The sequence below is a fragment of the Pleuronectes platessa genome, chromosome 16 (genome assembly GCF_947347685.1).
Source record: "Pleuronectes platessa chromosome 16, fPlePla1.1, whole genome shotgun sequence".
Classification (NCBI taxonomy): domain Eukaryota; kingdom Metazoa; phylum Chordata; class Actinopteri; order Pleuronectiformes; family Pleuronectidae; genus Pleuronectes; species Pleuronectes platessa.
Genome location: NC_070641.1, coordinates 11882939 through 12027117, shown reverse-complemented (window position 1 = coordinate 12027117; position 144179 = coordinate 11882939). Strand labels below are relative to the sequence as shown.

The 144179-nt window shown below is 41.5% G+C and overlaps 5 protein-coding genes across 10 annotated transcripts; 1 reads left to right on the top strand and 4 right to left on the bottom strand.

Annotated features, from left to right (window-relative positions):
* Positions 1-7664: 7664 nt before the first annotated feature.
* micall2a (mical-like 2a) lies at positions 7665-20243 on the bottom strand. The gene is made up of 18 exons (XM_053443412.1): positions 20088-20243; positions 19747-19795; positions 18518-18656; positions 16931-17097; positions 16672-16802; positions 16070-16579; positions 15776-15960; positions 14469-14529; positions 13830-14011; positions 13330-13419; positions 12446-12550; positions 12231-12295; positions 11924-12047; positions 9769-9871; positions 9521-9594; positions 9328-9442; positions 9167-9213; positions 7665-9087 (listed from the first exon to the last, which is right to left on the bottom strand). The coding sequence occupies exons 1-18, from the start codon at positions 20228-20230 to the stop codon at positions 9008-9010; spliced, it is 2370 nt and encodes a 789-aa protein (XP_053299387.1). The 5' UTR covers positions 20231-20243; the 3' UTR covers positions 7665-9007.
* Positions 20244-39329: 19086 nt separating this feature from the next.
* ints1 (integrator complex subunit 1) lies at positions 39330-57827 on the bottom strand. Of its 5 annotated transcripts, none has more exons than XM_053443888.1 (48): positions 57740-57827; positions 57218-57308; positions 56809-57099; positions 55738-55934; positions 55321-55458; positions 55081-55240; positions 54874-54979; positions 54478-54664; positions 54157-54302; positions 53933-54074; positions 53625-53801; positions 53406-53523; positions 53193-53313; positions 53016-53093; positions 52764-52921; positions 52415-52541; positions 52242-52333; positions 52070-52130; positions 51791-51988; positions 51127-51256; positions 50758-50937; positions 50518-50667; positions 50236-50415; positions 50021-50125; positions 49741-49908; positions 49425-49536; positions 49181-49339; positions 48945-49091; positions 48753-48851; positions 48163-48287; positions 47751-48005; positions 47483-47645; positions 47265-47396; positions 46719-46887; positions 45718-45844; positions 45513-45628; positions 45018-45105; positions 44634-44899; positions 43085-43214; positions 42073-42206; positions 41768-41960; positions 41551-41675; positions 41336-41445; positions 40996-41109; positions 40844-40914; positions 40649-40740; positions 40389-40498; positions 39330-40212 (listed from the first exon to the last, which is right to left on the bottom strand). In XM_053443888.1, exons 2-48 carry the CDS (start codon positions 57270-57272, stop codon positions 40097-40099), a joined length of 6618 nt encoding a protein of 2205 aa, XP_053299863.1. In that variant the 5' UTR covers positions 57273-57308; positions 57740-57827; the 3' UTR covers positions 39330-40096. The 5 variants fall into 5 exon arrangements, with proteins under 5 accessions (XP_053299863.1, XP_053299865.1, XP_053299866.1 ...); XM_053443890.1 differs by having other exon boundaries at positions 45718-45841; XM_053443891.1 differs by having other exon boundaries at positions 53415-53523.
* Positions 57828-65224: 7397 nt separating this feature from the next.
* On the top strand, positions 65225-72638 carry mafk (v-maf avian musculoaponeurotic fibrosarcoma oncogene homolog K). The gene is made up of 3 exons (XM_053442706.1): positions 65225-65459; positions 71566-71644; positions 71729-72638. The coding sequence occupies exons 2-3, from the start codon at positions 71600-71602 to the stop codon at positions 72167-72169; spliced, it is 486 nt and encodes a 161-aa protein (XP_053298681.1). The 5' UTR covers positions 65225-65459; positions 71566-71599; the 3' UTR covers positions 72170-72638.
* A 3098-nt stretch (positions 72639-75736) lies between these two features.
* On the bottom strand, positions 75737-97025 carry tmem184a (transmembrane protein 184a). Of its 2 annotated transcripts, none has more exons than XM_053442702.1 (9): positions 96575-97025; positions 96135-96341; positions 91098-91263; positions 88975-89065; positions 87244-87319; positions 81872-82059; positions 80418-80587; positions 80124-80321; positions 75737-78019 (listed from the first exon to the last, which is right to left on the bottom strand). In XM_053442702.1, exons 2-9 carry the CDS (start codon positions 96339-96341, stop codon positions 77790-77792), a joined length of 1326 nt encoding a protein of 441 aa, XP_053298677.1. In that variant the 5' UTR covers positions 96575-97025; the 3' UTR covers positions 75737-77789. The 2 variants fall into 2 exon arrangements, with proteins under 2 accessions (XP_053298677.1, XP_053298678.1); XM_053442703.1 differs by having other exon boundaries at positions 81872-81963; positions 96575-97024.
* A 1248-nt stretch (positions 97026-98273) lies between these two features.
* psmg3 (proteasome (prosome, macropain) assembly chaperone 3) lies at positions 98274-101092 on the bottom strand. Its single transcript, XM_053442704.1, has 3 exons — positions 100937-101092; positions 99649-99877; positions 98274-98877 (listed from the first exon to the last, which is right to left on the bottom strand). The coding sequence occupies exons 2-3, from the start codon at positions 99865-99867 to the stop codon at positions 98725-98727; spliced, it is 372 nt and encodes a 123-aa protein (XP_053298679.1). The 5' UTR covers positions 99868-99877; positions 100937-101092; the 3' UTR covers positions 98274-98724.
* Positions 101093-144179: the final 43087 nt, after the last annotated feature.

Here is a 144179-nt window from a genome sequence, read left to right as displayed (position 1 = left end):
GCCTTCTGAGCCGGTTAATATGTTGTTGTGAAGCGCTCCAGATGTCTGACGTGAAAAGTGTAACTCTCACATATCAAGTTTTAAATTGGCTTTGATCAATACTTTTATTCTAATTCCACAAAAGTCGGCCTGTCTGTATGTGGAGGGCATATCTCCAGAACTGTTCGTCTTATCAACTTCACACTTGGCATGTGTATTGGTGAGGGCCTGAGGATGTGCAGTGTGGAATTTGGTACGATGTGGACACATGATACATATCATATTAATTCAATGTAAATAAGCACTCTGAAGCTGCATTTGGAAAGTTCATTTTGCTTAGGAACATTTCTAACAATAAGGAAATTATGCAGAAGTATTTCACAATAAGACATTTGAATTCTCTAAATAATATGGAAAGGAGCTTCAATGCTTCCTAACTTATCTCCTTTAGCATAGGAAACAGCGGACCATCCTTTAAGAAAGCAAAGGAGAAAGGTCCCCGACCCACAAGTCTTTGCGGTGCCAACATTTAACACGGCGCAACCTTGTATTTGCACCTGGACACACCCAAGTAAATATGAAAAAACAGAACAAGCAATTTCTCTACTAAGTAAAAACACAACGTTCCTTTGTTGTAGAAATGCTTTAAACTGAACTGAATTACAAAGCTTTTATTTTGAAAGCTGTGAGCTTGGGTCTGAAGATTGTGTTGGTTGCTTAACACACAATAGCCAATATTGAACGTAAAGGAGGATTTTTTGACTTCACTCTGCATCCTGGACTCAACATCCAGCAAATAAAGAATGAAAAGTGACAGTATATTGTAGAACTATTTGAGGAGGACTCACTAATGACAAGAAAGAATTCTGAAGTAGCTTCGGAGCATTAACAAGGGAGAAGAGAACAGAACATTCCAAACAGGCAGGTTTACAAAAGGCACCACTCTGGTATTAACAATAGACCACCTGACTACACATAATGTGAAAGTTACTCCTCCTGGTGATGAACCACAGAGAATGTTCCCACTGCTGCGGTTTCCTGTACATGAACTTGTCCTTGGCTCCCAGCACCTTACTTTGGTTTATCAGTCTTCAACTTGATTGAATCTCCCATCTCTCAATGTTTTAAAGCTGCAACAGGCCACAGTTTTCTATCAATCAGCTATACAGACACATATTTCTTATAATCTAACATAAGAAGAGGTGAAACACAAAGAAAACTCCTGTAAACACATCTGCCTTAAAGGTTCATCTTGTGTTTGCTGTTCCAAAGCGATCAAATAAAAGGCCACAATCACAAGCTATGAAAAATGTTAAGTTGTCAATAATACCCTATTAAAAAAAAAAAGAGGTAAATCGCCCACATTAAAGGTGAAGCACCTCACGGCAGAAATTGAATATAATATCAATAATTGTGTTTAATCACCTGAAACTAACAATTGTTTTCACTGTAGTACTAGATGGAACCCTATGAATCTTTGTATTTTACAGTGGACCAGAACAGACTAAATAAACACCGGCTCTTGAGAGAGTTCATATAAATTCACACCAGCAACAACATTTCACATGTTCACACATCCTTGCAGATAATAGGTCTGGAGAGACAATGTAAAACTCATATTGATCAGAAAATGTTTCCCATCATATGTTGAGTGATGAATGCATTTTTCAAGGTATCTCTGCTTCTCTTCACACTATAGATATAATCTAAAACTAATATATATATAAGTTTATATTGATCCTAATGACATTGGGATGATTTAATTATGAAATGCCTTATAAGAAAGTTAACACCCTCTATTGTGGTATATACAGAAGAAGCAGGGTATGCAAGGAGGTTATGTTTTCACCCCTGTTCATTTGTGTGTAGGTTGGTTTGTATGTTTCTTTGTGAGCAAGATTCCACAAAAACAACTTGACAGATTACCAGGAAACTTGGTGGCAGGATGCGATGTAAGTCAGGGAAGAAATAAATATATTTAGGAGGCCGATCAAAGATTTCCCCCCAATATTGCAAGATATGACGTTTTTTCCTTTTACATTTTCCCAGGGAATAATGGATCTTGATGAAAAATCCATTACTCTGATATCTATAAGTGAGTGCACTTCGGTGCAGCTTGGTTGAATTCAATGGGAGTTGTGGGCCTATTGGCTGAGGTCAACGCACTGTTAAACATGCATTTATCACTTTACCTTTTATCAGGTCTGCAACTGATCCCACCGACTTCCAGTAGCCTGAGCTAAGCTGAGCTCACCTCACCTCACATGATTACCTCAAACTGAACTTAGACACATAAAGAGAAGTTAGTCGTTCCAAGTAAAAAAAAAAATTGCTAAATTAACCCGACAATGAAATAAATACCAGACGTTAAGGGCCCATGGTAACATCCTTTTCTTATGAACACAGAAGTTCCAGGATATGTAACTTGTTGCCTCACAAAAAGGAGCGTCTGATCAAACGACACCATTGATGTGTTTACCGCCCCACAGTCACGCCGCCTGACTCTGCCCCCGTCAGGCGCCTCGTAAGAAGCCGAGCGCGGTGGTGGGCTCCGCCGAAAGCCACCAACATTCATCATGGCTTTAATGCTATCAAACTCTAATCTGTCTGGGATTTCGTGTGTGTTAACACAGCTACAAATGCAGAGAGCAAACACTCCAACAGCACTACATAAATGTCTCAATATATGAACTAGACAATAAACAACCTATTCAATTCCGGGGATTTGCATGAGAAACGTGAGCATTAGCGAACAGACACAAGTCCTCTGCCTTTCTGCTGAGCGGTAGGATGGCTTCAAACATGATCCTTTGTCAGACGGGATCGGAGACACAGACGCACAAGCCTCTCGGTTTTTTGGCAGATCTTGGGCTCACAATGCCGTAGATTAGCAGGAGCCTGACCACAGAGCCGAAATAAGCTAATTGCTTAATTAGCTGACCCAATTCCATAAGCTTCTTTTAGCACATTAACCAGAGCTATGTAACAAATAGTTTTGTTTCACAGAGGCGGTGTTTGTTTATGGAATTACAATAATGAGGATCAAATACAAAACACACGGTCAATGGCTCTTCTTTCATAGGATCTGTGCTTCAGAGAACAACAGCCTTGACTTCAGCAGCAAGGAGGTGCTTCAGTTTCTCATCCACATGCGCTGCTGCTCTCTTGTAATTGACATCATCCGCAATTCCTCTGTGTTTTTCTCCTTACAGTTTATTATTATTGTTGTTATTATTATTTCTGTTAAACAATTAGGCCGCTCCGGGGGGAAACAGTTTGACCGCCCTCTCAATATTTCTGGACATTTGAGCTACGAGCGACAAACAAGAGGAGTGAGGGGAGAGGGGGAAAAAAAAACATCTTATTAGATTGAATGATGATTGAAATGGATTAATTTACATTTTCTGCATGCATACTTTACATACATGATCTTTGCTCAGCACGGGGAGGTCTGGGCAAAAGAGCACTATTTGTATGAGATGAACTCATCTATATGCTAATTCATTGGCATGTAGACCTGCTTCATTTCTCCCATTCAGGACTGTTTACCTATTAGCTCTTATACATGCAAGGGGAATTGGAATATTAAAAGCACAAAGCTAAGGAATACAGAGCATTAGCAGTACATCACCCGTTATAATATTTATATTAGGGCGCCGTTTCTGGCCTTTGTTTAAGCCGTAACCACGAGGCAACTTCCCGAGACACTCGTCACAAATAAAATAAGCCAACTCTTTCACTCGAGTGAGACTTGTTGCCGCCGACAAAGGCACAGCGGGTTTTCTCGAAAGTCCTTCAAAGGACGAGAGCGGGCGACACCCTGCTGAAAAACATATGAGCCCCCCCCCCCCCCCCTCACCTGATTCAAATGAGGAACGATCTGATGCTCAAAAGACGCAACACAACTTAGCTTGCTTAGCATTTCACAAGTCGATTTCTGGGCTTTAAGGTGCTGTAATGTGCTTTTTGTGCGACAGAATGCGACTCGTAACAATGCGGGTGCTTCAGTATGGCAGAGAAACGTGGCCTTATAAGGTCTGACAGATCAACTTACAAGTGGTGCCTAAATGCTAATGTAATTTCACATGAACCAGGCTGAAAGAGATGCAATCGAGCGCTGGTGATTCAGCCGACTGTTGTGTTTAAGAGGATGACAACCCTCTTTCTTATTGTCTATGTAATTCACCAAAATTGCCACTTACAGCCGCTAAGAGCCGGGACGTTTCATCTCCAGGCTTCCTCTGGTCTCTGCTACTCATCCCATTTCTACTTCCTCCAAAAGTGCCACCACTTCATTAACCTTGCCAGGCGTGAGATAAGAGACGGCAGCGCATCAAAGCCGCCTGCCCACAGAGAGAACAGAGCCCCGCATGTCTCCACTACACAGCAGCCATCACACACGCGGGCGGATCCACAGTCCACAGCCCATCCAACATGCAGAAAGGACCCTTTGTGTCCCGAACTGTCACTCAGAAATGTGTTCTGTGTGTGTGAGTGTGTGTGTGTCTGTGCAAAGGACATCATTGTGTTTTAATATAATTCCAAGTGGGGTGAAAACATTTGCTTATTCCAAAGGGAGTTGGATTAGGAAGGAGAATAATTGGCGTGGGTCAGACTCTCCGTTGCCTCAGACACTTCATATAGACTTTTATGTGCTATAAGAGGAGTTCAGGTACACGGAGCTGTCATTGCCGTGACCTAAACACTTAAAAACCTTGAACATGAGAAAATTAAACAAGAAAAAGCATCAAAGCCGACTCCGGCTCGATGTGTAACAGCTCCCGACTTCCTCGAAGCATGAAAGTCGACGGTAGGAAATGTATTAACTGAGTCACAATATTGTTTTACTTGCACCACATACAAATCTCTCTGGTGCATTTAATCCCTCTACCCACAGTTTCCCAGAAAGGAGGATATAAATTATTTTCCTTTGGTGGAAACTGCAAATCCCTGTCTGGATTCTGTTAAAAGGCTTAAAATGTCACTAAATGCCAAGGCTGAGACTCCCGCTAACACGTAGGTCTTTAAGACAAGATGTTAAAGCGCTGAAAGTTACCTGAAACTGATGAGGTTAATATTCTTATCGCGGGCGGAAGGCTTCTGTGAAAGTGGATATTGAAAATAGCCAGGTAACCCCGCCATATTAGAGGCTATCACACGGATTAGCAGCATAAACACCAATTACACATTTAATTGTTTATTGTCAGTGGTGTTAAGAAAGCAAGCTGCAGTCTATAAATTAAATGCGACGCAGGGGGAAGGGTGGAGGGGGTTTCCGCTGCTTGTTTTTTGAGACAAGAAGACGAGAAAATAAGTCAAACTGCACAAAGTTGGGCTGTAAATCAGCAGTTTATCCTCCTGTATTCCTCCACGACCATATGGATTTCGCAAACCACTGGCATGGAGGGGTCCGTCACTGAAATTTTAAATAGAGGACAAAAGGGCCACCGAGCAAATGGGTTTTTCGTTCTTTTTTTGGGCGGCGGGGGGGTTCAGCACCATCCCCTGAAAGCTCTGCCAATGTGAATCAGAGGTAAAATACAGTGCATTAAGTCGACCTCTGAGGCAGCACAGAGGAGGGTAGAGTGAGACATTCGGCTATCTATTAAGACTTGCGCTATGTATATATTGTGTTTGGAAGGAATTTTACTGATCCACAAAAACCAGCAGGGGGAAGGATAAGTGAGTGAGTCCCTGTAAGACCATGTGGTAAGCAACTGCAGTGCCGATTCGCAGGCGAGTTGAAAGTTGCTGTGCCGTCGAGGAGAAAGTCTGGCAGAATCCTGCACGCCCGCTGATAACATGGTTGGATTAAGGATGTTTAAGGGAAGTGAAAATTATTCATTTGAGATGGATGAAAGCTGCACTTGTCAAGTCTACCAGTCATGCACTTTATACATTTCATTTCCACTAGCCAGCATGCATAATTTCCCCTCAATGCAAATTTCTACACACTGGAAATCGGGAGCATATTTACCCCGCTCCCTTAGCACACTGTGTGACACAGAAAACGGATCATCGCCGCCGAACAGGGAAACGAAAACAATGCGATTTTGTTTGCAGAGGTGTGAGAATCTAATTTTTTTTTTATGCAGGAAGATGAAGTCACGAGACTCGGTAGAATACAAACGTAGGCTTCCGTTTGAAATCGTGCCTGAGTGAGACAAAAAAAGAGAAAGTGTTTTAGTCGCCCCGGCTCAGCAGAACGACGTCCACGGAAAAAATAATTTTAGCACATGGCCAATTATCCAAACAGACTCCATGTTATGAGGGTAATTACTGGTTTTAGAGTCACATAAGTCTCGGCCTCACTGTTGATCCAAGCGCCTTGTAACTGAGTATATGTGCTGTATATCTGTCTCTCTGTACAAATATTATGATCTCTCTGATGAGAATTAAGTCTCCAGCCTGGATGGCCAATAAATTAGAGGCACGCTTCTCGTTTACTCATCAGAGCTAATGAGCCTGATAAAATTACCTCGAGGATCATAATTACAGGCTAGTGGCACAGACTCTGGCAGGGACTGGAATAAGACGACACACACACACACACACACACACACACACACACACACACACACACACACACACACACACACACACACACACACACACACACACACACACACACACACAGAGAGAATTCAGATTGTATTGCAAGTGGCAGCGTACAACCTAAAGCATCACAAAGCACTTACGTCTTATTAATAGAAAAACAACACACTGATGTCAATGTGCAGAAGCAAAAGATTACACATTGTCCTTTTTTTCCCCCCCATTCACAGAGCATTAACTAGTTCTGCTAATGAGACGTATAGAAACCAGACAAAGTGTTCGACATCACCACAAAGGGCGGTCGTAAAAAAAATAAAACAATGGAACGTACAGGATTAACATAATGTAAAGGTGCCGAAACAATATTACATATTCCACCTTTCTGCCAGAGTTGTTCAGACAGATTTTTACCACCCTTTCATAAAGATTAAGCACTTCATGGGTAATGGCATATTTTAATGAACGGTGGCAGCCTGGACACAAGAGCTCACCTCAGAGGATTCCATTTCATCACACATTCACAGGATGAATTGTTTTACTTATGAATATTAATGTCCCTCTAATTTGAGGCTGTTGTTAATGCTTGTCGCTAGGAGCTCGGCAAATCAGGTCCCACTCCTGTTAAAACCATGTATTAGACACCCCCCTGACACTAAGCCCTCGCCTTTGATTCTTAATTGCAGAAGTGCAAGCATTTGCAGGAGATGGGGCGCAAAGCTTTAATTAACTCTAATATCACACATTCAGTCTCGACTGTCACCCGCATCACGCGTGGCACTTTTGTACCAATATCATCCCCAACTCTGCTCAGCCTGAAAGATTGTGTTCCAAGTTCATGATCACAATTTCATGCATCTCAAAATGAGGGATGTGCAGTTTGGAAGTGGCTGCGATTTATGGACGCCGGTGAATTATCTTGATGCCGTCTTTGAGGGGGCCTTATTAAAAAAGCGTGCACTGGTGCAGCTCTGCGATCGGCCGCACGGCTTTGACGCAAAGCAGCCGCCGCATTGTCGGTTTCCCGGCGGCTGTTGAATCAACGGTGATGCTCTGGACATGGGAAAGTGAAGTTCTGGGATATGTAGTAAAAAGATGTTATGGAGTAAATAATTCAACCCTCTTACACACGCTAATCTTCAAAAAAAGGATTTATTGGAAAACAGATTTCAAGTTGGAAAATATATACGGTCGCACAAGTACATTCAATCACACTTCTGGAATACGCAACATTACAGCACATTCCCTGCAAACACTGCGAATGTCATTTCCTCACGTTGTGTCGCCTGAACGTTTTTAATAGCTCAGGTGCCGAGCAATTTCTGATGCAGATATTAGTACAGAGTAATGTTTAATTAAACCAGGTTTGAAGATAAAGAGCTCCATACAACCTATAGTTTATAAGCCTTCCCCGGCCATAAGCTACTGCTCCACCTAATCCTCTTTCACATAACATTATTGCATCAGCACAGCCGAGCACTTCTTTCTTTTTTTTTTTGCAGCATTTATAAAATTAGCAAAAGAAATTAACTGTCTGTACTGTGGCAAATTGGATTTCCAAGTTGTCGCCGGTGCGATACTGCATACCCAGGCTGCCACCTACAGTACGGTGAGGAACGAGCCGGGCTGCAGCCGGGCAGCTCAACATGTGTGGCTCTTCACTTTACACTCCACAGCCATTCAAACTCAATTGTTCGAGGCGTTTCCTTTTTTCTCCTTCTTTTTCCTCCCCCTCCTCCTGCTGCTAATATCCTTACAGGAAATTTGTTAAAATCCATTATTAAATAAATACTGAACTAATTTCATTTTGGATCGAGACTGTTGAAAGGATTACACATTTATTCCCCCTCATTCACATTTGCACGTGGAACAGCCAGTGCTCCCTTTGTAATTCACACTTCACCATAGTTCATTTCGACTCCCAGCATCCACTTGTTTTGAGAAATTGCATTTTAATTTGAAATGCTGGTCTTATAAATATACACGCCTCATTCCAAAATTGCAATAAATATACAGTATTTTTACATAGCAGGAAGATCCATACATTGAGTGAGTGCTCCAGCTCGGTATCAATATAAAGGAAACAGCAGGATTTGCCATGTAAATAAACACCTCTCTTCTTTTTCCCCCTTTTTATCCATGAAAACAATCATAAAAAACATGTCACCCCATGTGTAAAAGAATTAAGATTAAATCGTGACCTATACAGAAATTTTCACGCACTTAAAAACCAACAAACCAAGAACTGAAAGTGAGTCTTGAACCTAAATAACATTTTAGCAAAACACAAAAAAACAACCTGAAACTGCAGACAAAAAAACATTACGTTTCCCAATTTCTTTCTTTGCCTTCACATCAGCACTCCATCTACTGCAGCACTTACTGTAGATATAAAAAAGACTTAAAATCTTTATAAAGAATATAAATACAATTTAAAAAATAACAACAAAAATAAAAACAATAAAACCCATGAGGATCATTCCACTCGTCTTTTACTTCTTCGTCTGAACAGTTTTGAGATGGAGGACTTCCTCTTATTTTTAGTTTTCTTTACTCCTATTCACCAACAAAGATAATTAGAATAATACACTCGGAAATGGAAACAAAAACGTGTTTAAAATAAAAAGATACTTACCAAGATTTTTCATCATTTCATTCAACTGCTGATCCTCCTCCACTTCCCTGAAATTCATCACAAATAAAAAACCTGTCAGATTTAGATTGTAGTATATAAACAGCATTGCTCCAAATAGTGCTGATTCTCTTATCAATCAATTACAAGACGCATCATGTCACCTCAGCCTGTCTTCGTCCAGACCCTCCACTATCGCATTTCTGCCGTTCACGATCTCCATCAGCATCTGCATCAACGTGGTCTCCCGCTGTCGATCCGCTCTGGATTTTAAATGATCTGTGACACGGAGCTGATTTCAGCGTCCAGTGGGTAAAAAAAGTTAAAGAGTTGCAGTTAAAACCTGCAGTGTCTCACCTGGGGTCTCCAGCAGCCGGCGAAGTTCCCCCTCCACACCTGGCTGCTGCTGCTCCAGCTCCTGCGTCCTGGCTCTGGACAAATAGATCATCGATCACATGCAAAGACACGAAAACTAATTCATCATGGAAATTACAGAGATTCCCAGAATGATTGTAATCTTGAACCGATGCATTTCGTTTGACAGTGAAGAAGTTTGAAGTCTACCTCGCACTGGAATTTCAAAATAAGAGGTGATTTTCACTCACGTGTATACAAGCTCCGACTCTTTTCTAATGTACATCTGCTTCCTTCGAATCAGGTTGAACCAGTCAACCATCAGTGGGTCCATCAATATGTCCCCCTCTCCCTCTGAAAACCAAAAATACAAACACAAAAATGTATCTTTACAAACAAATTGTGATCATTGATAATGTTCAATAATGACTTATAATGCCAATGCTGCCTATACAATTATTAATTATATAATTTAGTCCACTGCTGTGTCCTCAGCTTCTACAGTTACATTTGAGAAAATGCAATTCTGCAGGGTTAAATTAAACTGTTTAGACAACATTGTTTAAATACAGTTCTGTGCACGTCTAATGTCAAATAAAAACAGGTTAAGTGGCAGAATAATTCTGTTGTCATTTATATTATACTGTTTTCCCCCCAATATAAAAAATTGAAAAAGAATCACGGCTCATTTTATCATTGTCACATCAAGTCTTTGTTTTCATTAGACTGTATTTGTTGCACAATAATAACATTTAGTGCAGTTACAAATGAGGTTTTGGTGTAATGTGGCCGGTGACAGGCGACTAACCTCCTGGGACCATGTCAGCACAGCCTCTTTAGAGACTGGAGCTAAACCTGAAGACGACGTCCTCGGAGGCTGCAGCTAATCTGACTCTTTACATTCAGTGTCAATATTACTGTCATGTGATGGAACAGCATCTTTCAACACCTTGACTTGTCCTTAGTTGGTTGGACACTGTTGTAAACACCTCAAACAGAACATGACACTGCTTTATTTAGCAGGGTGTGAATAGTTTGGTTGATCAATTATCAAAATAGTCACTTTCCATACAAAGCACCAAATGTGATTTGTAAAATGATTAAGTCATTAAGACAAAACAGGCTTTTGAAATGTCACTTTTAACAAATATTTTTCACTATGTTCAGATTATTATTATTATTATATGTTGCAGCTGATTTGCAGGTTAATCAAAAACTGTTATTTGCAGTAGATGCATACTTTTAAATGCAACTTTTAACATGGAGTAGCTGTAGACTAACACTGAGGGATTACAGTGAAGTGCAGATTTGTCTTAATCGTTTATTAAATAATAACGAGCAAAACTCCTGCAGGGATTAGCTCTATGTATTTATTTTTTTATAGTGATTGCTCTCTTAAAAAAAAAGAAAAGGGACCCGGCTCAGAAAGTCAAATATTGAAAATTCTATTGCAGATCCAATTTACAATGTTAAATACAGTTTAAATATTCGTATTAATATAATAGATTTGTTATGTATTTGTGGTTTAGTGACCGACAACATTCAGAACATCACAACGCTGGGTGGCAGTTTCGACAGCTTGCATTTTCTGCCTCACCAGGTCCGACTGGAGAAACCTGAGTAGGTGGATGAATTGATTTAAACAAAAATGATTATTGGCCATTCCCAATTACTGACCAATCAATCCAATAGACACACAACAAGAGTCAAGACTGGGACTGGAGGACCAGTCTGCCTTCACCAGAATAAACAGGAACTGAACTTCTGCCAGGATTCAGTTTTTCACGCCGACAAATTCCAGTTGAGTTAGATGATCTCCTAGGTGGCTGTGCAATTGATGTCAAATTCTGGCCAAGGGATTGAACACTCAAGCATCCTGGGTGGCAGGTAGAGGAAGAAAAAAATAAAAATATATATATAACTATACCCAAGTCGTGTTGACCTTGAGGAAAGCAATCAGGCCCCCGACTCCCACTACCCTAAGAAGAGAGGCAACATCCCTGTGGGCTGCCTGTGCCTCTCACCTCATTTGGCTGGAGAAACAGTAATAGAAATAGCAGGTAAATCCCCCCCCCCCCCCACCCCCCCGCACACACACACACACACCTCCAGCTGACAGTGAGTAAATGTGTGTGTGTGTGTGTGTGAAGCAACCAGGACACAACTCCGCACTAGAGGTACCGAGGCAGCAGCGGGAATCGACAGTTTGCACAAATTCAATAAAAAATTAGAGTTTGCAGCGAGGCTCTCCACTGCAGGAGAGCAAAATGTTCCACTGACATCTGCGGCTGGTTTCAAAATTGAAAAAGCTCGTCTCTGATTTGTCCACATTCGGGTTTTATTTGTCTAAACAAGGCAAAGGGAGGGAGTGGAAGAGGATTTCGAGTGAGAGCGGGGGAAACGTACCCTCCTCACAGCCGCGGAGCTCCTTTTCCAGCTCCACACCCTCCTTCTCCAACTGAGCCAAGTTCGTCTCGATATCACTCAGCTCCCTCTCGATCTGCTCCGCCGGGACGTGATAGGACTTCACCTGATAGAAAAACAAAAGGAAGCCGCAGTCAGGTAAAGATCGTTTTAATTTGAAAATCCAGACTTTGGCTACTTAAATGTAAAGAAGGTCGTCCATTTTTCCTTTTTAACCCGGGAATGTGATGAAAGCATATTTGTAGAGCTGTTAATTAATCTCTTAAGAGACTTAATGGAGGGAACTTACAGAGGGTGACCTCATTTCAGTCCTGGAGGCGTTGGTGGTTGACAAATACTTTCCCTTTTTAGCACCTAGGAGGTAGATCAAATAGGATTAGATGGTCCTTTCATGGCAGCTTTTTGGAAAGGCACTGTCGCATATATACCACATCACCTGATCTATTTTTGGTTTAAATGTATCAGTTAGCTGAGGCCTAGAAAACAAAGAAGTTGGGAACCAACCAGACGGACGTCCATGACCCGAGCTGGTCGTTGAAATGCGGATAGATTCCACAGCTGGACGTCTGGGGGGGGATTTCACCGGCGAGCGAATCCCACGTTTAAAACCTAAATTGAGGAGAGGAAGGTTGATGTGTTTTACATCGGCAGCAACTTCAATCCACTAATGTCTCCTGATGAGAAAGGAAAAAAAACTCACACATGGCAACATGTCTGTGTGGATGTTGCCTCATATATTGTCTTGCTTCTCTGGTGCAAACTGAAATATCTCAACACCTATTGAACTGGTTACAATATTACAGACATGCATGGTCTCTAGAGCAGAGGTCTTCAACGTTTTTCAGGCCAAGGACCCCCAAACTGATGGAGAGATGGAGCAGGGACCCCCTACTATATATATTGCATTACATTTTGTTTTACATTAAACTGGGCCTAGTGCCATGTATAAACATAGCTACCCTGTTAATGTGCATTCAATACTAAGCTATTCAAATAATACACAGGTTCATATATTCATGTTTTTATTCTAAACATGCATGGTGTGTGCATTGCTGACTCAACGATAACGTCTTCTGCCTCCATTTACCCATTCGCTACAATATGTTGGATTGGATTCATGTTAATGTGTATTTAAAGACATTTAAATTTGTGGTGAATTTTTTTTTTTATTTGTCTAATCAACCAAATGTTTCGACCCCCCTGCAGTACCTCCACGGACCCCCTAGGGGTCGCGGACCCCCTGTTGAAGACCTCTGCTCTAGAGGGTAGCATGAACTTAGGTGAGCCGCTTCCCTCTAGCGCCACCCTGAGGGTCCCATTCTGTGGTTTTCAGTAAGTGTATATATGTGGCTTTGTGGATGACATTTTTCAAAAAGATGGAACCCAACCTGGAGTGGTGGTCGTTGAGAAGCTTGTCGATTCCACAGCTGGACGTCCGGGTGGGGATTTCACAGGTGAGTCAGTCCCATGTTTAATACCTGAAATAAAAGACAGGAAAGGTTTATGTGTTCAAGAAGCCGATGTTTTTACTTATGTTTACAGATAAATCGGACAGAAAATCTACAAAAATCGGACTTTGCAGCCTGTGTGTATGCAGGAAGCCCCCACGGAACCCTTTCAACAATTACAACACTCAACAATCACAAAACTATTGGGGACTATCGGGGATGAATAAAGTAATCTATCTATCTATCTATCTATCTATCTATCTATCTATCTATCTTGCTTTGGCGAACGTAATCAGCTCTTCTCTGGGGCCCTCTTTTATTGCGGGGCCCCAGATAATTCCCAGCTTTGCCTATAACCTGTTGCCACGCCCGAGTCTTATTTTTGTTGCTTCATGAACTTTTAGCAATAATACTTTTGTCCATTATTAACTGTGACTCACCCAGGTTTTCAGAGTCGGGATGGGGTTTCTGTGGAGAGACGTCCATGAGGTTCACAGGGTCAGACAGAGCAAAGCAGACCGGAGGTGGCGCCGGAGCCGGGGACCTGGGAGGCCTCGTTGGAATCCCGGTAGAAGAAGGCGAGGACATGAATCCAGGCGGATGTTGCTCAGCTTCAGCATCTCTGTGAGAAAGTCACATGAATTGAGCCAATAATTCTGGGACCGTTAACATACCTGACAGACATGTAACACACTGACAGCGCTGATAATCAGGAATGAGAAGAAGGAAAAAAGACCTCACCTCTTCGCATGATAAAGAGCGGGGAGAAGAATGGAGGGATCAGCAGCAGAGATTGGAAATGAGAGAGTGGAGTGTTAGGAGAAGGGAAAGTTCAGACCGGGCCCTCCTCAGGGTTTGTTAGGACGTGGGACAGAGCGAGCGGCCGCACTCTGAGCCAGTCGACAAGAACAGAGATGCATGAAGCTCGAGGTTTTCCTCATTCTGGAGAACGAACACGCTCAGTGGTCACAGACGTTTGAAAGACTAAATGTTTGTCTCCACCCGTGTGACCCTCCTGCTCCCCAGCTGAGTGAGTTCTGGAGTGATCATTGATTATTAGATGATTGAGGGGTTCTTACTTTAGAGCGAGCTCGGTTCTCACAGGGTAGATCTTTGATTGGCCCTCTCGGCAAACCGGATCTGTAGAGACACAATTGCGCGGAAAAAAATTAAATGAAAATACAGTTACAATAAAATATTAATAAGCTTCAAATTTTAAATCGCAATTAATCTGTAATCTAGATTTGTTAGTTAATTGTTATCTATCAGAGTCATAAAAAGACAATACCTCGTGAACTGTTTGTCTCATTATCTCTCTATTTTAAAGGGTTCAAGAAAAAAGCAGTGCTGAATTTTGTGCGATTTGTAGACGTGATATGTTCAATATTGATAAACTTTGAATAAACAGCTCTTTGTGCAGCAGTGATGGTGCGGAGTCACACAGCTGATCTTTTACTGCAGGTATCTTTAACAGCTTCATAAAGAAGAGCTGCAACCAGCCCATTCCAAACAGGCAGGTTCAGAACAGCCACTGCACTTTAATATAAAAACAGAGGAAAGCAGTGGATGAGATTTAAGAGTGAAGCAAACTGGCTCGATAAACAACTGATAATCTAAATTGTTCTGTCGATCAACCAACTGAATTTTTGACTAATTGTTTCAGCGCTGAAAAAGGAGAAGCGGTAAAGCTCATCACTGAATTATCCCATCAGATGCACACTGTCACAAATCATCATTTATTTTAAATCAAGAAAACGTTCATTTTAAAGTGTTTTATGAATGGGGCGTGCACTCAAAGTTTCCATACGACGAAAAAAACTTCCTGGGATCTTCTCCATGTCTGCCTCTTAAACAACAGATCAGAAGAACAATTACTGGTTTAATTTCTTTCACCGTATACGTCCCTGACCTCAACCTGCATATGTGTGCTAAACCCACAGATGATTCTCTAATCTGTGCGTGAAATTAATGGATAAATGTACAAACTCTGTAAAAATGTGAGAGTTAATCCTGATTTCCAAGACCAACTGGAGTTTCGTCCGTATCAACAAGCAGCAGAACATCTCTCCGTGATAGAGAGACTTCTGTCAGTGCTCATACTGTGGCGACAGTTAATTGTGTCTCTGTCTTTAAAGCACATCCATTCCCCGGAGAATGACAGTTCAACTCCGAAAGTTCATTACAAGTGTGAGACAGAAATTAAAATGTCAGCGAGCAGCGCCGCAGATAGATGCTCCGGCTGTATAAATAGGGCGACAGTGACAAAAGGGCTTTGTTTTCTATGAATGCGTTCTGAGACAGGCGGACAATGGGCGAGGGGGCGGATGCTGGCTCGATGTCAAATAATGGATCAAGAATGACTGAAAATGAATTTAGCAGCTCTTGCCTTTGGCGGTTGCGTGTGCAGTCGTTGGCCCCGTGTCGTCTTTGTCTGCGGCCTTCAGACGTGGCGATTCCTTATTGTCCGCCTGGCTGGTGGAGCGCTGTCCTGCCCGGTTTCCTGCTGGGCCTTGGCTGCGTTTCTCCTTTCTCGACCCGGGGCTGTCAGCTGAACTTGGCCCGTCTCCAAACCTGCAGCGAGAGAAAGCCCTCGCCATCAGCCCCGATGAGAAAAGTCATTATACAGAAACAACACACAGTGGGGAAAAGACGAGCTGTCTCCAGAAAGTCCAAATCTCACCGCCTCTCTGCCGAACGGACGGTAAACGCGCGTTTGTTGTTGTTGTTGCAGTTTTCTTCAGCTACTTTCCTTCCAGTTGTGTTCCTGGCTCTGCTCATCTCGTCATTAAGGCTCAGCGTGACCTTTGGCCTCTCCCAACCACCTGAGGGCTCCGTGGGCTTCCTGTTGTCAGCTGAGGTCTGCGTCACCGGCGAAGCAGTCTGGAAAAACCTCTGCCGGGCCACCTGCGTCCTCTGGGCCGACGACGTCCAGGCCAGGGGAGGTGGAGTCGCACTGACTTGCTTCTTGATGATACTGAGCGGGGCTGACAGCACAGACGGCGGCCGCAGTGCATTCTGGGTCTGGCTGGCACCATTTGATCGCACAGGTGATGTGGCGGGAACGTTTTTGCTCTCGACCTCAGAGGAGGGAGGTTTGCAACTTTTGTGCTGGGCGCTGCAGATGAAAGAGTCCGGAGTCTTCCCGAGTTTGTAGCCTCCTGCGTGGAGCGTGCCGGAGCACTCGCTGCATCTGGAGGAAATGTGTCAATATCAAATTACCAAAGCAGTGAAAAAGACAACACATGACAGGAATGTGCCAATGAATATGGATCCGGTTCTTACTTGAAACAGCTCCTGTGAAAGAGCTTGCCTTCCACAAAGTGCCTCTGCACCAGATGGACGTGGTTCTTGCATGCCACACACTTGCTGTTGAGAGTCCCGGATTTGTTCGCGTTTTCTGCCAAAACCACCTTCTGTGAAAGAAAAGGAGGATCCAAAACCTGACCCACTGAAATATAGTCAAAATCCACCTGATCTTTAAATAGGTGGTTTTTAAAAATGGACATTATAAGGCTGTAAACGCGTGATGCTGATTCCTGACCTGAGCAGCAGCTCTGGGCAGTTTGGGGGACGTCTGAGCCGTGTGAGTGGACGGTGAACGATTCTCTGCCGTGGTTTTAGACACAAAGGGTTTGGCGACCACAGGGAGATTCTTCTTCTCGGACGGCTCCTCCTTGGAGCCCTCTGCTGGCCTCTTCACACCTCCCACTGAGCAGAACACATTACTGTCAAACACCGGGAGAGATACTGTCCACCTGCAGCCGAAAAATACATGAAAACTGCAAGGATGGACTTATGGATGTGTGAATCCTCCAAACCAGTCCATTAGCAGGAAGTATGGCCACAATCTGTTTCTGAATTATGACATTAAATAATGTCCAGGAAAATGTTTTTTTTTTTCAGAAATTATGAGGTCAAAAGTGAGGTTGATGTTTGACTCCAAATTCTATCATTTTATCCAATTAGACGTTTGTCAATTTAACAAAATGGGATTTGTGGTGTCAGAGTGACCTTTGACCCCCAAGCACTAAAATCAGTTCATCACAGAGTTTAAAACCCTGTACACACTAATGCAGATGTTTTGTGAAACTTTTTCCTCTGTGCGTTTTGCCCTCTCTCCCACGCACAAACAGCGTCATAAGACTTTTTCCAAATGCCTTCTAAAGAGAAGATTTACAAAAAACTTTAGAAACAATGACGTCACAGCTCACTTTGAGCTACCTTGTGCACTGTTGCTCTGCGTAACAAGGTAGCACCAAAAACAACAAGCTCACTCAATTAGCTCACCGAGCCTGCTCACGATATTTTTCTCAGGCATTTGTTGTATTAATGTAGACTTTATCGCCACCTACTGGCCCTGCATAATTATTTTCAGTGTTTGGAGACAATTTTGTGTTCTCGTCTGGACAGATGTAATTTGTAAAACGGAAGGGAAAGTATCCATCCATATATTGACCTTCTACCTTTAACTAACTCAGTTCCTTTTTACATCCCAGTGTTGGTTTGTGGCAAAGTCCCTCGAGGTGTTGCTGAGTTATTGTGTTCAAGAGGCCAAAATGTGTTTTGAGAGGTTATGGTGACATTTCACCTTTGACCACCAAAATCATATCAGTTCATCCTGGAGTCCTCGTGGACATGTTTGCCAAATTTGGAGGAATTCATTCAAGTTGTTTTAGGAGATATTACATTCACAAGACTGGCACAAACAGACAGCTCCCCAAATAAGGTCTGAATAAAGGAAAATCTTTTGGCCCTTTCACATAGAATGCTGTTTGTGCTGCACTTGCCACTGGGCTCAGAACAATAAGGGGACTTTTCAACATTTTAATCAGGAACTACATTACTACATGTACTATAAGCGGGACACTTTTAGCTTTCTGAGGAAAAGTACATCCCAGGGAACTCGGACACAATGTGAAATTGTCCTGCATTGTTCATTCGGTGTCTGGCTGTAAGCTATGTTTCTATTGGCTCAGTGGTCAAAGTTTAACATTGAACTTTACGCTTTGCTCAGTGCAGCGGGGGGGAAAAACGAACTGTCCTTGTGCAGCACATGCAGTGTCCTATCTGAAAGAGCCTTAAATGTGGTGGTGCATGACTGCTCCACAGTTATTGGTCATGCTCTCACTTGCTTGTCCCTTGAAGTAGTTGTAGTATTGGGAGACGTAGGTGAGAATGCTCAGCCTGTCCGGGATCCTTAAGGCCACCATGTCTTCTGCATCTAACAAGGCCGGGATCCCCAACTTCTCCTCTGCGACCTGAAAAGCCTTGAGAGGAAAGAGAGAAATCCAAAATTCAACCAACGGCCATCGACTCCTGCCAAGTGGACGTTTAATGGTAGTGTGTGTTGGGCCGAGTAAACACAACCAAAGCATGTTTTTTTTTACTACCACACAAAACCATGGGCACACAGACTCCTTCCATTAAAGCATGTGTAAAAATGTCAGCCGGTGGACTTTAAATAGACCCGGCCCCAGAGAGGTCTGGAAAGGGAGCTGTATAGTGAATAGCGAACTTCCTGTGAGCTGGTCGGGATAAGAATGGGGATGGAAGGAGCAGGATACCAGGGCATTGTGAAGGATCAGCCTGTGACACGCTCATTAAACTTAAAGCAAAGCCCCGCTGAAAAGTGTTGACGTAAAAAGAAGAGAAGAAAATTACAGAAGAGAGAACAACCTCTTATTCAACAGCTCCTGAAAAACAACCACCTGTAAGTAACTCGAGACTATTCATGAAATATAGAAGGGTGTGAATTACCACACCGGGCTCATTCTCATATTCCAGTGCAGCGAGCATCTTCAGCTGATGAGAGACTTAAACACACTTAAACCGCAAATCGTGGTTTTAGGTTCTTCCTGCCCCCCCCCCCCCAAGACGTTCAACAGCGTCCTCATCACGTGGATCGAGTGGCAGGCTGACAACAAGCCTCATTCAAAATGAATAGACCTGGAGAGCCTCCCCCCCACCCACTAGCTCAGGTTTGTTGCCATCGGTTCATCCAGGAAGAAGCAGGAAGTCGTGCAGAGAGCGCACTGTGGCCCTGCGTGGGGCCTGTCATCCTCACAGGAAGCTGGTGGAGTGGAAGGAGACTAAATAATGGAGAGGTCCCGGCCCTGCCGCTCGGGTCGTGGAAGGGTTAGGAACATTAACGAGGTCAATTGCACGGAGGGAAGGTACAGATTCAGATATATAAAGTTTGAATGCTGCAACATTAAAATATTAAATCAACCAGCAGCATAAATGCCATAAGAAGACTTTTGCCGGCTGTGTCTGGACTGGATAAGGTGGGAATGTTTTTCCTTCATCGTGGAGAGCAATACCACAGAAGTCAATACCACAGAATCGCCAACAACTTACCAGTCTGTTGTTCTCGAACACATCCTCCTTTCTGAGTGAGTCATAGTTTCTGGACAGGAACACAATGGACACAGATCTCAGACATGTTGGACAACACCTCATGAAGCTTAAAGCATCAGGACAGTGAGGAATTTAACTCAAATGTGTTTTCTATGCAACAACAGACACACTTTTACATGACTGGCTCAGATAATAACATGACAGCACACAGGAGAGGATTAAAGATGATTAGAATAAAACTGATCACTGACGATCACAGACAGATATGAACTCTTGGAGGAAACTACAAGACTCAGAGATATTAATGGCTGTCTCTCCTTCATCCTGAGCTGAATACTCACATGAGGTCCGGTCTGTATTTGTGTATGAGGGCACAGAAAGCCAGCCCGCTCCTGAATGAAGTGGTCATGTTGGTGACGGCCACATCTCTGTAGCCGTCGCACTGCAGCCTGCACCACTGCTCCAGAGCCTTGATGGCAGCCATGCTCCCGCAGACACTCACCGACGCTGTGCGGGACGATCACCGCGGACGAGGCGCGCAACAGTCTGCTGTGTGAGTGCGGGGGGAGCCGGAGGAGAGAGACAGACAGATAAACAACAGTGTGTGTGAGTGTGTGTGCGAAGAGTTTGACCGTGAACTGCGCACCGTGCAGCAGCTGCGTCCTGTTTCCCTCCGCCTCCTCCGCAGTGGGCGGATGGATGGATGGAGTGTGCGGGGACGGGCTGCGTGCGTGTGACGGTGCACGTTTCTCATTACACTAATTAACACCGACTGATGATTCGTCATTCACAAGCATCGAATTAGACCGAGACAGAGATATGCAAATCATTTGACAAGTTTACATTTAGTAAAGAATCAGTTTCAAGTTAATCCTGCAAAATTAAAAACTCATTCTAATAACAATGGCCTAAAGTGACCTGAATGTTAATGCACGTTCCAATGCAGGGAAAAAGCTAACATTATTTCTGCAAAAATAACATTATTGTATAAAATAGTCAGCGACAGAATGAAGTTTGAGACTGAAGTCAAATCCACTTGTGATCATATTTAATAATATTTCTGCCCTCTCTGTACAAGATAATCGCACAATTGTCTACTAACTGTGTAACTGCAGATTTTCTATTTTTTATTGCTATCTATCTATCTGTCTATCTGTCTATCTATCTATCTATCTATCTATCTATCCATCTATCTATCTATCTATCTATCTATCTATCTATCTATCTATCTATCTATCTATCTATCCATCTATCTATCTATCTATCTATCTATCTATCTATCTATCTATCTATCTATCTATCTATCTATCTATCGATCTATCTATCTATCTATCTATCTATCTATCTATCTATCTATCTAAAATCTAAAATCCCCATCATCTTTAGGTGAAATAAAGGACGATTCTCTTTTCAGTTTATGTTTTAGATTATGAATTCCTCCTGTCTGCATTAGTCACATGGAAATTAAATTTAAGTTATAGTATATGCTTCTTAAAATTGTATTCATGTTTTGTGTATTTTATGTTATGCATATGTATATGTGCATAGATAACATATATTTGAAAAATAAGTTACCTTATTCATGAACCGCCATATTGGGGGGGGGGGGCTTCTCTGCTTTTCCGTTTTTAAATGGTCCCTTTAGATGTCACATGTGGACATTTGCAATAATATTTTCATTCAAAGCTTCATGAAATTCATTGTTTCGGGGAGGGGGTCAGTGAGGGGGGTGCTGATGGATTTCTGCGGTAATTAAACACCAGGCTTATATCTCTGGCTGCATGTTGGGGTCATTATGCAGGATGAGAACCAATAACAGAATCTATGGCATGCTTTTTTTCTAACTCAGTCACATTTGTGTGGGGCCTAATAAGGCACTAATTGAGGCCAGCTATAGTCACAGAAGGATTCTGACCTAATTGGCCCACAATGCAGTGTCCCACTAAATTTTAGGGGAAAACTTGTGACGTGATCTCTAAGCAACTTTCATGCTATAGCAGAGTGTGAAGAATTATACCACTATACGCACACGGCCATTTAACTCAAATCTTGTGCTTCTCTGACCCGTTTTGAAATGCCGTTTCAGAACTGACCCACAGACCTCATCGCCGACCCCTGACGTCAGGACTGTAATTAATGTGAGACCAGATCTGAACTTTAGTGTTTTAAATGTGAGCGACCTGCAGTGACCTCATTCACCACAGAACGGGTTACAAACACTGTCAGCAGGAATTGTTTATTAATTGTCACCACAAGAGGCCTCAGGAGATATATGCAGAGAAACCAGAGCTTTAAATGTCTCCAACACAAACGATGAGTGACAAAAATACAGTTATAAAAAATAACAACACATGCATTGGGTGTATTTGAAGAATGAAGCCTTCTCTGCACTTTCTTGACTGAGAACATGTTTGTGACCAGAGGGGGGCAGTGTCACGCTGCACTGTTAAAAGACAGTTTCATCAATGCAAAACTGTTGTCACATGCATACACAATACATGAGGCATATATATATATATACATATACATACACAATACATATACATAAATAAATATGTAATAGTGTGGATGTGTGCAGAAAAACGTATATGACAGGTATATATAAGCTGAACTAGAATGAAGTCAGAACACATCCTGCAGACTTTATTTTAGTTTATAGTCTCAATTTAACACACAAAGTGTTTTTCTGAGGCCTCAACATTGATCTACCACAGTTATTTTGTTATATTTCTACAATTTTGTATGTATGACTGCTTAAAATTACATTTTCTTGTCTTTAGATTAACATGTAATAAATGTCAGAGTTATGTACATATTTTCACAAAAGAAATCCATCCATCATGTAATTTATATACTGTAGATTCACGGCCCATGATTTCATTTTTCAGCTATTTCCATCGTTTCCTATGAGGACGTGTGGCTGCTCGCAGACATCCTGCCTGTGTCTGTGGAGTAACCTGAGAGGTCAGCGTTAAGCTCGTCATTAATGGAATCATTTAAAAAATCACTCCACTGCATCTCACTCCCACCGTGCTCTGATGGGTTGTGGTGAGACTGAAATGATAACAAGGCCACAGTTGTCATTTGTCTCTGTTCTGTTCTGTAAAGGATCCAGAATACAGTGTTTCAGTTTAAACAGGTTTAACATGGGATGATGAAAGTCAGATTTAAATTATAAAAACAGACAAACAGCACATGCGTGTCATGTTATCTGATTAATTCACTTATGTAGGATGGATTATACATTTTTGATCAAAAATAGAGTTAACTTAATAAGTTAACTTCAAAAGAACTTTAGAAGTCTAAAAGATGCTGAAATTAACAATAATGTAACAACAACAGGTTCGGATCTAATAAAAAACTATGCACATTTCACATTGTAAGAAGTTTGTATTAACTATTGCTAAATATACATATATAATGTTCTTTTTGTTATGACTTTCTGTACAAACAGGAAGGAGGAAAATAATCAATCACTGTGCATGGCATCAGCTTCCTGTGTTTGTGACTGTGTGTCAGCCCCTGACATGTTTACAGTGCTGTGGATCTCGGCCTCGTGCTCTCTGGCTTTGGCCCTCAGTTTGGCGATGCTGCAGGAGCGGAGCTCCTCTGAGCTCGGCCCCTCCGGCCTCTCCCACTTCCTGGACCTCTGGGTCACAGGCTGCTTACGCACGCTCAGCGCGGCACCCGCAGCCTTTGTCCATGGATAGTTTTCTCCTTCCTGTCGCTTCTCCCAGTGCTCGCTGTCAGAAGTCTCAGACTGCTGCTCTGAACTCCTGCTTGCTTTCTCAGAGGTTTCATCATTGTCTCTTTTAACAAAAGCCCCTGCTACCACAAGCTGGCTCTGGAGCTTCAGCTGCCGCCTCATCTTGGCACGGCGGTTCTGAAACCAAACCTGAACACAAAATTTAAGTATAATTATCAAAATGAATATAAATATTGATTGACATCTGGATTGACATTCGAAATCTGGTAAAACTATAAAAATCAAGATTAAAATCCCCCCAAAAAAGGTAAATTGAAAGAGTTACTGGTGGCTTGAATCATTCGTTTCAGATTCCTCTCTAATGTGATTCCAATGTAAACATGCTGAAAAACTTACAGCATTAGACTTATTTGACCAAATTTGAGCAACTGTAACTTCTGAAGCTGAACTTTTCAGTGTATTTTTGGACAGAGCGCATCGTGTTCTCTTTGATCCGCATCTCTTCCACCCAAGTAAAGGAAATATGGACCAGAGGATCAAGTACAGTACCACCAGTGACTGTGTAAGTGTTCATATGGGCATGTGACGAGTATTTCAAGATAGACTTAAGAAAATGTCACCGTATTAAAGCTATATTACATTTATGTTCATAGAAATTTTAAAATATGATGCATTTTCTAAGAACTCATAGCGATACTGTTAAAAACGTTGGAGGTTTTATAGAACTTCAGTGAGAGCTCTGTGGGGTTAAATGTTGCAGCCCAAGTTGGTAGTGATGGACGAGTAAACAAGAAATCATAAGGTCTCAACCTTCCTGTGTAAAGCACCTTGAGATAATAGATGCTGTGATTTGATGCTTTACAAGCAAACATCAAACCTCTTCACAGTTAATGTACGGATCGAACATGTTCAGAGAGCGCTCGGTGTGCCGGTCACCTGCACTCTGGCCTCGATGAGGTCCAGTCTGAGGGCCAGGGCCTCCCTCATGAAGATGTCTGGGTAGTGGGTGGTCTCGAAGGCCTTCTCCAGCTCCTCCAGCTGCCAGCTGCTGTAGTTGGCCCGTGCGCGACGCTGCTTCGCTGGCCTCTGTTCATCTGGAAAGCGCGAGCACCAATTACACAATCGCCAACGGGTGACAAAGAACTAATGGCTCTAAATTGGGTAATTAGCGCGGCAATCATTAGGCCCACTTCAACACTGCGTGATAATTGATTGTTAGTTACGAGCTGTTAGCCAATCTTTTGTAAACATTTACACTGCAATCAGATGGTGACTCACTGACTGACTAAGAGACTGTGCCAGTACTGCCTGATGCGCTGTATCTGCACACGTCCGTTATCGTACAGTCAGTCTCCATTCGGCCACAGGAGGTTGGAACTCACCTACGCCCACCATGAGTGGCCCCATCCCGACCGCCTGCGTGGCGAGGAGCAGCGCCTCCTTGCATGGCTCTGGCTGTAGATAACTCCTCAGGGATTCGTAGCTGATGAAGGGCCCCGGGAACAGGATCTGAGGCTGGGAGCACAGTCTGGTTGGGAACGCTGGGAAAAGGTGAGCTGCAGCAGGTGAATGGAAAACAGCAGGCAGGAGGGCAGAGACCAGTTGCCCCGGGCCAAACATGTCCAAGCTATTAAGAGTCCAATGCTGAGGGGCAGTCCAGGCTCAGTCCTACAGGGAGGCTGGATGAATGATGAAATGCATCCCAACGTCCAGAGTAATTACAAAATAAAAGAGTTATCATACAGCCACTGGATCCCTGTATCAGTCCAGTTGTAAGAGCTGCTGTTTTGTGCAGGTGTAAGGTGTCGCCTGGAGAGTGAAGGTCTGACTTGAGCAGGGGAGGTGGTCTCACCTGAGCTCTTCTGCTCCTCTCCTCAGAGCCTCTCCCCTCCTCCTTTCCTGGTCACATGACCTCCAGACAGACAGCAGGGGTTGGTTTATAGGACGGAGGTGAGACTCCAACCTGTGATTCATCCCTCAGTGGATTATCAGCATTACCCCATCAGTGCTCGCTGCAGGCGTTCGTCTTTACTTTCCCAGTCGTAGGATGTGATTGTGAAAGTCAAATATTTCTATTTCAGTGTTACGGTATTTTCTCATAAATGTGTTATGGACTTTTCAAGCAGGGAAATGGACAGAAGCTCAGTTTGCACAAGTACGCCGTGAAGATTTGACAAAACTCATATCTGACTGGTTTAACAGTTGTCAAGTGTAATAAGAACAAATAACTGCAGAGCAGACTTAATGAAAACACAGGTTGTTGAGTCCTGTGGGACCAAAAGAAAGATCAGTGAACCCTGAAGAGCGAGTTCCAGAACAAACAAACCCGAGAAGCTCATTTGCCGAGTGTTCTTAAACCCTCAAAGTGATGTCAAGTTACCAGCTCCTGTTGATTTCACTTTTTAATCTTTTATTAAGACAGGCAGTGGGAAAATAGCATGTCCATCAACTTAGCGAATAGGAGCAGTGTAAACACACATCATGACAGTAGGAATGCATTTATGTAATTTATAATCCTGGTAAACGAGGTGTTTTAGAACAATGGCAACTTTAAAAATAAAAACCCAGATTTCTTGCTTTGCTTGACTATAGAAAGGACATGTTCATTTTGCATGTAATGCAAAAATGTTACCAATTTCCCAGGGAAGCATTTATGCATCTTGATGACAAAGTGCTGTTTTAGTCTGTGGGTTGGTTTTTCTGCAGAATTATGCAAAAAGAACATCAGGGGATTTTTATGAAACGTGGTGGATGAATGGGGCATGGATGAAGAAAAGAAGTCTGAATCTAAATGAGGGATTATTAAGGGAATGATATGATGGTGAAGCATTTGATGCAACTTTCTGTTTTGTTGTGTTACATCAGTGAATGAGGCTACGTCACCCCTGCCGTTTTGTTGGTTAAAGAACCCATGAGGCGCAGATCCGGAAAAAGGCAAAATCCAGCAACATTTTCATTACTTTACCAGGGAATGATTCATGGAACTGGATGAAAAATAACATATTTAAGACATATTAATCAGATTTATATCTATGCATGTGTACAATTTGGTGCCGATTCACATACAAATCTGAATCTAGTGAATTTAAATGTGATTTCATAATGGGACTGTTGAGCCTTGATAGAGGAATCCGCTCTCAGAGCCGTTCTAGTTACACTTGATTTCGAGTGTGTAGTATTTTGTGGTAGCAATGTGATCAGTGGAGCCCATTGTGTGTTTTTTTTTCTTCAGATGTTTTACACCATTCAGACATGTACAACATATTGAGCAATAATTGGAAGTTATGTTTTCTCAGTGCCACTGTTGTAAAACATGCAACAGTGAGTGTTTCGCAGACACTCTCCGGATTCTTCCCTCCCTGATCAAAGCACACACGTCAACACATTACCAGTGAAGACAGGAAGATTATTAACACTTCTTTTTTCTTCCCTCGGAGCAGAGCAGCTGTAGCTTAGCGTTGATGGATCTCTGATGAGATGATCGCCAGCCGCTGTCTGCGTGAATTAAACACAGGTGAGTCAATTAATCCCTATCAGCTAACAGCACGTCCCGCTAACTGCTCGTCACCGAGACGGCGGGAAAAACACTGAGCTGTCAGTGTCGTCACCGGCGGCTTTGATCCGCCGTGAGACCTCGGCAGGAGGCAGCTGGTCCGAGCCCAGGTGAGTCACGGGCCGGTCGGACCTGTGCGAGCAGCGAGGGCCGCCGACTCGCCTCACCTGTGGCCCTTTCATCTGCACCTGTTCAAACAGCACATTAAAGCCCCGGAGGAGGCAGAGAGGAGGTCAGGATACGGGTTTGGCAGAAAGTAATGTGACTAGAGGTTGAGGTTTAGTTGATTCCACGGGGGGTTCACCAAAACTACCACTGTTTGATCTTTAAAGGTTCAGTGTGCAAGATTCAGGTGAAAGGAATCTAATTTGTAAATAATATAAAATAACCCTCGTGATATTTTCACTAGTGTGTTTTATCTAAATTGTACAAATTGTTGTTTTCTTTATATCTTTATATTAACAGGAGGACTGGGTCCTTTCTACTGAGGCCGCCATGTTTTTTACAGTAGCCTCTACTGGACAAACTCAATATCTTTTGAGTTTTTATGACAACTCAAGGCTGCCACAACTTCTCTTTCATGTTTGGAAGAGGAGGGTGAGGTGAGGGGTGTTCAGCTGCAATGTGCAACATCACCACTAGATGTCACTAAATTCTACACACTGAACCTTTAATAAAATTTGGCTCAAATAGAGCTGGGTGATATGATGTAATAAGATAAAAAGTTTTCATATCAGTTGGTAATGATAATTATTATGATACATATCACATTATATTTTAGGGTAGACAGAGCCTTAGCTGTTGTGGCCTCCAAACTCTGGAACTAGTTTTGTTCCTATGTTTAAAAAACCCATTTGTTCTCCTCTGCTTTCTGGGATCCTGTATAAGATTTGACTGTCCCTGGTTTTATCTTGTGGTTTATTGCTGTTTATAAACAGTGTTTTATGTCATGTTTATGTTTTATTCTATGTTTTATCTTTTATCTGAGTTTTGGTAAACTCAGTTTTTTTTTTTAAATGTGCTTTAACAATAAATTTTGACTGGATTGGATATATGTTTAAAAATGGATATGAATATTTGAATTTGATTGGAGCTTATCGGTTTCATTTTTCTTTTCTTTCTCTCGATTCTTTTGTCTTTAGAAGGTGGACAATAATGTTACAATGTTGTTTAGGAAAGAATGTCAAGGATGATGCTGTGATTGAAGTTCTGCAGTTGATGGATTGAGTGTGGGGTCACTCAATAGAGGGACATGATGTATTATCAATATATCATACATATTCTATTTAATTTGTATTTTTGTCCTTTTGTTTTGTTTGATAGTGTTGGGGTTTGTTTTGTTGACATGGGCAATGAAGAACCTATTATTAAAAGTGAATCCCCAAATTAAATAATTTTGCCTCTGAGTGAAGGTTATGTGGAGGATTGCCCGGTCCTACAAACAAATATATTTTATCTTCATAAGAGATCCATATTTCTTCCATATTATAAGCTCAAAATGCTTAAAAGTTATATTGAATTAATACCGTGACAAAGTATCACAGTTTCCAGCACTTCCGTCTGTTTGTGAGTGACAAAAAAGACGAACAGAGACTGAAATGAACCACTTCTTGTTTTTTAGCGAGTTCTGCCAGGAAAAGAAAAATAGATTAAAAGTGTCTGCTTTGAGCTGTGGCTAAACAAACACGGTGTGTGTGGTGGGACTGATGACTGAATAGCCATCTGCGTTTGTCCCTGGCTCACAGGCAGCTACAGGGATTTCGTCCCTGTCTGAAAACAGACCCCTGCAAAACTTCTGTTTGTCTGTGCGTGGCTCCGTTAAGTCCCATTGATCCAGATAATCAGCCACAGAATTGGTGAAAAAACGGTGGGGGAGGTTCTGACAGTAGTTGCTCTAAGGATAATTGAAGGAGGCATTAAGACAACAATGGTGACAGCTAATGCCCGGCCTTGTTGCTCGCTCAGGTATGCAGCTCCCCGGGATGATAAGGCAACACTGGAGATCCGCTGCTAAAATGGCAATCATCGTATCGTTAGCAGACCTTCAACTGCAGAGCCATATTGTGTTTTTATCTGTCGGTTTAGCAAACCTCGACTTGTTTCAGCCTGCTTTCATTCATTCATTGCAAACTGGAGGAGAAGGGACAACGGAACTCCCCTTCCAAGGTGTGTCACTCCATCTCAGATAACAGAGATCCTCACATTTGGAAACACTTAAAAGTCGCTCCCTGCTGAATAATGTGTTTCACTTACTGTTACTTTTACTTTGCTGATTGGACTTCACTCTGCAGGATGAAGCATGTGCAGACTGTAAAAAGGCTGTTTTCACTTTGATCTGCCGAAGAAGGAACTTTTTTTTCATAGAAGCATATGAAAAGCCACTGATAAGTGTTTTCTGCAGCAAAGTCAAACTTGAGAAAATATATCAAATGTATATAACACGGTATAAACTTTAAAAGCCTAAAGTTGTAGGTGTAAATTCAACAATATATTGTTGCAGGCAGCTGTTTTCAGCAGAAAATTAAACCTTTAAACCTAATGTACAATATTTTCAGCAGCAAACAGCAGACACAGTTCGAGACTAACTGCCGATGACACAGAGCGGAGTATTTTGCAGCTCAACCAACTAAATCAATCAAATTCTATTTGTATAGCACTTAGTCACAAATCTCAATTTGAGTCATTGAGTTTAACAAGGAGTGACATCCTCGGCCCTTAGTTTTCTCTCACCCTGGTCGAGGGCTACCAGGACCCCCCCCCCCCCCCCCCCCCAAAACAAACTATATGAAAATTGTTCAAAATTTAAAGAGCCAGATGTTTCCAGCATTTGTTAAAGCTGAGGCCAATAGAGAGTGAATAGTGTAACTGTTTGATACAGCAAAGAGTAAGTTTCTCACTGGAACATGATTGGCTTCAAAACTGTTTGTGCTATCACACGATCAAAGTCATACTGTGATGTGGAAACTTGAAGTCAGTTGATTTTTTGTGGTAAAACCAAATAAATACAAATTCAAAGGGGAACTGCTAATAAGTTTGTTATCTTTCTCTCCTCTATGATGATCACTTTGGGACGATCTATGTTTGTGTGTGTGTGTGCATGTTAAATTGTATTGATTAATCAATAATCAGTGGATTGATCTATAATGAAGTTAATCAATATTTTCAGCCCTAGTTTTAGTTCAGTAATTATTTATGTTAATGATAATATGAAGATGTTAATTTAGCCAGTAACCGTTCCTTTTTCTTTGTCATGGTTTTATATCATTGGAAACAGATTTTTAGACTGACCGACAAAAAACCCTCAACGTGTTTCTTTATTTTTCTGAATCTTGGTATTCTATTCACTATTTCACCATTTACAGTTTGTTAACAAAATGAAAGGTAAATCACAGGAAAGGAGCTACTGAAAGCATCTCTCTGCTGGATTCATTTATGTGTTTTTCAGGTATCGGCGCATTCACCATAGTCGATGAACACACAGTGTCTGGGGAAGATGTTGGAAACAAGTAAGACAGCGATATTCCTGTGAAAGTTGAGAATGATACGTGTTGGTTTTACTTGTGCGCTCATGAACCTTGTCATCTTGTCTTACAGCTTTTTCCTGAGCAACAACAGCATTGGGAAGGTATTCTTTGCCAAAATAAATAAATGTATGGCTTTTAATATTGTACTTTTTTGTTTTACACACATTTTCCTATTGTCTTCCCACCTGCTCTCTGCATTTCTTATATGAGAATTTTTGTAAGGGTCCTGATTTTAGCTTTCATGTTGCAGAACAGAGCACAGGCCACCACTGAGCTGCTGCAATAACTGAACAGTAATGAGTCTATATATGAATCTAAATTTTCATCTTCTCCTCCTGAGGATCGCAGTTGAACTCCTCCTGGGTGGTTGTTTTTCTTTGGCAGACTACGTGGTAGGAAGCTTTGAGCTTTTTCAGCTCTTCTTGGAGAACGTTGAACTTCTCCTGGTTGGTTGTAGGATTTTGACAGACCTCGTGATGAGAAGTTTTGAGCTTCTCCAGCTCTTCGTGGAGAACGTTCTTCTTCCTCTTCTCCTCATGGAGCTCGGTGTTGAACTTTTCCTGGTTTTTTGCGCGACTTTCGCAGACAATGTGATAAGACTCTTTGAAAGCCTCCACCTCTTCTTGGAGAATGTACTTCTTCCTCTTCTCCTCCTGGAGATCGCTGTTGAAATTCTCTTGGTTGATTGCAAGACTTTGACAGACCTCGTGATAAGAAGCCTTGAGCTCCTCCAGCTCTTCTTGGAGACCGTTCTTCTCCTCATGGAGCTTGGCGATGAACTTCTCCTCTTTTGTTGCGCGACCTTGGCAGACAACGTGATAAAAAACTCTGAGAACCTCCACCTCTTCTTGGAGATGGTTCCTCTTCTTCTTCTCCTCCCAGAGCTCGCCGTTGAACTTCTCCTGGTTGATTGCAAGACTATGGCAGACCTGGTGATAATAAGCTTTGACCTTCTCCAGCTCTTCTTGGAGAATGTTCCTTTTCATCTTCTCCTCCTGGAGATCACTGTTGAACTCCTCCTGGGTGGTTGTTTGACTTTGGCAGACCACGTGGTAGGAAGCTTTGAGCTTATCCAGCTCTTCTTGGAGAACGTTCGTCTTCTTCATCTCCTGCTGGAGCTCGGTGTTTAACTTCTCCTGGTCGGTTGTGTGACTTTGGCAGACCTCATGATAAGAAGCTTTGATATTCTCCAGCTTTTCTTGGAGAGAGTTCTTCGTCCTCTTCTCCTCATGGAGCTCGGTGTTGGACTTCTCCTGGTTTGTTGAACGACTTTTGCAGACAATTTGATAAGAAGCTTTGAGAACCTCCACCTCTTCTTGGAGATGGTTCTTTTTAGTCTTCTCCTCCTGGAGCTCAGTGTTGAACTTCTCCTGGTTTATGATGTATGCCACCTTCAGCTCCTCGTAATCTTTCTGAAGATCTTTTTTATTCTTCCTCTTGATGGTGTTGTTTACCTGAGAGGCGATCTTTGTGGCGCTGAGTGCTTCTGCATTGCTGTACCTTTGTAACTGCTTCAGCTCTTGCTTTGTTTTCTTTCCTCTGTTAATGAACATTACCTTCAGCTTTTTCTGTCGAAACAGCTCTCGTTTGTTCTCCTCCAACTCTTTGCTCAGTTGGATCCTCAAGTGGTACTCTGTACTAAGGTTGGCATTCGCCTTGGCCAGCAGGTCTATGTGGTCGCTTATTTGTTGAGACAGACAAAAGGAGTTCTGCAGAATCGTGGCTGGGTCTTGAATAGTCCCCACGTTGTGGTGAAAAAAACCTTCCATCACTGGTTTAATCTATTAGTTTGAAATAGAAAGTTTGAATTCTTCTGGACAGATCTCTGCGTCAGACGTTTGCTCTTGATCACAGTGGGTGTCACTTTCTGATAGGTATATCTCATTCCTCCTTACTCTTATTTAGCTATAAAGGACCTATCAATGGAACCTTTAAGACCAAGGAGCATGAGCCTTTGATATATAGAAAATTGAACGTGTCTTTAATCTTTAACATTAAACATGTTTGATCTTAAACAGTCATTTTCTTTTACATGTATTTTTGGGGCTTTGTATAACATTTATTTATGTATTTTTATAGGACAGAGGCTTAGTTGTGAAAGGGGTACAGAGAGAAGGCTTTCCTCTTTGGGGCAGCAGCTCTACCAGGTGGCTAAACGCCACCCCAAACAGTACTCTTCTTCCAGAACATTCCATTTATTCCTTGATTTCTTTATTTTTACATGTTTCCTTTCAATAGTCATATTTCATCACAAAATGCAAAAAATCTAGATTAATAATCGTGGATTCAAGCAGTCCCCTAAATGTAAACAGTCCTTTACATTTAGGAGATATATATTTGCCAATATATTGGTATTGGATTTTTTACTCCCCACTATCAACATTGGCATCTGCACCACAAGTCCACATAGGACGGGCTCTCAGGTTTTAGTTTTTGCGGACAGGACAAAGCAGATAAATGAGTCAGTTCGGGTCTTAACCTAAACCTAAATCTAACCCTAACCTTAAAACCAATTATTAACCTTCAAACAGTCCTTTGAAATTATGAGGAACAGCCATAATGTCCTCATAATTATGGTATCGGACCAAAATTGGGCCTCAAAACTATAGATAGACATGCAAACGTTTATCATAATGATGAATCTGACCCGGGACTAACGAGATCCCTTGAAATGTTTGACAGTGGAGGAGGCACTAACACGTTTGTAGCTCTAACCGGGCCGAGCACAGGCAATTTCATGCCTGCTGCGGTCGATGAAGAGAGAGCGATCGATCACCAAGCACACGTCTCCGCGTTGCATGCGTTTTGCGCTCAGCGGCAAGGATAAACGCTTCACTTCCTGTAGCCATCAGATGGCACTGTGTTTTTAAGCCGTGATGTCTTTGTAGATGTCATCAAGTCACGAGACTTGTCTTACATGTCTAGTTTGGACTTGATTGGACCAAATATGTCTGAGATACAGAAGCTTGTGTTTTGATGGCGTGTAATCAAACTTTGATGCCAGGCCACGGTCACACCATGTGATGAAATCAAATCTAGCCAGTCAATTTATATCTCCATCTTATTTAGGTGACATTCCAAAAAGTAAAAGTTGATCTGATGAAAGCCCTACAACAAGTACATCAAAGTAAAAGTGTGGAATATGGCCAAAATGGCGGGCTTCATGTATTTTCTAGCATTTCTGTCCAAGAGACTTATTTCTTTGTCATGAAAAGACACATGTCCCTATCGATTTTTGTAGATGTAGACCAATCGTAATGCCCTTAAAACCATCTGAATACCTTCAAGGGGGGGCTGTTGATACAAACATGTAGTTTGAGGGAGATGGACCCATAAACACGGAAGTTACAGCGATTTCCTGTGTCATGGCGAGCTGATGAATTTTGCTGCCACGCCATTAATAATCCGCATGATGAAAAGTCACAGTAATCTTATGGCTACATTATCAATGTCTTGAGACCCATTTGACACAGTTTGACATGGTTTCGCAAAGTGGATGAGGACAAATACATCCAAGTGTAAGACTTATCATAAGCAAGACATTTCCTGCTGTCACCAGGGGGCGCTGTGATTTGAAGTCACGATTTCTGTATAGATGTCTTCAGGTCTTTGAAGCTTGTGTTTTGATGGCGTCTAATCGAACTTTGAAGCCACGCCACGGTCACACGGTGTGACGAAGAATCGATCTTTGAAGTTTAGATCTCCATCTTGTTGTGATGACACTCAACTAAATTTTAAGTTGATCTGATGAAAGCTCTACGACAAGTACATCAAAGTAAAAATGTGGAATATGGCCAAAATGGCCACTAAATCCAAAATGGCGGGCTTTCTGTTGCGTTTTTCATAATGCACTGAGAGACTTTTTTTGTGCATCTGGTCATGATACACAACTGTCCTCATTTTCGTGAGGATTACTGAATGCTAAATGAGGGGCCTTTCCGAAGGTGGCGCTGTTGAGCAATTTTGACGCACCCATTTCCAAAAACTCCAGAATACGTACATTTTCACCAATTTCTAGTTCAATGCAAACTTTAGAAACTTTTTGAGCATGTTGAAGCCCTCAAAAAAACAATTCACTACGCTCAGAATAATCCTTACAATTTCAATAGGGCCTCCCACCATTCAGTGCTTCCCTTTAAAAATTCGAAAATTAAACATTTGCAATATGTGTGTACAAAATAGAGAAAATACAAAAATAGAACAAGGGTGCAGAGATGAGCACAGACAGATTAAGGTAGATGAGGGGCAGAGCTATGAATACCTCTTTTTGCCAAATGTGGGAAAGCGGAGGTTTGAAACCGAGAGGAGGAGCAGCCGTGTGGGTCCGGGAGGAAGAACAGTCGTTGGAAAAGTGAGGTCGTTCATCATCTGTAACCTTGCCAGGCCACGGCACTAGGGACGGGAATCTGCAGGGACCTCCCGATACGATACAATCACGATACTTAGGTGGAGGTACGATATGTATTGCGTTTCTGTGGGTATTGTGATTCTGTAAATATTGCGAATTCTTGCGATTTCTTTGGGTTATTTTTTTTTTAAATACTGGACCATGGAAAACAGTTGAATCATACCTTCAAATACAACACAGTAAAATTAACGTAGAGCTTTACAATTTCTATTTAAAATATTAACATTAACTTAATGACTGCCGGGCAGCCAATAGAGAAAATAAACAAAAATGTCCACCATTATTGTGTAGTCATCCCAATGTTATATGTGGCTTATTTTTTCTTTACAACACTGTCAACACAGACGTTTCATCATCTTTTAATCTGACATGACAAACTGTTCAGCTCCGTTTCGTGGCTCAGGAATCTGTGGCTCTTCAGCTGCTCAACCCTCAGCAGTCGGTCTCTGACTGTGTGTGTTGACTGTTTGCTGCTGAGCATCTTCAGCCTGCAGTGGGTTTAAGGGCGTTCCTTCTGAAAGCAGCTGCTTGCAGCTGTATAAATATGCACATATTACCAGTGTTTACTCTGAGATACATTTTTCTCATCTTTGAATTAGTTTCAGAAAACACTTTTCAGTGAGATGAAATTCAAATTGGCTATTTAGCCTCTCGTTTCCATGACAGACACGGCTGAAGTGGATTAACTGTCACACTCTGCCCTCTCCGTGTGACAAGATACAATCTGACATAATGGAGATCATCAACACAGCACAGTATTATTCTTTCTCTTTCACGACAGTGGCACTTCAGCTCATAAAACACCAGTTCTGCCAAATGTCACGCGGAGATGGATGATTATCGTCAGCTCCACTGTCATGGGAATAGATCTATCTGGTGTAATTTGCGGGGTTGGAACATAAATGAGCACAGATAAGATCAATATTTAATGAAAGTGTAAGTGAAGCTTAAGGGTTGTCACTTATGCGGCTGCTGTTAATGGCACGTCACATTATCATACTTATCAGATTGGGTCAATCTTAACTGCAATTACTGGCCTCATTTCTTTTTAATTCATTACAAATGTTGAATCATCTCAGTCGTCCACCTCTGTGCAAACACGCCGGGAATATATTCTCCAGCTGCCTGCAAGTGTGTTGAAGTGTCAACCTGCACAAAAGATTCAAACTCAAATCTATTAATGGGAGTGCGGATTGGTATAATTCAATCAACACAACTAAAATGTGTTTGTAACCAGGAAGAAAAGTGTGTTTCATGGCTGAGGGGACCCCTATGCTCGGTGCCTCACTCTCCCTGGTAATAGTATCCCGCAGTGAGCGGCCTGATTGTTTTAGTCCCGGATCACTGGTCAGGGGATAAACCTGAGAGCCCAGTGTGCTTTTCATGTCAAAAAGCTTCAAGGGAAAGCGGCCACAATCCAAGAGCAATCACACTTGAGACATCAAAGTGCCCGGGAGAAGAGAGGCGAGAGACGGTCCACATTTTTTCCACGCAAGCCAAGTGCAACTCAAGCGTGGAGGAAGAGGAGATGATCTAAGGCGAGGGTGCCATTGAGAGGAAGACGGAGAGCAGACAGATGTGCACGGGCAGGTAGCGGCACATCGGGGCCCCTCGTGCAGCAGAGGGAGAAACCAAGACCGAGTCTCCGCTGGTCACATTCCTGTCCGTTCACTGTCCACTTTCACATGGGCCGGAAGACGCAGGGCAACCGCGTGTCTGCACTTTGACTCAATGTTCCACATCACGTTTCAACAGCCTCATGGTCAGTGCTGCAAGGATATTCAGAATCTTTACTCAAGTTGAAGTAGCTAGAAACTATAAGGAAAAACTAAAAGTAAGAACAAAAGGCATTACAGGAAAGAAAAGAAAGTAGTAAAAGAACAAAGCTGTGCTGAGGACACTCTGGTATCATTCAGACTCCCGACATGACTCCTCTCTGGCCCCACATTTCCTGTCTCTTCAAGTACATTCAAATAAAAGCAAAAACTAACTTTGATTAAATTGTTATTTATAATAGACATTTTCCAGTGACATATATATTTTTAATAACTATCAGATTGTTTAAACTGATGCATTAAGTGCTCAGCCTTTCTGTTTCCAAACTGTGTGTCAAACCACCTTCAAAATTTCGCAAGATTAGGATTAGATTAGGTAGGAGTGAGAAAATAAAATTGGTCAACGCAATTTAGAATAACAATTTTTGACTTTTCAACATTTTTTCTACAATTGAACCCGTTTAAGAAGTTTAGAAGGAAATCAAGCTTCTAACAACTATGTCACAAACCAGAAAGTTGGGACAACTTAGTTACCGCCGCCAGGGAGTTGACGTTTTCAACCCTGTCCTTTTATTTGTTGGTTGGTTTGAATGTTTGTTTGTGTGGAAGCAAGATTACGACAAAAAAAAAAAAAAAAATTGTCATGGATCTTGATTAAATCTAAGTGTTTGGAATGTGATGCAGCTTGATTGAATTCAAGGGGACTTCCCTTGGAAATGTGGGGGAGAAGAAGTGCAAAGTAAGAAACACTTTTTAAAAAAAGTAAAGTACAAGTACAGTACATCAGAAGTGCACTTGTTACTTGGTTTCCACAGTAACCTCAATAAATAAGTTCTGTGAAGATATTTTATTACCTTGCAGGCAAAAATGCTCCGTACGGAGAAATGAGCAGCTGCATGCGAGGGCACCGGCCTGGTGCGATGAATAAAGGGCGCAGGGTTGTTAACTTGTCAGTGGTCCGTCAAGACCATTCAGCAGCGGAGCGCCCCCCCCTCCTTGTTAGCTGTCACTCATCCCTGTTCCGCCTCACTGCTGCCCAGCCAATAGGATGCTGGCGCCTGACCAAGAGCCCAGGCTGCTAGGACTTGTGCAGTAAGTTGATTGATAACCATAAACAGAGCTTTCGGCTAGTTATAGGACACCATACAGGTGCAATTAACACATCGCAGACTGAGACGGCATTGAGAGATCAGCAGGTATGGTGCATGATGGGTAGGATGCTATTAGGTGTATGTGGACAAGTTATAGCAATGGATGTGTGACTATATATATTTTATTATGTTTTCACCTGTATGATTGTTTGTTGGTCTATTTGTGAGCAGGATTTGGCAAAATTACTTAACCCAGTTTCCACCAAACATGAGGAGGGATGGGTTCAGGGAGGAAGCCATTACATTTTCCTGCTGATGTAGATTAAAGGGCGGATTCAGGATTTCTTTATTCGCTTTCATTAACTGTTTTCAAACAAAACCTTATTTTCTTTGACCTTTCTACTAAAAGAACAAGACAATCATGTGTAGGATTGTTTGGCCTTTAGTGGAGGTATGTCTTCTACTGAGTGAAATATTTATTTAAATCCTGTATATGACTATTTTCACAATAAAATGTCCTTTAAGTGCCTAAACAGGCAGATTTGAGTCACTTCAACCTCCAGGCTGCAGTGACATGCTTGCAGTTGTTCACCTCCAGCCTGAGTATCTCTTTTACTTCTGATCGACAGACTCCACTGACCCACCAGTGTGGGCATGTCTCGCCCTCACTGAGGATCCTCAACCGCGCCGCGGCTTCATCTCCTCCTATGTAACAAAACACCAGCAGCGGTCTGTGTTGCAAAATGGCCTCTACCCACATTGAGTCTTCAAAGCAGCCTTTGGTCTATGTGATTGAACAATTACCGCTATGGTCAATTTACCATGAATGGGGACGTCCACTTTCCCAGTTTGCCAGCATGCCCACACACTGTTTAAACAAATCCCTGTGACTCCATCAAGAGGTTTTCCAGACGAAGTCAGAGGCAGCGGGCAAAACAACTCACACTTTCATGGCAAAATGGTTTCCATCACAGCGTGTGCATCACGCCTTTAATTTGTCTGTTACACCCCAGTGAAGAGCGAGCGTTCCAATGACAGCTGTTTCCAGTTTTATCAGGATCCGGGAATTATTGGAATGCACTGCACGCCCCCCCCTTCAATCTCGTCCGAGGTGCTAACATGTTTCTTTGAAAGGTAATAATTGGTTCTTGTGGAAATTTGTGTTTTTCTTTTTTTTTTTATAATTTCAACATTAAATTGCTTCTCAATTAAACAGTGGTGAAGCAGCAGGAATGTGTTGCACTTTTCACTTTTGGTCAGATAAAGATGAATGAAACATAATTTCCCCCAAAAAACTGTTAATTCAGTTGATATCAACGCGGCTCACAGACAGTGTTCTAGTAACAGTGAAGATGATTTTAAATTATTCATTTCAGTTATTACTTTGAGCAATGACATTTTGATGGTATATTCTGTTTCTCATTTTTTATAGTTTTTAAGTTGTTTGGCGACTACAGTGAAATGTTGAATGTGTTCGCTGTCAGACTCAATATTTAGCAAACTGCTCATAAAACACACAAGACCGATTTTGATGAAAATGTTTTAGATGTTTATTAAACAGTTACACAAACAAAGTATGGAGGGATTTTAACTGTTTATATTTATTATTCAAACTACTGAAAATATGAAGCCAAAAGTGTAAATACACAATGACACTTGTATTGTTTAAAAATGTAATTGCTGATAATTTAGTAACTGCAGAAATGTGTAAATCTCCCTCTAAATATAAATGTTTATAATCATTTAAAGTCAACTGAACACATTATTTTCCAACTTGTGCTATAATACTACAATTATGACAAGTATTAATATAATTGTAATATAATAACATTAACCCTTTTTAATTATTAAATCAACCGCTTCTATAATTTACCCAGTTTTGTGTATTATATGTTGAATGTTATGATAACATCACTTAATAATGTTCCGGTTTTTGTTGGAATTTCATTACTGGTTAATGTATTGTCACATTTTCAATTAAAAATATAATTTACTTCCTTCACAGATTAATGAATGCACTAATTGTGACTTTATTTTAATAACAGTAATTTCATAGTTGTAATTATTACATGTTCAACTAATTTAGAGGGAGTTTTAATACATTCTTTGAAGTCACTAAATTATTCCACTAGTGGGGGGGGGGGGGTGTCGCTCGCGGGAGACACATCTAATGTGAAGCACTGGAGAGAGTCTGATTATCTGCTGTGATCAAATGAACAGGACATCAAACGTCTGAACTGAAACTAAATCTGGAATGCAGAGAGTGACACAGAGGACGTCGGAAGCTTCGCTGTTATGTGGTCGCCTCCATGTGAAGGACTTTCATCGACTCGGCGATCATGGAGCTGGTGTCAATCTGTCCGTAGATGCCCACTAAAAACGCCTTGTGGAGCAGGATGTCTGCGTGTTCTGGAGGGAGCAGACAAACAGTACTTCAAATAATGCAGCTGGGGATGTGTGAGACAAGGATGCATTTGCTAATAAAAAATATATATCTGTTTTTTGTGTCAAATAGGATCCAAGACAGACATGGGAGTGACTCCTTCTACCCAGAAGACTGTCCACAAGGAGGTGTTTCCTCTTACCCTGACAGAGAAGCACGTATTCTGGAAGGTTCCTGAGAGCGGTCTGTACCACGTCGAAGTTCCCACTGCCCATACAGTACATGTAAGTTGGCAGGAAGTCTGTTGCCAGGCTGTAGCAAAGAAAACACACAAATTACGCAACGAATAGAAACTGATGGAAACAATTGATGGTTTGAATTTGCTGATCTTTTAAGTATTTCCTTCTCCGCACACTCCCTCTCGGCCCCGGCCTGCTCGCTGCGGGTCGGCTGGGAACTTACCAGGGATTGTTCTGAATGCAGCGCAGGGCCAGACTGAAGGCCATGTTCCGACACAGCTCCTCAGAGGAAACCATGAGTCTCTGCAGATCGTTCTACAAACAACAGAGACACAGGGTGGTGACGGACGGGCTACACACTGACGGATGCTACACTTGACCCGAGGTTTTGCGTGTGTGCCTGTCGTCCATGACTCACGGCGAAGTATTGGATGATCTCCGGGCTCCTCCTCGACTTATCATCCACCTCCGTCAACACTTCCAACACATCTATGGCGAAAAAAGTATTACTCAATATGAAACAGGATGAATACATGTGGCCTCGCGGCAGCAGAGGTGTGTTGTCGTTACCCTCGACTGCTTTTCCTCTTGACATCTTTTTCAGGTACATGGTCATGTCCGCCGCGCTCAGCGAGACCGAGGCAGAGATGTTGACGAGGGGAAGGGAACCAGTGGACACGTCATCTGGTAAAAAGCAAAAACACTATAATTCAAAAACATGCACGCCTCTGCAAAACTCTTTTTCAGGTTAAAATCGTATAATGTAACCAGAGATTATTGTCTAACACTACCTCAGCGTCTTACTTTAAGAAATACGATTCTACAGAAACCACCTATTTTATGTGTGCTCGTGTTCTAGGTAGACAAAGGTGTGTCCTCAGAGAAAGCTCGATGGGAAAATTGTGCTCACCATCTCTGTCTTCTCCCGCGAACTCTGAGGAGGAGTTTTTCACTGGCAAAGTGAGTCCAGCCAGCAGAGACCTCAGCTGGACCAGGTCGGGGTTTTCTGCACACAGGTTCCTAAGAGGAGAAACAGCAGAGCTACATCTCTGTGCAACAACACAATTTATAGTTTAAAACGTCAAAAATGAACCCACAAAAAGGATATTTCCTTGATGTACTAACTGTAAAATGTTGGAGTGCTTCTGTAGATAAGGAATGGCAGCCGCTGCATCGTTCGTGATGTACTTCTGCGTGAACTGCAGAAATTTGTTGATGAAGACCAGCGGAGATCGAGTCCTCTGAAAGTTCTGCGGGAGGAAACACAGAGAGGAACACTGTGAATCTCATCTCTGCCTTGAGTCTCCTGGCGAGGACCTGAACGCCTGTGAGCCGCCCCCACCTGAAGGACCTTCATGAAGGAGAGAAGGCAGTTCTGAAGCGCCCTCTGGTGGTCGCTGTGGAACACCAGGGGCTGCAGCAGCTCCAGGATGGCGAGCACGTTGCTGAAGAAGGTCATGTGGTTCTGCTGGCGAAACTCCTGCATGTTCAGGTGAATGCGGCCGTGGAGCAGCCCTGCGATCATGGGCAGGTGTCTGTGGAGGAAGAAGTCAGCAGGTTGTATCGTCGTCTGTGGCGGTGGCAGTTAATCTCTTAATTTGTAGATTTAAACTACTGCTTGAAATATTTTCTCTTTTCTGATTTCACCTCAGCAAAAGGACAGGGTGCGACACGGCCATCTTACGACAGGCGAGGTTGGCGTCAGACACGCGGTTTTCGACAGACTTCGAGTCGCCAACGTCGGCGAGCAGGGTGACCAGACGATGGACCAGGACATCGAGCTGAGAAATGGAAATAAAAACTTTACTCTGTGCGATGTCATGGTTTGACATATGGTATTTCAAATAGTAATCATGATACTACTGTTGATAATTACAAAAGAGCTGTTTATGAATATGGGAAAAAAGACAATCAAATACTGCAACATCCTTTTTCCAGAAGATATTTGTTCCTTTGGTGTTTGGAATCTATCACGTCGGCCCAAACTATTCAGTGATCCCTCACTTATTAAGATGCATTTATTAGTCCCAAACACATGCACAGACATGCACAAGCACACTCATGCAGGTAGGGAAATTTAACGTCTGCTTTTGACCCATCTGGTGCAGGACACACAGAGCAGTGAGCAGCCATGTACGGCGCCCGGGGAGCAGATGTTGGGGGAGTAAGGTGCCTTGCTCAGGGGCACTAGACAGGGCTGGGAGAATTCTCTTGGATTTTTTTTGGACAGATCAATCCAGGTTCGTCTTTTTGTTTTTTCTCCGTGGAGTCGAACCAGAGACGAACCAGAGACGAACCAGAGACGAACCAGAGACGAACCAGAGACGAACCAGAGACGAACCAGAGACGAACCAGAGACGAACCAGAGACCTTTTCTGCCCATAGTCCAAGTTTCTGCCACTAGTCCATATAATGGAGGCATTGACGTCCTTTTCGTTCTCTCATTCTTTAAGTTATTCCTAATTATTTAGCCAACCGTTTGACTATGCAGCCGCTGGTGCTGTTGGGAATATTTTAACGGCAATTCCACAATCTGTTCCGACTCAAATTTACCCTACAAGATACTGAATAGGGAGCCTCTGGTTCTAAGTGACATATCTTCTATAACTCTTTAAGTGCCACATCATAATCAGTTATATTTATTGTCAGAGATCTTCACCTTGCAGCTGCTGCCATCCTCCGCTCCCCCGCTGCTGAGGGTGCCCTCGGGCAGGGTGACGTGCTGGATGACCTCGGGAAAGTGCAGGTAGATCTGCAGCAGAAAGTTCTGGCACCTCTTGTTCATCGAACTGACGGACAGAATAAACAAGAGAGGGAAGTATGATGTGTGTACGTGTTATTATTGGCTCAGGACAGTTCAGCTGTGCATCGCAAATCCAACGGCTTAGCGTCCAAAATCATCAACACTGTAATCCCCGATGTTATTGAGTTGTGTGGCCTGAAGCCATTTAACTGACAGTGACCGGTTGACCAATTTCGTGCGGCTACGAAAAGTTTGTTACAGCTTTTCAAGTCAAGCGAGCTTCACTCTGTACAGCAACAAACATCATGAGGCAGACTATGTTCCCAGTTGGCTTTGGTGAATTTCAGTCTCGCTCCCCCCCCCCCCCCCCCCCATCTCTTTCATGTGATTATCATCAGAGTTAATACGAGATCACAGATTAAAGAGCACGATCCAGCACTTCTCTATTGTTTCCGTCTACAAGCCACAATAATTAATGTGCATTAATACAAAGTGCGTGCATGAATAGCATAATGTCATTCTGAGGTTTTTTGCCTCTGAGTCACTGCAGTTTCATACAATCCTCTTAGTGGCTCAGGCCCGTGTCAGGCTCAAATGATGCACTATACTCCCCAGTGACTGAAAAGTTTATTACAGCTATATGTTCACCGAAACTACAGCGACCTTGACCAAGAGTAGAGAGTTGTTCAATAGTTGCTGTGTAATTGGAATAAACACCAGCTTATCCGACAGTGAGCGTCCGCAAGAAGAATGCTTCACATGCAAATCGTGTGTTTACTCAACACAAGGCCAAAACCCTTTACTTTCAACATGTTTTTCTCCCGCCACATTTTCACAAGCAGCCGTTTCACCAGGCAGCTTAGCTGTACTTAAAATACTGTAATTCGGAAGCTAATTTTGCTTGACCTTCGCCAAAGTTTCCTCATTAAAGTGGTTTAATAACCAGAGACACATCCATGAAAGGAGGGTTTGCCTCCACAAAGAGTTGCACCCTGATCTCTGACAGCTAAGTCAGAGCAGGAATTCACAACACAGGCAAGTTTAGAGCTTCAGCCTTAATCCTCTTGGCTTCATTATAATACACTGAGCTTTTAAAGAGATCACAGTATAGACGACTTCTGCTGGTTTTAATTTCACACCAATAGACCTAATTATCGGGTTTTCCCTGGTCCACGGCATTGTGGCTGACAGAGGAAAGTTCATCTGCACTGAGAAGGAAAATCTTGTGCGATTTTCTCCCGAGTTTATCCGCACACCATAACAGGAAGAGAAAAAAATTACTTTCACTGCTTGGGGCTAATTAGAAAGAACAATATGATGTGTTGGAATAGATGGAATGAGTACTTTGGGGAAACTTGTAGAATAAAAATGTGTTGAACAGATGCGTCTTTTTGGAAATAGAGGGATGAGGAAGAGGGAAGATTTGAGGATAGATGAGTATTGAAGCAATAAGCATACACCTTACCTGTCCTCCCATTTCTTTGTGCAGCTGATGAGGTACTCCGAGACCTTCTTGATGTTTTCCAGGTCCCCGTTGCAGTAGGAGTGAAGGAGGGGCAGCCGGGACTGGATGAGGGAGCGGGAGGCCTGGTCCACGCTGCTGCTGCTGCTGCTGCTGCTGTCGTCACGTTGTGTGTCGCGACTGTTGAGCTCTGACTCAGACAAGATCAGGTCCACCATGCTGATGAGCTCCTCTGAACTGAGTCGCAGCACGAACTTCTCCGTTTTCTTCTGCATGGAGGAAAAAGATAAAAACGTGAGTCATCCTCATGAGCAGAATTAACTGCCTCCTACTTATCAAGTGCAGGAAAAATCATCACATCTAATAACTGTGTGCGTTTGCTCTTACTTGAGGGATCTTCTGGTCACGTCCTTGCCAGATACGTGGGATGTGGCTGCACGCCCACAGGAAATCAAGGGCTGATGATGGGTCCAATCTAAAAAGGAAAGATAAACAGATATTTAACACGAGTTCTCACTTTAATGCCAAGTTCAGGCGACACGACTTTCAAAGTTGTCAGATTGCTGCGCGATTCACACTATACAACTGAGGTGAGCTTATACTACACAACTGACTGGCAACAGGGGGGTCACACATAACAACATGATCCCAACCTGTATGTCTAGTCTCCAAGCTATATACTGCATTCAAACCATGCTGTGCTTTGATTGGCTGTGGATCGAACACAGATTTGGCTCCAATCTGGGTCTTTAGTCAACCAATGGAAAATCGAACACAAAATTGTGTAGTGTGAACCAGGCATTAGAAACCCTAATGCTTAATCTACCAAAATCACACTGAACTGTAACTGGGAGAATGTTAAACAAAATAAAAAGGTTTTACTTGTAGTCTTGTCGCTTGCTGAGAAGAGCACTGATACACTGCAGCAGGGTGCACCAGTTTGACTGATGTGTGAGCAAGGCCAGAAGATAGGGTCTGTATGCAGGGGTGCCTCGGACCTGAAATAGAGACATAAGATGCATGACTGACTCCAAGCACACACACACACACCTGAGCACTGCCAGTAGATATTTTACGCTTATCTTACTTTGTTGAGGGTGAACAGCAGTTTCTGTTGAAGGTCCGGACACACCGACGTGACCTCGGGGTCGAGATGCTCCAGCCAATCAACGAGCAGCCCGGAGCTCAGTCCTGACTTGGTGACCTCGGAGCTGCTGGCGAAGGTCAAACTGAAACGGTTAGTTCTGCAGGGATGTGACTGAAAATCACAATGTTCAACTACTGAAGACCTCAGAGAAAAGTAATCTACAGGTCAGCCGAGATAAAGTGGGGCTATAAAGTGCCAATTTACTTCAACCAGGAAATTCTTAGTATTTACCATTTACACTGAGCCATTAGAAAGAGGCCCTGATATGAGCCTTTCACAGACAAATCCCAACAACTAAGTTAAAACACAGATTTTGTTGCGTCAAAATCTGTGGGATCTTGTATGTGTGTGTGTGTGTGTGTGTGTGTGTGTGTGTCTGTGTGTGTGTGTGTCTGTGTGTCTGTGTGTCTGTGTGTGTCTGTGTGTGTCTGTGTGTGTCTGTGTGTGTCTGTGTGTGTCTGTGTGTGTCTGTCCGTTTAACTAGATAGCGAACCAAACAAAGAGAAAGCAAACTATAAGCACTGCACCGGTCCCAAGAACCTCCGACCAGTGATGGTGCAAATTGAGCACATTTGGCATCGACTTGGCACCGAAGTATCAGTTCTTGTGACATCCCTACACACTTCTAGACACAGCCGGTGACGATGAGCAACTTTTAATATGAACCTGCCTCTCTGGCCGTGGTGCTGAAAACCAAACACAGAAAAAGACTATCGTATTTAGAGGCTTTCACAGCATGTGAATGTGTAAAGCCAATGTAAAGCTGCAAAACCAATTAAACCTTCCTGAACCAAATCCAAAAGTAGTTTACAAGTACGAGGTCCAGACGGCAGCGGACGCAGGTTTGCTATTTGTCACAGGCGGCTGTGCTTGTTATTTAGTCCGGTCAAATATAATGTTTCTTGGGTGACTTGGGGGGGAAATAGAATTGCGGTGCTCACTTGTTAGAATCCACCTCCTTTTTCACGGCTTGCTCCTCGCTTTCTTGGAGCAGCAGGGAAATCACCATTGTAACCGGGCCGGCGGTCCCGTTCTGTGTTCCCACAGTCATCAGCAGAGACAGAAGCTCCTCTAAATACGGTGACTTCACCTCCATCAGCCCTTGTAACACTGGAAATAAAATTGCATAATTATTAATGAATCTTGGACTTCAACTGCATTTTTATGTAAGAAAACAAAATTTTAAAAGCTACGAATACACTGAATTATGGGAGCCATTCAGTTTGAGGCACTGAGATTGAATATAAATGATCTAAAAACCAGGTCACCACTGAATTTGTTCCTAATTCACACTCGCAGTACTTAAAATATTGAAATGGTTTAAACAAGTTTTAAAATATATATATTTTGGTACAATTGATTGTTATAATCACTTAAAAATGTAACTTCTGATGACTCTCATGACAATAATTGATAATCGATTAAAATTGTATCGTCTAATCTTTGAAACACAGAGATCAGGCAGTTCAAACTAACTCCAGTTATACCTTTGCCGATGAGCTCTGCTTCTGCATTACATCTGTCTCCAGCCTTCAGCATTGCGATGACGGTCCTCAGTGGGACCTCAGTGTCTCTGCGATAGGCCAAAGCCTCGGCCAGATGGAGGAAACCAGTCCGCACTGCAGGGCCAAGACACGCGCCACTCATCGTTAGACATAAAATGGAGCAGCCGGTATCTGAAAAGAGAAACAGGCCATGTCCTCACCATCATTATGCCTGTGGTTGTGAGAGTTCTGACTAGCGAGGGATCTGAGCAGCGTCTTCAGAGGTCCTGCCAGAGGTCCTGTTGGGTTGTCTAACCAGATCAACACCTCGACGATGACCTTGAGGAACATTGAGGAAAAAGCAACGTCCTTGGACACGAGACGCTGGAGAGAAAAGAACAAAAATAAAGTGACAGAAAACAGAACGACATTTTCACAGTTTAATTCATGAGCTATTGGAATTATGCAATCTATGTTAATGAGCCCAACCTGATAGAGGTGCAGTTGGCGCATGAGAGGACAGGAGAGGGCGTGGCTACGGTGCATGGACATGACAATGGGGCCTGCGTGGGCAGAGGTGAGCAGGGCAGCGATGGCCTGTAGGAGGCGAAATGCCAACCCGCCCTGCTGAACCTGGCCTTGTTTGGCCCGCATCAGTTCTTTAGCCAGGGCTTGCTGCAGGGCCAGAGAGAGTTGGCTGGGAGGCGGGCCATGCCAGCGAGGGTCCACCTTTATGGGGAATATCTGTCGGAGTAAAGGAAACAGAAACAATTTCCTTTTCACACGGTGACTAAGCAATCAGAGGAATTGATTGGAATAAATAAAGGGAAGACCTTTTGCTCGGAGTGTGTGTTATCCAAATGTTAAATATACAACTAACAGCTCTCTAGCTAATTCCTACCTGAAGCAACATGCCGGTGAGATCATCGTCAGGCCCGACTTCAGGAAGCTGACTGCCAGCTCTCATCTTCACCGAGCTGTGGGGCGTCTCCACGGTAACTTTAGCCTTACTTGTTTCAGAAGCATCTGTTAAGAGGGACGTCAAAACATTAAGGAGGAATTTAGATCATTTACATTTGGTGCTTGTAGATTTCTGTCTGCTACAGCCATTAAAAATCTATGCCATTAAATATTATGAATGAGGTATTCAGGCATCTTAAGGTACAAAGATACAATAAATTAGAATATTGATAACTATAACTGTAGGAATGTCTGTATTTCAATTTTTCTTGAGAGTATTTCTGATGACCTAAGGCAGTGCAGAGTTTTTGGGATGAGTGATCGTTGGGATGAATTAAATAAAAGTCAAACAGAATTTGCTTCATTAATATTAACTGTAAACTGCGCTTGCTGTCAGCCATTTTAACAGCATGGTTGAAATCGTGTTTTCTGTTGAGTTGATAAAACCTGAGTACTCTATTATCGTAATTATTGTGTTTTCTAAGTCGCAGTCAAACAGAAACAAACCACTAGGGAGACAAAGTCACTGACCTCTGTCAGTAGGAAGCGTGGAGCTCAGTAATGAATGGAAAGTGTGCCCCCCAGTGGCACCTCGCTCATGCTGCACCTCAACCAGGTGGGCCATGTAGTCTGTTGCAGAGGAAATACAAAATGAGACAAATCAGAAAGATTTACAACAAAACTCAAAATCTTAAGAACAGAATATCTGCAAAAGACTCTTACGCTTATCCATGATGTTCTCCTCAAGTGTATCTGTGTCATGGGAAACAGCCTGATCCAGGTACTGCAGCAGCTTACTCATGCTGGACACAGGAATGCCGAAGGACTGAACAAACAGCAGCAGCTGCTGAGGCTCCAGGTCCGATAGAGCTGAGAGAAACATGTGCAATGATTAAAAGTAGAAAACAATATGTACTTGATGAGCCATGTTTGTTTCAGCAAAGTAGAAGAAGTTGTACCTGCGTCAACCAATCGAGAGACCTCTGATCGGATCATCCTGAGTTTCAACCAATCAGGCAGCAGAAGGGCCTCTTCTGAAGTGTCGACCAGGAAGGCAGTGGGTAGAGGTTTCTTGTCAGGGAACCAAATGTCCAAAAGAGCATAGAAATCACTCTCTCCTGTAAATATTGTTAAAAAACACATACAATATCAAAGATGTTCTTCATCAATGCACACCTTCAAATCTGACATGCACAGAACTACCTTTAGGGGGACCCAGAGTCAGCAGGATGACCATGGCATGGACTACAAGGATGTGCATGGTTGCAGTTTCCCCTGTGGTCCAACGCAAAAACACCTGGTCCTGAGATTCTGACTAAAAAAAGAAAACGTTCTCATTGTGAATCCACCCTGTTCTGTATAGTTCATCAATCAATATCAAACAGGGATTAATTTCCATTTCATTTACATTGCGGTAACTATCAAGAGTTTTCAGTGATCACAGGAAATGTGCAACTAGGCCCAAACTTTGCACTTCTGGGGTATTCTAATGTATAGGGAAGCATTTAGTACCGCTCACCCAGCTGTAAAGATCCTCGCCCTCTTTCGTCTTCCTCATCCTCTTAATGTAAGCGGAGAAGATGGTGAGGAAAGCAGAGAGCACAGCATTGGACTCCGGCCTGGTGGAGTGTTTGGCGAACATGCTGTTCATGATGGTGGAACGTTCGACAATCAGCCGCGCAACATCCTGTAGAGAGCGACACGAAGAAAAGTCAGCGATGATCTGTGACACCATCAAAACTTGATTTCAAAACAAAAAAGCATGTCATGATGACATTTAAGCAACTCGCTGTGATTACCAGGGCAAGGTCATTATGAGAGGCCTGCTCCTCCACTGGTGCATGCTGGGAAAGGTAGATGAGATAGGCACTGATCGTCTGCGGGTCGGTCTCCATGTGAATGGCCTGGGAGGGAGCAGACAGACAAGACTTATTCTTTCTATCCCTCACTCATTAATCCAGCTTTACCTTATCTTTCAGTTATGCACAATTCACTGCTTGAGTCAGATGCTGACCTGCTGCAGAGCAGTGGACGTCATGCCCCTCACGCTGTCGAACAAGGGGAGTTTTGGGAGGTCCTGCAGCAGCCACTGGTAACCTGGCAAGAGCTCGGCATCTGCAGAATCTTCCTCCATGGGTTGTTCCCGCTCATCTCCATCCTTCAAGCCTCCTTCGGTCAGCACCAGAGACAAACCCTGCACACAAATATATTATGTCAAATGGGATGCTTTTCTTAAATAGCAACATAATGCTGATAGAGATTGTAACATGATATATGCTTCCAATGAGTTCAATACCTTCATAGCCAGGACTCTCGATGCCACCTGAGAGGAGCTAAGACGACGCAGGAAATAATCCAACACTTCACATGTTGTCTGTTCATCAGCCTTAGGACCTAACAAAAGATCCTGCAGGCGTCCAAGCAGCTGCCTTTGCTTTTGCTGTCTCTGAGAGGAGCAGAGAGGATTTAGGACTCAGTCGCTCAGAAGAAACTAAAATAAAAACAGGAAAGCTTTCGTTTAAAATCATCAACATACTTGTCTCTTCTTGGCCCTCTGCTCTTTGCTCTCTCCTTCTTCGTCGTCCTCTATCGGCAGATTCTCATCTGCAGCATCATGCAGAAGGAATTCACACAGGCACTGCACCGGAAGCACATCCAAGGACCCCTCACTGGACTGAACCAAATCAGCCAACCAGGGCATGGACTGAGAGGAAGCCTGTGATGGATTGAAAATGCATTTTACTGACTTGACCAATGATGACACTTGAAAGTGTTATTTCCTCGTTTATTAGGTGGGGCTACATGGTTTTGGGCTCAGTAGATCTGTCCCGGGCCAGTGCTCGAGCTGCCGACACATCTCTCTGTTATCTAAGGTACAATATATATATGTGTGAGTGCCTGTTACCTGTCTCTGGATGATGTTCAGGAGGAAGTCTGGGTTGCGGCTGCGGCAGAGGAGGTGTCCCAGACGCAGGGACTGGTTGAGGGTTTTGAGTTGCTCCTGGTACTGGGGTGGAGGTCGACGAGGAGGACCCCTGCACACAAACAAAAAAACATTAGTCCTTCTCCCAGTGAACAAGCAGTGACTCATTTATCTAGAGTAATACAGGATGTTACTGCTGACTTTAAGTGGAAAAAGCTAAACTTAACTGTCCACTCAAAAGAGGTAGGACTAGGAAACCAAATTTACTTATACAGAGGGCCTTTTTCAGAATTAACACCAAGATACAAGGTCAAAACATAACTGAAACAACAGGAAACTCCTCATTACCCTTATCCATTACCTTTTAGGATTTAAGGTGTAATTATAATTTTTTTTCAATATCTAATTTTATTATATACTGTAATAATAATAATATGGTATATTGTGTAAAGCTGCATTACATGATATAGGACAATTTCATGGGAGATATAAAATATATCAGGATTAAAGTACTTTAAGCCACAAAGTAATTTCAAAACATTCATATTTATGAGCAGAGATTTTCCCTGCTGCGGTGGATTTCTGTTTCAGTCACATTTAAGTCACTATTTCACAAACTGTGAGACACTTTCTCTGGGTGTCTTACTGTGGATCCAGGCTGGTAAGCTGAGATAACAGCAGACTGTTGCTCTCTGTGATGGTCTGTTTGGTGGACGCTGCAGCCAGGTGACTCTCAAACGCCAGAATGTCTTGTTTCTCTCGTTGGGCCATCTGCAGCTCCTTGCTGATCATCTCTGTCTTTGTGTCCTCATCAGCGACAGTGCAAGGAGGGTAGCTGTAGTTACTATAAACAGGGACGTGTGTTAGTTAAGCTTCATCAATCACCTTGGAGTCACCTAACTCTAATTGATCGCCCTTTACCTACTTTGTCATAACCATCTCCATGAGCATTTTCAGTGTTGGATAGCCGTCCCATGCAGCCAGACCTAAACAAAAGCAAACAAAGAAATGTCACAAATATATATAAAAAATGATTTAATGACTTTGAATACATTTGAAAACTAACTTTATGTATGAGACATAAATTTAAATGTTACCTATTTTCTGTGGATTGAATGCAGCCACCACAAGCAGCAGCAGCCATGCCTTCCAATAGAGCATGGATATCGCCAGATTTGGTGGTTGGTACCTTAAAAATTAAACATAGTAATTTGTTATTATCGATTAACTGTGTGACCTAATGGTATTTTCAAAAAGACATTGGACGTACCCCGCTGGCAGCTGAATGTTCTCTGGATGGTGATATGTGCACAGATTCAGCACTGCATCGATGAGTTGGATCCTCTCCACTTTCAGGACCTCCAGATCTGTTTTTGTGCCGTCAGCCAACTCTGCAGCTGAAAAATAAAGAATAATAATCACGTATTCGCCTTTTGTTCTTGTTTAGCTGAAACTATTTTGCTGACTTGAGAGGATAAGATGTAAATAAGGAGACGACCCTTTCTATATTAAAATAATTGGTGGCTCATTGAACTGAAGCATGCAAAATGTACAGAGAGTGACACACTGAACACACTGACAGTCAGAAACAGTTACAGACAAATTGGGTCCTCACACACCATCAGACTGTACTCCAGCAGCCCTTTTAACCAGGTGGTCGGCCAGCTCCATGGCGTCAGCCGGGCCCAGGGGCAAATCACGCGACAAGCCGATCACCAGAACGCGCATCAGTGTGTCCTCCAACAGAGGCACCTCGGAGCAGAGACGGAGGAAGAAACTGAGGAAAGAAGGAAAAAGATACCAGTTGGTAGCATACAGTCTATGGTTGGTAGATGCAATCTGAAGAAACACAAACCTGAAGAGACACTTACTTTCTGTCACTCTCAGGAGGCCAGTTGTCCCACTTGTAATATGTTTCAGGTTGCTCTGTGAAAAGCACTTTGTGAAGGCTGCGAGGGGAGAGAGGTGAGGATAAATTATGTTTAATGTAGATGGTAACATCATTGGTTTAAGAGGCACAAACTGTTCGGGGGCAAGCAGATACCGACCAATGAACGTAGTCTTTCGCACCAACTTTGCTGATGGTGGGAACCACAGTGTGAAGCCACCACACAGCGTCTCTCTGTATGGAAGCAATCTGATTCTGGAACGACTTGAGGATGTCCAGATCTGAAACAATCCAGACACACGTTTAGTGGGAAAACATACACCTATTAAAAATGGATTATGGTTTGTTAAATGCAAGATAAGAACAAACACACGGGACTGACTCTTCTTCTCGCCCTTGTCCCATGCAATGCCGGCTTCTTTGACCTGAGCAGTGATGCCCAGCATCATGGAGACAGTCAGTAAATCTGTCACTTGGATAACAAAGCGCTCCTGCAGAGAGAGACAGCGATAAACAGTTACAATACAGAGTACAACTTAAAAGCAGGACGATTGCGGCTAAAACGACAGGGGGAGTTTTCATTTGATCTTACTTTGAACTCCATGTCCACATAGCTGGTCTCCTTCCTCTCCTGCATTAAACCGAAGCAGAAGGACTGGAAGTTAATCTCATGCTTTGTCTGTTTGATGATCTCTCTCAGCAAAGCTCGGGAGGCGCGGAGGTAATCGTCCTTATTGGTTAGCAGGTCCTGGAACACCATCGCCAAGAACTACGGACACAAAGGGAGACAGAGAGGGTGAAACAAAAGAATTTAGACACAGAAATAAAAAGCCAAGAGATGAGAACAGACACTGATGAAGACTTCAACAAGTCTTCCATTCCCATGTTTTCCATTTCTACCTTCGGAGCCTGTTCTGGGCTGTGCTGGAGCACTGTATGGAGAACTTGCATGTTGTTGGGATTTCTGGCATTGGACAGCTCATTGAAGATCACCAGCTTCACCATCGTGGCCAGGTTGTCTTTGTTTGCGTTTAGCAGCTCCCTGGAGAATCCCACAGCGAAATGTCAGTTAATGCAAGTCACCAACGACAAAAGAAGTAAGATTAACTAAGACTGAGACACACCTGACACACAACATGTAGTGGTTGAGAAGGACTTTAGGTTTGAGCCGGATCTTGATCAGGTTGGAGATCACCTCCATGTCGTCTGCTCCATGGGTGTTGCAGTTCATACACATAGACATGAGGAGGTCCTGCGCCGGCCGAGTAAGCTGCACGCATTAAAAACAAAAGAAAGCAAGTTAATAATCAATTAAAAACAAAATCTTATGGAACTATAGAGATTACATTTCCAAATGCAATAGCTTACAGCAACTATAGCCAGTGAGTTACAGTGACATAACGCCGTTCAGGTGTTTGTTTATTCCAGGGTCTGACGCTTCTTACCTTAGGGTTCTGGAGCCACATCTCCAGCCTCTGCACAGCCATGAGCCGGGCCTCTTTGTAGCCACATGTGGCTGTAAGCAGACGCAGCAGGTTTCGTGACACGTTGTCCATCGGCTGCCTGCGATTCAACTGATCCCTGAGCACGTCGAGCACATAGTCCTCCACACTCTCCGACAGTTCTTCATACCTACAGTCACCCCAGAGGGAGCGACAGAAGGACAACTTTACAGCAACTCCTGATAGTTTCTGCAGAAATGTTAAATTCCTTGCTGTCTAGACTGAAAAATATTGACGCAGAATTTTGTCTAAGCTCAAATGACAGTTTTGAGTGACGTCTGTTGGACAGAGTTTTTTTGTAGTGTTACTCACGTCTTAGAATATGAGTATTTTTCATACCTCGGCATCACCTGCCAATCACCCTCAGGGCTGAGTTTCTCCTCTGCTATCAGCAGTTCTGTCTGGCTGTCATCCTCATCAGGAGTTGAAGGGTGGGGGCTGCTGCCTAAAAAGGCAAAAAAAGTTCCATAAACAATTGACACTTCTTTCCTGCAATAGCAATTCTAACCATACAAAAAGCCAGTCTATCTTCTCTATGTACTGCACCTGCACTGAGATCTCCACCAGAGCGACCGGTGTCCACCTGAAGCAACATACTCTTCGGAGGCATCTTTGTGCCAAAAGCCGTCTGGATGTTGTCGACGAAATTCTTACAGTGAGAGCTGTCCACCCAGATTCTTTCTCCCAGAGAGTCTTCGATGTACACCTGCAAAAACATTTCAGAAGTCAAGATTTATACATTAGAATGGGTAAATACTTATATTTGACTGTTAAGAAGATTCTCACTTTAACAAAAATCTCAGGCCAGTTCTCATCGTCCTCGTAGGCGGCCATCAACAGATTGCACGCGAGAACAGACACCAGGCTGTTCCCCTTCGCTTTGAAGTTGATAGAAGCATCTCGACGCAGGAGGCTACAAAGGGCCTGGTGGCAAGAGCGGGAATAAAGTCAGAAAGACAGTACTTAAAATCCAATGTCTGTGAGGTTCAACTCATTTATCTTGCAAGACAATTTGTTCTCATGCATTAACAGATATAAGTCTAAGCAAAGTAAACAAGCTAATAAATGTATAATACAAGTTAAATTATTTGTCCCTTCTGTGATCTAACAACAAGCAAAGGCTAAGGGATGGTGTACATTACATCATTTTAACATTTCTCCCAGGATACAGAAATGACAGCATTACTGTACGAGCAGTCTCACCTCAATAATTCCTTCAGTTGCAAACACATTGGGCTTGATTTTGGCCAGGAACATGAGACTGAGGTACAGCGTGATGTCAGGTTTTGCTCGGTTCAACTTGAGCTGTTTCACCGCTCCACACAGCAGTCCCTCGATGCGCTCATCGTTACCTTCAGACTCTGCGGCTTCAATCTCGTCCAGCAGCACCGCTGGTGACACTGAAACGACAGGAAATAACAACTTTATTCATATAGCACTTATCTAAAAATAGGTCACAAAATGCTTCACAAAATCCATGGAAAACATTTATAGAAAGAAAAAAATAAAGTTTTCAACTAAGTTCAATTTTAAGCGCCAAATCATAACATATTAAGGTTGGGACCTTAAAATGTATAGAGAAACCCAACAGTTCCCATTAGGAGCAGCACTTTGGCGACTGTGGAGAGGATAAACTCCCTCAATAACTGGAAGAAACCTTGAACAGAACCAGATTCAACCTCAACCATTTGGGGTGAGCGGAGAGAAATGGGGGAGAGAGAAAAAGTGGGTGTAAAAGAGGAGAGAGAATCCAGGAACAGTTGTGTAACCATCCTAATAAATGGTAAATGGTTTTGTATTTATATAGCACTTTTCTAGTCTTGATGTCCACTCAAAGCTCTTTACAGTACACTTATAATAACCAATTCACACACACATTCATACAGAGCATCTATTAGCAGCACTTTATGTTCCATGAGGGGCAATTCGGGGCTCAGCATCTTGCCCAACAACACTTCTGCATGCATATGGGCTGCTATGCATATGCAGACTGGGGATCGAACTGCCGACCTTCGGGTTGGAGGACGACCGCTCTACCCCTCAGCCACAGCAGCAACCAATAATAACGAATAAGGTGTGGCTGTTATCATAATCTTCAGTTGTACGTGGCATCATCAGGCGTTTCTGCCTTTTCATCGCAATAACGTTAAAAGCCGAACCTGTGGGTACGCTGAGGCTACAGGCTTGTTTTAAAAGAGTTTTATAACTTGTAACTGGTTGAAGGATTGAAGGGGTTTTCTACGTAAACACACACAAATCCAAGTACTGTTTTACCTTCAATGGGAATCACTGACGGCTCCTTTATTGAGGGGGATATCGCCCTCTTGTCCGTTGCAGCTACATCGGCGAGTCTTCCCAGGGCACTGACTGGAGGGGTGGTGGAGAGTTTGGGCCGCTTGGTGAGGCTGGACAGTCCCGAAGAGGAGGGCAGGGCTGAGGACGTATCTCTCTTGCGGTCCGCAGGTAAACCTGTGGATGCTGGCTTCAGGAGGACAGCAGGGGCTTTGGGCTCTGAGCCCTGGCTCTTGGATCCGAGGGCGATGAAATCTCCCGGGGGTGGGTGAGCTGGGGAGAAGCGGACATCACAGGACAGTTGAGATTTTGTCCTTCTTAGCTCAGATCATCATAAACACAAGCTGAGAAAAGCAGCAACAATAAGGTGACAGTGGGAGCTGCGTCGTACCTGATGGTTTGGCAGCACTGGGCCGCCTGAGAGTTGTGGGTTTGGGGCGATTCATCTCAACTGGAGGAGTCACAGCCTAGTACACAACAATCTGTGTGAGAAAAACACAAGCACACAAGCGTCAACACATACGTGCGGGCTAATGTTACAGCTAGCATCGTCTAGCTTGTAACAAGTGGTATATATCACTGAAGTTAGCGTCTAGCATTAGCGTTTCGTTCTCAAGTTAGCAAAACATCTGGGTCCGGTCTCTGTTCATAGGCTGACATGTTAAACGATGCAGTTCTTAGTAGCTGCAATATATAATTATAGGGGACATAAATGTGGCTGTTAGCATTAGAAGTTAGCCTCCGTGTTTCAATGACTGACAGTGGCGTTAGCATCAACCTGCTAAAACGTAAACAAACGTGCATTAGGTGAAAAGTATCTCACTCGTTGAACGGCTTCATGAAACAGATCGTTATCTGTCTGAGAGAAACGCGTTTCGGAATGTAACGTTGATAAAACTCTTAGAAAGCGAACCTTAGATCCAAGCTAACGTTCACACAGAGCCATGGGGGCGTCTTCCTCTGCTTCGTCTCTGTAGCAAGTCAATATGCATACCGCCACCTAGTGGAAAGGAGTGTCAATGCTGTTGTTCTTCTACAGTTCATCACATTTACAAATATAAAAACACATCTAATCCTACAAATTGTCAGTGTTTTATGAAATATTATAATAACTTTATTCACATAGTCTTATCTAAACATGCTTACAAAGTGCTTCACAAAATACAAGAGACACACAATGAGAGCGACAACAGGCGCCCCCGGCTGGTCACCACCGCTCGTTACACACACAATCATCACATTGTTTTATTTTGAGCACTTTAAATATATCTGTTATAGTATTACAATAACAACTAGAAGGTTTTGCATGAATTTTCAGAATAATATGAAATGAAATGTGTCCCACACTGTGATTCTTGTGAGGCGTCAGAAGCCAAGGCTGTAAAATACTGGGTTATTCTCTAACAATAGGTTTTTAAAGTATGTTAAATCATTCAGTATCTAAAATCCAAAAATATAAAAGTAACTTTTAAGTAAGGCTGTCAAATATATGTAGTAAAAATATTTTATCTGAAGTGTGTATCAAAAGCAGCATAAAATGACACGGACACACAACCACAATAATTTGTCCATCTTCTTTGAGTGCTTAGTTCCTCACGCCAACAAGCAGGCTGAGTGGCCTAGTTGATAGAGAAACCGTTTTCCAACAAGAAGTGCCCGGGCTCATAGCCCACTCTTACCCAATTTCAAGCTGGCAATTTACTGAACTCTAAAAAGTGGCAGGTTATCTCCTATTATTTGCAAAATATCTTAATTTAAAATAAAACAACTGCGCGCGCAATTCCTGCACAATGCACGTCTGCGCAGGATGTGCGCAATGGGCTTCTGTGCAGCACATGCGCAGTGGGCTTCTGCGCAGCATGTGCGCAGTAGGCTTCTGCGCAGCATGTGCGCAATGGGTTTCTGCGCAGCATTTGCGCGCGCATTTTTTTTTTTTTGATTTAATTTAATTTGATTTAATTTAATTTTTTTTATATTTAACTTCCCATCATCATCATCATCATATCTCCGCACTGGTTCAGGGGTAAATTATGCTGGTCTTCACAAGGCGGCTACGCAAGCCTGTAGCCGCCATCCCCCCACAGGAGATTATTTGCTTGTGTGTGTGTGTGTGTGGCCGCGGCGCTTCCCGGTTCTTCTCGGTACTACGCTGCCGGTTCGAACAGCCAAAGTATTTAACATGGGCGAGTAAAGGAGGCGAACCGCTTTTCACAGCGCTTCTACCTCCGGTGCGCTGTCTGGCCGGTAACCAGCCGTGCTTACCGCTCCATGAATAAGGAGGAGGAGATGTTTCTTTACTAGGAATGCGACCACTTTATTTCTTGGATATACAGCAGTAGCGACACTCGCATGGTCCGTCACTTCTCGTTATACACACAATTTTAGCGTATTTTCCCACAATACCCTGGTGCACTACGTCACACACTACAACCTTTCCTTAAAGGGCCAGGCCATACCTGCAACACAATAGCTCTCGGTCTCATATACAGATGGCAAGAGAAAGCAGAGAGGGATTTGTACACACTGTCTGATAAAGATTCCGACAGTAAAGGCAAGGGGTAGTGATGGATAAGGTTTTCTTTAACAAGTTAAGTCTTTCATTCTCACTTTCCACCTTAAAACGATTACATGAACTGAACTATGAACTAGTTCAGAATTTAAATGGTGAACTATGAACGTGAACTATTTATGTTTACTTGTATGAACTGAACTTTGAACTAGTTAATGAGAGGTGTGAACTTGCACAACACTTGTCAGTGCTCGGGCCCTAAATAAATGTTGTATGTATGTAGAATTTCCCTTTATCAAACCACTTATACAAATAAATACAAATCTGTATTTATTTTAACTTCAAAATCCTGTACATTAGAATAGTCTGTTACTTGAATAATCATACATGACAACTTTCATCTCGAGAACATCTCAGTTTTATGCAATACCAATAATTGACCAGCAGATGTCACTATACTAATGTATAAAATCCTCCGGAAGAATGACACATTTTCAGTTCAGCTGCCTACATGTGTTTCAGTCTCCAAAAGTGTGAGCAGATATTTTGCTTCCTCATCATCATCATCGTCATAATAATAGGCACCATTATTTCTGCGTGTATCACTTTCCCATTAATAAAGACTTGTAACTTCAGGGCTATTAGATTCAGTATTCCTATCAATTTGCTGTTTCATTCTACAGAGTGTAATATTGTTCCTTAACAATGGTGTTTGGACACAGATGAACAAATCACCGCTTTTCTAATAACATAGAACGTAGCATTTGGGAAGAAAGGAGCAAACACCCTTACTAAGGTCAAATAAAACAACAGTTTTTGCAGCTATTGTCTGAATTAAAATGTTTGTGTATCATATAAAAACAGCACATGTGACTTCTGCCTTAGAATAACCAATGTATTCAGAGTTGATGTTGTTTTCCACTTAACAGAATACAAGCACCACAAGAAGGGAAGATATTAGATTTTTTTTAAAGTACTGTGACAGAGATAATAATTTCATTTGATGTTTTCTCATCCTGTTGCTTTACTGGATTTACTTTCTGGCTTTAAAAAAAAACAAAGCAGGTGACCCTGTATTTGCACAGGGTTTTAAATTCCAGGGCTCCAACACAAGATGGCAGCGCAGGTCCCAATTTTTCCATATTAAATGAATATCATTCCAAGTACAGGGTGGAATATTAGTTGGTCTCCTACCAGAGCAGACTTTGAAAGAGCAAGATAAACAAATACAGATGAAACAAATAAACATGATGTCAAATCCAAACAGAGCAATCAGCAAATATAAAAGGGGAAGCATTTTGTGAGGACTTTGAACAACGACCATACACCTGAAATAAGAGCAATTTAACCAGAATACATGTACAGCTCAACACAGATGACACAGTTGAATCAATTGTCAAATCTGACAAGATGCAGATTGTTGGAGTGTGAAGTCAGTGAGTAAGTTGGAAATTTTGGAGTCATGATGAGTCACACACTGAGGTGACGTAGATGTGAGTTGTTCTGAGTAAATGTTCGTCCTCACAGCTGGTTTCATTCTTTGACAAAGTCTCTGCCATGAGGAAAATGAAGTAAGCGCACCAGAGCTTTTTTACCGCCCTAAATAATGTCCATATTTAGTACCGCCCAAGGTCAGCGGCAGGGATTTGCTCATTCCTCGAACATTACTAAACCCTGACAAGACTATCAAGTATAGAAATGAGGAACTCTCCACTCTTGTACTTGTTAAAGTATTTAAAATCCCAAACTTTTACTTTGACTATCAGGTGGTTTTCAGTATAGTGTAGCTTTAAGAGGGTTTTATAGCCGACGCCTCCACTAGCTGTCGCCTGCACTAGCGCCACCACTACTGTAGCTCGGTCATGTTTCCTTTCCACACGGCTCCAACCCTCCAGCCGCTTACGTAAAGTGTTTTCGTATGAAACACAATTTGATGAAGTCAGTGGAATGTTCGGTCAGCGCTCCAAACTGAATCTTGTGTCATACGGGAAGTTCTCTAGATCTGCAAAAACAACTCTTTGACTTTTGAAATTACACATGCACGACCCCGACTGTGCCAGAGGCTGCAGATTAGTGTGTCAGGTACTCTCACTTAGCTGGTCCTCAACAATGTAAAAAAAACACTTTGAGGGAGAAAATCTAATGTATAATGTATTAGTATTATAATTTTAGTCTGCCAAGAGTTTGAGATACTCTGCATGGCTGATATTAACCCCTTTGTTCTCTAATAAGTCGGAGCATTTGGAGGAAGAAATGATCCCTGTACAACAGGGGGCCTCTTTGTGCGAGATCAGATTTCCGAGTTCAAGGGTCTGAGTCAGAAAGCAGCGAGATTAGTGAGTCAGAGCTACTTCCTGTAATCTAAAACGGCCTGAAAGAACCAGGACCCCACAGCTCGCTGATCTGACGAAAAGCGCCGGCTTCTGTGGCACATGGTGCGCTGTTTTTGTTTTGTTGGACGGATCGGGTGTATTCCAGGTCATCTGTGTACGCTGCTGCCAGATGGACAGTAATTGGGTGGTATGGCATCGACTGAGCAGCTGGATGTCTGACTGATCTAGAATAGCAGAGGTCATCCTGCAGAGACTTTCTCTCACCAGTTGTTCTTTTTCTCTTCCAGCCCCTGGCAGATTCAGCAGGATAACCGAAAATATAAACACAATATACCAGTATTTTTGGCTCCGTTTTATTTTTTTCTATCTTGATGCTATTTATTCCCCACTTTACCACATTACTATCTGAGCTTGTTGGATTTCATCTTACTCTAAAATGTAATTCAATGTCATCTGTAATTCAATGTCATCTTATTTAATCATCTTCATGGTTCTCATTATATTTCAATTGTATCGCTTATGTAATGTCAAGAAATCTAATGTAATCTAATCCAATGTGGAAAAATACTATCTCAATTAATCTTTTAACACCTCTTCTCATCTAGTGTCATCTCTGATGTAATGTTATCCAATTTCATCTAATCTATTGGGATCTAAACTCATGTTGATCCAATTCTCTTTTCTCATTTCTTTTCTAATCCAATACAACAGTTTCAGATAATCTAATTTATTCTCCCCACATCTCAATTTGAACTATTGCAATCTATTGTTATATAATCCTAATCCATCTAGAATACAATATCATATTGACCAGTCTTGTTGCATCTCAGTTAATCTCATATAAGGACATGTAATCCATTCTATTCTCAGTTAACAACATCTAATATAATCACATTTCCCCCAGTATTTTGTAGCCCAATCTCATTTCTGATTAAAGTTCATGCAACTGATTCTCATCTCAGATTATTCCACTTTATCCTCACCTGGCTCTATCTCAAATCTAATCATATTTCAATCCAATCTCTTTAATTAAGTAATTTATCTAGTCTGAAATTTACACAATCAAAACATCTCATATCTTCTCATTCCATTTTTAATAGAGTAAACTTGAATCTCATATAATCTGTAATTTAATATAATCTCACCCTATTTTATATTACCATACTGTAATACAATTGTGTAATACTACATTAAATATCATGTAATATACAATAATAATAATATAATAATATATTCTAATTTAAGTATTGTAGCCTCATCACATTTCATCTAATCGCATCAAATGTATCCCATCTCATCTGGATTCTAATCCAATACAAGTCATATTTTAATCTTATCGTACAAACTGTTACCAGATCATAAAGCTAGTTAAACACTTGTATCTTACCCAGAATTCCTCATCAGTCCTCCAGTCAGGCCCATCCTCTACCTGAAGTGAACTTTTGATTCCACGTGTGATTCTGAAGAACTGTTTGATCTGATGAGTCAGAAAAGAACGACAGGAACCTGAATCGAGCACAAGCTCAGCATGTGACACAGAGCCGGCAGGCAAAGGGATGAATGCTCAGGACTTAGTGAGTTTGGCTGGAAGCAGGACTTTGTCGGTAGAACATACTCCACGTGTGACTCAGGAAAGTCAATAGTCAGTGTTGTTTGTCTAACACCACTGCTTCGGGAAAAACTGTGAAAGAAAGAAAGACCTGCTCATAACACAGAGAGACGTCTTAGTGAGAGTTTAGGCCTATTTTTGGTGTAGATAATCACCTCATTCAATTCTAACTCTAATTCCAATTCACTGTTCACACTTTATCTAAAGATCAAAATTACATCATGGACCTGAAATGCATGTGCGTGTCCTTATTGTGTCTGCGTGCTTCCTCTTTTGTCTCGTCAGTGGCTAAACATAGCAGCGTGGCACTGAAATCATCATGGAACAAATATGATCCAATTACGATGCTGCTTTTGTCCTAAAATGGTCAATTAAAAAACTACGACTTGTTCCCCCCCACTAGTCTGTCAGCGATAACAACTTCACGCTGATGTGTGAAGACATGCTGCAGACTGTTTGATTGTCATTATTGAATTTCTGTCCCGATTGGAATTTTGAAAAAAAAACTAAAACAAGAAGAAGCCATTTGTTCTGCAGCGATTAGCAGGAATGTTGTCGACGCAAACTGTCGCGCATGAATGAATCAACTTTATAACCGATTTTACTGCTGTATTTAACAATGCCTCAGCACTATAATTAGAGGTTAAGAGACACCTCGTTTCATCACAGGTTCCAGATCCACATGGTCACCTGTTCAAATGCTTTCGTTTTGCAGTGTGACTACTCCGAAAAATGTTTTGTGTCAAACATTTTACTGCTGTGCATTTGAAGTAAAACCTCCAAATAACTAGAATAGCCCTCAGGAGGGCCTCTGCCAAGGACCCAACATTCCCCCTAAATTCAATCAAGCTGCAGCAAATTGCACACGCTCATAGATCAGTCCCGTAAATATGCTGTGTTTGTTCGTCAAGATCCATGAATTATTCCCCTGGGAAATCAGCACACATGTCCAGATCGGCGCCAGAAATTGAACGGGTTCCCTCATGTCCCATCCCTCTCAAGTTTCGTGGAAATCAATTTAGTAGTTTTTAGCTGACAAACCAACAAACAAATATACAACGGTGAAAAAAAGAACGTCCCGGGTAGATCTTATTATCAAGAATGGTCCAAATGAATGCTAATTGGAGAAGATATCCAGCAAGAAACACTTCACTAGTCCACATAATCTTGGTCTCGTCAGCAGAAACCAATGTGGAAAGTGTATTTCCCTCTGCTTCTTAGCTGCTGTCTGAACTTTGTAACCATTGTGTCTGCAGTGTAAACACTCGGAAGCTGTTTTTCACAGGCACCACAGTCTGAGGCAACCTGCAGGTCCAGGTCTCTTTTTCTCATATCGGATAAACGAACAGGGGGGAGACCCGTGCCAGCGAGGCCCCTTAGAAGGCTCCTGACTTAACATATTTACATTCAGTACTTAATTACCCAGAATAACCTGTGACGATACCGGGCAGCAGTGTAGTTCAAATAAGAGAAATCCTGTGACTGCCGGGGCTACTACACCACATACTTCCCTCAGGAATGGAATGCAGCTGCTGCCGCTCAAAAGGAGGGAGGGAGGGAGGAGGAGGACTATTTTTCTCTCTCTTTCTGTTTATGCACATTTTTGAAAACCTTGTTGCGTAGACCTGTGGTGGGTGAGAAGAGAGTGATGGGCTGAGGAGACAGGGAGAGCAGCCGGTTTCACGATGATGGGAACCTGAAGGGTTTGTTGACTTTCTGGAGGTGACGTTGGCGTCGTGAAGTGACTTTGTGCAGATTGGTTTCGTAAAGTAAGCAAAAGCAAGTCCACAGCACTATCTGTCTTCTATTTATGGCCTCACCCCGCCCCCCCCCCCCAACCTCCTCCTCCCCCTCCTCCTCTCCACCACCATGCCCCCTCTCTCCTCTTTCCCAGGCTGACGTCAGCAGAAAGTTATTTTCATGAATGGAGGGGGCGGTCACGAGGAATCGGTGACGTGAGTGCTTGCGGAAGCAGAGCGTGGAATGTTGGTACATTGTTGTTGTTTTGTAGTTTGGATTTCGTACGAGGATTCGCCGCCGGTCAGTCCGCCGCCGCTGGACGCGTTTTTACGCACGGACCGTGTCCAGTTTCTGCGTCTCCTCTGAAAGGGAAAGCCGCCACTTTTCATTTTTGGGGGGTTTGTACGCATTCCGGTCCACAGATATATCCGCGTCCACAGAGGTGAGCTTGTTTTTTTTTTTAAATATTGGTGTAAGATGTTTTGACATTCCTTTGTAAATAGTTTCTCACGGGGACACGTCGCGGCGCTTTATCGCGACGTGTCCACAAAATGTACCGTCATGGGTCCGAGTTTATTGTGAAGGTTGGTGTTGAGTTTTGTGGATGGTTTTCGCGCGGACACGTGTTGTGTTGGAGTAACATAACACAATGACAAAAAAAAAGTGGATGAGAGCGCATCGAGGAGCGCGCAGGCAAAAGTGGCAAAAAGCGGTCAAAAGTAACTTTGTAGAAATTAAAATTCCTATTTTGACAGATTTTCAATCGTTTCAATGCTTTTGGTGATTTTTAATAAAACTTTTTAGTGGGTTAATATGACAGCGAGTGAAGGATAACAGGGCATTCCTTCAAATATGACTAAACTTGAAGACTGCGCACATTTAACGAAAAAGTTTGTATTTCAATTACGCACTGTTTCCTTTAAATCGACGTCCACATGACAATTCATTTAATTTTGTTCAATGTATTTGTGGCAAAACGTCATAATAGCTTATTTATTAATAAACTGGTCGTTACTAATAGATTAAACATGTTTACTGAGGTTTATTCATTTCTAACCCACTTTATATTTCCCAAACTAGCTTATTGGGGAAACTGGAAGTGAAATCAAATCAAATGTCTGACTTGCATTGGGAAAAAAATATCATATAAATAACTTCCACATCCCCAACTCAGCACTGTTGTTCACTTCTCATTCCGAGGCGGAGGGGTTTATCACTGGCAGCTGTAATGATGCACAAAAAAAAAAGAGCAGCACATACGTTTGACATTGGAAACAACACGTGGTGTGCATTTTAGACATGTGGGACAAAGGGCACGACGTGGAGTCAGACCACCGGGGCTGAGTGGCCTTTCACAGGGGAAACAAGCAACAGCAGGAGGAGGGTATGTTTCCACAAACAGTAAATCACCCCCAGAGAAGGGAAAGGGCTTTATCTTATCTTCCTGTTTAGGCTGGACATACATCTTTCAGGCCCGGGTGATGAGAAGGAAACACTGTCCGTGGGAGTTATTTGTTATAATCACCTCATAATAACAACAATTTTACCTTAGAATAATGACTGCCTGGCTGTCTTTTAAGTTTGCCCTTTGTCCTGAATGGGATAACTTGGATTCTCTGACCTTTAAAAAAAGAAAAGAAAAAAGAACACCATTCTGATTAATCGATGGAAAGTATTTGTCTTTGAATAACTTCTCTCTGACTCCCTGTGGGTCCTGGTGGGCGTAGGGAGCGGGTGCAGTGCTCTGTCATGAGGTTACCATGTGGTTACATCTCAACATTCATGATGTCTTCTTTTGGATCAGGGAAGTTGGACTGTCTGACTCATTTTGACACCACAGTGTGTGTGTGTGTGTGTGTTTGTGTGTGTGTGTGTGTGTGAGAGAGGGACAGTGATAAGGCACATCAGTAGAGCCCCCCTGACACACAGGAAGAAGTTTAATCCAGTTCTACTCTGTATTTCTACTGGTCAATGGGGATTAAGAAAAAGTGACAATGCTTATGTGGTGGTGTATTGTGCAAGTGGCATAGCTGTGGTTAGGGACGCAGTGACTCACAATGAACACGTCCGTTGTGGTTTGTTTTGACTCTTTTTACTTTCACTGGAAGAAAAAACTATGCAGGGTTTTGATTGTTGATTTAAGAGGCTGATAATTTTATATCCGGATGAAAGTGAGTGTCACGCTGGTGAATAACCGAGGGCCGGCCCTCCCCAGTGACTCCCCGACAGTTTCACTGTGTGTGCAGGCCGCTCACTCGGCCACCCACAGTGACCTGCCTCTCTGTCACAGCTCAACCTCTCCGTGGCCCAGACGCGCCAAGTGGTTTCTTCTGTGAGATTGTGTTATTGGGAATCCCTCGTTGGTTCCCAATGAGGCCGACTTGCTGATTCAGTTGTTGATTTTCCCTCCCCCCCCCCCCCCCTTGGCCGCCTCCTGATTCCATAGTGACTCAAACTCCACATTTTCACAATATTTATATCTCGCTGTTGATGGAGAAACTCAGGAATTTAGAGGCTGCTGGGTTGTTGAATGTGTTTTCAGCTGAAGAGCTTTGGTTTGTTTTGCCATGTCAAGCGAGAGGTGATGCAATGCAAGCATATCAGAGACAGAACATTAATATTTCCCCGGTGCTTCCCACATTCTTCCCTTGGATGGGCTATATGCTCCCAGGTCTTTTTTGCATTCCTGACATTTCTTTGGATCCCAGCGTCCCTCGTATCTTTGCTCAGACATTTCAGAGACTTCTTCTCCTCTTTTTCCGCCTCGAAGGTTCCTGCGGCCACGCCAACCATTTCCAAGGTCCTCTGTACTTTTCCTTCCTTCCCATGAAACAACGGGAGTTTCCAGGAAACGTCAGATTGAGAGGGTGTGATTCCCTGCCGCTGGTCGCCGCTTTTACCAGTAAACAGCGTGACTCACTGCTCAGCTATGCGTTCCATTTCCCTCGCTTAATATTCCACCGAATGTGCTGCGCTGGAGAAAGAGCCGAGCGGAGGAACCTCTCCTCCTCCCTGAGACAGAGAAAAATGCAAGAGAAGCTTTCTGGAGCCTTTCTCTGTGGAATGTGTCTGACTGTCAAGGGCGTGCAACAAGTCTGCTTTCTGCTCAACGTGCTCCTGTACCCAAACAGGGAAGAAGGAGAAGAAAAACAAGGAGGCCAGACAAGCCAACTCGGCATTTATCAGCCCCGAGCATGAGCGCATGAGTCTTTTTGATGTGCTGTTTATTTTAGGAGCAGGCCGGGGGCCCCTCAGTTACCTGCCGGAGCTGAAGTGCAGCCTTGAACTTGACCAGATGCCTGACTTTAGGAATATAAACACTAGCCATCAGTGAACAGGATGAAAAGGTCCAATCTAGGGTTAGTTAGTATCCACACAAACTGTCACAAATGAGTTCTTCAACAGCTGTTTTGGTTTATGTTGGTTTCCAGACCTTTTTCTTTTGTTGAGACGAAGTCGGGGAAAGGTCAAAAAAACAAGTCTCAAAAGAAACTGTGCACACCCAAAAACCATTCAGCCTTGCACATCAAATAAAACACTCAGCAGGTCAAGCAAGTATGTGCGTGTGTAGACAGTTGGTCAATAAGCTTGGCCTAGTGATAACAATGCTGAGTAAATAGTGTGTTTTTGGTCTCAGTTATCAAAGCAGCAACTTGAGGAATGAAGCATCCCTGCGTGCTGTTTGAGGAAAAAGTAGAAAAGTTAAATGAGTGCTTTGTTTACTATTCCTTCCGCCGAAGAAAGATGGCAGACGTCTGAGGTCCAAACGTGTGCACTCAGGCGGCCTCTGCCGTGTTCGCGCCATGCGAAAGACTCTCTTCGGAAATTCCAGACATTTTGTGAATTTTGCAGCCGTTGTTTTACAAGTGGGATCGGCTGAGCCCCACCCCCATCGCCCGGGTGCATCACAGGACACAGTTAGCCTGCATGTTCCCTCTCCGTGCATTTGAGGGTTTGCACATGTGTGTTCACTCAGGAATGTGGTTTTGCTCTTTATTTCCCAGACATCTGTAGCTTTTCCTTGAGGTGTTTTTTCTCAGACTTTGGGAAAGGGGAATAATATGAGTCCTGTTTTTTTTACCACAGTGAGAAGCCGTGACTTGTTGTGAAACATGTTTGCTTCCATCATCTCTGTGGCAAAATCGTACAGAGTGGGATTTGGCTGCGTGCGTAACACAATTTGCTGCGTTTCCTCCGAGGAAACTTTTGGCATCTTGATCAGGAAAACCTTGTCCCTGTGTGAGTTGCAAAAAACATAAGCTCAAAGAATCTCAGGGAAACAACCTGGCCTCTCGCTCCGAGCTGGAGGCCTCTTGTATTGAGAAAGAGAAAGGGAGGCCCCCCCACACTGCTAATCCATGATCCCCCGCTAAGGAATATACCCAGGGACCCCCCTCTGACGCAATACCACTTAAACGAGGCTGTTTGGGCCAACTTGCTGTCGAGGCATGTTTTATTTTTCGCTCTTCATCTTCATTTGAAGCTTCTGTAGTTGCAGTGAAGCAACTCTTCTTGCTGCGTGTTTTGCAAAAAAACAAACCAAGGACATCAGAGAGAGCAACAGATGTTCTCCAAGTGTCCAAACAGCAGATCATTTGGTTCTGGCTGTAGCTGTTTTTCTAGTGGTGTGTGTGTGGGTTTCTCATCTGCCTATTTTCCCAGTTCGGATTCTTTAAGGTTCGTCTGCTTGTGACAAAAACACCAAAGCAGACATGACACGTGCAATTTAAGCTATTATAAGGACACTGACTAACGCCTGGATCCCAGGAACAAAGTTTTTTTTCACCCTCGGCATTTGCAAAGTCCTGTAACGCCACATTTGCAGCCATATAGTCTGAAGTCATGATGAATATCCCAAAAGGAGCAGCCGCACCCAGAGGGTTTCGCTCCATGGAAGCTGCAGCGACCAGGCCTGCAGAGAAAACTTGCCCTCTCGCTGACATATCACTTATCGCAATGCTCACTTAAATTGTTTAGTTGGCAGAAATTTGTGTCCGCACCGGGGTCTAAATATATCCAGCAGAGTTAAATAAGGGCATGGAGCAGCTCAGGAAAGCCCTGCGTGTAAGAGGATACAACTCGGGCCCCGGCAATCGATAGACTACATTGTCTCCCAGGGCAGAAAATACCCCAGTGACTATAGAGGAAACTATTCCTGCGTGACACTCTATCTCCAGGAATTTTCCACTCGCATATATCTGCCGGCCCCCGAGAAGTTCAGCATAACTGTAAATGTTATGCTGATGTGATGGTTTGTTTTAATGACGGAGGGAGGCTGTGGATGGACTGTGTCCCCAGACGTCAGACAGAGACGAGGAATTCAAGGGATAAAGATCACAAACACAGGGTGCCTTTCACTTATCAGCACAAGTCGGTGCCTCTTGTGTGTACTATGTATAGGCCGTGTTGCGGTTATGAATGAGACTTGTTTATCCTTTCTGCTGACCATGTGACTCGCACTCCCACGCCCATTCGCAGGGTGTTTCCATGGCAGCAGTGGAGCATGGAACAGTGCACTGGTAGTCAGAGGCTGGTCTGCGGGCCCTGAAATGGAGCCTTGGGGGGGGGGGGGATATGTGCCTCTCACAGGATCACAGCTCAGCGCTCTCGCTTTTTTTGGGCCATGGCGGCAGTCTGGAAAGCATGTGGCTCCGCTGTAATGAGCACAGAGAGGCTTTTCTAAAAACTGCCCTGGCAAAATGAAAAAATAAAAATAAAAAAAGCAACTAGAAACAAAAATGCTTTGGCAGAGGGCTTGAATGCCGAGCTGTCTGAAGAGAGGCTGCAGGTTTCTAATCCTGCCTGGTCCGGTGAACTACATTGTGGAAGCTCTCCTCCTCTTACGAGTAAATAAATAAAGTGTTTAATGGTGTCAAGCTGCCCTCTACTGGCAGCTGCAACACTACTGCCATGCAAGCAGAAATATTGACACGTGCCATAACCGAGGAATGTTGTTGTGATGCCTCTTAAAGGGGTTCAAGTTAAAGGGGCCGTCACCATAGAGACGCTTGTCTGTTTCCAATGTCATGCTTAGCATCTGCATACAGAGATATTCACTTGAGTAAGAAATACCAATACCGCTAGTTAGAATTACACATATATTGAAAGTACTGTCCACAATCTTATTAAAGTGAAAGTACTGGAAAACAAGGAAAAGCTGGCCCTGTGAGTAATATATCACAGATACATTGTATAAGAAGTATTATTATTATTAAACAAGGAAAAACAAGAAACCATAATATAATATAAAATATAAAAAAACATAAATAAAAAAACATCAAAGATTAGTCATTAAAAAGCCTTCCTATAAAAATCTTTTTAACAATGATTAGAAAAACTCCTCAAGTCTAATCTTATAGAATCAATTTCATTGTGTATTATAAATACTAATGTTGTAGCTGTTCAAAATATAGCTTATTCAAACTATAAACTTGGGTATATTAAATGTGAAACAAACACCTGTCATTTTGAAAGTGAAACATTTTTTGTTTTGAAAAGTCTTAATGTGTCTGAACTTGATTTTATTTCCTCTTCCTCTCTCTTGACAGTGAGTCTTCTGTGAGAGCCAGGCCCGTTGTCTGCATGCAGGGAATGACGACTCATTTCAAGACGAGCAAAGCTTTAAAGGTAAGTGTGGGGAAGTGTTTCTTTGGACTTGACTCGCGTCCGAGACGTGCTGCTGTTCCTCACCCACTGCTCGTGTCACTGCAGGTCAAGAAGGAGGCGGGTGAGAATGACCCAGCGCTCAGCGACGACGAGCTGGTGGTCATGTCCGTGCGGGAGCTCAACCAGCACCTGCGTGGGCTGACCAAGGAGGACGTGGTGCGGCTGAAGCAGCGGCGGCGGACCCTGAAGAACCGGGGCTACGCCGCCAGCTGCCGCATCAAGCGGGTCTCCCAGAAGGAGGAGCTGGAGCGGCAGAAGATCGACCTGCAGCAGGAGGTGGACAAGCTGGCCCGGGAGAACGCCAGCATGAGGATGGAGCTGGACGCCCTGCGAGCCAAGTACGAGGCCCTGCAGTGTTTCGCCCGGACTGTGACCCGCGGGCCCCTCTCGCCGGGCAAGGTGGCCAACACCAGCGTCATCACCATGGTCAAGTCGGCCAACAGGCACAACAGCTCCAGCCCGACCCCGTTCTCGACCCTGTCCTAGTGGCGACAGGACTGGGCTCTCCTCGTCCTGCCTGGTCCTGCCCGGCTCCGACCCCGCCTGCAACCCGCTCATCCTGCACTGAGAGGACGCTCAGTAGTTAGACTGAGGGATGGGATGGGGGTGGCAAGCTCCATGTGATGTTGTTCTGATTTCACCGATCTTCGTTTTCCTCCTTCCGTCTGATTTACACATTCTACGTTGTCTGTGCACTGTGCAACCCCCTCCCCCCTCCCCCCTCCCAGAACACCCCCCAGCACCGGCAGGGTTATGGTGCCTCTGTGACCCCCCCCCCTCGTCCCCGACTGATGACAGAGATTTGTTTGACCTGCCTTAATGCGGCAGCACCGGCCTAGGACACCTCATACACCTACTGCCATTAAGTGTAGAACACAAGAGATTCAAGTCGCGTTCATATGTGACAGCAAAGCCTTTTTCTAAGTTATACTTTCTTAATGCAAAAGTGCCTCAGCCGCCGCCTTAAACAGGATCCACGATAGATCCAACGTGTAGTTTGACATTTTTCACAGTGAGCTGTGATGTTGAAAAAGTTGGAGCCTGATGGGACGGAGCTTTCAGATTCCGTTTGCATCTTTGCAAACGGAATCTAATCTAATCACAATTTCTGCTTTTGATTATTTTTAAACGAGTTGAATTACACTTGATTCCAACAGATTTTTTTAAAACTCTATTTATCTTTACACGGGGACTCGGGGAGACTACATATGTAGAAAAATTGAGAAGTGATTACAGATCATTTTGGACCAGATTCCTTCGGATGCGCTTGGTTCTCACACTCGTCCGGCGTCAGTCATTATACAGCACTTATAAGCAAACTGTTAAGATGCAGTATAAACCATTCACATAAGAAACTGATCCCGGGGAAAATGAGACGATGACAGATAGAAGCTCTTCTTGCATTTCTGAAAGTTACTGAGGCTGAAAGTGCACAATGATTTAATGTGGTTTGACCACTTATTGCAAGGTCAAGCCTTACGTAGCTGAGGGTGGTTTACTCTGTATGCAACAGCACTTACTGGTGGGGGGGGTGGGGGGGTTGTGCCTCTTTCCTTTATATGCCACTCTTTGGTAGGTAATCCATATTGGATAAAGTGTAATGAGAGCGGTTCTGACGAGTGAAATGCAATCAGGGTCACTTCCTGTATATTTACAGATGTACAGTCGTCACTCCGTCCAAATACAAATCATTCCTACCGCCGGGTCACGAGGAGCGCTGCTGCCGGTGTTGGTCACTCTGAAACACAGTAGCTCTTCACTTTGCTTTTGACACACTCTTCTGCAAGAGAACTCCTGACGCCCATCTCTAGTAACAGTGGTGTCACGGCAACTAGAAAGAAAACAAAAAAAAAACGAAAACAAAAAAAGACGTGGTTGTTAACACCTTCCTCCCGTTGAACGTTTTGAAATATTACAAATATGGATCATCACTTGAAATCAAGCCGTTCTTACCGAGGATCCATTCCAGATTTGGAGTGAAGTGAATAGAGATTGATCTTGTCAGGATTTTCTCTGGGCTAAGAGGACACGACTGTTCTTCCCCTGTTCCATAGCTGCAAAGAACAGTACGGGAACTTTGCTGCTGTACAACCTGCTGTGATTTTGAAGCGGGGGCATTGCTGTGTTCTTACTCTTTTTTTGTATTTTCACTTGGTTTCTATGTTGATGCAACTTATGCTCCCTTTCTGATACTTAGTTTTATATGCATATACAGTATATTATAAATATATATATATACATATATATATATTACATATTTTTCTATATTTATGTCTTTTACTATCCTGGGAGTGGTGTGATTATGTAATCGTTCTTTAAAGTCTAAGTATGTTGATGCTGACCTTTGTTTTCCTGAAAGAAAAGTTGTAATCACATTTACAATGAGAAAACTATTCTCATAACTTAAGCCTTCTTTGTGAGTATTTATAGCCCTGGAATAGTTCTTCTCAGCACAATTAATATTCGTCTCATCCACAAATCGGACAGACGTCGACTATGGTTACAAATAAGCTGCAGTTCATTATCGCTAAACGATCCAAGAATTAACTGTTTAAAAACAGAAACTATCTTTTGACTGCTGGTTCACCCCGTCAGTGAAGAGCGTCATATTTAACATCATAACTTCATACTGAACATCCTTCAGAATATTGCAGTGAAACAACAGGCAATACAGATTAACATTTAATGAAGCGAGAGGTTACAAGTCAAACTATCTATGCAAAGGAATTCACATATTTAACATTAAGTCTGGATCATTTGGATGGAAATTTATGCCCAACATGTGCTCTTTAGCACCGATATCAATTATCTCAGATATAGAAATCAATTTCAATTTGAAGGGCACTAGAGCGCAAACCTCCACCAGTCCCCTTATGGAACCACATTCAAATCCACTAGATACAGTTTTAATTTAATCTGCGCCACACGTATATATCGGACCCCTAAACATGACAGATCTTTTTTTTTCATCAAGATCCATGAATTATTCTGATAAATTAATGAATAATGTTAAAGCAAGTGAAAGCAAATTCCGAAATCCACCCCCTGATCTGGATCCACACGTTGAATATGTGCTTTCCTGACCGATACTGGATCCTTCCATCAAGTTTGGTGGTGGGGCGTCCAGTTGTTTTTGTGTAATCCTTCTAGGTAACAGACAAACAAATGTAATCTCCTCAGTGGAGGTAATAGTTCAAAAGAAAAGCACATTATTATTTGTGTTCCTAAAATGGAGAGTCAACCGACATGTAAACCGTTGTTGACTCCGTATCGTAAACGCAGACTTTGTGTCCTATTCTAAACACGACATTTGATCTTGTCGACAGTTTTAAAAGACGATGACTGTGACGCTTTTGTAACCGCAAAAGAAATATATACTCATCTTTAACTTTACCTGAAATTAATATTCCGAAGCTGCTAAAGTTGAAGGTCATTGAGGAATTTAAAGACACATGTTGCATGTTTACAAAAGTCATTTTTCCGCACATTGCAAGAAAATACTGCTCAAAGCAATTTCTGAGAAAAATACAATGACCTCTTGAAAAACCCAGTGCTGTTGAACGAGGCGTAATGTTCAGTCATTACTGTATTTGGATCATGTGAATGATTTTTTTTGGTAACAGTGTATATATACGTTTTTATAGAGATATATATATATATATATATATATATATATATATATTTACTGTGCCATGTTAAAAGACAAACCTCTCAGCAGGTGAATTCAGATTTAAACCTCCATCCAGTTACCCAGCTCCGCTCATGCTCTGAAACACATGTTGCTTTTGTGTTATTTTCCCACCAGCAAGCACTTGCCTGACACAATCATTTCACGTTATATGATAAAACAATAAAAGCTGCAACTTTTTCTTTTTTTTCAAATCAATTTAGGGAGCATTATGCAGATATGAATATTTTATGGGTGAAAAGAGGCACAAAGCATCACCTACCAGGGGTGTTTACTGAAAGTGTTCTGAGCAGTAGAAGCGAGTGAAGCTTGAAGCTGTAATAGAACTGTTTAAGGTATCAATTGTTATTTTACTTTCTTTTATATATATATATATATATATATGAACCATGATAATGCAATTGTATGTACAAAAACGAGGTGGCTCATCTTGACCATACGTAGGTGTTCAAGATGATGGGTTTACAATTTCGTCCTGAAAACTAGTGTCTTTGAGTGAATAAGCTTTCACACACAAGCTTTGCCAGCCCTACAAGCTACAGTGTTTGACTTCAGCCGTGTAGAAGGTCAAGATTTAATACTGTAGATTCAAGAGATTTATATGTGCCTATAAATTCAGTCAGAGAAAAAGAGAGCTCCATGGTAGTAGGAATGGGGTTTGTGTATGGATTACATGGTTGTGGGTGATGTAATGGATGAAATTCATCGAATGTTAATTCAACAGCAGCAGTTTCTATGTCAAGTTTGTACCTAAAAGATTATTTTTGTTTTGGTCTCATTGCAACACACTGAGGCTCAATGAGTGACTGTAAAGAAGGATGGTAACAAGGCAGCATGTCTGCGAGTATGTACCCTTCACAACTTGTCATTATTCTGCTCCTATATTTTTTCATATTTATTTCATGAATTTGTGTAATTGAGACAAAAAAAACACCTAAATTATTTGTTATTTTACATTCATTTATTTACATGTTTTCTCAATGAACTACCCTCATGTACAAATAAAATCTGTATTTGTTTCTGCTCTGATTTTAAGTATGGTAACTTATTCCTCTAAATAGATCTGCTGTGTCTGTTTTTCTACCTTCAAATAAAGCTTCTTTCCTCATCGAAAAGTGCACGATTACTCAAACCAACATGTCCGAGTTACACAAGAAAAAATAATTTATTTAGCAAATGCCAAAACAGACAGTCACAGCAATTTCTTTTTAAACTGTAAATCAATTTCTGCTTTCCCAAGAAAGACAGCCATCATTGGCACAAGAGAGTATCAAAATTCAACAAACTTAGAATCGGTATTCAAATCCAGTCCTAACTAATGCACTTAGGAAGCTACAGTGTAAGAATATCTCCCATGTGAGATTTCTACTAAAGAAATGGAAGAAACTTCCACAATTCGCAGAAAGCACAGATTCTAGTTTCTTCTGCATCCCCCCATGCAGATTTTAGTTCAATCCGACTGTGCCTGAACTGCACACATTAAATACATTTTTACACAAATAAAACAGCAAGATTTAGAACAATCAAATTCTGTACATATTTCATAAAACCCTGAAAGACTGAATGATAGCATGTGTAGTTGTGTGAACGTATCAAACTCAAAAAGGTTCTTGTTTTAGAACAGAGTAGAAGCTGCAAAAAGACCAGTTGTTTCCGTCTGTTGAGCGGCTGTCTGGATGCACTGATTTATGCTCTTTAGCATGCTGCGAAAATTAATGAGAATAATACAACTCCCACTTTGTAGGAGACAGGTTTATCCAATTAGTCCACATCGGCAGTCTGCGGTTCGGAGAAGCCTGCTCCGGAGCAAATGTGTGTTTGAATCGATTCCCTCCGTTTGTCGGGAAACCAGGCGGAGGGAATGCTTAGCAAATACTTGAAACAAACAGATGTGAGAGAGTCCGTGAAGCGTCGCTGGCTTCCCTGCGTCCCACATGCAGTGACGCAGTATTAAATCACCTCCTCTTTCAGACGGACGTGAATCAGAGGGGACGTGCTTCAGACGGCCAGAGGGCGACGGCAAGTGCTGACCCGATGACAGAAAGAGGATCAGGACACCGCCGCCACTGCAGCAGCTCGATTTAAAGAAAACGTACAGATCCAGACTTTGCTGACACGGTGAAGGTGTCGTGTGGTTTTCCTGTGATTAATATTGCAGAGGTGGTGACAGGAATCAGTTTTCTGGTCATTGAGCTAATTTAAAAAAACATTTAGCGATTCTCATCCTCCTCTCGGTGCTTAAAATAGTCATTGAAACACGACAGAAGTAAGAGGTCCATCTTAAATACTGGGGAAATGAATAGTATACACCTGGGTTCAATCCAGCTCAGTGCAATATGTGATACAGCTGTTTCCCCAGGGGGACAGAGATATATGTGGGGGGGGGACACAAACAACTGGATCTTGCTGGAAAAATGCCTAGAATTCATCATCGGAGGCAATCAGCATGATTTTGTCGGACTTGCAGGAGCTCATGTTGCCCGTGACCACTTTTCCGTTGGCGCTGGGCTGGACCACCTCCTGCGTGGACTGCTGGGTGTACTGCTGGTAGGCCGGCGAGAAGTTGTGGATGGCATCCTGCACCATGTCTCCGGGGTTTGTGGTGTCCTTCAGGCCACTGGAGATGCTCGTCATCTGGGGGATGTTGTCTGCAGGAACAGCGACAGGGGGAGTTAGTTAGTCACACAGTAAAGCATGTGGCAATGATACTGCAGCCTTAGCTCAGTAAAGAAGAGATCGGTCAGGGCGTCTGAACTCAAATATGAGGAAGGAGAAGTCAATGATACTATGACAGGTGGGTAAACACTGTGATGTTTCTACTTGAATATAAAAATAAGATCATGTACTGACAGCATGTTGGGTTATGAGTGGGTGGTAGTGTGTATTACATATCTTACAATTGCTTATTGTTACATTGTCTAATACTTTTTTGTTGTTTTAAGTCATTATTAAAATTGATCAAATATGAGATCACATATTCATTACTACACAACTTTTTATTATTAGTCGTTAGAAGTTTAACGAAAACCAAATACTCTGTGTCATCAATTTTAAGTGTCTTTATATTTTGATTGAAATCTTGCAAAATCTTGACTCCTGCTTAGATCTTTGTGATATTTTTTTTTTCCCAGCAGTCCTAGTGAGAAAAGTAAATAAGAAATATTTGAAATAAACAAAACAATATAAATTATTAATCCCTTTTAATATTACTAGACAAAAACATAACATCACTGAAAGACCTTTTCAAACGCTGCAGTTTATAAATGTACTGAACTCAGTCACAGCTCATGCTCCCTCAGCACCAAGCTGTGAGCCAGCTTGAATTCACCCCAGAACTAAAAGGGTGTCTAAAGCTAAAGAAAGAAGAAGGAGAGAGCCAGCAGATAGACACAGCTCTTCTGTTTCAGGGTCACTGGCAGTGTGGCCTGCACAGGATTGGAGGCGGCAAAGAGAATGGAAAGGTAAGGTGGGGGTACAAAGCAGTTAGGCATGGTCTGCTGGGTTTCTCCTTATAGTCTGTCTCCCTTGTGCACAGGGCTGCAGCAGAGGAACAGTAAACCAGAGGTGTTGCAACCTCTGCAAACACAGACATCAGCCCCCAGCGGTGCAGGTAGAACTGGTCCGTTAATTTTAGAGTCAAAACATTTTTGGATTTTGGAGGGAACAAGATGCCTGAAGCAATACAACAATCCCAAAGTCACGCTGGAGCAATGTTATTATTATATTTTCACTGGATGATAAAAATGTATAATGGAATTTGTGATGTGAGCAGGATGCATGATTGAGGATTAAAACCATTCATTATTTTTGTCATTAACTTTTTTGATTTTCACCTTGATTAGAAAAACCTCAAGCTGATACAGAAAATGCTAAAATTTTCGAAATCCCATCCAGTGGCTCTGCAGTCTGAGCAGCTCAAGGGAATGAATGGTTTCTTGTAGCAGTAAAAAAGAGGCAAAATGATTGATATCACTGTGGAGGGCTTTTCCCTCGGCTTGCATTTGTCTTTTCCTTGCGTGTGGCATTGACGTCAGAGGGGCGCCCCGCACTCCCTGCTAGTTACGGTAATGTACTTTGAATTCCTCTTCATCTTCCTTTCTTTAATGGCATCTGTCCTCTGAGCCATGAGTGACTGTGTATTCCCTCAGGCTGATGTCTACCCCTGCTGACTCTCAACCAGACTGACATGCAGCTAACTATACAGCACTGCATTTGAGTGCAAATTTGCAGATATGCAGACATCACAGCTGGATTTTTACTTAAAATAGAAGTATTGAATGATGAATCTCATAAAAAACTAGAATAGCACTTAGTAGAGTCAATACCTCCACCATGGCCAAAGAGTCGCCGTGTGAAATCATATTTAAATCCACTAGATCCATACTTTGGATCTACTCAAAATTGCACACACTCAAAAATATCAGCCGCTCCAATGTGTGATTTTTGATCAAGTTTCATTTATTATTTTCTGAGAAATTAATATGTTGCATAAATAAATGCCTCGTCTCACAATATTAGTTGAATATCCGCACCAAAGATTGAATGCGTCCTTCCCTAACCCAAACCCGCTTTTCACCAGGTTCTATGGTTAATTGTCTCGTCGTTTTTGCATAATCCTGCTAAATAATAAACAAACATAGATGAAACTATTTTCTCATTGGTCAGGTCGTTAGCCTGTCCGGTGTAAAAGGCTGCAAATGACACAGAGCAATGCAGCCTTATTCTGATGGCTACGTTCAGCTCAGCACTCACCTGGCACTTCACTCTTTTTCTCCTGGTACACGGTGCAGGTGAAGGCGTATCGGAGAGCAATGGCGGCGAAGAACATTTCGATGCAGATGATGAAGTTCTGCCAGCCTGCTGCCACCGTACCGGCGCCGACCTCTTCTCCGTCGATGTAGAGCGCGTTAGGGATGACGTCACAGCGCTCCAGGATGGCGAGGACCATTCCTTTGAAAGCGGCAACATTGTTACCATCAAATGATCCTTTTATTTACTGGCGCAGATACAAAAGAAAACAAAGAAAAAGGACGGGCGTGGACTCACCTTGCCAGAAGGATAAGAAGATGACGGATTTAATTGTGAGGAATTTGAGCACCGGCTCGAAAGGCCTGAGCAGGTCGCTTGTTGCGAAGAAGAAGAGGAACAGGGCGTAGAGTGACAGGCTGACCGAGATGTTGTAGATGATTGTGATATACAGGTATCCTCCAGTCACGCTGCACGGAAACAGAGCAGAAGACGTTACATGTGTGGAAAATGTACAACTATGTGACATTTTATCGCTTTTTGACAGCAGACGACAATATATTTATGTTTCGACTGCATCTATCGTATTAGACTGAATGAAACAGACATGCCTTCTTATGTGCCAAGATATTTTCAGCCATAGTTCATGCACGCAAGGAAATGCAGCCTTTTTGTTCTCATGAACAAGCAGTTAATAAAGGCTCTGTGTACTTCACCCTCTCAGATCAGGATGCATCTGATAAACAGGCAGATTTGTCTATATTCTATTGTCAGCCTGCTTTTTAAGCCTCTTTGCATTCTGGAGATCCTCTCTTAAGGACACAGCTGAGACTACACTAATTACTCCCAAGCAGAATAGAACGCGGATGCTTGGATGAAAGTAAACAATCTGTGGATCATCACAGATATTCACCATAGAGCTTAAGAAATAAGACATGAAAAAAGACTCATCTCCCTGCTACTTCAGCTGCTGAAGTATACAGAGAGACAAGCAGCAAGGATTTAATAACTGCCTGTGCTTCAGCTCCGCAGAAAGAAGTCGACAAAATAAAGTGGATTGCAAACTTCTGCATCGAGCCCTTGTTGAACTCTGTGCTTTTCCTGAGCAGTTAAGAAACAAGTGTTGTCACAGCTGAATCTTAAGATACTGAACTAAGCGGTGGAGAGGAGCACCTGAAAAGAAAACAGACAGAGTTTATTGGCTTTAGATCTTATAACTTTGATTATACACTAAAGACAATTTCATTAAATGCATTTGTCATTAGATTCGTATTCTGTTGAGACCCTTATTGACTAAGCTGAAGCACTGAAATACTCAAGTGTGTCACTCTGCGATTTATCCCTCGCCTTTTGCATCACTTGAAATCCAAAGCCAAAGCACGAAATGAAAAAATACATCTCACTTAATAACACCATGCTCCACAGAGTGTAACATACAATGAGAGTTAGGGGCTTCATTTCAGAACATTTAGAGATTTAGTCCATATTACAAAAACTCAAACTGAATTATGTTTTGCAATACCAACAATAACCAGGGGGTCTGCGATTACAGCTATGACATAACTGGGCCAACATCAGCAGAGGACCGGCGAAGTTTTTAACCAACTTGAAATAAAACAGATTTCCTTCATGGCTGCTGTGAGGAGATGATATGATTATCTCCATATGCACACAAACAGCAAACAAGCCTGTCGGCGATGGCACGAATGTATAAGATGCGTGAAGAGTGAAATGCAAAGAGTGGTGGTGCTCACCTAAAATCTCCATCGTGATATTTGCCAAAGGCCTGCAGGACGATGATGATGACGGCCATGATGGGCTTGACAACGCAGAACTGGAGCGTCGCCTGGAGAACACATTGCAATTCAGAATGAGACACCCAAGCAAGCACGGACACCATGACAGAGGAGGATGGAGGATGAAGGAGGGCGTCAGAATCAGTCTGTAAATCGGATAAGATGGAATAGATCTATAACTGCCCATTGAAAACAAGCAGGTGCCAAATTCCTTTAACCCGAGACATCTGATTCTGTCTTATCTCTTTCTCATGCTATAGCTACCACTTAAAAAGGAGGAGTTTGATTAAGAAATTTGATAAATTGCCTTCTGACAGGGAGTTAGAGGACATGTTGTATGACAGATGCACTCACATTTGTTGGTTAAACTGAATTATAGCATTTACAATGGACAAAGTTGGACAACATGTCTCTACTTCCTCCCACTATCCAGAAATGAAGCCAAAATATTGCATAAGAATGTAGCCATCTTGCGTATTTGGAGCCAGAGTCTGTGCTGTAGGGAGTCGAGGTAGCGAAGTTTCACCAATACACCTGTTCGACCAAGCACGAGTCAGTCTCAGCTGTGAAGTATGAGGTTTCATTAATCTTACCGGAAATATTAGATTAAAAAAAAGGCATAACTACTTAAAATTACCGAAAACAGTGTACTTCGATGTTTTAGTTTGGCCCATGTCCACAAACACGAAGGAAGCAGGATTTATGACACACAGCAGCCAGCCACCAGGGGGCAATCAAGAAGATTTGGTTTCACTTTCAGGGAGCTGTCCATCTTTCTAGTATGCAGCCTGTGAACTATAGGAAGGTTTGCAAAGACTGGGGCTAGCCTGGCTCTGTCTAAACCCCCAAAAAAACACCCCATCATCAGGATTAAAAGCCACTTACACAAGTGCAAAAATGCTGATTCACTGCTAACGGACAGATAAGTGTTGGATTAACAGCTGGAGTCTCCGCGGTTACCTGGCAACGGCTGAGAGCCAAGAAATAGTCCTGTCATTAAACCCTCATAAACAGCAATTTGTGTTTGTACAGATTCAGCAAATGAGAAAACAAGTTGATGATTGTTAATTAGTGAGCCATAGAGGAGCTGATGGTTGGGTATTTGTTTTAGAGTCAGAGCAGCAGTTTCCTTTATTTTCCAGGATTCACACCAACTCTGAGCAAAAGAGCCAATTAGTGCATTTCCTAAAATGTCAAACCATAAGATATATAATGATCAAATTTGTTTGTTCAAATCCTAAAGACGTAAGTGATGTGACACTGATGTCTTCATGCTGATTTGGACGGGGACTGGCTGGGCCTGGAGGACATGTGCCCGCTGACTGGTGTATTGAAGCCTGAGCCAACCAATTTGACAGAGGCTGCTCTAAACTCCCATCACTGTTGCAGTACTTGAAAGCAACAGACCGAGGGCCTCATTTAACGGCTGCATAAACACAAAACAAGGCCTGAAAGGCACATACGCCACTTCCCACGCAGAAGTTGAAACCCATAAAAACAAGGTTGAAGTGAGAGCGCGCAACCCCGCGCGGAAACTCTGATCCGCGCATGCGAACATTTTGGGGACAGGGGAAATTGACGATGCAGATGGTGAGTTGGTGAAATGAATGGAAATTAAATGTGATTGGTATCATTATAAATATAACGAGGCCTCTCACGCATTTAATTTCGATTCATATCGCACATTCCATCACAGATCTTCTTTATCGAAAACAATCAAACCAGCAGTGCTACTTGTACCTTTGCCAATGAGCCATAAACCTTTTACAAAAGATATAAATAAAAACTTTCATCTCAAATTAAATTCTGCTCAACATTTCATCAGTACTGTTTCACCATCGCTTTCCCTCCAAACCTCGGAGAGCGGAGGAGAGGGATGGACTGTACGCTGCCGCTGTCACTGGTGGTCAGCTGAGGAGCCGCTGCAGCTGTTTGAAATGTAGCATGATGCCAGGATGTGGCAGATGGCTGGCTTCAGGGATGTCTGGCTCCTCTTTACCCAATTTTAAAGTGTGAATGTACAGACTTCTATTCACCTCAACCAAGGTCACTTCAGGTAGAAATCCAAGAGCGTGTCTATAAAGTAAAATAGTATATTCCATGGTCTATGGGTTTAAGAGCAGGATTTCATGTTCAGCCCTGCACTTGGTTCGAATATACCCTGCTTGTGCTTTGATTTCCTGCACTCCAGCTCCAGCTCCTCTCCACAGGCTCACACTGCTCATGATGAAACGCCTGCTCTCGGATTTTTTTTCTTCTGCTCTCCGTCCAAATTCCCAAAGTAATAGAATGGCAGGTGTAGTGTTGACAAGAGAAATTGTGCCCCCATCACTGTGGGTGTGTTAGCTTTATTTCTTTCCCACACAGTCGATAACAGGGTTTGTGCACTGCCGCCCTTCACAGCTTCCATCGGTGTGCTTGAATAAAAACAAGGATCCCTTCATGGAGCAGGAGTCCAGCAGGTCCCTGGTCAACAATAGATGGACAAAAATAATTGCGGCATAAAATAATCGTTTATTCATCGTAATTGAGGTAAAAGTTTGTCGTGATATCGCTTTAAAGTCACATCAGCAGGCTCATTATTTACGTGCTTTGGATTTGCAATTTGAGGTCTAATGGTGGCGTGTAAAGGGCGTGATGCGAGGATGATGCATGCACACACGTTCCCAGTTTGACAGTGATTTATCAAAGGTAACATTAGACTATTTTTGATGGACGTGATCTGTGGTTGGTGTGTGTACACTCAGTATGGGTCCTATTCACTTCACCGCTTACATCTTGTGAGGGAGTAGCATTTGAGTTGATGCGCCAGAGGGAGGTTTTTCTGTTAGGGCTGAAGTCAGTGGTGGGCTTTACAAAATGACAAGAACAATCATGTTTAGAACTGATTCTCTTTGAAGTTCTGACTTCTGACAGTCTTTGCTTCCTCTACGCCTGTTTTTAATTCCTGTCTTGTCACTGTGAATAAGCCCAGAGCAAATAGTTTAGCATGATACTTCCTGTCATGCTTCATATTCCAAACACAATGCATGTTCATGATCCTAGTGAATTGAAAGCCAACCATGGTTACTGCCTCAAATTAATTTACTGCACCCATGCACACAGATTTATAGACAACCAAGAAATGAACTTTAATACTGAGATACATGCAAGTGTCGGCGTATAATGCATCATACAAGTGTAAGATAAGAGGATATGTTAATATGTTCATTCTGTGTTTGTCAGATACGATGCCGCCTTGTCAGCAGCTCTATTAGACACCGGTGCATCAAAGAGTTATTTGAGTCTCGAATGAAATGCATATCTGTTAGATTCATTACATCTGACCTTTTTCATTTTCAACTACAATACTAATGTCATAAAAAAAAATATTGAATTGAGAATTCATAGCTTGAAATGACTCAATGCATTTTCTATCTATTTAATTTCACATGAGAGTTTACTGTAATACGTTCACTGGAAGCAACTACTGACAGAACTACATTTCTATTTAATAGCTTCGCCCATCCGCTTTGTGTATTACACAGAAAACTGTTTAATTATGAATCCATGTACTGCACATGTCCATTGTTTGAGCTATGTTGTTCTTCCCCCTGACTCTGTGATGCTGTCCACTCTTGCAATTTTAATTTCTACAAGGAAACTATCAGAGACCCTTTTGAAAAAAAATTATAATTAAATAATACTACTGAACACCAAGAACTGTAAAGATACTTTAAAAAAATCAACTGCTTCCTATTGTAGTCCAATTTAGGAAAGAGTACACAAGACAGCAAAAGTTCCCTTGAAAAAAGCCTTGGCAGAAAAGGTGCTCGACCAAAATCCTTTGCAAAAAAAAAAATCTGTATTCTTCTAATTATATATTGTATGTGCTCTAATGTTCTAATGTGTAATATAGCTTCAGCTGTTGTTACTGTTTATGCTCAAACTGCAAAAATTTGTAGGTTATACCAACGTGCGATTGTGGTTTATTAATTCCATTGCTATCTTTTGAGTTCCCATTGGCCGTCACCAGCAGCTGCCCCTCGGTCCACAGGATTAAACTTGTGTTTAGTTTCAAGGAAATAAGGCTGGACATGTCCTACAATACGATAAAAGAGCTCATCCTCTAACCTGAGCTCAGACAACCACCAGAACTCTAAGCTGCCTTTCCATTTAACCGATTTATTTGTTAACCACTCTTGTAACTTAATCTTTACCAAAATGGGTAAAGAGTTTTATTGTTTTGTTTACCTCTCAAAGAAAAAAGGGATCAACGTCTGTGATGAGTGGTTGAAGATGTTTCACCTCAGTCTAGGATGAGAACTAACTTCACCTGACGTCTTTCCATAAGAGCAAACTTTGATTTTAAATCCAAGCCACGACAACACATGGTCAATATAACGGAGTAAGAAATCAATTTAGAATAAATTAGAATGAAAGCATTTGATCATTATTTCAGACACATCATGGGTGTTATTAAAACAGCATTTAATAACTTCGGCGGCGTTCGATATATTGATTTCTGAACCTTTACTCCAGGAATCACAATTAGGATGAGCCATTAAGTCAGTGATAAGCCTTTCCACTAATCCTCCACTTCCACTTAGACTCCACTTAACTAACAAGGCAGTTTTAGCCAGATGACCGTTAAGATACTGTTAAAAACTCCAAAGAATGTCTATAGTGTGCCCATGTGGGAACACAGCAGGAAATTGTTTGAAGGATTCACTATGAGAAAGTGGATGTGTTGACATCTCTAACACTCAACGGGCGCCGAACTGAAAAACAAAGAACCTAACAAACACAATACAAAAAAAAATCTCAGGATTTGAAAAGATGGAAATAACTTGAGAAAACAAAGCCAATCGGGTCTTCGTATAAAAGCCACTGGAGGAAACTTCTCAATCGCTTATCACTAATGCGATAAAAATTCAAAAATAATTTCACCATGTATTTACTTTTGAAGACACAAATCTCAGTTCCAGTTTGCATCAGCATTAGACTGGGAGCTCGAGCAGCATCCGAAGACAGTGGGAGAGAGCTCTGTGCTGACAGCTCATATCATCTCTCTGTGTATTTTATCATGCTGCCTTCACCTGCCCTCAATTGCTTTGGTCGCCTTTGTTTTTTTTCCAACCAGCGGATGTTATCCTCTGGAAAGCACGCAGCCAATTGTAACAGTTGTCATTTCTGAGCAACCTGGCGATCTGGGCAGAATGGTAATTTACGACAGAGTATTGCTTTTTTTCCTTTTAAACATATTCTTGCTTTTCAAAAGCGTGTAAATTCATTACAGCGGTTGAAAGGAGCATCTCGAGAGCATAGATAAGGGGAAGATTGAAGCTCACCTGTTTGCAGAATCTTAAAAAGCCGATGGAGTAGCTCATACCACCGAGGCAGCAGGTACCGTACAGACAACTTGACCTGTGAAGCAAAGGAGAGAGTCCTACATTATTATTTGACATTTTACAGACAAAACATCTAATCAATTAATCAAGAAAACAATCAGTAGATTAAACAATAGTGAAATGAATTGCTTGTTGCAGGCCCTGGTTGATGTTACTGCACAAGTAGCTTGTATGCCGACTCTTTCTTCTATGGTACCTTTCGTGTGAGGTGATGTATTTGACTGTAATAAATTGAATATAAAGACCGCATCAATACAGGCTAATAAACAATATTGTTCATTCAAAGCTGTTTAGATGACCACACCAACACAGCTCTGTCAGCCTCGTAGCCCTGAGGTGCTTTAGATGCTCTTAACCATCAGACAGTGCAGATCATGACATTTACTAACAAAACATTTAGTCACACCCAGCAGGGAGACTTCTGTTTTGTTTGATTTTGATTTCCACTAAACATGGTGGAGGCATGGGGCCTCAGAGGAAACCACTAAAGTTTGGTCTGAACAATAATCAAGGGGCAGATCAAAGAGTTTTCACTTATTAAAACATTGCAACATAGGTTACTTTTTCTGTTCTACGGGAATAATGCACAGATGTGGATTTTCCAAGTTCCGGACGATGTTTTATGACAAATAAATAATTTGGGTTTTCAGACCACTTCCCTTTTTTCTTTTTAATCTCTACAATAATAATAAGAAAATCATGTGAAGGATTGTTTGTCCTTGGCGCTGAAAGGCTAATCTAGTTTTGTCTGTTTTTTATTTCTTTTTAAAATCCAATAAGATATGAGGGTCAAATGCAACCTGAGGTCTTGCAAATAAGACCATGAGCTTTGAGGCATAATAAATTTGAGAAACAAATTTGGATTTGCCTACAGAGTAATCATACTATATTTAAAACCTCTGCTAGCTGACCCATTCCTACAAAACCTGAGATGTATTATTGTGCAGTTCACACATAACCTGGCTTATTAAAGGGAATATAACAAATTACAATGAAGGTACAATATTAATTAAAGTAAGACAGGTCTTGGTAATTCTGTGCCTTTGTGATAACATGCAGACAGTGAGCATAGAAATCTTGTGCATCAAGTGTTATCTTGTTCATCCTCATGTTGCTTATTAAAAACATACTTGAACAATGACAAGTATGAGTTACATCCTTGCTTTCCTCATGCGTTGTGCCTCGTGTGAAATGTTTTCTGGAGATGAGACAATAATTTGCTGGATATTCGGGAATAAAGAAAAATCCAAATAGTCATTGTCCGTGTGGGTCCTATAGGAAAAGTTGAATTTAAACTTTGTCTCCACTGGCCGAATCTAAGCAATGCAATCCTTAATCAGGACTGAACACAAGTGTCTCCACTGTCTTAAGAAGGTAAGAGCTGCTGTCCTGTGGCTGAGTAAACCATAAAACACAGTCTCACCAGGCTGATCAAAAGCTCAGAGATAAAGGCCAACTGTTACAGATTAATACCACAGATGTTTATTGCCAGCACTTTCACTGTGGTGTTCAGACTAAATGCTAATTCAAGGGCCGCAATGTGCACCTTGTACCTTTTTGTGATTGTAAATATGATCCATGATTAGCCCCATTTGAGCTGAAGTTGTCTTTACTTTAAAATCATGAACATGCCCAGACTTTTTCATGCAGGACTGAAATGAGAGCACTCACTCTATGGGCTTCCCTCGGATCTCGGACATGATTGCGCTCTCTCCTCCCAGATACTCAAAGGACAGGCTCAGGAAGCTGTAAATGACAAATGCTGTAAAAAAAAAAAAACGAGAGGGGATTGAAGAGTGAATCCAACTGCAGAACAAAATTCCTCACCAACTTCAACTTCATTTACATAAAGGGCAAATGGTTTCAGGGGAGAACGCGCCCACCTGATAAAATGATAACAAAAATAATTAGTCCAACATTTTGGAACAATACATGTTTCAGTCCTTACATTAAGAAGCTTCCAAGGGTTCTGTGTCTTGGAAATCCCTCCCTAATCCTTTGTTGCTATTTAAAGAGGGATTAAGAGAAGCTAATGCAGATGGTGTCCAGTCAAGAGAAGGTTCATTATGTTTTAGCCCCGGTTGCTGGTAGTATTTCAGTCTCACTGCTTTCTGGTGCGCTTCGCTATCAATCACCCACAAAATTGGCCTCCAAACTGGAAACTAATCTCCTGAATAATGCATTTCCCACTTTTCCCACTCCCAAATTACTTGTAATCCATTTTGCATGTGACTCACCTTTGCCACCGGTGAAGTGCTTTGGTCTTTAATATATAAAAAGTTACCCTTCATATAAAGAAAATCAAGCTACAATGTACAGAATAACGCTGAATGTGCATAACAGCTCTGAAACATCAAACATTTCTTGAAAAAATATTTCTTAAAATTACCAATATAGGTTTCATTAATTTGCTAAAATGATGCAAGTGTTTGTCATGAAAGTGCAAAAGACTGCTGCTTCTAAAATAACTCGAAATGAAACACCTCAAATAAAGAGATGCTGTGAAAAACTAGTTTGGGGAGTTCTAGTCTGGTAGCCATCTAATATATCGAGAAAGCAGAAATGCCATGTCTGACAAGGAAGTGACGTTATCAGAGACTGATCAGTCACAAAATTAAAACCACAATCAGGTAAAGGGGAACATGTACTCTCTCTTTATAATGGCTCCTGTCAAGGGTTGGGCTTTATTATGAACAGTTAGTTTGGGAAGTTGACATGAAGCAGAGAAAATGGGCGAGTCTAAAAATCCGGGCAACTGGGACACAGACTAAACTGGGGTGGCTGGAAATCTAGATGAGAGCCTGGTTTTGTGAAGTGTTCCCACTATGCAGTGATTGTTACATAACAAAAGTGGTGCAGGGAAGGACAATCACTGAACCTGCAACTGGGTTATTGGTGCCCCAGGCTGGCCCGTGTGGTAAAATCCCATAGAAGAGCTACTGTAGCGCAAACCATTTATGGTGCCTATGATTGAAAAAGTCAGAACACATTAGATTGTAGGTTGCCAGGTATGGGGCATAAATGCTTTAAATATTGTTATGTCTCCATTAATGGTAGACACTGTATTTTCTCATGAATGTTTAAATAATGTTATTTTGTTGAAGTTCGCTGTTATGATGCCATGATTATTGTCAGAGGAAATATCACAGTTTTCACGATTATCAATACTATAGAAGGAAAAAGACACAACAAGCAACATATATAGCTAATAATACAGCTAATGAACTATCTTTCATCGCACACACAAATTACGTGATTGGCAAGAGGCAGGATCACATAGTTGGATATCAAAGTTTTTATAATTCTTACGTTTATGAATCCGTGACGTTATGTTTGTCCCGAAATGGATCTCTCACTTGCGAGTCTCCCTGATGTTTCTGCGTAATTAAGCTCGATACAGATCAACAACATCCCTTCAATGCAACCTGGTGGCAGTGGCCTCGTTCAGCAGGATAATGTTCCATGCCGCACTGCAAAAGCTCTTAAGGAGTCGTTTGACAAAGACTTTAAAAAGGTGTTGACTCTGCCTGCAAATATCTGCAGATCTCAATCCCTTTAAAAATCTCGGGGGTGTGCTGGAAAAACAACCCAGATCCAGGGAGGCACCACCTCGCCACTTACACGACTTAAAGGATCTGCTGCTAACGTCTTGATGCCTGATACTACAGGACACCTTCAGAGGTCTTGTGGAGTCCGGAGCATCAGGGGGACAATACAATATTAACTCTGAAATTGATGTTGAGGCTGATCAGTGCGAGTACAAAGAAAAAAGGGGGTGAACTTGATATATTTACCTTCATAACAGTCACGAATGGAATCGAAGTACACATAGTACTGGTTGTTGCTGATGAAGAGCAGACTGAGCCAAGAATCAAAGGAATAAACTGGCACAATTAACAGGATGCGGATGATGTAGCGCTGCTCGTTGGGGACCGTGTAGGATCGAAGGTGCGTAAAGATCTACAATGAAAACACATGGGAAAAACATCAGTAAACAAGTCAGCATCGTATTGATGTTAATGTGATGCATCAGAGAGACGGTGTGAACAATTAAACAAGAAAACTTGTGAGATTAAAATAAAACATGATCCAGTGCAGCCTGCACATTAAGCCATTCACGTGTATTTTCCATAAGCACTGCCATGACAATAGACAGTGGTTGCTCTACAACATTGAAGATGATAATAGTTTATTAGTTATGCATCTTTGCTGAGGCTCCATCTAAATGTCTATTCAATATATTGATTTGTAGGCAGACTGTTTTAAAATGGACATTTTTATTTCCCACCACCTCAGACAGAGTTCCTAATTGTCTGTTACCAGGCCAACAGTCCAGAGCCAAGAATGATTTAAAACAGACAAACATAAAGTATTTAGTTTCCATTAGCTATAACCACGTATGGTGTGTGGTCTTTGCTTTGGAAAATAAATTTTTCTAATCATCAACCAATCGTTTCATCTCTACACTGACAGAGAATTGTTTTGATTATTTCCCCCAAAAAGGTATGCATTTATCAATACACAAATACCAATGATAAAACTGAAACGTGTATTAATAAACCTTGAGATGAGTCAGCATAAGCTCATCTTTGTGTAACAGTAACTCATGTTTATCAAGCATCCTTTGTAAATGAAGGATAACTAACAGTTAGTTAGTGGTGCAACATTGACCCTGAGATGATACAAATTTAAAGGAATTTCACCTCCTGAGAGCTGACAAACAAAACAATATAGTGTTTTTTAAAATCTTTAAAAAAAATTTAAAGTCTTATTTTATAGCTTCATTTTAATCTTACACTCACTGGCTCTGTCTGTGTGAAGATCTGTCAGTGTGAAATACAGCAGTGAGGCGGAGTGAAGTAAAAAGAAAATCAGCAAATTCCTTTTTAAATGACCCGGCAAAACATTTCTGCTTTAAGCTTAGACCTGGCCACACTTCATATTGTACAGCTCTATCATCACATACAGACGCAGACAATTAGATCAATAAATACGTTTTATGTTCAGCGAGATGCTAAAGGTCTTCGCCTTTAGTTTTAAACACACACACAAACACCTCCCATATGCCCTCATATGGCCTCCATAAAGATAACATAGTGCAGCTGACAACATTTAGGGGCACCAAAACAGCATATGGTAAAGATCAGATTATTTCCCTGAACATTAGATTTCAGACTGATGTAAGACTTTTTCCACACCAATTGGCCCCATCTTAAAGATGAAATAAATGTTTCAATCCCTGATGAAATGTACAACATGTCACTGCAGAGAGTTCGAGGTGACTGACTTCACTCTGACCACAAGCAAATATGTTTTCATCAGTCTGAGTAAAGTACCTGTGTCTCTCCTGCTGATCTCTCAGGTCATGCAACCACATGACTGAAGGATGGTTAGTCCTACTAAATTTAACAAATATTAAAAAAGCTATTGCATCATGGAGCTGTTAGGAAATGGCCATATTATGGCAACATCGCTGATCCGACACAGGGTGTGGAACAGACATGTCAAAAGTTTGGGTTACTGCAAATTTAACCTATCTTCAAATAAATGTTTTTATCGGACTAAAGTTCATTGGATCTATGGAACAACACAATTTATAGCTTTAAAAAAGAAAGTCAGTCAAATGGTTTCTACATCACTTCTGTCCACCTACAAATGGATACAAGCGTGTAGAGAGAGCTCTTAAAACCCACTGCTTATTAAAAACCCAAAGCATACCAGGGAATATTACTGCAATACCAGAGATGTGGCAGTAGTTTTCTAGTATTACCTGATGACTCATTATTCAAATCATAAAAAATGCAAACCAGTTTCTGAGTAGACTAGAACGGTTATTACCCATATGGCAATTTAACAGAGTGAGAAACCGATCAAATTAAGCTCAAGCCATTATTGACAAATATCTATAACTCTCTAAAGAGACATAGTAAAACACAAGAAGATAAGAATTCATAAAACATACAAAATCCACACAAACGATCACAGATTAAATGATAAGTGGATTAATTGATCAGTATAGTGGCCGAAAACCAAGCAACTACTTCAGTAATTGATTGAGGTGTTACTAAAAAGTAAAAATGTGTGCGCATAAACTGGATATTTGGGAATTTTGGCTGCAAAAAGGAAAAATCAAAGACATCTCATTGGTCTTTAGGAAATCCTGATGGTGTACTTCACTTTTTTCTAAGCTGATAATTGACTAAATAAGATAAATGTAGTCATATAAATAATGTCAATATTTGGTAATTACAGCTCTTTGTTAACTTTCAACCAAGACAATTTAGCCACTGCTAAGTACTTGTATCACCAAATGCTAGTATGCAGTAATATCTACTTGTATAAGTGCTTTTAGCCGATACTTGCTGAAACCAATTTATCTACAGATTCTTGCAAACGAGAACAAGAAGCAAACGAGAACAAGAAGCATTTAGGAGACTTTACTCTTTTCATCACAGTTCTTCCCTGTATATGTAATGGATATTTTTATCTGTGCTGTGAGAAATAGCAAGCAAAGATCCCTCTTCTTGTTATTTTAATCACAAACACTGTTTTTGCTTATTCCTGTTGTCACTTGCTGAATAATACTGAATAATTTCTTATTTTTCCACACATCAGAGGTTCAGAGCATTGGTACATTTCTTAAAACACCATTTGTCAAAGGGGCTGATTGTTTCTTTCTTCTCAACATTCAGAGTTCCACTCTAGTCAACACCTTCGGCATGATTAAATGCCCATTACAGTCTGGACATTAAAGCCTGATTACTGATGTCTTTATATATGTCCTTCCCGATGTCTTAACACTGCCCTGACTTTAATTCTTGGTTGCAGGATAAATGTTGGCTTCAAGCTCAGGTACAACTCAGCCATTTCTGCCTTAACAGAAGAGTTAAGGTCACAGGAATTCCATTTTAGAAAATATAAAATAACGAAATCAGAAGGGATTCTGCACATTGTAACTAAAAGTGAGAGTCATGTAGAAAGCATAAGTCCAGTCTGCTCCTAATCCCAATTGCTTTAAGTCGCAAAAGGGGCCAATGAGCCCTCCAAGAAAAAAGAAACACCAGTCGGAAACACTCTGGGACTTTACAGCAAAGAGGATCTAAGGTCATTGTCTGTCTGTGTTTAGTATTCAGAATGTGAGTTTGAGAGTCTATAGCAATCCTCTGGAGCCAAGTCAGATGAAACACCACCAGCATTGCAACAATAGTCCTGCAGACCATTTTGTTCTGTGTGAAAGGACGGATGCCTGTTGCAAACCTGCCCCGTTCTCCCTGCGGTGCACTTGCTGTTTATTTGTTCAATTAAAATGCCTTCCTGGAGATTGTTTGGCCAAACAACTACTATATTAAAAACGATAGAAACCAATTTGCTGGGTGGTGACTCACAAATCCCTGAATAAGGTTTGTTCTTTTAGAATCACAAGATGCAACATGTTGCTGCTTCTTGATGATATTAAAAAGCATTTAGGGCTACACAAATAATAACAAATGTTTTACTAGAATACTCAAAAGGCTCAACGGTGAACTGAAATTCAATCAAGCCGCACACACTCAAATATATCAGTCATTATAAAGATGCCTGATTATTTCCATCAAGATCAATGAATTACTCTCTGGAAAACAGATGATAATGTCAAAAATTCACCTTTTCTTGCAACAGTTAAGAAAGTGAAAACAAATTCCTGGATTCCTTATAATTGCATAATCAAACCAAAATTGACTTGGCTCTTTCTTGACCCAAGTCATAACTTTGTAATCTGTTTTAATAGTTGTTGTGTAATACCCTGAAAAACAAGCAAACCAATAAACTAAACAAAAAACAGAGGTAACTGGTGAAGGTAACTAGAATCGCTCTAAATATATAAATATTTCATCAGGAACGAACAATGAACAAGGACATTCGGTAAAATGTCACATGTGGGATGCCAGATCCTTTTACCAAGTTTTGTGGTAATCCATCCAGTGGTTTTGTGTAATCTTTCTTACAAACAGACAAAGGCCGATGAAAATATAACCTCATTGGAGGAGGAAACTAAATACCAAATGACATACATGTATCACTCTGTGAGTATGGTTAAGACACAGAGGTAGGGCTGATGGCTCGAAGCGTGTTTGATACAAGGGTTATAAAATCCTCAACTAAATTTCATAACCATTAGAGCAGCAGAGCATTAAAACCGCAGTGAAAAGGAAAAACAACACCCTCATCCTTTATAATGCTGTAAAATGTTATCTCAGTATCAATTGATTTCCCTGCTGATAACACACTGCACCCTACTGCATTCTCCACAAATGATGAAACCGCGATGATAAGCTATCATCAGTGCACAGTGGGTAACTTACCCACACGAGGAAACGCTCATTTACAACAGCGATGAAATGGATTCTGGGTAAACGTGGCCTGTGTTGAGCCATTTATTCTTCTTAACCAACTTCCCCCCCCACACACAAACACACAAACTTGCTGCGTAGTCATTGTCCTTTAAAATCGACTGGAAGGTTTACCATGCATTTTAATCTGATGGCCTCCGTCAACTACAAAGTGAGTAAAACATTCCCACAATGCACCGGGGCCGGGCAAGTGTGAAGACCTCCTTTTATGACTAGATAAGACAAAGAGTCAGTGTTCAAGTATGGGAAAAATATGCACCACCCTATGCAGTGAGGTAATACGCCTTTAGGGACACAAACATTTGTTTCTGTCCTCTGGCGATGGCGGTGAACTCTCACACACACACCGACTGTCTCTGATTACACATTTACACTCGGAGGCGGTTTTGTCTCGCGAGCTGCAGTGATTCGAGTTCCTTCAAGGCTTCTTCCTCCGCTCACCTGGTGGAACGTGATGATCAAGGCGGACCACACGAAGATCCCCGTCAGGACCTGGGCGGCCACCGTGCTCAGGAACATCTGGTCCATTATGATGGAGCCGTTGCTGGTTTGGATGATGGTCTCGTTGGAGGCGGCCGACTTCTCCAGCAGGTGGTCGATTGAGCCGTTCCCTGCCGAGGGATCCACGTCTGCCATGGAGGAGTTCATCTGAGAGAGACAGGGGACACAGTTTGTTCAGTGCGGGGCTGACAGGTGAAATGTAAGAACATGTCCCCTGGGGGGCTGAACTGGATATTCACCCAGTGGGTTCATGCTGCCTGCTGAGCACTTTACACTTTACTCTTCTTATATCTAGAAAACATTCGGTGGTCAGACACATGTAGAGACAGTGTCAACATGTTTGGGTTGTCCTGATTCTTTACTGTAAACAAAGTGCTCACCTTGTCCTGAGGAGGCTGGGGGCGGCTTGGTCCAACTGGCCGCAAACAGAAGCAGGGCTGGTGTCACGACGCTACAGGACCAACGGTGGAGGACAGATCTGCTTTCAGAGGAACCGACCGTTGTCAACAGCCGCCATTCACCGACGACTTCATCCACCACGGGGCTTCGGGACGCTGGACTTCCTTGTTTGAGAAAGGCGCCTGGCGCAGGTCGAAGTCCAAAGAGTCGGTGAATCGAGCCCCTGGATTCAAACCCCTTGAATTAACGCAGATACACTCACACGGAGGCAGGGCGGTGCGGTGGCCTGTAGCGTTTACTCTGAGAAAACCAGTAAAACGTCAAACTTGCTGAGCGAACGACTCAGGTTTCTGCCCCGAGACCGATGAGCAAGATAAACAGGTTGGGCACAGGTGAAGGGATCACGTGACCGCAGCTCCGCGTCTGACGTCACCACGCTGTCTCCACCACAGGGAGAGTTTTATTCAACTAAGAGAATATGTCTTGATGAGTAATGTGTATTATACTGTTCTGTACCTTTAGCTACCTGCCATTCATTAGACTGTATTTATTATTTACTTAAGTGTGTTACACTTTTACTTAAATCTCTCAACAACGGATCCTCACTTTAAGAGTTACTTCTAAAACTGAAATGACTGATCTATTTATTGATTAGACAATTGACAGAAGATTTAATTGGAGCAATTTGATAATCGTGTATGTCAATTTATAAATCACAACTTTACAATTAGCAGCAGATATTAAGTAATATATTCAAAATCCAATCTCAATAAATTAAGGTCTTAAAAGTGAAATTTCAAAAAGGATCCCACAAAAAGTTGTAGGATTAAAGATAAATTAATTAATAAATAAATAAATAAAGAGAAATGGTCAAATGGTGTAGACCTAAATGGCCATTTAAGCCTGGTTGCCCAATTGTTCAATGAAGTGTTGTATATTATGCTAACTCACAAATCTACAGTTCTTTCAAAGCAGCATGTGTATGCACATTATATTATGTATGTATAATTGAGTTAAAAGAATTCCCTGATAATAAACAGTTATGATTTTGACAATTAAGCAGAAATAACTGCAATCAAATTCAACAATTTAATCTAGATCTGGAATTAATATAAAATATATTTACAAAACCAGGCATGTCTCTAGGACGTTGTATAGATTTAACAAATTAACTATACATCAAGAATATTACTAGGTTGTTAATAATGGGGATCCTATGTTAGTCTTTATATAAGTAGCTAAATGTTACACAGCAAAAAAAGAAAACAAATTTCAAAAGGACATTTTATTTACAACATAAAAAATACAAAGATATGAGTCAATTTTTAGCTGAATAGTGCAACTCTGACAATGTGAATGTATAGACTACTGCTGACCTGGAATGCAACTTTTTCCTCATAATCTGCAGTAAAACAGTAAAAGCACAGAGTATACTGCTTTGAAATGTGCTGGCAGAGTCTAAATGACTGCTTAACTGCATAGTAGCCTGTGTGATGCAGCCACAACTGATAAATGAGCCAAAGACCTCAGCCTGATTAGAAAAGGCCTGGACCAATTTTCCAGTTTGATGGGGATATTTGTGATACTTAAAATGTTGATCCAGAGCTAAGCCTAAACAATTCTTCACTGGGGCCTACATGATTGAGTCACATTTGTTTGAAAGGCAGAAAAAAGGACAAGTTTGAGAAAGTGGCCAGTTTTATTTCGAAGTTCTTCATCAAGACACAACTCAAGACTATTTGCATTGGACGATACAAACATATCAACAGTATAAACTATTAACAGATTATAAAATGAAATGCAGGGTCTGTGATGAAATTGAATCCTTTTCCATGAAGTCTTTGCACATTCCTCCCTTTTTGAGAGCACAGAGGCGTGGAGCAAACACGCCCTTAAAACCAGATTAACTCCAACTTGTTTTCCATAGGCTGTCCTTCCTATCTCAACAAATCTAAAGGATCAGACCAAATTAAATCAGATTTATACATTTCTGTCATGAGGCATAAGCGACTGGGTTTTATTTTCGATATATGAAATATTAGCATTGAGTAGAATCCTTTAAGTTCAAAAAGATGAAAAATATGACATTGGTGGCATCCAGGAGGAAAAAAGTGTCCGTCTTGTTGACATCCTACCAGACTTTACAGCTTTTGATGATCTCTTTCATTTGTTTTATTGAATCTATGGACGAATCCTTTAGTGCCAGTCCCAGCAACACAGGCCTGTTGCTGGCTTCCTGCGACACAAACGTCACCAAGTTTTTGGCATAGACATGTGTCAGAGGCTGAAAATAGAAACAGAAAGCAGGCGTTGTATTATTATTCCAAACAGAAATGCTGCAATGTAACACGTCTGCATCATAAGAAAACTATTTGGCTTCTACAGTCCTTCACAATGTGTAAAAGCAGGCCTGTGAAATCTCACAGATGAAATGCAAAAAAAAACACTTTGCTCTTCATCTCACACTGTAAAAAAGTTGTCCAGAAAAAAAAACTGCTGCCAGTGCATATGTGCTAAATAGTTAGGACTTGCCTTTACTGCCATACAGCCTTGCTGATGGCTTGTATTACACAACCATCATAAGAAAAGTTAATCATTTTTGAGAAGTTCTGCCAAAATAAACAGCATCTATAAGTCTTCCCATTATATGGTTATGGCAGGTTTCTGGCATCTGTGTAATCAAGTAAACTAGATTAAAGCCGGATCTATATATCAGCTGGCCGATAAAAATCAGCCAATACGAGCCTTTCGCTGAGATATTGTAGAAACAAAACAATATCTGCTAATGTTCTATATTATTTGCAAGTACTATACATTTTTTGTTTATGTATTTATACATGATATGTTTACTTGTGTACATTTTAACAGATCTCAGAGAGTCAAGGCATCTGCATTCATACAATTTCTCCCAATCAAGCAGAACATGTCAGAACCTCCTCTGCCCCATCACACCATGAAATGAGTTACCCCTTGCTGCACCATCTGACTGATGTCCTCTGAACAAGTCTGCATCACACTGACACAATATTTATGAGAACAATTTCATTCAGGTTACCTCGTCTTTACCCAGCAGCACCTTGGTGGAGAAAGTCGGGGTGCTGATATCATTCGATCTGGAGTCAGGTGTGACAGATATCAAGCTCCCGATTTTGCCGTACTGAGTGAGAACTATGAATATGTAATTACTGAACTCCGTACAGACGACCTGTGTTGAAACTCCATTGACGTCTTTCTCCGTCTGTTTTGATTTGATGATGGCCTCCGGTGAAGTCATTCTGTCAATCCTAGAGAGAGAAACAAAACAGGAAATTGCACATGAAGATAATTACAAAAGGAACCATACCATAATATTTGCAGTGTCACTGTTGAAATAATCACACTGTGACAAAGTTTTTGTATTTATTATTTTTTTTATACTTGCTTTACTTTTTTATTATTGTAATTGATAAGCGTGCCACAATGAAAAGCATTAGATTCTCATAATTAAAAACCTGGAATTGGATAATATTTGGCTCTCTTTTTAGACTTTTAATTGATTATCAAAATGGCTGCAGATTATCCTTTGTTGAGGACTCACCAATTAATTGACAACAAATGTATGCTGTACTACAAAGACTGGATAATAAAACAATATCAATAATTATAACAATAAAATGTTAATCAATGCCAATATAGCAAAGGTTCAATATATATTGAAGCAATGCTTATGCATATGTGCAGCACAGTGATGAGTGGTTGATCTACCTCAGATTGATTATCAATATCATCTGAAACAATATCTTTATGTAATATGTCAGGTACTACATCTATTTGGTCTTGGTTATGATCAAAACTGCTTAAGCTTAAACAATTTATTGACTTACTGATTAGTAGTTTTAACAGTTTGCTGTGAGTGTGTATTTGATTTTAACGTTACTTAACACTGCAAATATTTGAGATTTGATCATAAACACTGCAGTGGAGACATCAATCAAACATCACAGTTGTTTGCAAAATATGTTTTAGAAGATGAAACACGACTCGTTCTAGATACACTATGATTTACAGGCTCTATCACAGCTCACTGATAGCAAACTGTTAGTAAAGACAGCTAACAGGAGTATGAGATAATTGTGTCCTCACTAAAGTCCCCATCTCACCACCCGCAGATTATCTATAGATTAGATTATAGATGGTTTATATCAGGGCAGTGGTAGAGGAAGCTCAGCAGACTCCTCACACTAGACACAGGAACGTGTTGCACTCAGACCCTGCACGGAGGCTAACGTTAGCTTCACAGCTACGAGTATGGCTGTGATGAACCTCATAACTACGTCCCCCTGTTTAACATAAAATGTCCTCACCCTGTGTGTTCGCCAGGTCACAGTGAAAACTGGTCTCTTCACTGAACCGCTGCACTTCCAGTCACTTCAGAGCAGCTCCTTCATTCAGGAAACCACCAGGAAAACAAACCGAAAACAAACCTGCCTCGTTCCGCGCAGCGTGGGCACAGCGTGATGACGTCGTCTGGCGTCACTGCCGGTTGCTACTGGCTCAAAAGAAAGGGACAGAGAAAGAAAGAGAAAGAGAGAGAAATGTAAAGTACACGAGAAGACAATCTGCATCTTATTTCGGCTGTTACTGTGTGGTTGTTATTGTTCTCTCTAAAATACTTTTATACACTTTTAGTATTTGTGGAAACATAACCAGCAGATGGTAAATTCATATAAGCAAGTTTTTTTTATTTATGTTCTATTCATTTTAAATTTACTGATATGACACATATCAGTAAATGTGTCATATAAGACACATATCAGTCTTCTAGAACATCGGTAATATGATCGAAGCTTCATTTCAGCTTCCATGCATTGGTTGAAAGTATTTTTTTCATGAGAAATATGAGTGATTTGTTTGGCATTTACCTGATGTTTACCTGATGTTTACAGCAGGACTGAACACTGAAATGCTTTATGGATAAAAAGCGTATTGTTTTTCTTTCTGTTTCCCAATATATAGCCTTCAAGGTCCCTGTGTTGTTCACAGTGATTATATTTAATCTGTGTAGTCATTTTCCCAGGAATGACAGCTATGAAGTGAGGATGATTGAACTGAACTTTAATTAAGTATTGTCAAAAGTGAATTTCTTTAAGTTAAAAATAAGCTGCTCCTCTGGCCTGGTACACTTCAATCAATATTAAGGAAAGGAAACAGCTCTTCCAAAGCAAGAAACCAGAGAGGCAGGATGTTTTTTAATTAACTGTCAATGGAGCTTTAATTTTAGGAGCAGATAAAGTCTTGCGCTTAATTTAGCTATTTTTAGGAGCAAGGTTTATTGAATAGCGGCACCTAATTTTCCAGGCAGACCCATTTTAATGTGAGATATCCATTCAGGAAATAGATGGGCAGGAGACACATTTTAACGTGCTTGACTTATTCTATCAGGTGGTGCAAAGATTTACTATAAACTATTAAAAATAATAATACACCTCAAGGATTCTGGAGATATTGTGTTCAAAATATTGCGACGGACTGATGGACAACCCAGAAACAAAACGCCTCTGGCGCAGACGCATTAAAAACGGATGTAGACTGAATGTAGAGGTATAAATAGTTCATCAACCCATCCATCTATTATCTACACAGCTTATCCTTTAAGGGTTGGGCTGATGGGTGGAGCCAATCCCAGTTGAGATTGCTGAGAGGTCCCCAACTCACATCCTGAACAGATCACAAGCATCACAGGTCTGAAATAAAGACACAAACCACCATTAATGCTCACATTCACACCAATTTAGAATCTCCAATCAACCTAACCCTAACCTGGATGCCTTTGGACTATGGGAGGAAGCCCGAGTACCTGGAGAACCCCACACAGACACGTGGAGAACATGGAAACTCCACAGAGAAAGATCCCAGCTGAACTGGGATTCGAACTAAGTAGTAACCATTGTATCACCATTCCACACACAACAACAGATCACCAAGGCCAATCAATGTTATCCTTCTGACATTTGTAGGCCAGCCAAGGACAATTTAGTCAGCCCTTTCCTTTTTGACTGCAGATTGGTAAACTGCAGCCGTCACATCTGCTTTGAGAGTGCTTGCATTGTTTTCTTCTGTATTTTCTACTCATCAGAGAGGAGCGGTCCCTGTGTGAATATGACACATTTGTCAGATAGATGCAGCTAGCTGAATTGTTATGCAGTCTGAGTAGGCAGCAGTAGGTACGAAATTGGTTGGACCACTTCCTCTTTCTCCCCAGTGGACCATCTGCGTCCTTGAAGGATAGTTTTGATCTAAACTACATCGTAATGCAAATATCCATACATAACAGTTCAGCATTAATGTATGGATTATTCGATAGTGTGTGTGTGTGTGTGTGTGTGTGTGTGTGTGTGTGTGTGTGTGTGTTTGTGCATTGAATAGATTTAAGAGAGAAATCAGAGGCTGTTTGTTCACAGAGCCTGTGACGGTATAAGAGGGCAGCTTTGCTCAAACAAGAACGATGGGGAAAGCACAGACTATAACATCACGAGGGGATACGGCCACATTTTCTCGCTCAAAACTGATAGTGCCACTTTAATATTAAACTCAATAATGTGGGAGTAAAAGTTCAGACTGATAAGAAGAAGACAGCCTCCCATTCGCAACTAATAAAGCGGCTTCAGGCTGTTACATAACTGTGTGACAGCTTTCATATCTCTTGGGAATACCTTCGTTTTAAATTCTTGGCCCAGAGGGGTTTGGTTTTGTCTTTCACAAGGTGTTTTTGTTTAGGTCTATCATCTCCGCACAGTAAGATGACACCTCTGTAAGAAAAATCCTTCCTTGTCCATCTTTTTAATTAAAGGTCACGCTTTATAAGGTCAAGCTGCAAAGGTGAATTTCCATATTTCCAAAAAGAGTAAAGCAGAGAAACACGGACATGTGACCTGGCAACTGACAGAGTGTTTCTCCAATCAAGCCACAGCAAGCGAATTAACACCTTCAATCGATGATTACATTATGTGGTTTAGTTTCTACAGCAAGTAGAAATTTCCACATGTAAACATATTCCCCCTTAGCACTTTTTAGACAGTATAGATTAAAACAAAAAGAAACAGCTTTGCAAGAGTTACTTAGAATAGATGTTCTTATGACCCTTGTTATTGTAATTAATTAAAAGCTATGTCATTAAAACAGAGATGTATTGTGCTGCTTGACTTTTTGATGAAAACGTCCAAATCGACAAACATTAGCTGCTATTCAGGTGTGAAAATAGGTCACACCAGGTTAATCCAGTGGGTCATTGGCAGTTTTATTTTTACGATAGAAAAAACCACTGTGGCTTTGTAATGAGCTCTATTACTCATTCCATGTAATATTTCTTTGCATATTACTAAGGCCTTGCTTTGCATAATGAATTACAGTAGACTCACGCTAATGGGTACATTGGCTGCTTTATGGGTTCAAGGGTCCTTGAGCTGTTTCCAGGGAAAATAGGGACTAGTTATATTCATTATAATTTGATTTATGTGAAGACAGCAGTCGTTGAGAATAATTATAACTCTTTTTGGTTTCTTCTTCACTCGCTTCAGCCTTTTTCCAAATCATCTGACTTGTTCACCAGTAGTCTTACATGCTCAGATTCTGTTTCCAAATATACAATATGGCGGCATTCATGCCCCCAAAATGTTAGCCTCATTTCTGGATAGTAGGAGAAAGTCGTCCATCTTTATAGTGTAAATATGTTTATTCTTATCAACATGTGGTGCCTTTAAAAATTAAAGGTCCAGTGTGTAAGACTTAGGTGAAAGAGATCTATTGGCAGAAAGTGGAAATAAAATAATCCTAGTGATGTTTTCACTCGTGTGTGATATATCAACTAGATTGTATGAATGATTGTTTTCTTAACTCTAGAATGGGCCCATTAAATTTCGATACTTTATATTTACATGCGGCTCCTCTCTACAGAGGCTACCACTGGACAAACTAAACTACTTTTGAGTTTTTATGACAACTGAATGCTACCACAGGTTCTCTCTCATGTTTGGACGAGAGGGGTATTCAGCTCCAACATGCAACTTCACCACTAGATGCCACTAAGTTCTACACACTGAACCTTTAAGAAACCAGATGCAACTTCAACCTTCTTTGGGCAATCACCAACAATCTATAAACATCACAACATATCTGCATGGTTTCACACAAAGGAAAAAACTTTCTTAAAGAGTGGATGGTGCATAAAAGCCTCAGCTTTAGAACCACATCCTGCATTTCATCTTCTCATTTAAATTCACCTTGTGAGTCAGATGTGTTTGTCACAGACCAAAAAAAACACACCATGCAGGCTCATTTTCGTTTCTTTACACTTTCCAAACACTATCTCTGTATGAGGTATCAGGTCACCAGGGATGTCAGCTAGAGTGGATCTGAAACCTCTACCTCGCACATGCTCTTTAAAGGAAGAACAGATATTGGCAAAAAAAGAGGACACCTTAATACCAAACTGCGCTTCAAAGTCACATATTCTCACACTCAAACCCACACAAACACACACACATAAACAAGTATTACCCCTGTGTCCACTAGAGTGCTGTGCTGTATTACAGATAGAGCTCAATAGCGACTTTACCATGACATTTGAAAGTAGCACTCAAGTCATGTGGGATTAACCACTGAGGTTATTTTCCATTAAGTATTTTTTAAACACAAGCAAAGATAAAACTAAAGGGTAAAAGGGGTCATAGCCAATTGTGAGAAATAGAATGAGCTGATTGTGATTTCTCTCTTCTGTCTGCACATAAATAACATTTTGTAGTTTTTTGTATAGTTTTATGATTTGTGAATATCCTTGAAGAAGACTAAATGTTACAATACAATATAAGGATTATACCATTCAGCGGCAGATCACTTCACAGCAGTGGAGGGTAACACAAAAAGTGGCTGTTCAGCAGTGTAAGACATTTCAATCTGAAGCCCAAAAAGCAGTTAATCCAGTTGAATTATTCAGTGTACGGCATCATGAAAGGGGAGAGCAGTTTCTTATGTTCTGCATTAGGCAAAAAAGGAGCACGTCTCTTCACTTTGTCTCCTGGCTTGAATGGGCCCTGACTGACAGAAGGCACATCTAAATATTTTGGAGAAGAAAAAAGAAAATCAGAGAAGCAGCCAAGACACCTCCCACCTCGTCTCATCTCGGCTCCTCACAGTGTTCCAGGAATGAACCCATTAAATTGTGACTGGAACATCTTTCAGTCAGTAAAAGGTCCTTTTTATTTTGGCTTGATGTTCGAATGCTTTGTCAAATTACTCCTCAAATCATATCTCACAGGAGCAGAGACGACAGAGAAACATGCTTTAAAATGCGTATAACGAATGGAAACACGATGCTTCAAATGCATCTGCAGTGTTGATCTGTAGCACAAGAAGAAATTCCAGTTATTAAGGACGGAAATTCTATTGTCATATCATTAGTACAATTATGAATGGAAAATGGCCCTTGTGAATGGGCCGAACAGTGACCAGTTTGCAAAGGCTTCCCTGAAGCTGAAGCTCAGCAGTTCAAACATTTACACTTCAAGTTAATATTTTGGAATAAACAAACATAGCACGCTGAGATAATCTTTTAATCCAACTATGATCCAATTAGGCTGCCTGTCAGATAACACAACTTCCAGCTATAACTTATACCTCAGTACATGTTTGGAGGTTTGTGGCCAACACATAAAAACCCTCAAACGGGACGTGTTTGTTTTTAATGATTTTTCTATTTCAATTTTTGCTACAACTTCTCTCCGTCACCCCATAAATGACCCCATTTTGTAAGGATTTAAGAAACACTTCATAATCTGAGTCACCGCACACAGTAATAAACAACTCATCTATTTGAGTTCTTATGAAAATAATCAGGGAATTCACAAATTCTATCTACCATAAAATCTGTTATGCATTATTGTGCAGACTATACGGGCAGTTTATAAGATCTTCAATCTTAATGATGGGAAACACAGACATCCACACCAAACCAAATGTCACTTAATATTCTACTTATTTGTTGAATTGTATGCTTTTCGTGTTTTGTACAAGACAAACGTAGCATGATGGCATGTTCATCTGACCCGAAGTTTATTCAGTAAAAGGCTCTCTCATGTATAATTGATGCCAGATCATTATCATTAATAGTAATCATCATTAGGAAGCTTACTGTGTTACCCAGATATCACAACACCAGCGTCACTATACTGCATGTAATGTTTTAAAGCTTTGTACTATGTAAATGTCTTGTCGTGATATACAGCTCATATAATTTAAAATAGTTTAAAAAAAACCTTCCAAAAAAAAATACCTAAATCCTTCTTTTTGAAAGATGTCACTTTCCCTGCAGTTAATATGTAAGTGAGAAATGTTTGTGTGAACCAATTTATTGGAACATCCACGCTGAAGGGAGGAGTAAAATGAATCCAGTGACCGAAGCAGGGAGGTGAGAACTCGGAACACTATCAATATTTTCCATCACGTTGAAAGTGAGAACGCGTCCTTTGGTTACATAATGTTTATGTTTGGCCTTCACCACTTTCAGACTCCCTTGTATTCCGGGTCGGTGGGCTCGACCTTGTTTTCAGATTACTCAGACTCATCCTTAGTCTGCATTATTTTTTGCCTATGTTTTTATATCAATGGAAACACTATATATTAACCTATTCAACGAGGATATTTGAATACTAAATATAAATGCAGCAAAGAGGACTCACTTGAAACAAATTGTCCTCATTAAGCGCTCCACTTTTTTTTGTTCTCACGCACTTAGCAGCAGTATTTGGCCGTCAGGTCTTGTATAGGTGATGATTACTCATTAGCGGTGACCTTCACTGTCTTAACTCTATCTCTACATGTCCGTGCATGTATGCTGTGCAGACTGAGAGCCAGACCCTGCCAATTATGAAAATATACTAGTTAATACAAGATGTCATCAGTCAGGAGTTTATTGATGGGTTTCAGCCGACTCTGTCCAAACAGTTGAGCTTATTTGGTTGATGAGTTCATTAGGGGCAATCAGATTCAACCGCCTCTTGACACGTGCATGTAAATGAAACACAAGCAGTGCCCCCTATAGTGTTGTTTAAATTTCCCCACAAAGGGATCACTTGATTAATTCAAATAACTTGGTTAATTTGTGCCACTGATTATCTGCCCGGTCTGTGATGCATCACCTCATTAGATCAGAACAGCCAGAAGGCATTCATTCAATTCTGGCTGAGAAATGAAATATTCGTAACAAGTGAAATTGATATTCAGCGGCATGACGTGCAGCAGTATAATTCCTGAGTGAATTATTAAATGTACACATGAAACATGTTTGAAACTTCAGTTCGCTAATTGCATAATAATGGTGAAGCCGAGAAAACCATTTCATGTCAGCGATGCACTCCGGTCGTCACAGCAGAAATAATAAAGTGCACTTTGCTTATTTTGGAGAACAACAGAAAAATAGCTGGGGAGAGAGCTTAAAAAGTACATCACCATGTTTTTTCATAGATGGTAATGGGGACGAGTTATTTTTTCCTTGACGCCTCGGGAGCTGGACTCAAATGGCATCCATTAGATTTCTATACTTTTGCTGAGTAGTGCCATGGAGGATTCACCTCATACCTTCAATCTCCAGTGGTACCACACGAAAGCCTCTGAGAAAGATGGCAGGTACTGTGTGCACACATTGAAATGCACATTCCACATCGCATCTGCTCTACAAAAAAATAGATTGTACACGAAAGGATAAACAAACTGCTGAAAACTGTCTCCAGTCTGGATCGGAGTCGGCCATAGGTACGAATCTGAAATGTTTTAAATATTTGATTATTTGGAGACAATGCTTTATGTGTGAAGCACCATCAATATTAGAATTACATTGATGAATCAGTTTCATATACTGAAGGTGATCACATCTTTTGAATTTTTGAATTTGATTTGGTCAGAAATTATTGAAAATGGTTAAAAAAAACATGACATGGATGAACCTATGTGTGAAATATGGAAAGATACAAGGAAATCCTAGAAATTATTCATAGTACAGCAGCTGTGTGATGTGTGTGACCTGTCAGCCGCTCATAGCATCAGCCACCCTGTTACAGTGTGGGAGAAATTACATATTCTAAACATTTGAAATTGATATTGAGCAGCATGATGTGCAGAGGAAATAATTCTGAAGTGAATTATTCAATGTACAATGGTGTGGAGGCAATCCCAGCTGGCTCTTTATTTAATTGTTTATTACTTGAAACTCTGTCTTGTAATGGGATTGTCGTATTTTCTTCATTCCATCCCAAGGACAACGTCCAACAGGTCTCAGATGAAGTGATTGATTTGATATAGATCAATGCTGGGAGTGTGCTCGTGGAGATGAGGCTGCTCGCCTCTTCAATTTGTAAAGAGTCGAGCAAGTCTACTGTGACGCAAAATCTTCTTCCTGCTTCCGTCCTGAACGGCTTCGGGAAACAAATGAAAACCTCCTCTCCTGTTTTTTTTTGTATCTTTCTTTGAACATATGGATGACTCTACTGGTAAATGTTGAAGGATTCTTGAAACAGATGAATTTGGAGACCGTAAAATGTGAAATAGATGGACTTATAGAAAGAGGACCCATACCTAGGTATACAGTGTACTTGCTGAAATGTACATGGCAATCTTTTAATGTTATACAATTTGCTTTCTCAGACAGTATCCCGCTGAAAAAGGTATTGCTGTACCAGAATAAAAGACTTTCTTTAATTATACCCTTAAACCTGATGCACAAAGTAGAGCTAGAGAAAATGTGGTGACTTCCAGCAGAGAAGTAATTTTCTTTCTTACATATAAAGTAGAAATACCTTGTAAAATTGTTCAAAGTGTGTCTGTCTTCACGCCTCAGTTACATTGAAAGTGCATCAGTAGGGTGTATTTTAATGGTCATTGTTAACAGGAGCAACATACAGAGAGCAAAAAGCTTTTTCAGTGCACATATGGTACATTTGGGACGGACATTTAAAACCTAGCCAAAATGGTCCTATTTTATTTTCTAATATTGGTGATATAATGTAGTAATGCATGATGAATTATATATTTTGTATATAAAAGAGGTTATTTTGCAAAGAGCTGTCAATATTGAGGCAAAAAGTATAACATTCCACCAAATCTTTATGGATAGAAGCGTAAAACTGTGTGAAAAAGAAATAGTATGAAGTCAAATCTTATCAACATTTTTCCAATGAGACCAGCTGATGTTAAAACTATAATTAGTCCTTCAAAGTTGTGTTAGTATCACAGTGTGCTCTGTGTCCGGTACATCGATTATACGTAGACGATTGAGCACAACCAGATTACATGGCAGATTCCCGGCGGAACCTCAACAGAAGCAGGCAAAGGCAGTGTAAGAGACAAGCTGGGAAAACAGAGGCGAAAGGGGGGAAGGCTGCGGCGTGGAAAGCATAATAGACAATCTGGAGAGGACCTGAGTGGAGACGGGCCGGTGGCGTAAAGACTAAGAGCTGATTAGGGAGATGGGAGCAGGTGAGTGGGGGGGCAGGAGAGAGCTGGAGCTGAAAGGAGCAGGAGAAGCTGTGATCACTGCGGGGCGCGAGGGCGTGGCAGGGTCTGCGATGACAGCAGAGTCGGGGAAGAAAGGCAGGTGGATGAATGAAGGGAAGCACGAATCAGCTGTGACACTTTTAAGATCACTGCACGGCTTTATCATCATATTTTTTCCCACATCTGAATGCACGCAAGACTCAAATAACATCACCTGAGGCAGAGCGGTGTTGTAATAGAAATTCAGGGGTGTTGTCTTGGAATCATTACGTAATACAATGTTTGTTTTTTTAATTTGGTGGTGTTTATAATTTCCCAATTGGCCCGTTATTTATTTTATCTCAGGCTCAAATATTCTCTTGTCGTTAAGTTTACATGGAGACCAATATTTTCTGATATTAACCGTAATCAAGACAATTGTCTGACCAAGACACTTCCATACAAATAGCATTTTCTAATGAACTTAACCAATAAACAGTCATCAAACTAGGACATGTGGAGTATTCCGACCTTAGTCGCATTATGTAAACATGTATTAAAGGTCCAGTCTTTAATATTTAGGTGAAAGGGATCTATTTGCAGAAATTTTTATGAAAAATAATCTTAGTTGTGTTTTTATGAGTGTGTTTCATACATTTTTTACGAATTGATGTTTTCTTTACCCTAGAATGGGCACTTTATATTATACTTTGTGGGTCCTCTCTACAGAGAGCACCATGTTTTAGCCCAAACTGGACAAACTATACACATTTAGGGGGTTTTATGACAATTGAAGGCTAGTAGAGGTAGAGGTATTCAGCTGCAACATGCAACTTCACCACTAGATGGGACTAAGTTCTACACACTGAACCTTTAATTGCATTATAATGTCCTATAAGGGTTTTCACAGCATTTTGTGAAATTGACATACAACATTTATTAACAACTTGATGTCCTGGGTGTAAGATGGAAAAATAAAAAGGAATTTTACTTTTTTTTTTAAATGGAAAGAAAACATCAAAAATGTAATTCGTGGCTCTGAAGATTAACTTCGCAAGTAAAGTGGACATGTGATTCATAATCAGTCTGTTACATGTAAACAGGAACATGAATGAAATGTTCCATTAGCAACTCATGTAAACAAATTAATTGAATAACTAACGTCGATAGTGGTCGTGATGATGTGCGTGTAAACATCGTCACAGTCAGCTCATAAATTCCGGACAGTTGCAGCATCCACTCTGATTTGTGCTCTACTGAAACACCAGGCAGATCCAGAGCTGCTCACTGTAGCGCTGTGCGATGGCGGCTACATATTTAATGACTCTGTCTTTAATTGAACAGGCCGATCCCTGAAGAGGTGGAGAACGAGGAGCTTTTATAGGTGGAGCGGAGTCAAACGCTCCACTGCACTCTGACTCTAGAATTCATTGTTTACGAATTCACCATGTAAACAAACAAACATCGAAAAGTACAATTATGCAGGTGAACGGGTTAAGAGCATTGTAAAAGACCGAGCTGCTTATAAGATCGCTCACATCCAGGCGGGGGTGCGGGGGGGGGGAGCTATTTCATGTTGGATCAAAACATACAGGATATGCATATTTCAGAGAGCTGCGAGTTCTCAGCCGTGCATTACTGCTAAGAGGGCAATTCACATCTGAATACTTCACGTGACGAAGGGATCCCATTTGCACGACCGCTGCACATTTGGCTCAACGCAGCCGGAAGATGCAGTCGGCACGAGTTGAACCTCAAAACAATCAATGAATAAAACAGGACTCGAAGCTTCTGTGAGAACGAGGCGCTTTTAATTTTCTCTCTCGCCCCGGATCAGCCTCTGCGCGGCACTCACTTTATCAGTAGTCTATCAGCACGGCTGCCTGCAGGCGGAGGCTCGTCACAGGGAGCTCTGTTGTCTGCCGCTCGTCCTTGTGTGCGACTGGAGAGGAACTGAGAAAGGTTGTTTTTTTTTGTCAGCAGACAAAGAAACCTTTTAATCACAGATGTGGTCTCGAAAGAGCGCCGTGGCAGGAGGTTCATAATGTTCGGGCCTGTGCGGTACCTCATCTAATATTCTTAAAGGTGGGAAAAATATTGTGTGCTGATTTTGGGCTGAGCAAGGGAAATAAAATCTGTCATCTGCAAGCGGCCTCAACATGCATTCTTCATTTCAGCACAGAAAGTCTTTTCAGAGCAGTTTTTTCCTTTGGTTGTTGTGGTGCCGGGACTGTTAGTGCTGCTGTTGTGTGTCATTTTGCATGATTTATCAGCAGAGTGATGACTGTTCACACGCACACACACACACACACACACACACACACACACACACACACACGCACACACACACACACACACACACACACACACACACACACACACCACACACACACACACACACACACACACTGAGGATGGTACTGAACGAGGTTTACTTTATATATTGGACATTAAAGGGATAGTTCACGCAAAAATGAATATTCCCTCATTATCTACTGATCACTTTGCTGATGATGGAGGGGTGTTTTAGTCAACAAAACACTTTTGGAGTTTCACTTGTAACTGGTGAAGGAGTCACCAGTTCTTTCAATTGTATTAGATCTGGCTGCAAAGCTTTAAAACCCACATTTTGAAATGTCCTTTATTAAGTCCATTACGTTTTGCCTGTCGTCACTGATTCCAGCGGCAGGATTAATCTCCCATTTGGCTGGACCTCAGTTTGTTGTTTGATGAATGTGAGACCATCTGGCTATTGTTTTTCATGAGACATAATGGGCACACTTTTTCACAGTGACATGGCAATGTCTTTGTAGGCGGCCCACCCTCAATTCATTCATCAATCCGGCTCCCTGTGTTTGATGACTGGGTGGCATTTGGTGAAGACTGAGTGCAGGTACGCTGGCAGGTCTGTGATTGTCCCTTGGCATTATTTAGAACAGCAGGAGACTCACAGATACATTGCACACACCTGAGAAAAGGTCACCGGGTAAGATGGAGAACAGTGGCAAATTGCCTCTCCATCCCATTACTGTTCTCGGTTACAGCAATATGTTATCCACACTGCCACACTGGAGGGCCGACGTGAACTATGGGCTCTGACTCGGGATGAGGACTCCGACTGCGTCACATCAATCTGGCCCGGGTGTTTTCTACTTGTCAACAAAGTCTTTGTTTTGGCTCCTCGGGGGAAATCGGAGCAGTAGGCGGCCGTGGAATTATTTATACAACTCGTTTAATGTTTGATTAAGTGATTACCTCACATTCAGGTTCTGGTTATATTGATAATTGTGGCTTTTATCACATTGGAAGTGATATGTATGAACATGAATGAGGACCAGCGATGTGTGTTTAGACTTTAAGGATGTTCTTTTTCTTTCCTGTTTAGTAATTAAGCTAAGAATCTATTGTATTTGCATTTCAACAATTCTCAAGTTGCCGATGGAAAAAAGACTTGTAAATTATTAATGAGATTTTCCAATCACAATGATGAATATCCCTCCTCTCTCACTGCTGGGATTTGCAATTGATCCAATCATCTGAGCTGTGGATGTGGACTCTGTTTAAAGCTGCAGTAATGCTGAACATTCAAAAATGAATCATTTCCACATTTATTATTGTCATATTTAATATAGTGAGCAATTCTTCTGTTGATTAAATATGTATATGTGTGTGTGTGTGTGTGTGTGTGTGTGTGTGTGTGTTATGCAAACAAATCTTCTGAGAGATTGATTATAGATAGATTCTATAGATGTGTCCCAATTCAGTGGCTGCACCTGTTGTGGGACTCCGTGAAGGCCAAGCCGAAAAGACACAGTCTGTTCTATTGAGCATTTTCTGTTTGCGCCAGCAGCTTGTCCCATTCTTAACGTCCTAACATTCAACGGGTGGAATGTTGCATTTGTCGGCCATGTCTGACGGAGTCTTCAGTATTTATAATACGTCTTCCAACGCAGTCTCAGAAGGACTCAGCCCCTGAATTGGGACACAGCTCATATTTGTGGTTACTTCACTGCTACTCTCTTTCTCCAGCAATTTTTGTCACTATGACAGTTATTTGAAATCCGTCCTTTCCATTCTCCGTGTGTTTTTCTCCGTCGATGAGGCCTTAAACTGCCGTAAGAAACATGCAGCTACTGTATAAACACAATTGACTTGACTGTGGTTGCACCTGTACGATACCAATATCAGTATTCACAGTGAAGAAAATTTTATATTAGTCAAAATGTGCACAGTTGTTTCCAAGCCTTCTATTGCTGTTCAACTTGGGATATTATGCAGTTTTTTTCTCAAGAATTCTGGCTTCAAAAATAAAAGCTGTCCAGCCACACAGGACCCCTGGACTCACTCCAAACAACTCTCTGACACTCTAATGTAAAGAATGAATCAGTGTGCCCTTTAAAATCTGATTTACAATTCCCCGTTGTTTTTTTTACACAAAAGTTAACAAAATACAACTGTGAATCTCATGGCTCATTGCCATTCATGAACCTCTTGAATAAACACTAACCTACATTCAAGTCATCTTTATGGATGCTATGATTTTATGTTACTCAGCAAATCAAGCTCCCCCCCACTCCAAGCCGGATTTTTAATTCTCCGGCAGCGCTCCGCTAAATTAACATGACAGGAGCAATTTGGAGTGAGAGTGCTCTGCCTTGTCATCGTTCACAAAGGCATCAGAGCATCATTGGGAGTGTGTAAGAGCCTCTCTGTGTGTGTGTGTGTTCGGAGGTGTGAGGATTGAGAGGTTAGTAGCTAATGAGGTTAGGGTGGTGTGTACCTCTGCAGCTCTCGGTGGCATTGGCTTTGGTCGACAATCTGTTTTGAAAAGTCTCCCAGCAAAGCCTTGACTGTTCAGGGCTGCGTTTCTCTGAGTGTCCGGGGCTCGTCAGGCACACAGAGCAGAAATCTGCCGGTTTAATGTGCTCACTGAACAGGAACATTGGGTTTGACTTTGACTGTTCTTATCTGCCCCTCGGTAGTTTCCCTCTCACATTCTAATTTACTCTCCACTGAAAGGCGTTTTTGTTATTATTTTATTGAAATGACTGCCACACTATACGGAACACACTGCCTTATTATTCCACTGTAAGCAATAATGGTTTCTCACTATTTCATATCGTTTTAACCTAGAGCCCTTTAACCCAATGCAGTGCGAGGGGGAAGTAAACAGACTCATTCTGTCATTTTCCACACATCAGGAACCGATGGATAAAGACTTAAAACCAAACATTATAAATATTTACATCAGCATATCACAGCTTTATCAGGGCCGTCAGAGTTAGGTTATGTATATAGGCAATATCTATATATATCACAACATGAAATAAATAAATAAATGAAAGCAGCATATTTTAGTGATATTTGCAAACTGCATGTTAGATGGTACTACAATTTTCTATGGGAGTTGTATACAGGGCACAATTTAGAGTATCACTTTAAGGCACAAAATACATTATCCATTAATTAATTTAAAAGTACCCTGCAGCTTGATCTTGATTCATTCATTAAAAGTACTGACTCAAAAATACTTTTTTTACTAGTTCTACTAGCTGTTGGCTTTGGAAGAAACTGAATAGATTTCAGTCCTTCTGTAAAAACTCATATGACAGACCAGCACATCAAATGTTGTTTAGGCATTTCCCTGAAGGCTTTATAAAACAGTTACGTGTTGCTGTCACTTGGGTGATCTGTGAAGTCGGCTGCGGTGAGCCAAACAGCAGAAGAGTGGAACCACGATGCCGACATTTTGATGGGTTAAGGCAACATCTGTGTTTGTCTCAGTAGATCAGAGCATAGACTATAAATAAATATGATTTACACTCCTAAACCTCCTCTCACTGTACAAAAATAAAGCTTAAATATCCCAGAAAAAGGTGCCGCTGTGTTTTCTGTATAGAGCTGATAGTGGAGTGGAGGCACAGTTTCAAGGTCCTGCCTATACTTGCACTCGACCAATCCCAGTCTCAACTCATGATGTTTCAATCTGATTCACCCAATAGCATCAAATAAATTTAGAAAAACCAAACATCTGTGCGATAACATGGAAGAGATGGGGTTTATGACCTTTACTGCAGGCAGCCACCAGGGGGCAATCAGGATGGTTTGGCTTCATTTTGGGGCTTTGTCATGTCATCTATCTTAACATGTTGTCTGTACTGTAAAATCATTAACAACATGGAATATGAAAATATAGTATTTGCAAATATTTGTTTTATTTATGATGAGAAATAAGCGTTCAGCTACCGACTTAAATATTGTAGAAATAACACAAATACTGTAGAAGTTACTGATAAAGAAGTTGGCTTTGAATGTTTCTTTAGATTTGTCAATGTCATCCTAATCATCATCATCATCATCATCATCATCATCATCATCATCATCATCATCATCATCATCATCACTGGTCATTCTGGTAAGACTATTGACAAACCAAATTACTGTAATGGAGTTGAGGAACCACAGTTCCTACTTAAATAAATTAAAGATTTCCAATGATGGGACCATAGCACTAAATAAACCAATGCCTCGAGCCACAGGAGCCAAACTTCATTGTTATTGTTATTAATCTTATTTCATTTATTTATTTCTTGAGCCAGTAGCTATTAACCTTTGCTATCGACAGCACCTTCGATATAAACATATTTTGGCATCAGGGACATTTCAAGACTCAGGTCATGCAAACATTTAAAGTTTGGCCAAAAGTCTAGTGCTCCTGCGATTTAAGTGAAGTATGGTAATATTCCTATGTCTCCTTTTTTATCTCGCCTTTTAATTCACCATTGATCGGTGTAGCCACCCCCCGTTTTATGTTCAAAGTTACTGGATTTTTCTAAAAATCTATTTCAAATGTCCTTTATCTATTTTTGGATCTATAGGTTAATTTATTTCAACTGAATCAATACCCTGCTGCTTGTCAGATCAACGGCTGCCAATATGAGTTAGGTGAAACATTAGATGAGGAACTGGCCCTTTCTTACATTTATCCACCTTGTTTTTCACATGATGAGCTCTGCATGAAAGTCACTGGGAGGATTACTGCTGTCGATTACAGGGACTGAGTCATGTATGGGCAGGACAGGTATATGCAGAAGCAGACGTGTTGCTATGGTGTCGGACTTGAAAGTGCTCTTTATGTCTGAAGGAACTCAAACTTGCGTGGGCAAAGTCTGTGCAGCTGTCATCCATCCGACTGCCGAGCTCAAACCGCATTTCTCCAAGCTTTATTTGATCTAAAATATAATGTCTCAGGAGAAATGAGAGCAGTGTTTGCAGTAATGAAACTGCGAGAATTAGACTAAATCAATGCTTTCTCTTTTTTCTCCACAGAAATGGGGCTAAATTGTAGGCAATAGTTCTGTGGTTGTTTTGGAGGCCAGAATAACATCTTCTGAGATCAAATGTGTCCCGTGGCATTGCTCTACATATTCCCTTGTAATTGGTTCACACGTTTTAGAATTCTAATAGAGGACAGCCCTATATTTCAGCAAAATAGGCCTGCAATCTTTTGAGAATCTAAAAGCGTACAATATCGAACGGAGCAACCCAGTTTTAGTAAGTTTATATGGTGTTTCTTTTGTGAATACTTTGTCCTATTCCTATCAAACCTTGAAAAGTAATTCTGCAGTGCAGAGAAGATGTATGAGAGGATCCCCGGCCGGCTGGGTTGCAAAGATGCACCAGTTGTTTACTTTGCAAAAGGTATTTAAACGACATCAATAGAAACAATGAATTGCAATATATGAGTTGTTGTGTTTCGCTATTACTTTGAAGGGTTGATTATTGATTTGATGCACGAATAGATCAATGATGCCTATCTGTTCGTGTTTCCAGACAGAGAGTGAGAGAACCAAGATTCCAGACAATACTCTGCTGGAGTTTAAACACTGCAATGTCATCTGTGACCACAGGAGGCACGACCCTAAACACAATGAGTTGTGAAAACCGACTCTGTTGGGACCGCCGGAGAAATAAATATCAGACTATTTGTTATACCCTCACTGGAGAAGCATGTCCCCCACTGGATGGGTGATGAGGCAGGCTCAGGTAAGACAAATAAACACACATGAATTCATTTTTCTGACGGGCATCTCGGTGGGTTGAACACAGGGGGCTGATACATAGAGTGAGTACGAGATGTGACTCAGCCTCAGTTCACAAATTGTTTGCCCTCTCTAACTCCAAAACTGTGTGTGTTCGCAAGTAAAGATTTTCTTTAGGAGCAACACCTGAGAATGTACCCGGCAGATATCGTTTGACTCTTCTGACTGTTCTCAACTCTCCCAAAGTGAACGAAAAGTAAATGAAAATGTATGTGAACTAAAAACAGGAGCGAAGAAAATAAAACTATTTCAAAGTGATTGGGGCTGTTTGCTATTTGACAAAACAAATGATTTTTTTAAAATTTGATATTTAAGTAAAACACAGTTAGAGGCAGTGAAGGTGTAAATAGATTTGTTCATCTATTTATCTTTCTTTTTCAAAACTATTTCTTTAGATAACTTTGTACACAGGCTGAGTGCTACACAAGGTATATGTATATATCCATATATCACTTAGTATGGAGTACATGGCGCTGGCTGCGTGAACAGAAGCTGATTCGGGAGCAGAGAGCGAAGCAATGCCTCAGTGTGACGTGAAACTCAATGCATGTGAGCATTCATGAATATATTGTATGTGGGCAATTACAGAAGTGCACTGCATCAAAGGTGGCAAATTGCAGCACAATACTGTAGTTTCACTCTCACTTTCACTGATTGGCTAGCGCAGACACTATGTATACAGCTTCCTTCTCCATAATGCCTCCCTTCTGTTGCCGTTCCTTAGAGTGTGGTGGAAATTAAAAGGATAGAGTCATCGCTTTATTCGCCCAACGTTCCGTTCGAAAGCTGCTCTGGCCTTTCAATGAGTGGGACGTCGATTTACGACTTCTGTGTGTTACCCCCGTAACAGGGATTCAATTAAGAGAAGTACGCTGCGGCTGTTGTGTGTGGATGCTCTGACGTGACGAGTGTGTCATCAACCAGCTAAGACCAAAGATTAGCAAACGTATAAAAAGGCAGGAATTAATGGTGAACCAGTCATGCACATCAGCGCAGCCCCCTCATGCTATTTTAAGTATGGACGCATCCTAATAAACTCTTAAGCACTTACAATGATTAGCTATTGCATAACCTGAAACCGTGCCAAGGGGTTAAAGCCCAGTTTTAATGTAGTTCAGGCATTACGGGGCTTCAGTCTTGGGTTTAATCCAAAAGGACAATTTAGGCAAATTACTGGAGGCACATCAAGTTGTCAAGATCCCCGGTCCGTCAATGAAAGCTGGAAGAACTGTCGCGTTGCTGAAGAGAAATTCATCCCACACATGTGGCCTTTGTTAATTTGTTGCATGCTTATCCTGAATTAACCCTCCTTGACCAAAAAAAAGAGAAAACAGCAGATAGGTTCTTCTAAGGTATCCCATTGTACGTGGCTGCATTATGTCTGTTGTGTTTATGAACTGTGACACCACACTGTGTGGGCTGATGCACAGAATTCGACACGATATAATAACAGTGGTTCCTCGATTTCATTTTGAGTACATTGATAAGAGCCCGATTGTTATTTTGAATTTATTTTTGAGATATTTTGTTGTTCATTTGGATTCCTGCTTCTACTGCATTCGATCACGAGGAGAAGCTGAGAAATATGGCAATGGGTTTTAAGAGCTTTGGGCATTTTAGAGTGCTTTTTATTATTTGACGAGGAAAATTTTATACTTTCACTTTGGCAGAAGTTCTTTCATGAACCGTCAACCTGGAACAATCACGTCACTACTTAAAAATACAGACTCTATCTGAACTCTTGAGACAAAACGTTTTTTATACAGAAATATTTTTAGAAGTGTACACATTTGAAGTAGTAGCTTAAATGAAGGCTCAAAATACATGCAGATTCTACATTATGCACTTTAATTAAATCAAATGAAAGGGTTTAAAGGACCAAATATATACTTATATATTTGTAGTCTTTTGAATGGATGATCTCATGGTGTATGCTTCTATCATAGATGCCAGTTCTGCAAAGGTTCTGTCAGCATTTGCACCCATTAAATGAAACAAATAGTCAGGGGCATGGAGTCAATGTCAACTTGTTAAGGATAATGGATTTGTAAACGAATAAAGAAACAACAAGATGCTGTTGCATCACTGCTGGGGCACCCACTAGCTCACCTCTTAGCCAGCAGACGACTCAAGTCTCCTCATGCAGGGCGCCAGCAGGTTCGCATAGAACTCTGCCCTTTTCACTTGTGTCCCCCCCACCCCCCCAATCTCTCCCTCTGGCCACTTTCCCACCGTAAGAAAAATCCCCAAAACATATCTATAGATCCCTAAATTAACCTTAAATTCCTGAAATGTATCTTATAAACCTCACAGTACAAAAGTCAGGGAAAGAAGCAGAGAAAGTGTATAAGTTAATTTCTGGCTCATTACCGACTGTCATGTACACAGAGTCTCTGTCTGTGTTTGGAGTCTCCACTTTCTCCTCCTGTGTAAAAGACACTAATAAAAAGCAACGTGTGTGTGTGTGTGTGTGTGTGTGTGTGTGTGTGTGTGTGTGTGTTTGTGTGTGCTCACAGTGCTGGGGAAGGTGATCCATCACTGCAAAACAAAGGATAAAATGAATATACTGAAGATTATACTCTTTCATCTGGATTGTAACAAATGCGCTGTCTTACACTGTGATGAGCTAAACCTCAAACATCAGACAGAGCTGCACGAGTTATTTTGATGAAGTAACGCTGTTATTTCTGTTCTGAAGTTTGTTATTTTCTTGATGATCTGAGGGTTCACAGGATATACTAAACACGGGTTTGCTGGCACAGTCTAGACGTCATATCTGGCAAACTTGAGTTGATATCTGTAGTTGTTGTATCAACACCATCATCTATTTTCACAATCTTCATGAATTTTGTCCTTTTTTTAAAGGAGCAGGTTGCAGCTGTTGCCAGAGAACTCAGTTAGGGGTCAAGTGAAGAGACACATCGGATATTCACTTTGTGGATTTTTAGTTCTTTTGGCACCTGATGTACATGAAGCCATTTGTGTTTTAAATCCTAATAATATGCAGACAAATAGATGTACTACAAGTTACAGACTACACATTCATGTTTTCATAATAATACATTTAAAGGGGAACTGCTTAAAGAGGATTTGGTGAGTAACGTCTCATTTATGCTCAATGTTAGATATGTATACGAAAAGGGAATAGAGCCTTCTGTCGCTACCTTCGTTCATTTCTTCTGAATCAGCGCACTCCTTCTGGAAGCTAACAGATAAGGACGGTACAGACAAAACAGAGCAGTACCACTGGAAACCGAGGGGTGGCAGTGTTGCTGGTAGATCAAGGGAGACACAGGATACAAGGAAGAAGCTTTAAGAATGGCTGAACTTTTTGAGGAGACTCAAATTGGACGATTACCATGTGGACGGTTGAGAGGGAAAGGATTTATTGGTTTTCGTACATAAAAAAAAGTTATGTTAATGTCTTTTTGTAGTCTACTGCATTGATTTTGATACAAATAATGTTGTAGGAGCAGTGGAGGTCGCTTCATAATGCAAAAGTATTTGGGTGTGTCCTTTTGTATTTTTCTAAAGTACTTATTTGTTTGTAAAAAAAAGTATTTCTACAAAGATACACAATATAAGAGGTATCGGGGTTTTGAAGCCCTGTAGGAGAAAGTTTGGGTTGCAGTCTCTCTGCAGACTTACAACCTTCTTTTGAAAGACCTCTGGTTTGCTGCCAAAGAACAGCACACACACACACACACACACACACATACACACACACACACAAACAAACACACACAGAGACACACAACCATAAACACACCACAGGTTACTCCTACAGAAACCCAGGTGTCAGGGAAAAGGTGGTTTCTACTCTTTTGAATACACAAGTCTCCGTTCGTGACCCCTGTTTTATATTCAAGTTTATGTAGCTGCTATACAAAAGGTGAGATTTGACAGAGCTCTGAACCAACGCTCACTTTTTTCCTGCAGGTTCTTTGTCTCATATAGACAATGACGTTTTTTTGGAATCAGTTAAAAGTGTAATGTAATATGTGGGAGTGCTGTACACGCCTGTGTGTTGTCTTTGTTCTTCATCACGGACGCCCGGGCCATACTGTTGTTATACTCTCAGAAATTCGGGCCTGACTTGATGGACGCTGACTGAACATAAATATTCAGGCTCTGTGGCTCCATCTGTGCTGCCACATTTTAAAGCAGCACTATCATTTCACTAAACAAACGCCACAAATATTAATCATATTGTTTTTCAACAACACAATTGCGTTTTTTTGTTCTTAAAAGTGCATCATTACTCAAACTGACAATTTGCATAATGCACAAAGGTAAAGGAGGGACTCCCAGTGTCGGCCTTGCAGTGACTACGAGTATTTTATACTTCTTCAAATGAAGACTGGGTTGAAATTTCAATGGATAAGACAGAAAACAGAAATTAGCCCAAAATTCCACAGAAAAAACTCTTGAATATTGTGCAGCATTAAAGGATTTCATCCACTTTACGTTTTGGTTTTAAACTGTGTTTTGAAATTGTAAGTGTATTCATAGTCATTATTGAATGTTTCTAATGTGGTTTCCAAAGCGGCTCACTTCTTTTGACTAACACAATCATCAGAGGGAGAAAAGAAACTGCATTTGAGTGTTTTTTATTCATTAAAGTGCTTCGAAATGCCCGAGGCAGCTTCTAATCTCAAAGCAGCATGTTGTTGAGGATAGGAATATATTATTTTCAGGTCAAATTTTTATTCTGTGCAAAGGTTCCAATCGAAATCAAAGACTCAGTAAAAAGGATGTCGCTTCTTCATGTTTTCAAATGGGGATTTTATTGTTTTACTTTATTCTCAGATGTGATGAAAAAAACCTTGAAGTTGTGTGATGTCACTGAGTGGGGAACTCAATGGAGCTTTTTATGTTAACTGCTGACTAATTGCTTTATTCAGCTCTGCTTCACTGACTCAACAGTGTTCACCTTTCCATCGCAAACAGCTTTACTCTTTTTCTGGGACAGTACTAATTTACTTACCGCAGTGGAAGTACCTGAAAGCTTTTCTCTTTCTGTAATATTGAGAGAGATACTGCCGGTAAAATATTTGGTTGGGGAATTTCAACATTTAACTTGCCCTTTATTTAGGATATAGTTACATATTTAGCTTGGTTGGCGACCTGTCAGTAGGAGTTGGTTGGATGTTCATTTTAGAAAAGTTTTAGTCATATTTTCTTTTTTTATTACACAAATGTTGGCAGGGTTTGGCAAAATCCACCGACTGAACCAGAACTTATTGCTGCAGAGTTGCAGGGAAGCCCATCTACAAAGAAGACAGGAGATTGGATCAGGATCAAAATGAGAGGACTGAGACTTGACCAGGGGCACAGAATAATGCATGTCACTTCTTTCACCCGTCAACAAAAAATGAACTCTTGAATGAAAAGCAGGAACTCATTTCAAAGTTTCAAACACAGGTGGAGCATGCAGTTCAAAAGTGAGGTTTTTTAATTAAGTGAGGACGACGCTGGACTTGCTGGGCGGTAACCCTAAAACCCCCAGGACCACATCAGAGCAGAGTTTCCCTGGGAGGGCAGACAGGAGCAGAGAGTGTGTGGGGGGAGTGAAGTGTGTGGGGTTGGGTGAGGTCAGGTGAAGCAGGTAAGTCCAAGACCATGGAGGGAATTGAATATGACCATGTCATCGCGGACAGGGAGCCACTGTCAGTGCTGCGCTGTGGACGAGGTGTTCACAGGGTCAGAGCTGACGGATCCTCCAAGTTTATGGCAAACTCTCTGTGCAGATATTTCACAGAGAAAGGCAGTGGGTCGCAGGTGGATGAAACATAGGTGTGCATCATGTGTCATGTGAGATAAGGAGGGTTTATTCTTTTAAGTGTAATCTAGCGATATTGAAATATTTAATGCAAAATGAATCTTGGCAGTTGCAGCAAACACCAAAGGCCTCACGCCTCATGAGATCTGAATCTGCATGGCTCTTACACGCAGAATATAAATGAAGCTGAGGATCCACAGACCAGTGTGTTATCTTTTTTCTTACCAGCCGCAAGGTATATATTTATATATGTGACGATACAGAGCCAGAACATCCTTAGGAAGAAGGAGACTCAGAGGCCCCTTTGAAAAAAAGTGTCCATCACTGGTTTCTCAGCACATCAATCAATCCAATGCTGAGCAGCTTCTGTTGCAGACAGAGCTGAAGTATTGTGAAGGTTATGAATCTGAACTTGAAATAAGAAAGAAAGAATTAAACGACAAAAATACCTCCCTGAGGTTGTGTGCATCCAACAAGCAGTGCAGTTTCTGTCTGCATATATTTTCCAGACTCGTGACAGGTCAATGTGACCTTTGACCTTTGACCAACGAACTCTAATCAATTCTTCATTGAGTCCAAGTGAAAACACGTAAGAGCTGGAAGAATTGCCTTAAGGCAGACTTGAGGTATGTTCATGAGGCCACAACGTGTTTTGGGACACCACTGTGACCTTTGACCTTCGACAACCTGACTTAGAATATGTGTCTGAGTAACATTCATGCCCAATTTTGAAAGGATATCTCAGTGTTCTTGACATAGGAAAACGTTTTGTAAGGTCCCGTTGACTTTGACATTTCTAATCTAGTCCTCCTGGGGTCCAAATTAATGTTTGTGCCGGCTGTCATGAAACTCCCTACGAGTGTTCCTGATATATCACGTTCACAAGAACACAAGGGAAATGTGACCTTGTCCTTTGACCTTCTATCACCATATCCAACCATTTCATTTTTTAGACAAACTGAATATTTAGGCCAAATTTGATAAAAGACCTGCTGATGGACAGATGGACGAACCGGAATCATAAGTATAAAAAGTCAGGCATATATCCCTTTATTGTTTTTTTAATTTCCTTGAAACTGGAGTTTTTTTTCCCTCTTAATGTCCCATATTAAAATTTAAACAGATGAATATTGTGCCAGCTGTGTTCTCTATACACAGAGAAGCAATAAGGCAATATCATTTAAATACATTTCCCGCAAGAGCAGTGACCAGGGACACATGTAGTGTGAGTAACAGCCAGAAGAGATGAGGAGAGAAATCACAGCGCAGGTCATAGATCAGGAGCACACGTTGTGAAATGGGCTCATTTTTCCAGGAGGAACAACCTATCAAGAGTTTTATGAGCAACAGACTGGAGGAACAATTTCATAATATGATATTATGGCACAGTAAAAATTTACTGTTACCACAATTTAAGTTTTGATGTGACGAACACCGAAACCCTGAGAACTATTCATGAAAATGGTTGTGAATGGTTCTCGTTTCAAACCGTGACACATGTTTCACCCAGAACTTTATGTCCAACCATCATCGATGGAAGGAAGGAAATTGCTGTGGGAATATTTCATGAAAAACAAGCTGCTGGTGTTGAATGTTCAGCAGCAAAAGACCTGAAAATTAACTGTAAATGTGACAGTCTTTGGAAATATGCTTCCTGCGCTGGTTGCCTGGCAACCTCAGGATGACAGAGAGAGACTTCAACTCAGCCAAAATCAATGTCTGGTGTATGGCCACCTGTAAGAACAGAGCAAACCAGTAGCAAGAAGGAAGCAAAGATGCTTCTGCAAAAATGTTTCCTATAAAAATCAACTCTGTAGGTCCAGACTCCATGTTACCTTCTACATGCACTGCCCCTCACCACGACCTGCAAACAACTGTGAGTAACAAACTAAAATTGTCTTTGTGAAATTGATTGACTTTCTACCCTGATAAAATTACAAAAATATTATAGGGACTTTAGGAGATGAAGATTAGGCAACTGTCACTGTGACAACGACTACAGCATGGAAGAGCTAGATTCAGGTAAACATCCATCAATCCATTATTGTACTTGTTATTTGAGGGACACACAGGAGCTGGGTCAATCCCAGCTGACATTGGGCCTGAGGCGGTGTGCATCCTGTGCAGGTAGCGGGTCCATCTTAGGGCTGAGACAAACACAAAGGACATCCCAGGTCGTCCACAGGTCCAAACCCAGAACAGTCTTTCAGTGATGGGCTAGTGCAAACCACAGCTTCACTGGTGCATTTTTGTTCAGATCTTTCACATCTATAAACTAATATAGTGATAACAGCAGATCATGTCTTTGGATTCTATTTTACTGAACAATGTCCCTGAGAATATGATGTATTCTTCAGGGTTTGTCCAAGGTGTCTGAGAACCAAACTTTCTCTGGAGCTTCTTTGCTCATAGTTAGGACGCATTATCTTTTTGCTTAGTCACTGTATATTGTTTTTTTTCATGTTTCTCTGGGCTACATTCAGTTTTGGTTTAAAGTTTAAAATAACGACTTTTTTAAGCTGTGGTGATTGTGCATCACTACAAGTTGTGCGGGTGCCCTAATGAAATATAAATTTAACTGAACACGAAAACAAAACACAAAGGTGGGAGGGTCTTGTGCATACGAAATATAATCATGGCGGCCCCACGGTGCTGCTGCAGAGAAACATGCAATTCAAAATTAAATAAAATCCACAGGAAGTCCTAAATAATTAAAACTGGTGTTTACACAGTAGACTTAATACAGTAAATATGTTTAGATTTTGTTGGTGACTTTTGACTCCATTTGGCGGCTCAGTTTACAAAGGTCACAGACGTCCCTGGAAGGCAGAGCACGAACACAAGATTTTGTCACTTTTTCCTCTTGACTGATCATCTGATAACATGTGATGTAAATACGACAAATAAAACATGCTAAGAAAATAAGCTTATCTCTTTCCGACACAGGGTGAATGCTAATTGAGCAGAGTTTATCATCACAATGAATTTAAATGAGAACAATATTTTTTGGGGGCAGATACAATTATCATTTCAAATGCCTTGCTATTCAGTGCCCCTCTCACCTGCGTGACCTCCCCCAAAGAGTGGAAATGTCCTCTGCATTTTAAATAAGCCATATGAAGTTCCTTCTTGCGAAAAGGGCAGGGGGTCTCATTTCTCATTTAGCCTTTGAGACTGTCACTCACGTCCATGTTATTATTAACAAAGCAACTTTGAAGGGTTCGCTGTGGGCTAACCCGGTGACATGAAACTTTAAGGATTCATTGAAATGTACAATCTTCTTTGAACGGAATGAAAATGCCATCTGTGCGACAGACTCATCAGGATTTATTGATGAAAGAAATAAAGACTGGTTACCACGTCTTTGAGGATCCCAAACACATCCAATACTTTTGAGTCCATCTGCCATTTGGATTTGCCAGGTTTTCATACAACTTTTTATTTACAACTTTTTTTGTTTGCATCAGTTTTGTCGTGCAAGGGTTTTGCCAAAGTAATATCTTTCAGTGGTACGCAGTGGACGGGGGACGACTGTCTCTTGTCCCGATCCTTTCTTCATCACTGCCGGCAACACATTTTTACAAATAATGTAAATTCAGCACCTAATTGGCAGCACACCAGCTGCTTCTCATCAAAATAATGAGTCCGTTTTACTTTTACGAGAAAGATTATCAATCGTCTCCAGAAGCTGGAAGCTCCAGACTCAGTTTCCACGTGTTTCCAGTCAGACACTTACGACGGGGTGCATGGACACCAATACTCCCTTACTAACCAATGAAGGCAATAGTCATTAATAAGACACTGCCATGTAAACAGCAATTTCTGATTGCCTTAAGGGGATGGTTCACCCAAAAATGAAAATTCACTATACCCACCACAAAACACTGTAGGAGTTTCAGGTGTAAACAGCGTTGCAGCCAAATCCAATACAATTGAAGTAACTGGTGACCACTTCCTCAAACTTAAAAAACAACAACAAAACTCATAAAATGCCTCCACACTCATCCAAGTGTCCGTAAGCCACCGACAATCAAGTTCTTCTGCAAACTAGGTCACTTACATCACGTTTTAGCTTAAATGTTCACAAAAGCAATCGTACCTTTTTGGATTAGAACTTGAATGTCGTATGGAGACATCTTATGTTTTCTTCTGTTGTATCGGATTTGGCTGCAATGCTGTTTACCCCTAAGACTCCTAAATGGTTTCACTGACTCAACCACTTCCCCCACCCCTCCATCGGCATAGTGGTGAGTAGATGATGAGTGAATTTTCATTTTCGGGAGAAGTATCCCTTTAACCCAGATAAGGTCGTATACTCAGAATAAGCAACAAGCAACAAGCAACAAGGAAGAGGCGGTGGACTAGTGGCAGAAAGTTGGTCTGTGGGCCGAAAATCCGACAGTGGTCTCTGATTCGAATCCACGGAGTGACAACAAAAACAACATACCTGGATGGAGAACACCTGGACAACACCTGGATCTGTTCCACTCTGTCCAAGTGCCTACCCCACCCCACTGTCTAAGTGCCCCTAAGCAAGGCACCTTACTCCCCTAACACCTGGTCCACGTCCTATTAAAGTTTTCACATTATTTTGCAACATTGCCCAGGATGTAAACAAGATGGAAGAATAAAGAGGAGCTTTGGCTTTTGCATAATTTGAAGGAAAACACCCAAAATGGTAAACGGTACATTAAACTATATTAGCGTGGGGTTTTTAAAACTGGTGGAATAACATCACACGTAATAGTGACATTAGTTGTAATCGCGCCGAGGTCGAATAAGGGAAATATTAGTGTCCATATAAACATGCCAGTGCCTGAGGTTTCCAATCAGAGATCCGGTCCGAACCTGCCTGACACTGGCAGCAGCCTGAACAGAGAGAGGGAGGCTCCGACCAACAGGCAGCTCACTGACTGACTGACTGATTCATTTCCTGCCTTTGTTGGTGAAGACAATATAGACTCCATCATAAGTCGACCACCTTGACCTCATCCTCCATGCTGCACAGATTGAGTGTGTGTAGATGAGGGGACGTGATAAAGTCCATTTCCATGCACACATTCACAACCTGGGGGTCTTAGACCACTTGAATGTGACTTATTAATGATTTCTGGGACTCCGACTCTTACACACGCACCGGGAACATAAAAGGTTAATAGGTATTTTATTTTCTCAGTCTAAAGAAAGTCAGACGCTGGAGGTCAGAATGCAACTCTTGCAGGGTATTAAATACAAAGAGCCTCCTGGCATCGTGCTTTTAAAGAATGAACAATAGCACTAATGAATTGCTGATGGCTGATTTAATGAGATTGCCTTCACTTGTGTATAAAAGTGAAGCTATTCAGCCTTTAATTAAGTTCTTGTTTGATTTTAATGAGTGAACATTAAAAAAAGTGTCACTGATCAATAACTGCTCGGTTCTCACAAGAGCTCGATAGTTATTTTCCGGGTTTTTACGCAAAATTGGCAAGAACCAAACAACTGGAGATTATCTATCTCTAAAATCTAAAATCCAGCAAATAATGATGTGGAAGCCATGAGTGGAAAAATACTGGAAAGATTCAAATTTGAACCTGATAATGATGCTAAATGACGAAAATGGTCAATTTTTGAGATGCACGGTACTGTGTGTACAAATTGTTGTTCTTTCAGAAGCACAAATCTGCACCATCAAATTATTAAGAAAGGACAATCGGTTGAGCACATTCCTCCATCGTGGCCGAACGATACTGCACTCGATTTTCTACTTCTTACAGGAACATAAAAAAAAGATCTTTGCTTTGTTAATTCAATAAATTAACAACAATTTTGGGAAATACCCCATGTTGCAGTGTTTAAGCCCCACTAAAGTAGCTTATTACACCCCAAAATGTGTCTGTGTTCCTCGTAAATACATATCCAACAATTTTCCCATATATCCTTACTGGCTTAAATGTACCCACAAGTTTATAGAATTGGTTTATTAGGTTTGCGATTTCACCAACCTGTCACTGACCTGTCAGTGACACTGGCTTTTTATTTTACTCAAGATATGTCTTACCGTATAAAAGGCACAGAGGGGCATGTTGATTTTCACTACAGCTAAAATTATAATTGTTATTTGAAAGGGCCAAACAACAAACCAACTTGGCAGAGGAACTGATCCTCCTGGAACCATGAACGTCTCTTTCCCGACATTACGCTGATGAAATATTTCGCTGACCGAACCACTTCAACAGCTTAAGAAGTGTTTTGCACAAACTCTGCCACACCTCAAACAGTCTGGATTGAGACACTGAGCACTACTCAGACATGCAGCACACACTGTACTCACTCACATACACCTATATAAAAATCTGAAACACCTAAATGCAAAACACTTGTGACACTCGCAGCGCGGCACAGTCGCACATGAAGCTTACCGTCACTGTGAGTGGATTTTAGACCCAGCACTCATGGGTAATTTTCCTCCACAACATGGAAAAACCCTGTATTGTGAAGTGGCTGCACAGTTTCCACGCAATGTTGTAATTAGTTAGTTAGGGGATGTGACCACAGAGGGTTCACAGCCTGTGTTGTGCTAAATTGCTTTTGCATATGTTGCTCCATCTTTTCTCCCCTTTTGCCGGCCTTTGTCCCCCCCCCCCACCCCAACTCACTGTACATAGACTCTGCATCACCGCTTCCCCAGGGATCCTATTTATCGACACCGATGTTCTCTCGATAAGTTAATGACATTTAACATGTTTGTATATGTGTTGAACATCAATTTTAGTTTTATTTATGGTGGTTTGTCGTTCGCGTACAGCTAATTATTGTTCCGTGCATGCTGTTATTGATTACTGCACAGAAAACCTGTTCTACATAACACTGGTGTAGGAAATGGCGATCAATTTACAAAATGAATCACTGTTATTCATTAAAAAAAAGGTGGAAGAAGTGAACTTTTGCAGTGACGTAGTGGAGCTAATGATGAACAATCTGACAAACTGCTCTCCTCCATGTCTTGGTTCTCACTCGCTGAGCTACAGCTTCCTCTCAGCATCACTTTAGGTTCACACAACCGACGCCGCTGCCTCCTCATTACGTGATTTCAGTTGCCAGAGGTTAACTGCCGTTCAGGCTGCCGTCATGATGCTCCCGCGACAGGGGGGGGCCACGAGCTCTGCAGGTTTACTGCCCTGATGGAAACAGGAACTGTGAAGAGGTGCGTCTGGCATTTTCCAAAAGGATGAGAGTTTGACTCATTCAACTTGCCCTCTGGACGGTGTGCTGTCATTCAAGGTTATTCTTTCATATTCAGATAACATTTCCAGCCCTTTGTACGAGTCGCTCTGGCAATTTCCTGCTCATCCTCAAGACTGACCTCATCAGCCAATTAGAGAAACTAATATACTGTTGATATAACACTGTGTTCATGTCCAATCCTCTTTTCAAAACCTAATACGACACAGACTGGACAATAATCCTACTTCTAATAACATTTACATTGATAGTACTCCTCTTCATCAAAACTACAGGCACGGTGGTTGAGGATACAAGTGAAGCATACTTGCTCATACATTATACCATGTTTTTTTGTATTTACATCCCAGTAGTGAGACCTCACAGCTGAACAGATGTCGGATGTGCAGGAAATCTTCTAGCTCTAGCTCTGTTGTTCAAACTCTGCAGGGCCATATCGTAGAACTCCTAAATCACTGAACTGAACATTAAAGTGATCCTTACCCTGGTTCAGGCCCGTTGTATAAATAACACCCTGTTAAATCTGTGCCAATGCCCTTTCCTGTATTTTCTCCATCCATAACCTGTGATGATTGAAAGGTGTATATTATGTCTCGGCCTTTCTTTATGTTGTTTCTATTTTGTATTTATTACTTCCTCTTTTGTCTTCCTATCTTATCTCGATATTTACAACTTCAACTGGAAATTGGTTACAAAAAAAATACGAGCTAAAAAGGTAATATCATTTTGCTTAATTTATTCTGTTGAACCTCTGTGACTAATTCTACCAGCAACAATAAAATCCGAAGTTTATTGTCAAATTTAAACGTCCCACATGCCTCAGTATAGTCGGACAGACAGTAACACAGTCATTATTTATGAAAGCTGTAAACACGTTTGCCAGGACACGTAGCCAACAGTGTTTGGAGTAATTATGTTGGCACTTCTTGTGTAGTCAGCTAACTAGGTAGCGGTGTTTAGCTTGTATCGGGCCTCATAGATAATGTCAAAGCCAGGGATGAGTCAGATCCGCTCAGTTGGCGGCAGCTCCCTGCATAACTGAGGACCTGGGACCAATCAGCTGCTGCGAGGAGGTTAATGATGTTTGTGCTGCCGTTCTGTTTTTCTTTACAATTTCAACAAAAGTTTTGGGACGGAAGTGTCCTCGTTTATACTTGTGATTGTGTATTTCTGTTACCTCATAAACAAAGAAACTTACCGCAGGAGGATTTCATTTAGGGAACCGAACAGGATCAAATCACGCCTGTGCGTTTTACACTCTGAATAAAAAGACCAGCAGCTTCCTCATTTGCACTCAGGTTTTTATAAATCCTTTAATGAGATTTTGTTTTCATTTGGTGTGACCTAGCAGAACCAAACAGTCTGAGGCAACCTCTGAAACTTCTATTTCGACTTCAATTTAATGCCCAGGCTGTTAAGGATTTAATGTGGAAAAAAAACTAAAAAAAACGAACCAATGAGCGGAGGAAAGGAAACTTGTGAGGTAACAGAGAAAACTGTATAATTGAAAATGAAATCATGAAGCCCCCCTAAGGAGACTGCGGCAATTTGCATAATAATGAATACCCGTGTGTTATTGTGCATTCTGTCACATGCTGTTTAACTGGGAAAAGACTTTGAAATAGTTTGTTCCTGGGCTCTAAACCTCTCCGGTGTACCGCTGATGACTTTGCACGGAGCCGAGTGACAGCGACATAATGAGACACCATCTCTCTCACATCAGAGTTCTCTGTAAGTTCATTTGAACACATCTGTTCCCCTGTAGTGTCATCGAGTGTAAAATATGTGGCAGCAGCATTGGTTAATGGCAGAGAGAACATTACCCAATCATTTACTGGTGAAATGGGTTTTGTTTGGATACCGGGCTGAGGGGACAGCAAAATCATATCCTTGCAATAAATTGAAAGTGCATCTAAATGTTGAATAGCAGTTTAAAAGCCACTCGTGTTATTTTTCAATAAAAAAAACATGCACCATGTGCCTGCCATTATCATATCGGTTATCCACTGTGTCGGCGGTGTTTTTTTTACCCTTCACCTGAATGAAATATTCAGTAAAGAGCTGCGCACACACATTCAGATGATGGCTGTGGGTGGGCAACAGGCAGACGACTTCATCTGCAGAGGTCAGAGTCACCGTGGCCGACCTGCCCCGAGCCGCACAGACACCTGAATCATTTTAATGGCTTCATCACACAAAGGCAAAAGGAAGGATCGCTGTGATTGCACGTGTCTCGCTCCGGTGACATTCGTCTGCGTGGCGGCATCACAGGGTCACGCACGTCTGTGATGGAAGAAGCCGCGGAGGATTTTTAAGAAACCCACCAAAAAAAATAAAGCTGCGGTCCAGAGAAAGTCTCTGTGGCATTCACAGGGGTTTCACTCTCTCCTGTGAATCTGGGCTGTAAAGAAATTTCATGTTGAGAGTTTGAGGGAAAGTCTCACCGGAATTATATTTAGGGCACCGAATGTGGGAAAAGTTTATATGATTCAAATCTCTGTTTATTGCTCACTGGTAAAATAGCAAATCTCAAGCCTGTGCATAAATATGATTAAGACTGGAAATACAGGGAAACATACTGGCTGTGACCGATTGCATCACAGCGGTGCAACTGGACAGTCCTATTTCAAACGCATCCTCAATTCCATCCCAGAGAAACAGAAGGCTCCAAAGGGTGGATCCTACCCAGGCCAACCTTTCCCAGAATTCAATGCGCTTGAGTGACAAACACTCAAGCGCATTAAGTTTCTCTTCATGTCCAACTTCAGTTCTGTTCGGAGATGAGTTGGTACAGAAATAGATCTCTGTCAATCAGACCATCTCATTTCAGTTCAGAGACACATCTATAGCCTGGCTTTGAGCTCTAGAGGTGCTGATTGATCCATTGATTCAGTTACATATATGGATAGAGCTCTCTCTAAGGCTATTTCCCCCCTGTTCCCAGTCTTTTTCCGCTAAGCTCACCAACCTCTGGTTGGACAAAATCCTATTGATCTTTTCTTTTAACTTGAGAATCCAAATATATGCACAGTATTTCCAGAGCTACCAACCTTTCCTTTAAGTTATTTTACATCCAATTAAAGCAGAAGAAGGTGCGCACAGAATACAGCCGGGCTTTATGTTTAATTTGCTGATGGAGCCGGTGGGCTTTGCAGCTGACTGCCTCCATATGCTGCATGCCTCACACATGAAAGCTGCAGGCCGGAAACAAGGCAGGAGCTGTTCTCAGCGGTCCCTCCTACATGCTGCTTCTGTCTCACGGGCTCTCAGGTCTCTTCGTGGGACCAGACTCATACAGCATTCAAAGCCCTTGCTCTGTTTTTATATTAAATCCCGTATATTCTCCAGCTGCTCTCTGTGACAAGACAATGCATTTAACGTGAATGAATTAGTCTTAATTCACTAAGCTCATCTTCGGTCTTTCTCTCAGAACCGCGCTGGGAGAAAAAGAACCGATGTCTTTATTCCGCTCTGACGTAACGAGCAACTCTCTTTGAGCCGACGGCAAATTATTCACTGGATCATTACAGCGATACCAGCTGCTGCCCTTATACTTGCTGATCTGCGCATTCGACACCTTTGTAAATACTGCAAGTGGTAGTATTCATAGCTCTTCCTGGAAAATTGAATAGTAATAGTGAGTTGCATCAGTTTTTAAAAATCTACAGTAATTATTAAAGACGCTCCATTCGCGAGCTTACAGTATCCGCTTTTGGATTTCCTCGATTAAGACTTTCATGAAAGCCAGAGGAGATGTTGTGATTTATTTTTCATTTGGCTTCTTTACAGACTCCTTTAAGGGACCCCGCGGTGCCACAGTGACTTGATTCAAAGTGTTTTCCTCCGGAAGCAGCTCTCTCAGAAACTGATGTGTGATTATCTCCGCTGGTTACAACCCGAGAGTCAGGTGCTACTCCAACGTGCAAGAGAGCGGATGGAAATCTAAGGATTTTCATGTGAGGTAGGAGGCCTGAGAGAGAGTGTCTTTTAGTAGCGGCAGAGGAACATCTGTCCAGCTGCTGCTGTGTTTTAACAGTGTTCAGTGTCTATGTGCAGGTTTTTAGAAAACACCAGCAGGATAATAGTGACAGAGGAGTAAATGCATCATTAAATAATCCAAAGTTAAACAGCCAGGACCTGAGATGTGATCAATATTTCATGAAGACTGCAAACAGTTATTTGTCGGCCCTGTGATGTACCCCTCCTCTCAGTCAATGGCCGCTGGGATTGGCTCCAGCCCTAAACCCTTAAGGCAGAAGTGACAAAGATAGTGGAGGGATGGATAGATGAATAGATGAATATATAGATAGATAGATAGATAGATAGATAGATAGATAGATAGATATACAGACAGATAGACAGACATATAGATAGATAGATAGATAGATAGATAGATAGATAGATAGATAGATAGATAGATAGATAGATAGATAGATAGAGCCGTAAAATATTCACTAAGAAACTGGGAAGAAATCTCAGTAGAACTTTGGTTGGGGCAACAGCTAACTTTCCCTACTAGACTTCCACTGCAGTATAAGCCAGTTTCTTGAGTTAAAACAAACAGCTTTATAAGACATCCACACACAGTAGTGTTGAAAAAGAAATTCTCCAGTGTACAAAGTTGGCAACTTAAGAAGAAAGCACAGCAAATGGTTGTTCTGAACAGTTTGGGATGACTTGGCCAGCACTACATGTAGGTTTTTTTAAAACTTTTTGCACTTTCAATCCAGAGTGGCCTGTGGATGTTGAGGGTTGTGATGCAGTGGTGAGCAGTGTCACCTCAATTCAACAAGGTTTTAACCTCCCGGCCTGCAGGAGCCTTTCTAAGTGAAGTGTGCATGTTCTGCTGTGTGTGTTTCCTCCATGTTCTGCATTTTCCTCTCGCTGTTCAAAGATTGCAGAACCGCAGGCTACGTTAATTTAACTGGTGACCAGACATGTAGGGATGAGCATCTATGACATGCATGCTTAAGTTTAATTGAAGGTTCTGCTGTCAATTATTACTCTGTCCCTACTGCAGCACAAACTGTCCAAGTTTTAATATACGGGCTTTATAATTTTTCTTTGCAAATGTATCACAAATAAAGAAATCATCACAAGAGCGAATAATGAATGAAGAGATGTTCTGCTGCTTTTTCAGCCTCAGCAGTTGATGTGAGATAGATAGAAAACATGAGGTGATTCCCTGTCCCCTGCAGGAGGAATCCTTCTAATGTCATCGTGAATATAAGGAATGTAGAATATCCCATTTTTACAGTTCTCTTGAATGAGATATGCTTTAGTGATGACTGGATCTTCAAACATTTGAAAATAAACGATATATATCAACCAAATTAGGTCACCCACTAATATTCTTTCACACATAGAGACAGGACTTGGCGGAGTGCCGCTCCAGTGTACTCTGGCAGCGCTACTCCTACAGAGGCGACTCTCCACTGCCGACATAAGCATGAATAATTTGTCTCAGTGTCAGTGAGTGGATTAACTGCTAACCAGTCCTGCCTCTTATATAAAGTCAGATGGGAGGGTCCTCCCACCCAGTCCCCCACAGGTATCACTAATGGACAATGGTTTGAAATAACGCAAGTCTGAATATGAGTAATGTGTGTGTGATCGTTTTTTAAGAGCATCCCTGTTGTCATCTTGCAAACTGGTAACTTGAAATGATTGATGTTATTGGGAATTGGGAAATCCAGAGTTACTGGGCAGCAATTAACACGATTTTTAGATATTTGGTGTGGAAATTCAAATCTGCATGAAATTCTCAACAGAGAAAGAAGCCGTACCTGGTGGCCAACTTCTCAGAAATGTGTGCATTATTGTGTCTGTGTCCATGTGCGGGTGTGTTTGTGTGTGAGTGTAGTGCTTTTATTGCTTTATGGCTTCGATACCACTATCTGCAATAATAGCCGAGCATGTGCCAGCTGTGTGTCAGTGCACTTGACTTGTCCCCCCCTCACCTTCACTGCTGCAGTGGCTTCCGAGGCGGAGGGACCCTTAGACCGACTTTATCAAAACAATCCCTTTCCCTGCAGCGTCTGTCAGAAATCAAAGACCAGCTTCCCACCTTTGGCCCTCCTCTTTTCATTTGAGCGACTCCGCTTTGCAGTAATGAAAAGTTTCACAGGAACTGAGGCAAGTATTTCTCTAAACACTTTCCAACCTCCACTGATCACACACTTCACAACCTGCTCTGTTTTTTTTTTTTTTTCTGCTGTTACGTGGGCTCGGGAATCATTTAGACAACACGGTGTAGGCGGATGTCCTTTTATCGGTATGCACAGCATCTGTGTGGGCTGCCCGCTGGGCTCGGCTCTCTTATGGATAGGGCACTGAAGGCCCAGGCTCCCCGGCTGCGGTAAGACAGATGCAGACTGGTGGGCGCCTCCGTGATAACTGCCTGCAGACAGACACACAAGCAGCAGCGTGCACGATGTAAGGACATGGTTTGAAACGACAGAGATACTGATGTGCATACAGAGCACATGGGCGCCTCGGTCCACTTCCCTGGCCTCTGACCCAACATCAGACTGTTTACATCCCAGAGCATGACTCAGATGTTATGAATAAAAAAAACAAAATCATGTAGGATGAGTTCTGTTTCATCAGAATTTATATATATTTGCCATGAAGCATTCAGTGGTGATTTGATCTGGTTCAGCTTCGTAAAACGACACAGACCTAAAAGACTTTTAGGGAATTGTGCTTCTAAACTTGAGAGTTAAATGAAAAATATTACTATCACTCTCTCATCTGTTATGTAAATATGAAGCGACAGGCAGCAGCCTGCCTGCTTAGCTTGGCACAAAGGCTGGAAATCAAGATTCATCAGATGCATCGCCTCTTGTAAAACCACAACATGCTGATTACAGCTTCCTATTTAGCATTCAAATATCAAAGTGGCAAAAGCCAAATGATCTAATACAACAAAAAGCCGGTCATAACAATTTGTTTACACTCACATCATATAATAATAACATATCACAAACAAAAGAAAACGTTTGTGTGTTGTGAAAAAAGTAAAATACAAATCTGGTTAAAAAGATACAAGGAAATAAGATACATTGGCTTAAAGGATAGTATGCCCCATTAATGCAGGTGGAATTTAAGTGGTAAAGAAAATTCTGTAGTATTTTGCATTTGGTAAAAAAAGGGAACTTCCAATTTTATAAAAATCTTGTCAGCACAAATACCCCACAAATTATTTTTATTATATACTTTCCTATGAATATCTATTAACGGATTTTCTCTGAAATATTATTCATGTGTTAATAAAGTATGTGAAGCTCAGAAAGTAAACGAGAAGGTGTCAGCAGATTTTCCTTTTTCTACACCTGCAGCATTTTCCTAGAAAATATGGCTCTGACATAACGTATCAGCTAATATTATCAGCAACGTCTTCATAGCAGCTCCCATAATTACTACTAAAGAAGATTAAAAAGAACCTGACTGTGCAGTGCATGCTTCATGGCCGAGAGGGTCTCCACACTGCGGCGTCTCTGTTGATATACTGTATGTCTGTGCTGTCGAGTTGAGATGTTTCTCCAGACGTTTCGAGCGATGAAAGATGGCGTCAATTCCACAAAATGAATAATTAAGCGGTTATTTTTACCCCTCTGGGGCATGGAGCTGCTGCCAGAGTGAGCGCAGACAGGTGAGGGGATTGCTGACTCCGTGAACGATGGCATTGAGTCAGAGGATCTCACAGTTTCACAGGCATGCAGCCAGGCTTAATACAATTCCCGAGCAGCGGATTGCTCTGCATTCAAAGTACTGGGAAATTTGAATAATTCAAATATAGAGGTATTGTAGGATGTGTGTCCAACATCTTGTGCTGCTGCTCTATACGGTCCTGGTCAAAATCATCAGCAGCCCTGACTTTCGCCTACATCATTCACAACATCTTCAGAGGCAAATGCTACTGAAACTATTTTTTGTGGCCAGAATATTTAAAATAAAATGTTCCAGGATGCTGAACAAAGAAAAACTTGCATTATAGTAAAATAATACAAACATAAAATGTGTGCCGCGAACAATTATTGGCACCTTCTTGATGAATTTAAATTAGTTTCCTTTTTATGTCAAAATCAGCTTGAGCATGTTTTCTAAATGCTGGGGAACCCACTGATAAAAGGTGATTTAATGCTTTCCCCATTGCCAGCAGCTGACTCTGCCTCTCATCCCAGTAATTCCTCTCACACTGCAACTGACTTCAACTACAGAGATGGATGACATTCGATTATTCTGCAGGCTACAGTGGGCCGAGAGTTTCTGGCAAGCTTGACTTTCAGAGGAAAATAGACAGAGAGCGAGCTGCTCGCCACTGGGCAGACGGATAAAGAGGGATCCGCTGCGTCTCATCCACAGGTTGAGGATTCCGTCTGCGCCCGAGCCTCCGTCTGAGATTCCTCGGTCGGCAAAACTTATTTCGTGCTTACACGAAACTTAGCATTCTACTTGAGTGTCATGTTTCATCCGCATTTGGAGTTTGAGCCAATAAAAACCTGTGACCTCTGCAAAGTCATCTACATGAAGACAAAAGCCATATGGTGTGTTGAAGTTTTTGTCCAGTGTGAAACGGGCTTAACACACACTTGTGCTCTGCGGTCACATGACCTGAGGTGATTAATGAATGATCTTTTTTTCTGCATAATAAAGGAGCAGATTGTATTTTTAGTTTGTTTTGAATATTAGAACGACAAGAGATCTGTCTGCATCAGAGGTGCTATTATCGTGAAAAAGTTAGAACCTGTAATGGAAAATTCCACTGACCAGTGTCTAAGGTATTGGAAATCCCCTGACTAGGTGTCTCACTGCTGTGATACTGTCTACCTGACAGGATGGAACCCTTATTTGGTGATGTTTTTCTTCTAACTGGTACCAGGGACGGACACAGCAGATAAGACATAGATGATTATCTCATGTCTTTCATGTCTTGGATGTCTTTTTTTCATATCATCTCTTATGTAACGCCTCTTTGTATAAGTTCTGGCTCTTGTGAACTTGCAGCCAGTTGTTTGTTGTTATTCCACTTTGAGCACCCGTGCTTGTTAACTCTGCAGAGCTTATTATTATAAAGACTCAAAAACAACTCCGGTCTGAGAATTTAATTATTTCAAATCTCAAGATGAATTTCCATCACAAACCGAAGCTCTTGAAATCCCAGTTTCAAAAGTTTGTAAAGTCATTTAGAAGTTTCACAGTTGATGTTGCCATGAAACTCGATGAGTTGGTTTGAATTGTTAAAAAAACACCACATCTTGAGAGCTTCGGGCTGACCCGGAGCAATCTGGCGTGAGGGTTTCAGCCCAAACTATCTGCTGCATACTTAAACCGAGTAGGGCTCCAAAGGCCAAAATGGATGCCAATACTGAAAGAAAAAACGAAAAAGCTGAACTAATGTTTGCAAAAACTTATCCTAGACATATATAATATTATAGTCTTCATGTTCTGCTCATAAGAAATGGTTCATTTGCAAATATGTTCCTGAAACTCAAAGGTGCCAATCATTTTGATCACTACACAGGAGAATAAAGCAGAATCCTCATTGTTAGGTTCCTAATAAAGAAGTCGGCATGGCAGGCACACGTATTGACATCGGCTTGTTTGAAACAGAGCTGCAGAGAAAGCAACTTGCTTTGTCAAACCACTGTGGGATTCAAATGGAAATCCGTCCGTCACAGGACGAGTCAGATCATTTCACTCGCTGACAGTCGACAAATTGAGCCTACAAGCCTCTGAATCATGCATGCCCAGTCCTCCACTACGTGTAAAATATAGGTGGGACCTTGTTTTCCCTCTCTTGCCTCCCAGCTAATGGACAGCGAAGGAGTAGTAGGTAAAGAAATGACCAAAGCAGCCACTCAGGCACTTACGCATTTTAATTATACATGTCTTGCATTGCCTGACAAAATAACCCCGCTGTGTATTCCCCTGTAAGAGTATTGGTATGAGCTGGACACTATTTACAGACACACAGCTCCATTCTCTCGGTGGGGGCAGGAGCGGCCAGCCCCAAACCAGAGTAGCTCAGCTGGGAGAACTGAAAGTACCAGCGTCAGGTTTTTTCAGCCTCTCCTCCAACCTCACCAGAAATAAACCTCATTTTCAAAACAGAGTCACGGGGTGCAAGCTGCATGTCACAGCTGTTGGAATAGCCGTGTCTCTTTTGTAAGGCTCTGAGTGTGGGTGGTGTGTTTATCCCACCGGTCACGCTGAGGCAGCTACCATGGGGCCCCGGCCCTCCTCGCTAAGTGTTGCCTTTGCTTGCCCACGCTCGGCTCTCCGGCGCGAAGCTGTCTGTCTCTCCCGGTGACCAGGCTGTCAGATATTTTCACAGGGAACATAGAGGAGGAGGAGGAGGAGGGACAATCGGATGGAACATAATAATAATTTCCACTAAACTGCAAAGAAAGTATGACCCTCACGCTTTTTTTTTTCTCTTTTTGAACTGCTGGGTGATGTAGACACAGGTGAAGCAGAGTGACAGTAAACTTCTTCATACAATATCTCGACTTCAGCAACATTTCACCCTGCAGAGCCGGTAAGAGGATACATCTCCAAGAGGACTCCCCACTTAGTCAAGGGATGTTTGATGCTTCAGCAAAAACAAAAAAGACGAGATCAAAACCTACGTGAATGAAAACCGACCCCTCAATCAATGACGACTGCAAATCCCTTTTTCGAGAGCCGTTTAATAAAACTTTTTCGGGAAATACAACTTGACACGTAAGATGATTTATTATCGCAGTTTATCAGTCCTGATTAAATATTTAAATGAATGCAAATGGTACTCCCACAAAGGCTCATTGCAAGGGATCTCAACCTAGTCCCACTCAGTGCTCTACCTTGTGTTTATGCAAATGATGCTCCAGCATTAGTTTGCTTAGTGCAGTTAGTGCGTAGCAGGTTACACTGGTGCCTACAGAGATGGATTTTTCCTTCTTTATTGCTTGGATTTGTTCTTCACTTGTTTTCTGTCCACTCTACAGAATTTCAGATGAAGCCAATAAAGAGCAAATCCAAAACCCTCTATGGTTTTTCACATAATTGCATATTGGACCCAAAAGACATCTAAGGTTGCTACTTTGAGCACTGGGTGATTATGATGTGTCTTTATGACTATTTTCTCACATTTCACAAACAATTATGAGGAAAATAAACAAGAGATTATCGAGGGTTGTCCTTTCCAAAATATTAAAAATAATCCCCACCTATAAAGCTGCTTAAACACTTAAAATCAGGTGTAATCATGTAACAACAGTTACATGAGGAAAGGCTCATGGGACTGGTAAGTGTTCTAATTAAATATAACTGTTTTAGTCATGTGTTAGTGTTCTGACCTAGTTCATGAGGTTTGTATGTTCATCAGTTTCAAGTTAAGTTTTGTGTGTACTGGTATTGTAGTAAATATATATAATATGTGTTGATGAAACTTAGCAACGAATTCACAAATTCATGTATGTATAATGAACAGATTCATATTTTTATTATTTGTCCCAGAATACTTATGTACTTTGATTGAGGGTAACTTGGTGTTATTACTACAGTGTGGTTACTATTATTACTTTTACTGAAATACCTTCTCCAATGCTGCTCCTATTTGTAGACCAGATTTCACTTTATCGTTTGTTCAAAAAGGTGTCTGCAACTATTTCAATGTAATTAAATTTTGTCACTGGGTAACTCGAAATTGTATTTTATTTAATTCTATTATATTTTATCAATACTGTGTGAGTGTGGCTGTTTACTACATTATCATTGACTTTATTTTGCAGTTGGTTTTGTTTTATTTGAGTTTTTTAGTGCACTCTTTCCACATGGTTGCAGCACTTCCGTGTGTTGTCTGTGTTTGTGTGTTGCTATAATGACAATAACAAGGTATGTAACGCTGTGCGTGCTGTGAAATGGCAACAACCACCTCTGAGTGCAGCTTCCCATTGCTCCCACATAACACTGCGTCTCACTAGTAAGATGGATCTCCTGAACTCCACCGACAGCAGATATTCCATTATATCAACCAGCAGTCACTGTCGACTCCCCTGAATTACTGCCAGCCCTGTTACTTGCCTCGGCACCAAATTGGCTTAGCCAGTAAATGAGGGATTTGAATAATACATTCCACCTATCTTTTCTTCTGCACCCGGACTGACTGGACTTCATTTAGTGACTTAATGTAATAATATAATCTTTCCATTTGCAGCAGTTTCTGCGGATTCACGTGAAGCATTACCAGGCTCCTCCAAAGCAGAACAAGCCAAACTGTCTGATAACGAAAGGAGGATTTCTGTGATTTTTTGTCTTCAGGATTTCCCTGGATTCTCTTAGATTTAACTATAAGAAAACCTATTTAAATTGTAGATGCAGTTTTATCCCCCTTGTTCTATAACACACTTCATGGTGCTTGAGAAAATCAGAGTAAAACAGTATCAAAGTCTGTAATGGTTTGATCTATTTCCATTGAAGTCTAATTAATGATGAAATATTTGTATTTGTTTCTGAGATCTTGAGGGCAATTTCATATTCTATATTGAATTAGAAATTAAACATTCCGAAATGTAAATATTGGAGTGCAAAATAAATAAGATGCATATCAATGAGAAAATTTAATATTTTGTTGCGAATAATGCAATATCCAGACTTTGCCCAACCATTCGTGAAATAGACTCGGAAATCAGAGGCACATTAATTGAGACCAATGTTAGATTTGGGCATTTGCTGGGGTAGTTGTGAAATGCAGCTTAAAGCATGTATAGATAATAAGAAATAAGAAATGAATCGCTGTGCTGACTTGTTTCTCGAATGGACAACCAACAGTCGAGTTTAACATAATGCGGCGCTTCAACTTGAAACTCCTGAACGCACCAGTTTAGCTGCACATGTGCCACCTGGACGCAAAGTGACAGAAGAAGAGCATTAATATTAAAATGTAAACAAACTAATTGCACCTTGGGTTATATGCAAAGTGTATCCATCTCA

Bases quoted from the DNA above. Each gene is read 5' to 3' on its own strand.
- psmg3 (XM_053442704.1), bottom strand. From the start codon at position 99,867: ATGACTTCACCGGAGGCCATCATCAAATCAAAACAGACGGAGAAAGAC. The intron at 98,878-99,648 runs GTAACCTGAATG...TTCTATTTTCAG, and splicing joins TGCTGCTGGGTAAAGACGAG to CCTCTGACACATGTCTATGC.
- micall2a (XM_053443412.1), bottom strand. From the start codon at position 20,230: ATGGCTGCCATCAAGGCTCTGGAGCAGTGGTGCAGGCTGCAGTGCGAC. The intron at 19,796-20,087 runs GTGAGTATTCAG...GTTCCTGTCCAG, and splicing joins AAATACAGACCGGACCTCAT to AAACTATGACTCACTCAGAA. The intron at 9,443-9,520 runs GTGAGACACTGC...TCCGTGTCACAG, and splicing joins CCGGCTGCTGGAGACCCCAG to ATCATTTAAAATCCAGAGCG.
- ints1 (XM_053443888.1), bottom strand. From the start codon at position 57,272: ATGAATCGCCCCAAACCCACAACTCTCAGGCGGCCCAGTGCTGCCAAA. The intron at 53,094-53,192 runs GTCGGTATCTGC...CTCCCCTCGCAG, and splicing joins GCGAAAGACTACGTTCATTG to CCTTCACAAAGTGCTTTTCA. The intron at 50,126-50,235 runs GTCAGCATCTGA...GCTCCCTCCCAG, and splicing joins CGTCCACTGCTCTGCAGCAG to GCCATTCACATGGAGACCGA.
- mafk (XM_053442706.1), top strand. From the start codon at position 71,600: ATGCAGGGAATGACGACTCATTTCAAGACGAGCAAAGCTTTAAAG. The intron at 71,645-71,728 runs GTAAGTGTGGGG...GTGTCACTGCAG, and splicing joins AGACGAGCAAAGCTTTAAAG to GTCAAGAAGGAGGCGGGTGA.
- tmem184a (XM_053442702.1), bottom strand. From the start codon at position 96,341: ATGAACTCCTCCATGGCAGACGTGGATCCCTCGGCAGGGAACGGCTCA. The intron at 91,264-96,134 runs GTGAGCGGAGGA...TTTTCATTGTAG, and splicing joins TGATCATCACGTTCCACCAG to ATCTTTACGCACCTTCGATC. The intron at 89,066-91,097 runs GTAAATATATCA...TTTTTTTTACAG, and splicing joins CATTCGTGACTGTTATGAAG to CATTTGTCATTTACAGCTTC.